Source organism: Mustela lutreola, chromosome 12, assembly GCF_030435805.1.
Source record: "Mustela lutreola isolate mMusLut2 chromosome 12, mMusLut2.pri, whole genome shotgun sequence".
In the NCBI taxonomy this organism is placed as follows: Eukaryota; Metazoa; Chordata; class Mammalia; order Carnivora; family Mustelidae; genus Mustela; species Mustela lutreola.
Window position 1 is genome coordinate 2,710,966 of NC_081301.1, and position 121,896 is coordinate 2,832,861.

Consider the following 121,896-nt stretch of genomic DNA (forward strand, 5'->3'; position numbering starts at 1 on the left):
CCACAGGCGCCCGAGCGGCCAAGCCCAAGGCCAGCCAGCAAGGGCACCAACCACCCTGGCCCTAGCATGGCAGCAGTTCAAAGCCCTGCGGGGTTTTCAATCAGCTCCCACGCGGAGCACAGCCATGATGTACAAAGTGGGCCTGGGCCAAGGCTGGGCCAAGGCTGGGCCATGGCTGGGCCACGGCTGGGCCACGGGCACCTCCACTCAGCTAACGAGCACAGAGCATCGGTGGCACCCGCTCGTCACGTGTTTGGTTCGGAGGGAATCGCCCCCGCACAAGCCCCACCAGTGCCCGCAGCAACCAGTAGTCTTGGCATCTCCTTCCCACGGTGGCCGGACACAACCTGGCCATCCGCCCTGGAGGGGAGGGAGACCTGGCAGTCACTGCCGACCCTCCCCGTCCCCGGCCAGGCGGCCTCAGGGTCTAAAGCCAGGGAGGGCAGGAGCGCTGGGCTGGAGGGAGCCCCCAGCCCCATGGAGGAGGGCAGCAGGGAAGGGCCGTCCTCACTGGAGCCTCCCGCTCCAGGACACCCAGATCAGCAGCCCATCCTCTGGCCCCGGTCGCCGCAGCCCGCAAGGATGCCCTTACCCTCCAGGCACCTCGGAGGTCACCTCTGACGCAGCCCACCCCCAGCCCACCTAGCGTCGGGCCCCGAGCCCACCCTCTGCAAACAGCCAGCACCAACTGGCAGCACCTCTCTGAGCCTCCGTCTTCTCGTCTGTAAAATGGGCACTTGTGCCACAAGGTCCTGGTGTGCTTTCCGTGAGGGGAGAGGGGTCACGCGGTAGGTCCGGAGCCCGGCTCTGGCTATGCCCCACGACCAGAAGCCGTGACCGTTAGAGTCCTCCCTGGGGCCGGGCGCCCCACGGCCCCAGCCAGAGCTGCCCACGCTCTCTTCCTGAGGCTGAACCGCACTCCCTCGCCTCACACAAAACCTCCCGAACGCCTCCTTCCTTCGCCAAGCCGGCTGCACTCCTCCAGAGCCTTCTAGGCCCACCGAAAGCAGGCTTCCTCCAGCCGCTGCGGGTCCCCAGGGACCCTGTCCTTGCCCCGTCCGCTCACGCGGCTGCCAGCACCCGAGGCCCTGCAGAGCCACGGCACTCGGCCACATGTTTGCCCACGTGGTCAGGCTGGTTTGTGGTGGAAAGGACGTGGGGCCAGAGCCCAGGGAGGGACCGACACCTCCTGGGAGCCGGACGACTTGGCTGGGCAGCCGTGAGAGCCCGCGAAGGCCCAGGAGAGGGAGCTGGCTACATGGAGGGCCACGGCGTGGGCGCCAGAGCCCCGGGCCCCCAGGCAGCCGGGCGCTCCGAGGATCTCTGCCCTGCTTGGAGACCAGCTGGGCCAGCTCTAGTCTTGCCACGCCGTCAGCCACACGGGCTCCGAGGAGAGTTGGCGGGGACTGCTCAAGCTGCGGCGTGTAAAGAAGACAAAAGAAAGTGGAGAGTCAGCGTTTGCCCGGCGTGCTTTCGCCCCTGGGGAGCATTTTGGGGCCGGAACGACCGTCACAATGTGCTCCTGGGCCACGAGATGACGCCACGGGGGAGGGCGCCGGGCTTGGGCTCCAGCTCCCCTGCAATGCCCGTTCCAGCTGCTGAAGGCCTGGCAACTGCATGGGCACAGCTGCGGGAAGTCGTGGGGCCCGTGGCACGCACGGTGGCAGGCCACCACCACGGCAGATGGCCTGAACCCCGGCACCCATCAGAGACTGAGTCCAAACCAGAGCTGCCCAGGTCCGGCCTCCACACCGGCCGTTGAGGACAAACAAGTCCAGGAGCTGTGCCGGGAGCACCTGGGGACAGAGTTCGCGTGGCTCGCGTGCAGGGACGCTTGGAGTCCTTTGTTGTCATCGTGGCGATGGCACGGTCATGGGCCTTTGTTTTGTCTGTTTCAGTGTCTGCGCAGTAAAGGAAGACCCCAAATGGCTCTCTCGACCTGGTCTCGTCCGGGAGCCGAGGGACTCCTGCCCTCACGTTCTGGGCCCTCCCCGGAGTCTCCCGTCACCAAAACACCAGCTCCGATCTTTCTTACGAATTCAACAAGTCCACGGGGAACCTAGTCATGAACAAGGCAGAGAAACCCGCTGCTTTAATGGGATGTCCGTTCTAGGGAGAGAGTTGGACAACTCATAAGTAAATAGGGAATGTAGTTTCCGCTGAGCAGCCCGGATATCACGGAGCAAACGACGAGGGTCAAGGAGGGGAGGTGCAGAGAGGGAGGCGGGCAGCCCCCAAGGGTAGGACCCTTGCCCTGACAGCTCATGAAGTGAGGGAGTGAGCCATAAGAACAACTGAGGAGGCACTGCCGGCAGGGAAACAGCAGGTGCAAAGGCCCTGGGGTGCGAATGAACCAGTGGGCACAGAGAGGACAGTGTGTCCAGGAGAGTCACAGAGGGGCCGGATGGAGAATGGTGGCACCCTCTAAGGGAGAGGCAGACACCGGGAAGATCAGGTCGCCGGTTTAGACATGCGAGGGGCATAGAGGGGACCAAACCCAGGACAAGGACAGGAGGACGCAGAGCAGGGCGCAAGGGCTCCCTGCAGGGAGAATGCCTGGGGGCGCTCCTGAGGGGCAGGTCCGTCTCCGTGGTTGTGAGGAGGAACTTGGAGTGAGAGCGGCTGAGGGATGCGCGGGGCCGTGCGGCCAGCTGGTGGGAGGCGGTCGGGAGTGAGCCCGCGTGGGAGTCCACGGCCAGGCCCCAAGGGCTTCGAGGCTGGGCTGGCCCCACTCCAGAGACCGGGTGCGGATGCCTACCCCCACCCCAGTCCCCTCCAGGCCGGAGCCAGAGGAAGCTGGTTTCAGGGACACGGAGCTGCAGGCTTCCTCTGCTGATGCCCCCGGGCTCTCCCGCGTGCTCAGGGCGCAGCCCGGGCCTCCTCACAGCTCCGGAGGATGCGCTCTGGCCTTGCCCCTGTAAAGCCCCTCCAGGCGGCCCTCCCCTGTCACTGGGGTCCATTCACCTCCGCCCCCTTGACCTTGAGTCCTTGGAGGCCCCAGCCCTGTGGCCAGCTTGGCTGAAAGGGGACGCTGAGTCATGGCCACAGAACTACACGACGTGATGGCTGGGAGGGGCTGCGGCGATCGGTGAGCCGACCACGCGCCTTCCTCCTTTCCCCGCCTTGCCTCTCTGCCGCAGTCGTCCGGCTTTCCCTTGAATGCTCCCTACGACGAGGGGCTCAGCCCCATCAGGACAGCCGTGTCCCTGCTCAGTGTCAGTTCCAGGCTAGAGCCGGGGGCTGGCCTGTCACGGCCGTGAGTGTTGGTGCACACCCCACAGCTGGGGGCTTGCGTCTCCGAGGCCCGGACACCGTGCGCCTGCCCTTCACCGGCAGGACCGCACCTGCACCGACCAAGCCCCCAGACAGAGGGGCCGCGGCAAGCACCTGCTCACCGGGCCCCGGCATCACCCAGCGGAAATAAGGCCTCTGTCACCTGAGAAGGACTCGCACAGGAGTTCCCAGATCTTTCTCGGACCCCCCCCTTCGTACCCATGATCCAGGAGAAAACCGCGTCCTCTCCGTAAGCACGCCCTCTCCGCCGAGGCGCTATAAATACGGAGAGATGACATCGCTGGCCCCGCGGGCCTGTGAGTGATGTCATCGTGGGGGTTGCCTAGCAACGCCGACAACGTTTGGGAGGCTCTAATTCTCGAGTAGGGTGAAGTCCCGTTCCGCAGCTCCGTTCATCAGCTTCCTGGCAACTCCGCCAAGATGATCTCATTTTATTCATGATTATTTTATGTGAAATGCACTTTTAGCTCTAAGAGAACACAAAGATTTAATTCAAAACCCGCTATTGCTTTATGTTTCCAGGGTGCCGTTAACACGGCCTCCGTGCGGATAACCATGGTAACACGCGGGTAATTAGTCTACACCGCGCGGGGCGTTAGCGCGGAGCCGGGCCAGCTCCCCCATCCGCGCAGACTGCCGCGCGTTATTACTGGAGTAATTACCTGCAGTAACACACAAATTGAACTAAATGGTCAATTGAAGTAAAGTGAATGGCTTTTTATTCTAGTCCCTAAATAATGTGTCTGCTTGGCTGAGCCGTTTGAGGTAAATAAAAGTCTCCGACGGGCCTCGCCCCGCCCCGGGTGTGGGGGGAAGCCGCCCGGACAGGTGCGGGGCACCCGGCAGGCTCCCCGCCACCCCTGCACCGCCCCCCGTGCCTCACGGACCAAACCTTGGCCCGTCCAGGATGAGAGACCTTACGTAAGGCACCGCGGACGACGACGCCGCCGGCTGCCACACTCACTCCTCCCTCCGCCCGGGAAGAGGGCACAGAACTTTCCAGAGAGAGGATGGGGTGAAAAGGCAACAGGCCTTCCTCCCAGGGATGTTGTTCTCGCCCCTCTGGTAGGTGGGGCTTCCTGTGGCAGGATGCGAGGGGGAGGGGGGTCAAAGGTCACCTCTGCCTTATTAACACAGCGTTTCTCGAATTCCATGAACTTAGAAGATCTTCAAACAGGAAGTGGCTCGGGGCTCCTCCAGGATTCGGAGCGGAGCTGCCGGGCCTTCCCGGAGAGCGGGAGGGAGGCAGAGGTGAAGGGGCCGCTGGACGGGGCCGGCAGCCCTGGTCCCGCATCCTGGGGTCCTTCCCCCGGTGGCAGAGGTACACCCACGAGGGCGAGGGGGCCTGGACTTTGGGCGGGAAACACCCGGTCCTCCGTGTTCCTTCGTGGGACGGATGCAGCGTGGCTTCTCCACAGGCCTGGCCCCAGGGGCTGGCCCTCAGCACAACGGCCACCGCCCCACGGGCCACCCACCCAGGCCAGACGCGGAGCCGTGAGGGCACCCGGTGCCACGAAGGCCAAGGACAGGGGAGGGGGCACCAGGGGCTCCCCAGAAGGAGTGAGGTCGACGGGTCGGCTGCCAGGGGGAGGCGGGGAGGAGGGAGGTCCAGCCCGGGAGTGCGGGCAAGGCTGCAAGTCAGAGAAACTGAAAGAAGGCGTCGGACCTCAGCACCGCCTAGACGTGCCCCGGACACACACACCGAGGGAGAGGGAGACGCAGACGGAAGAAAATCATGACTTAAAACCCACAGCCGTGGGCGTCCCGGTGGCTCAGTGGGTTAAAGCCTCTGCCTTCAGCTCGGGTCATGGTCCCAGGGTCCTGGGATCGAGCCCCGCATCAGGCTCTCTGCTCCGCAGGGAGCCTGCTTCCTCCTCTCTCTCTCTGCCTCTCTGTCTACTTGTGATCTCTGTCAAACAAATAAATAAATAAAGTCTTTAAAAAAAAAAAAAAAAAGAATACCTACTTTAAAAAAAACAACCCACAGCCGTATCTGCACTCCAGTGTGGTGGGGCAGACTCCTGGCAGGGAAAGCTGCTGTTTTTCAGAAAACGCTCTGAAAGACTTTGGTTTTCGAGATAAAGACACGTCATCTGCTCTGGGTTGGAGAGGCCCAGACAGGCACGGGCAGGAGCTTGCGCTCCCGATCAAAGGGGGACGCCCAACCACAACAGCTCGTGGGTCCGGGTCTCTCCTATCCCACTGCGGGGGCCGAGTGAGCATCGCTAAGGCGGCCCCAAGCTCGCAGTAGGGGCTGCAGACACAGTAACATCTCCAGAGGGGAGGAGCAGAGGCAGGGGGTGGTGGGCAGCGTGGCCTGCGGAGCCCAGGGGGCGGTGCGTGGGTTCTCGGCACCCCTGCAGACAAGGGGGACCTAAGCCAAGGTGGGACCAGGACACAGGCCTGTGGGAGGACGCAAGAAAGAGCAGGGCAGCCCCCACACCGAGGTTGAATGCAGACCATCGCTCACAGACACGGAGGCAAAAATACAAAGCAAACGGCCAGCGAATGGAATCCAGTCATAAAAAGGACAGTGCGTGAGGAAGGTATTGCTCGCGTCACAAGTGCGGAGTGGGGGATCGCCAGGAAACTGACGGATGCGATTCACCGCGCCGACACGCCACAAGGAGAATCAGACAGCGTCTCACTGCGGGCAGCGAAGACACTTGCGGGAAGTCAGCATCCATGTGCGACTAAAAGCAAATGGCACTTACAGACCAGGAACAAAGGGGAAATTTCTTAAGCCATTTAAGGGTATCTGCCAAAGTCAGCCTACTTAGTGGCGAAATAGTAAAAGCTTTCCTTCCAAACTTAGACGCAAGAATTTCTCCCCTCACCCTTTCTGTTCGACATTCCAATAGCCGCCCTCACCCGTGCAATAAGACAAGAAAAATAAACCAAAGGTGGAAAGACTGGAAAAGGGGAATAGAAAATTCATTTTTCATAAGTATGGGATGGCGGACACAGAGGATCCAAAATGACCCCCAGGTCAGTAACTAGGGCCACTAAGAGTTTAGCAAGGTTGCTGGATGTAAAATCAACACATAAAATCAGATTCATGTCTATGCGGTGGGAGTAAACAGATAGAAAGTGAGAATTTTTTTTTTTAAGATTTTATTTATTTATTTGACAGATGGCAATCACAAGTAGGCAGAGAGACAGGCAGAGAGAGGAGGAAGCAGGCTCCCCGCCGAGCAGAGAGCCCGATGCGGAGCTCGATCCCTGGATACTGGGATCATGACCTGAGCAGAAGGCAGAGGCTTAACTCACTGAGCCACCCAGGCACCCGAAAGTGAGAATTTTTAAATGATACCTCCTGACACAACATCCAATGAGATCAGGTACCTGGAACTACATCTAGTTCTATGCACAAGACCTCTAGAGAAAAAACAATGTAATTTTATTAATAGACATTTATGAGGACCTAAATAAACAGGGGGCATAGATCATGTTTATGGTGCAGGAAACTCAACATTCTGAAGATGTTAATTCTCCCAAATGGATTATTTTCAGATCGCGTTCATTGAAGTATAATGATCTATAGTAAAATTTTTTCTATTCTTAGTGGACAGTTCTCTAAATCTTCACAACCTCGAATAGTTGTGTAACTGTCACCAGAACCCACATAGAGAACACGACCCTCGCCTCCCTAACTCCACGCTGGTGACTAGCAACCTCTGATCTACTCTTTGTCCCTACAGTTCTGCCTTTTTGAGAATATAATTTAAATGAACTCGTACAGTGTGCAACATTGGAGGCTGACTCCTTTCACTTAGCATAACTCATTTGAAATTCATCCTTGTTCTCGCTTGTATCCGTAGCTCATTCATTCTTATTGCCGGAAAGTATTTCATTAGATGGACGTACCACCATTTGAAAAATATATGAATTGCTTCCAGCTTGGAACAATTATAAACTGAGCTGCTATAAACATTCATTCACACACAGATTTTTATGTGATTTTCTTGGGTAAATATGCAGGAGTGCAACCAACTGGGACATGCCGTGAGCATGCGTTTAACTTTGTAAGAAGCCGCCGGGCTGTCAGCGGAGTGGCTGGGCCACACTGTGTTCCTGGCAGTGAGGTATGAGAGTTCCGGGGGCTCCATAACCTCACTCGCCATTGTCAGTTTTTAAAAGCCGTGAGTACGGGTTAGAGCGGTGCATCATTCTGCAACGATGTAATGACTAATTATTCTGAGCATCTTTTTATGTGCTTACTTGGCCATCATATATTTTCTTTTGATGATGTGTCTTGTAATGCGTTTGTCGGGTTTTGGTATCAGAATAATGCGGACCTCATAAAAAGAGTTAATTCTTCCCTCTTCTTCCATTTCCTGGAAGAGTTTGGGCATGACTGGTATTCTTTCTTTTAAATATATTTTTTTTAATTTGAGGGCAAGGGGGAGCATGAGTAGGGAGAGGGGAAGAGGGATAAGCAGACGCCCCGACTCAGCGGGGAGCCCTACTCTGAGAGCAGGACCTGAGCCAAAGTCAGATGCTTAACCAACTGAGCCACCCAGGTGCCTGGTATTATTTCTTTCTTAAGTGTTTGGTAGAATTTTCCAAACACTACCAGTTGAGATGAGTTGAGAATACTCACCTAAGTCTGAATTTTTTGTTTCTGGAGGGTTTTTAACAACAAACTCCAACATATGGGAGTGTGATATGTATGGGACTGTCATCTTTTTTTTTCTTCTTGAGTGAACTTTGGTAGCTTACATCCTTAAAGGAATTTGTCTATTACCTCTAAACTGAAGACTTTGTGGACACAAAACTGTAATAACATTTATTAACATTTTAATATCTACACAATCTGTAGTGATGTCTCCTTTTTGTCCTGATATCAGTGATCTGTGTCTTCTGTCTTGGTCTCCTCATCAGTCGGACTGGAGATTTGTCAATTATATATGGTCTTTCCACAGAGGCAACTCTGACCTTGTCACTTGTATTTTCCCGTAACCTTTTTCTTTCCTGTCTCGTTGATGTCTGCTCATTACTCTTTCCTTCCTTCTGTTTGCTTTGAATTTAATTTGCTTCCTTTTCTAGTTCCTTGAGGTGGAGCTTAGATCATTGATTTCCTTTAGCTTTTCTTTTTTTTCTTTTCTTGACTGTAGTTGATGCACCATGTGATGTTAGTTGTCGGTGTACAACTTAGTAACTGGACAAGTCTATACATTGTACTAACTTCACTGCAAATGTAGTAACTGTCCATCTGTCCCATTACATCACTGTTAGAGTATCATTGACTGTACTCCTCATGCTCTGATGCTTAGTCCTATGACTTACTCATTCCATAACCAGAAGCCTGTCTCTCCTTCTCCCTCCCCCCATTTTGCCCATTCCCCCACCCCCTTTCCCCTTTGGCAATCATCAGTTCATTCTTCATATTTATACATCTGCTTCTGATTTTTGTTCGTTCTTTTTTAGATTTCATTTATGATTGGAATCATACGGTATTTGTCTTTCTCAGTCTGACTTATTTCACTTAATGTTATATTTTCCAAATCCAACCATGTGGTCGCAAACGGCGGGATCTCATTTATCCTTGTTTATGGCTGAGTAATATTTCATAGTATACCTACACCACCTCTTCTGGATCCATTCGTCTATAAATGGACACTCAGTTCCTTCCACGTCTTGGCTGTTGTAAATAATGCTGCAATAAACACAGGGGTGCAGATATCTTTTCAAGTTAGTGTTTTCCCTGGATATATACCCAATAGTGGAATTACTGGATCATAGGGTAGTTCTGTTTTTAAATTTTTGAGGAACCCCCATACTGTCTTCCCCAGTGGCTATACCAGTTTGCATTCCCACCAACAGTGCATGAGCATTCTTTTTTCTCCACATCCTTGCCAACACTTGTTATTTCTTGTGCTTTTTATTTTAATCATTCTGACAAGTGTGGGGTGGTATCTTGTTGTGGATTTGATTTGCATTTCCCTGATGATCAGTGATGTTGGGCAATCTTTTTTGGAAAAATGTCTGTCCAGGTCCTCTGCCCATTTTTTGATCAAATTATTCGGATTCTTTTTGGTGTTGTGGTTTTCTTTTCAGTGTATTTAATTATAAACTTACCTTTATGAACTTCCTATATATAAATTTTCCACAAATAAATTTATGCTATGATTTTCCCTTAAATGTTGCTTTAGCCGCACCACACAAAGTTGATAGGCTGTTTTAATTTTCAGTCAGTTTGAGATATTTTGTCATTTGCCATGCTCTACCCTCTCCCCTACACTTGCCACACAGCCCTGGGCAGCTGCAGCAGTCAGGGTTTGGGGACAGCTGGCACAGGGGAGCTCCAGTGGGGACTCCAGGGCTCCGCATCTGGTGTCCTGGCAAAGACGACTTTCGGCCCCAGGCCAATCCCAAAGGAGCTGTTCAAGGGAGAGAAGGAGTCGGGGCCCACCGTCCATCCCGGGTGTCCCAGCATCAGGGCCTCAGCCTTCCTGACGCTCTGGCAGTCGTGACCCCCCAAGGACCACTTATCCCATGATCCAACCCCATGAACCAGTCTAAGTACACGTGACAACAGCCATCAAGAAGGCCTCACTGGGCGCCAGGGGGACCATAGGCCAGCGCTGCCTTGGGGACCCCCAAGTCTGCAACATTCCCTTCAAGTGGAGAATATTATGGCTCCTTTCCCATGTTCCCATGGTCACTGAGCCCATGGGGTCCTGTGTCAGAGCAGAAGCTGCAGGGCAGGGGACTCAGGGAGGCTCCCAGATTGCTCCGGGAGCATTGTCACAGGAAGGAGTGCAGCAGGGAGCCAGGACCTCTATCGCCCTGCCCCGGGCCCCTATTTCTTTCCTTCCAGTCTGGAAGCCAGGTGTTTCTGCACCACGGACATGGATGTCTAGGAGGAGGAATGCCCAGTCCTGGGCTGGGAGCTTCTCCCAACAGCTGGCGGGGACACCCACCCCAGGGGGGGGCCAGCTCTTCCCAGGCCAGGCACAGGGGTGTTCCCCATGTTCCTTGGGGTCCTTGCCAGGCCAATCACACTACACTCGCCCCAGGCCCTCCTGTCTGTCCCCGTAGGAGGAGAACAAGCAAGACATGGATATGGGGACCACTCAGGACCTACTGCATCAAGCTCAGGGGGGCCCAGGGCCAGCTCATGGGGCCCACGGGCAGGCATGGGGCTCGGCTCTTCCTTCTCCACAACCAGTGAAGGAAGAGTGTCCTTTCCCACTGGCTCCCGGTGCCCCGCCCTGGCGTCCAGGCAGGGGAAGAGGCAGCCGGGGCCTCTGCAATTGTCCCCACAGCAGCCCTCTCGAGCAGCCTGCCCCGCACACGCCAGCCCCACCTTCTTGCTGCATCTAGAACAGGCCTCATACTCTCCCTTGTCTCCTCCGAGATGCAGAAATTGCCGGTGGCGTCCGTGTTCCCGTGTTCTTATACCAAATTAGCCACACTTAACTCAAGTGCCTGCCTCCACCCACCGCCCGCCCGCCGGCCCAGGCGCCCGAGCCCACAGCGGGCCTGACTCACTCGCGGATGCCACTCGAGGTTCCCAGGCAGGGAGCCGGCAGCTGTCTCCAACCTCATGACGACCAGGCTGTGACAATGGGACGCCAGGTCCAGCTCGGGAGCACTGCTGTGTGACTCGGGGCAGTATGTCTCCCCCCGGGGCCTCCCTAACACAGGGGCTGGGGCTAAGCCAGGGGCCTCTGCTCCCACGGACTCACCTGCCCAGAGGAGACGGAGCGCAGGCGAGATCCGGCAGCCAGAGCCGCACAGCCCGTCCCGCACGGAGGCTGTGCCCACCCTGCGTGCCGCTCCTCTGTACAGAGGGGCTGCCCCCTCCCAGAGGACCCCTGAAGGCACTGAGCGGAGTGGCAGCGGCTTTCTGGTCGGGGCCAAGACACCGAGGCGTGGAACTTGAAGAAAATGGGTCTGGAGGCTTTTGGGTAACACCCGCTGGCGTTCCCCCACCGCGCCACGCCTGGGCTTTGTGACCCCGAGCAAGCCTCCTCCCTTCTCTGGGACCCAGTGTCCCCGCGCACAAGATGGGGACGCGCATCCCCGCACCAGGGGGCGCGGCATCTAAAGGGCGTGGCGCGCGGCCTGGCCCCCGGCGCAGGCTTTGGGCGTCTGCAGGAAGGCCGAGCGGAAGCAGGGACTTGTGTGTGTGCAGGCTGACAGCGTCGGGGCTGGTGGCCTCCGTCCTCGGGGTGCTCCTCGCGGACCCCGAGACAGCGCGTGGTTGTGCAGAGAGCACCGGCCTGAGAGTCCAGAGACCTGAGTCTGCGCCCGGCTTGCGTCCCCGCCTCCGCCTCTCGGCCTCCCCTGAGCCCGCTCGCTCACCCACGGACCCCAGAGAGTAACTCGGGGTGAGGACGCTGGGAGGGTAAGAGCCAAGCCCCCAGCCAAGGAGGCCGGGGCGGGCGCCGCCTCCTCCCCTCCGCACAGCAGCCGCGATTCCCACAGACTCTTCTAACGCCCGTGATTTGTCACATTTAAAAAACTATACACGGAAGGTACGTAAAATCTCGGGGCCCGTGCACTTGTGACGTATGTGCTTGACTGTTTATAAGTTAACCTTAATTCTTTTTAAAAATTGTTCTGCTTTGTTTTTTTATTTAAGATTTTCTTTATTTATCTGACAGAGAGAGACACAGTGAGAGGGAACACAAGCAGGGGGAGTGGGAGAGGGAGAAGCAGGCCTCCCCCGAGCAGAGAGCCCGATGCGGGACTCGATCCCAGGACCCTGAGATCATGACTGAACTGAAGGCAGACGCTTAACAACTGAGCTACCCAGGCATCCCCCCAAAATAGTTTTTTAATAAAAACACGAATCCAGCTCATCAGACACAAAGCCAGGCTTGGAGAGAGTCAGGGACTGGGGTGCTGGGGCCATGCCAGGGCTGCCCAGGGAGGAGGCTCCAGGCCTCCAGGAGGGAGGAAGGCCCAGTGACGCCCACAGGTGAGCAGGGCGGAAGGGAGGCCGGCGGAGTTTGGACGGGAGAGGCCGGCCCGCGGGGACCACGCCGTGGCACTGGGAGCTTGGCTGCCCTCTCTGCGGCCTCCTACGGCCAGAACGTGTCTTTGCGCATCAAGGGATAGTCCCGGGCAGCCCGCAGGTCCCAGAGCCCTCGGCCCCCCGACTCCAGGAAGCCCCCTCAGGGCGCGGCTGCCAAGAGCACGGCACATGCACCGGGGTCCTGGGGCCTCACCTAGACCCTCAAGAACAAACTGGCCTTGGGCTGTAACGGAAAACAGGGCGGCGGAAGATCCCGAGGCCCTCGGGAAAGGGTAGCGGAGGGCTCGGTTATTCCCAGTCCCCGGCCCTTCCCTTCAGTCAGAAGCACTGCATCAGGAGCTACGGTGGGGGCACTGGCCTTGCTGGCCTGCCTGCCTGGGAAGGTTCTGGGGCGGTGCCTCCGCCAGAAATGAGGGAAATTCTCCAAGGGACAGAAGAGGCGCCGGCCTCCTTGACTTGGTACCCCCCAGCCCAGCCTTCTGCATCCTTGACCCTCCCCCGGCTCAGGGCCCAGCAGCCTCAGGCACCCACTCGCCTCGGCCTTCAGCCCCCTGCCCACAGCCGGCCGGCTGCTCCAGCGCCTGCCTCTCCCCTGAGCGCTTCCGTGCCTGCTGCCCCCCACCCCAGGTGACGTCCACTCAGCCTTCAGGAGCTCCCTGTCGAGGGTCCCATCGGGGCATCCCAGTGCCCACAGTTGATAAGCACATGGGGAACGTTTGCCAAAATAACGGGCAGCGGGGTCCTAAGGGGACAGCAGACATCGGCTCGTGAAGGAAGGAGTAGCCTTGGCCGAGGTCCAGAGGTGAAGCAGAGCTGGGTGTCACCCTTCATGGTCTGAGGGCACTGGGGAGCCATGGAGGGCTTGCGGCAGGGGAGGGCCAGGTCAGAGCCAATGGTCCGGGTAGCTGCTGCTCCCCCAAACCCACCCCCCCATCCCCCCATCCAGCACGCCAGTGCAGAGGGCAGGCCGGAACTCCAGGCTTTGCTTTGGGGGGCTGGGGGCGGGGGGCTCCGATGTTTCCACAGTCGGGGTCTAGTTGCACGGACAGGCAGCCTCAGGGCCGGCCACGGTCCCCACGCCCTCCCACTTCAAGGACGAAGCAGGAGCAGGCCGCACTCACAGCCCCATGCTTTCCCGGGGCCCGGCCACATGGCAAAGGCCACCGACGTGAGCCTGTGCAGGGGTGACGGTCCTGCCCACACTGAGCCACCGCCGTTGGATGCCGACAGGGGAGGCGACCGCACCGTGATGGCCACCGGCAGCCACCACAAGCCCAGCAACCAGCCGCTGCCCCTGCTCCCAGCCCCTGAGATGCCCCGGAGCCCCTGCAGGTGGGGAGTGCGGCAGAGGTGACGGAGCTGGGACAGTGGCACTGAGCGCGCGGCTCTCTCCTCACACCAGCCTCCTCCCTCCCTCCGCAGCAGCACCCGGGCCCCTCACCCATACGAGGAGGACCCCCTAGCTCCCAGGACTAAGCAGGGCGCCGCACTCGGAAGACCAAGGCCAATGCCACGCGGGCCCGGAGCCGCCATCTAGCTCGGCCTCCTTGCCACGCCGGCCACCGAGCACCTGCGTCGTGGCCAGCCCCGACCGAGATCGCACGCGTACGAAGCACACTCCTGATCGCAAAGACGAGCCCGAAAACAAAGAAACAAAAAAAAAACGGAAAACCTCACAAATCCTTGTTTTCTCACTGCGCGTTGAGGTGATCTTGTGGGGAGTGCGTTTGGTCACCTAAAATACATTCTTGAGACTAATCTCCCTGGTTTCTTCTTTTTTGGATGCGGCTGCTAGAAAACGGTCGTGTTTCCGGTCCTCTCACATGGGGTCGCCTGGCGCCTCCCGCAGTCACCTCGGGGAGCTGAGTGCGTTGACGCGGGACAGAGGGCCCGGGATGGGGAGGGGGCGACCAGTGCATGGGGACCAGCCGGGGAGGCCGCCAGACGCAGGGTCAGGGTGGTGGATCCCGCCGAAGGGTGCGGCCGGGGGCAGCAGCTACCAGGGCTCGGCTTCCCCACTCCGGGCTCTGGCCCTCCTGGCCTCCCTTTGCAGGGGCTGGAAGCACAGAGGGGCCGGCCACCCAGCGGGCTGCTGCTCCAAGCCCCACAGTGGCCGCCCTCCCCGCCCGCCAACTGCCAGAGAGAAAAAGAACCAATTAGCGCCTCCCTCCCCCAGCCCTGACCCCACCACCTCCCTGCATCCCTGGTTTTCTCCTCTCCCGGACCTCCCCTGCGCCCGCCGCCGCCCCCCCCCCCCCCCCCCCCGTCCCGCCGCCCCGGCCGCCCGCTCCCTCCAGCGCCAGCCGAGCGGGAAACAGCCACAAATCTTCGGCGTTACCCTCCTTTATTTACACCGGGCGCACGGTAGCAATTCAGTCTGAAAAAGTGCCGTGTTTTCGGAGGCGTGCAGCCCGCGAAATTGATGTTTGTGTTAATCAATCTTGTAGGAGCCTGCGGGGCCCAGAGAGGAACCACACGAGAGATTTCTTCTATTGATGAATCGGATCCCGCGCGGGGAGGAGGGGGAGGGGTCGCATGCTCCGAGCAACTGCGGGTCCTGCCCCCCGCCCTGCACCGCCCCGCGTCTGGGGGCCGTAACTTCGCCCTCACTCGGTGTCCGGCCCCTGCTGGGGCACCAGCTCCAGGGTCGGCTCTGCCTGACCCTCCTGTCTGGGAACACCCCTGCTCTCGCCACCCGCCTGGGTGACCCCTCGGCCCACAAAAGTGCCAGGCCCTCCATCCAGACAGGAGCCCGTGCGGCCCCCCGGCCCCCCGGTGGGGAGTCTGGGCGCTGGCACCGACGCACAGGACCCAATCCGTGCTCCCTGAGGCGGGCCAGCGGCCAGCCCAGAGGCACGCCTCCTTGTTTCAAGAGTCCGAGGCCCAGGCTCTGAAGCCACCTTCGGGAGCGTCGGCTGACCCGTCCCCGGGCCTGGGAGGGCCAGGAAGTGGCGGGTAGGCAGTGTGGGGAAAGAGTGCGACCCTCTACCTTCCCGTGAGGCTTGTAGGGCTGACCCAGACTGACCCTGCCCGGTGGTTCTCACCAGCGGGGTGGGACCCACAGACCCATTCTGCAGACACGGACTCAGAGGCTCCAGCTGGAGAAAGACGGGGCCAGGGCTCTGCTCCGAGGCACCTGGTCCCCAGGAGTCCTGCGACCCGGGGCCCGGACGACAGCCTCACCCCCCAGGTCGGTGGTGGGGACGAGTGAGCAGGCCCACTCCAGAGCCACCATGGAGGCTGCCCGTCTGACACTCCCTTACACGTCTGAGCGCAGGGACACCAACCAGGAGGCCCGTCAAGAGAGCCAGTCCGTCCCCTCCTCTCGAGGCCCATTGCTTCACGGGTGTCACCAGCACCCACGGGGTCACGAGATAACACAGATGCAACCCTCTGTCGTGACTGAGCCCCTGCTGTGGGCCACGCTCGCCATCCGGTTCGGTCCTTGCAAGCATGAGCCTTTGCTGGAAGACCCTCCCCCGCCCTGCAGTGGCGAGACCCGAAGCCGTGAGACGGACGACGCCCGGGCGGCCCGTGGAGGTCCCTGCCTTCCCCGCAGCTGGGTGATGGTGGGGCAAGCCCAGGCAGGAGCTGGAGAAGGGCCCAGGCCCACAGAGGCCTCCCAGGGACCTGGCCTCAGCTTCCCCATCTGCAAATGGGTCTGAAGCAAGCCATCAGCCGTGGCCCCCGAGGGCGTCGTGCTGGGAAGCCTGTGGGCCCAGCAGGCCTCGTCCGGAGCAAACGTGATCTCTGACTAACAGGATGGAAGGCCCCGGAAACAGCCCAAGGACCCCATCGTCGCTGGCCTCAGGGGGCGGCCCAGTGTGGGGTAGGGGAGCATTGGCCTGGACACCCTGAGAGCCGGTCTCCCTCGGACCGCCCGGCGCCTTCATGTTTGCCGTGTTCCGTCCAGAGGGCCACCCCGCCGTGACACGGGGCAGCCGAGAGCTCGGGGCGGCTCCCCCACCCCCGCCACACTGTTCTTGGATTTGTAAGGACAGCTCAGGCTTTCTGGTTTTTGTTTTTTGTTTTTTTTTTAACTGCTAATTGGGTGAGTCTTGCCCCATTTCCTGCACACACTCGCACACACACACTCACAGACCTTTGATTTCCCAACAAACAAACAAAGCGTTGTCTCTGTTACTATGCAGAGTGTCCTCTTCGGTTGACAAGAGCCAAAAGAGATGACCCCAAGCCGTCCACCACGAAACGCATTTCCAGGAAGAGGTCAATGGCCCCAGCGCCTGAACCCCCCCCCCCACCAGAGAAAGTCCCCGGGAGGCCGGGTTGGCCCCCAGAGCTGCCCTCCAGCCCACAGAGGGCTGCCCTCCCCACCACCGCGGGCTCGCCCTAAAACCAGCCCCGCACGCCGAGACCGCCGTGACCAAGGAGAGCCAGCAGACTGAAGAGAAAAAAACTTAACGCCCCGCAAGGAAAACAAACCACAGACAAAGCGAAAGGACAAAGGACACATTTGCGAAAATATGTACAACATACACGGCTGGGAAAGGGGTCCCGTTCCTCAGACAGACGGGTTCCTTTCAAAATGCTTAATGTCACAAAATTCAAAAGTTACAAGAACGCAGACGTCTTTGCCCATACCAGACTGGCAGTGTTTTGTTTCGTTTTGCTAACACCTAAAATTAATAAGACAGAGGGAAAAGGCACGTGGGGACCCCCGACCCCCACCTACTGTCCTGGAAGGAAAAAGGGCAGTTTCCGCCCATGTGGGGACACGCGGCGTCCCCCGCCACCTGCCACTGTCCGGCTTTCTCCATCGGAGACGCGGATGTCGGCGTTCGCTACGGTAAAGGTTGTCAAGCGGTTTGCGGTGGGGGGGTGGGTAGGTAAATTGCCAAACTTTTACACAACATGACGCCTCCTGGACATTTAAAGTCATGGGGCCCGGGCACCTGGGAGTCTCCGTCAATAAGCATCTGCCTTGGGCCCGGGTCCTGATCATGGGGTCCTGAGATCAAGTCCTGCTTTGGGCTCCCTGCTCAGCGGGGAGCCTGCTTCTCCCCCTGCTTGTGCTCCCTCTCTGACAGATAAATAAATGGGATATTTAAAAAAATTAAAAATTAAAAAATGAATCCCCATGGTAGAAGGACCTCACGGGAAAAGGTAAGAGAGAGGCAGCAACCACGTTCTGTGATGCTTATGTGCACCTGCACCTGCACACACGCCCATGTCCACACTGCGCCCCGTTCACCCACCGTAGGCATGCACACACACACGCAGTCGCACACACCGTGCACACACACACTCGCACGCACACACACACTCGCACACACTGTGCACGCACACATGCACTCGCACCCACTTGTGCACACACACGTGTGCACACACCGCACACCCGCCACCACACATGCATGCACACATACTCCTGTGCACACATGAACACACCCACACGTAGGCAAGCACACACTCACCCGCCTGACTTTCTCCTGACCACGAGGTACTAGAACTTGGCGCCTTTCCGATGTGTCCATAAGGCAGCTGCGCCGCTCCCTCTGGGGCCTCTTACCTATTGGGGGGGCGGTGACACCTGACCCACCTGACCCACCTGCCCTGGGATCGCGGAGGGTCCCACTGGAGCATCCCCGATCAGGGTGAGCCAAGGACAAGAAGCCTCACAAGAGACGGAAGACGAGAGGCCGTGTGAGGCCGGAGCCGACCAGAGGGGCGACCCCAGCCCAGGAGCCCCGGGGCCACCAGGCTGGGAGAGGCGGGAAGGAGCCTCCACCAGCACCCCCAGTGGAAACATGGCCCTATGACGCCTGCGCTTGGGACCCATGGCCTCCAGAACGGGGAAGGAATACATTTCTGTTTTCAGCCTGTGGTCCTTTGTGACAGCAGCCACAGGAACCCCGTCCGGAGACCAAACAGGGTTCAGCCACGTGGGAGGGACGCCGGAGTCCCAGCCCCACAGAGCCCCGCGCCACCCCAGACCCAGAGCTCCAGAAGAGCAGATGCTCGCGGCGTGACCCGGGACCCGCGTCGCCAGCCGCACGTCTCTGGCACAGTCCTTGTCCCTAGTGCGGGCAGCAGGCCGGGAGATGCCGCGTGCAGCCCGCAAGGAGCCGGGGACGCGATCGGGGACGCGATCGGGCCCGGGCTCAGCGGGACGGGAAAGGGCAGCGGCTACTGGGCCACAGGCCACACGCAGGGGAAGGGGTCAGGAGCAGGACGCTTGGGGAGCCGAGAATGGGAAAGGCCAGGCCCACAGCAACCAGGCCTCCTCCAGGGCCCACCGCTCCGTCCTGCCCCCTGTGGGACCTTCCCCGTCGGGCCTGCCTCTGGGGCTGTGTTCTCCATGTCCACAGAAAGTCCAGATTGGGGCCCAGGCACATGACCCAAAAGACAGTCCCCATCCCAGTCCACTGTGAGCCCGTCCTGTGCCTGCTGTCTCGCTCACAAAGGCGAGCAGACCCCAGCTCTGCGGCTCCAGGGAGGCCCGAGCAGGCACGCTGATGCCCCTTTGGCAGAAGGCCCCCCCCAAAAGGGCACCCAGGCCAGGTGCCTCCCGGTCATCCCCAGGGCTCCCTTGGAGCCTGACACTGTGCTGGTCCACGCCTGGGCCAGAGGCAGCCAGGCTGCATATCCAGACCTCCCCAAATCGCTTCTCGCCTCCTCCACACCGCACTACCTGCGTCTGGGGGCTGATACGGTCAGCGGGAGCGGGCTCTGCAGGCCACCTCCCCGAGGAGAAGCACGCACAGAGCCCACTCCGGACCCCGCTGTGCAGCACCCAGGGGCCCTGGACAAGATGGACGGGCAGGGCAGGGGCTGCCAGACGCCTGGAGAAGCATCGGGCAGCGAGCCAGCCAGCCCCGCATCCCACCAGGGCAACCATGATGACTCACTGGGATGCCCCCTCCACGCTGCCCGCCTTGTGGCATCTGACCCTGTCATCTGTCCCCCATCTCTGCTCACCTGCACAGCCTCCCCGAGCCCCAGCAGCCTCCTGGCCTCTGGGCCTTCCTGCTTCTCTCCATCTTCCAGTCTAGGGGGCCAGTCCTGCTTTTCCCCACCCCAGGGCCTTTACACAGGCTGGGTCTTCTTCCCAGAGCCCGTCCTGCTTTCCCTGGATAAACTCAGCCTGTCCTCTCTGGCCCCCTCCTAGACAAGTTCCCTCGGCCCCTGGAACTCAAAATGCAAGTCAGGATTTTGTCCGCTGCTGGCTTTCCTCCAAGAGGGTAGGCCATGCGTCTTTAGAGGACGGTTTTCTCGCCCCGGCAGGTGCAGGTCAAGACACACAGCAGGTCTTCAGCAAGCACAGGTTCCCCAGAGGAAGCGCGTCAGCCACTAGCGTTCGGCAAGACTTGCCCTGTGCCCCCGCAGCCCCGCAGGTCTCGCTTCTCCTCTCCTTTCACAGTTGAGGAGACGGTGCGAGAGAAGGGGCTCGCCCCAGGACCCTGAGGCTCATTCACAGGGGGCCATTTCGGACCGCCCGGCCACAGAAGCTCCCAGCAGCCTGCATACCATCGGGCCTGCCCCTACCCTGCCCTGCCCCCGGGGACGGGCCGTACCCCAGCTTGGAACGCACTCTGTGAGCAGTGGGGAGCAGACTTCTTCCACACAGGACTTCTCAGAGCCTTCACTGCTCTGCACCCCGGCCCTCTGGGAAAATGAGCAGAATCTCGCAAACGTGTTTGGCCACGGCTGGCGCTGTAGGGGCAGGGGCTGTGGCTTCTGTGGAAATCTCAGTCCTTAAGGGCCGAGGGAGGGGGAAGCCTGGGCTCTGCCGTTACCAGAGCTGCCTTCAAATCCCTCTCTGTTCCCTTCTAGCTGGGGGTCCTCTCGGAACCTCAGCTTTCTCCTCTGTCACATGCAGAGCGGAGAACCCAGGTCGCACGCCAGAAGGACTCTTGTAAGCCCCTGGGTCCCACAGAGCCCCAGGGAGGGGTGGGGTGGAAGCAGCTTTGACAGGCGGGGCTGGGGAGAGCCGGTCGCCTGGGCCTCCCCCCTCCTCCGGGGTCAGCCCCACGGCGTCCGGCGCATCTTCCCCAGTAAACCCTTTCCACTGCATGTTGAAGGATGAGTTTTGCCGCCGCGTGTGAGGGATTTGTTACCGCTTCGTCACGAGTCCCCCAGCATCCCTGCCAAGCTGGGCCCACCGGGACCAAGAACTAGGAGGGGCTGCGCTATCTGTCTCCTCGTCCTGGAACCCCAAGCACCGAGGCCCCAGGGGGCACCCACAGGTGTAGAGAAGACTGGACCTCCCCGTCTCTCCAGCCACAGGCAGGACTGTCCGGGGGGGGGGGGGGCCGCACACAGAGCCGGACAGCGGGCCGACCCCCAGCCGGCTCCTGGAGGGCCATGACCTGGGTCTCAGGCCTGCAGGGTCATAGGCCCGGGGCTCCCCCTTCCCGGGCCGGCCCTCTCGGAAGGCCGAAGGGGGCCGGTGCTGGGATATTTATATTCCAGAGGAAGGGCAGCCCCCGCACTTGGTCCACGCAGAGCTTCCGGGCCAGGGGGCCATGGGGCCAGGGCAGGACCAGAGCGCTCTGGAGGCCTCCCAGTCACGCAAGGAAGGCCTCCGGCCAGACGCCAACCCTGGGAACACTCCGTCCCCTCCTTCCTCCCCACGTCCGGGGGTCAGCGGTCACATTATTAATAGCAGCCCCTAAGGAGAGGCCTCAGCCCTGGACGGTCATCTCTCCCAGCAAGCACGGCCAAGTGGCCTGGCGGCATCCCTGGGAGGCAGTCAGGAAGCCCCTGGGAATGACGGCCGGGGGGGGGGCAGGGAGGGGGCTGGAGGGGCATCACCACCCCGCTTGGGTCCTTCATGGACGAGCCGACAGAGAAAAGTGGCTTTGAAAGTCACACGTTCTCTCTGCCGTCAACGGCAAGACACAGCATCGGCCCAAGACGGCTCTGGGTGGCAGAGAGAAAGCGCACTGGCCTTGAACGTGGACTGAGCTGCCCGTGCGCCCCTCCCCGGGATGACAGGGAACCCATCTGCACCACAAGGAGTAGCCAGTTTTAAGGGCATCGGGGCCCATTAACACCCAGGGAAAAATCTGGAAAATCTGGGACGCCCCCCCCCACCTTGCATCCAAGCCTCCTGACAGGCGGCCGGCCTGGCACGCCGCCCACCGCCGCAGCTCAAAGGCTCGCAACTCTGCCACGTTCAGGAAATAGGAAACTGATAAAATCATTCTCGTCTGCAGAAATGCAAGAACCTCTGCCCCCCGCGTGGCTGTGTGAGACCGGGGCTGCCGTGCGCGGCGCGGTCTGAAGCGCGTGTGCGAGCGCCGGCATCCCCGCACGGACAGGCAGCACGGGCTGCGGAAGGACTGGGGCCCCCGAGTGCCCCGTGCCGCGCCGCTCAGGCACCTTCCCGCAACCCCACAAACCCACCAGCCCGTGGCACCTGCCAGCATCTCCCCCTGCTTCTTGGGGCTCAGGAGCCTGGACTGCAGACCCCACCGCCTGCCCCTCTGGGGTCCCGCCTTCAGACATCCTGCGAACGCCCCGAGCCTCGGTTTCTCCATCTGGGAAATGGGACAGGAAGAGCCAGCACCCCCGAGCCTTCCCTGGACCAAGCCCCGAGCTCAGGTCCTGTTGGAAACTGAGGCACCTGAGGGCTAGGGGGCTTTCCCAGGGCCGCGGTGAGCCAGGGCGAGCTAAGGAAGCCGGCTGTGCTCCGGGGCAGAGGCTTAGGGAAGGTCGGTGGCCGGGCCCGTCCGCCCGCACCCGCCGCCTGGACGCTGAGCGGTGCGGGCCCGCCCCCTGGTGCACGCTCCTGGAACTGCCCAGCCAGGCGTCCCTGCCGCAGTCCGCAAAGCGCAGGGGGAGGGCAGGAACCCACAGCCCCAGGGACAGCCCACCTGCCACCCCTAGGCCAGCAGGACAGGAGCCAGAGGACAGGGGCATCCACAGGCCATGGCCTACCCGATTCCAAAGGCTCCTGGTCTGTTCGGTGGCCATCAGCGGTGGCCTTGAAACAGACCCTCTGGATCCCAGCGGTCAAGCCCAAAGGCTCACCATGGCCCCAGCTGGGCTCTGGGTCACCCAGGCCTTCCGCTCCAAAAGGCAATGAGTCCTCAGGGCCTGTCGCTCTTCCTGGGAATGTCACCGCTCGCCCCTCCCGGCGGAGAGCCTCCCAGGAACCTGGAGAGCCCTTTGGGGCCGGCTGGACAGTCGGCAGAGGAGGGGAGGGCACCAGGGGGCCAAGCTCCCCCAGCACCACCCCGTGCAGGTCCCAGGGGCTGCCAGCAAGATGCGTGTCCCAGCACGAGTCCCCGAGTCATGCTGCAGCCCTAGTCCCACCACCAAACCCCAGATCCTGCGGGACTGTGCCGGGCGGTCAGCGTTCCCACTCTGCTCCCATCTCTGGCCCTGCCCGTGCTCGGGGACCAGGAGCTCTGAGCCGGGAGAGCCGGCAGACCTGGGCCGTCACACGGCTGGGTTTCTGGGGGAGGGAAAAGTCCACATGGGAGACCCCAGCGGCCGCAGACTTGCTACCTGAGTCCAGGATTCTCCAGATCCCACCGAGAGACTTGGTTGAGCTCAGGAAAGTGCAAGGTCTCCGAGGCCACTGGGCCTGGACATGAGTCTCGGAGGCCGAACAGGTTTTCTGATCTGAATAACGGGGAGCACGGTCTGATGCTTGCTGAGCGAGCGGTCCCGGACAGGACCGGACCGGACCGTCCCCAGCTAGGTCTGCAGAGCCCAGCTCTCAGAGTGCCGGCAAACCCGGTCTTTGCCGCCAGGGTAAGCCCCAGCCGGTCGGGACCGTTCCTCCGTCCGTCCGTCCGTCCGTGCAGGTGGCCTTGTTCCTCCCCCGGCTGTTTCCCCCTTCCCGGCATTCTCTTGTCTCTTGCACAGACGCCCACCTCCCGCCCATCAGCCAAGACGCTGCTCCCAGCCTCATTCTATTACCACGAGCTCCAACAGCGGGAAGCGGGCAGCAGGGGAGGGCAGGCGGTGTCACACAATTCTGTTTCACGCGGGATTTCCCAGACAAGCTGCTTCTCCACGGGACAGCTAGTGGTCTCCTGGAGCGCCCTGTAGGAAGCGCCTCTGGACAAATGACTGAAGTCCCTTCCCCGTTGCCAGGGTTGCAGGACCGAGCAAACAGAGCTTCTTCAGGAGCCTCTGCTGAGTTTAAATTTCAGAAGCCCGATGGATAGCTTTTAGCATAAGTATATCCCACAAAATATTTGGGGCATACCTACACAGAAGCATCGCTGTTTGATAACATCCGGTGTTTTTACCCAGCAACTTCACAGGACACTCAGAGAAGGGTCTACACAGGCCTGGGGCTTTACCAGGGCCAGAGGGGAACCCACATCCCACCCACTTGCACCATCTGGGTGTCTGGGGCTGGGTCCTCACCCCAAACACGAGCGGCCACCCGCTGGGAGCCCTCGGGCAAGTGCCTCATTTCACCATGAGCAAGATGGGCAGGTCAGCAAGAATTCACCTTCTCTTACTTCCGGATTTCAGGTGGGGCCTTTAGGGATGGCCCCTGGGGAGCGTCCAGTGGGTTCAGTCCCTGGTGAACTCAGGGGGAGTCCACAGCAAACTGCCCCCACCCCCCCTTGGGTGACTCTGCTACCCAGCCAGCCTCCCTCCAGGACACCAGGCAGGTGACCCTCCCTCGGGCCCAGAGCAACCCGCCGGCCCAGTGCGTCGCTCTGTGGAGCAGAGCTGAGGACAGGCCAGGACCGGGGCTGAAGGCAGGGTTCTCGCAGCAGTGACCCCTAGGCCGACCACGCCTTTATTCCGCACACACTACGGGATGCCCTTCGGTTCAACAGCAAAGGAGGCACTCTTTGGCCTCGAGTCCTGGACACCCCTGCAGCAGGCACCCCGAGAAGCAGCCCCGGTAAAGGCCGCCAACAAACCCGGGTCCTGGGACGGAGCTGCTGTCCCCTGGGACTTTCCCGCCTGGTCCTCCCAACCCCGTGAAGACCGGATTCCACAAACCTTCCCACACTTGTCACTCTTGCTGAGTCCCCTGGAGGATGTGGTTCCTCCCGCCCTCCACCCGGAGCAGACCGGCTGCTCGTCTGGGGAAGCAGATGTGTCTGATGAATGCAGATTCCTGGGCCTGCCCAGTCCTTTGATTCAGACCAGGGAGGTAGTCCCAGGAACCTGCATTTTTACCCCAGGTGGTTCGGATTCACACTAAAGCGTGTGAGGCCCCACCTGGGGGTGAGGAGCCCAGTAGCCCTTGGCTCTAAGCCTACGTGGACCAGGAGCTTGTAAACCCGAGGGAAGGAGGCCCCACGGGGCCTGGCGATGGGCAGGAGACAGGAGTGGGACCCAGCTGCCTTGGGGGGAGGCTCCTGTGTGTCCAGAGCTGAGCGGCTGGTGGGGCGGAGGCCGAGAGCTGGGTCCGGAAGCAACTGTGTGGCCGAGCGACGGACACAGGCAGACGGGCCGGACACAGCCGTCCTCTCGCTCACACTCAGGGTGACCGGCCCAAACCAACCAGAGCCTTTGGCCTCCATATCTTCAGCTACGAAACAGGGTGCGGATGGCCTCCTGCGCTCGGGAGTCAGGGAGCCGGAGGGTCCTTCTCATGCCAGGTCACACAGCTCACCCAGGCACCCTGAGGAGGTGCCTCTCTGCTGAGGGTCCTGGTCACCGAGCTCCTCTGCCCGCACCTGCTCTGCTGCCAAAGTGCAGGGTCCTTCCAGCCACCCTCCAGGGTCTGCGTCTGTAACAAGGGGCTCGCCCCAACTCATCAGCCCGCAGGTGCAGGGACGCTGGCCTCTGGCCCGCAGGGTGGGCCCCACCCCACCCCACGCACCCCACCTCCGCACCCCACCCCCGCACCTCTCCCGCGGACTGCCCCCCACTCCGCAGCTATGGGCCAGGGCTCCAGACCGAGAGCCTCGGGGAAACGAAGAACTGCCTGAACCAGCAATGTTTCGCTTTTTCTAACGATTAGACCTTTTCTGAGCTTCCCGGTGCAGCCGGAGGGGTGCGGGGGTGTCCAGAGCAGCACAGAGACGTGCCACCCCGGCCCGCCCACAGCCCCCGAGCCAGCGCCTGCCTGGGGGCGCCCGCGCCGGAGACACACCCACGTGCACAGACGCAGGCCTGTGGGCGCACCGGGGCACCTGCGTGCGGAGTGAGCGCGCACACCTGCACACGGGAGCACGCGCGTTCACACTCGCTCACCGCGCACGCGTGCACCCACACGTGCACACGGAATGCACACGTGCTCACACCCGCTGCACACGTGCTCACACTCGCTCACCGCGCACGCGTGCACCCACACGTGCACACGGAATGCACACGTGCTCACACCTGCTGCACACGTGCTCACACTCGCTCACCGCGCACGCGTGCACCCACACGTGCACACGCAATGCACACGTGCTCACACCCGCCGCACACGTGCTCACAGTCGCTGCCCACACGTGCACCCCCACATTTGCACCCACACGTGCGCACGCGGGTTCACTGACCGCACACGTGCGCACGCGCCCCGCACGCGTACGCGCCCGAGCCGCGGGGCAGGGGCCTGGGGACAGGGAGGCCGGGAGCACCGGGGCTTGAATCTTCAAGCCCCGAGGAAAGGGCGGGTCGGAGACTAGGAGGCCCGCGGGGCGCAGAGCGCCCGCTCCGAGGCTCGAACCCGCGGCCCCCGGACGGTACACGCGGCCACGGAGCACGCGTTAAGCTGCGCAAAGAGGGCTCCGAGCATGCGCAGGCCGCTCGCCCGCTCCCTCCCGCCGCTGCCCCCGCCTCCAGAACCCACAGTTCCAAGCGCTGGCCTGCGTCCGGAAGTCCGTGGAGCTGGTCTCCGTTCCGCGTCCTCTGATTCGCTCTAAACCACAGCCATTTCCGCAGGAAGTTCCGCGCCTCCGCCCGACCGTCTGCGAGGCGTGTCGCTGCCGGAAGCGCGCGCGAGTCCTGTTTTGTTTCCGGGGGAATCTCGTTTCCTGGAGGACGCTGGGGACGTCCGCGTGTTCCTCCCAGCCTCTGATTGGCTAGTTTTATGAATACATTAGGGCCGGGAATGGCGAGTTTTTCCACGCGCGGTCACAACCGCGGGGATGGGGGCGATCGTGTGCGAACCGTGGCGCCTCCGCGCCGCGGGCCGGTGTCCGGAGGGGTGCCTCCTGCCGGCAGGCCCAGCCCCGCGGCCACCGCAGTCGCCGCAAGCGAAAGGCGGCGCGGGTCCGGCAGTATAAAAGGCGCGCGCGCCGCGGCGGGCAGTGTGTTGTATGAAAGGAGAGAAGGTTAGCACTCCCCTTGACAAGGATGGAAGGGGCCCTCGGGCCTGACAACACGCATACGGTTAAGGCATTGCCACCTACTTCGTGGCATCTAACCAACGTTTTTGGGGCGGGGCCGGCAGGAGATGGGGGGGGGGGAGGTCCAGCCGCGGGGGAGGGGTTCAGCCCGCGGGGCCCGCCGGCGGGGGGCCGGGTCCGCCGCGACCCCTGCTCGCCCCGCGCTTCCCCCGTGGCCCCACCCCGAGGCCCTGCTGGGAGCACGAGGGGGTCCCCGACCCGGCGCCCCGCAGCCGCCGCGCAGGGAGCCCGGTCAGCCGAGCACCGGCGGCCGCTGTCCCGGGGCAGGAGCTACGACCTTCGCGGTGCGTCTGGGGGTCGGCGGGGCGCGGGTGCTCCCGGGGCGCACGCAGCCCCCGGCCCCGGCTGCCCGCTCTGCCCCGCCTGCGCCCCGGCAGGGTCCGGCGGCCGCGCCTGCCCTCCCCCTGCGGGCCCTGCCCGGGCCCGGGGCGCACAGCCGCCGCCCGCTCGGAGCAGGACCGCGGGCCGCAGGGACCCCCGGGGCAGCCGCACGGGGCCGTGTCCCCGCCGGCCCTCCCAGTGCGGGGTCCCGGACCCGCCGACCCGCGGCCCCCAGTTCCCGCCGACGGGGACCCGGGGCCGCCCCGGTCCGCAGCCCCGACCCGGGAGCCGCGGGACACGGGGCTTCCGGCCGCGCCGCGGGAGGGAACCGGCCCGGCCCGCGGGTTCCGGAGCTCGGCCGAGGCCCCTGTGGACCCCCGCGCGGAGCCCGGGCGGCCGCGCGTGCCCGGGGTCGCGGGGGCACGTGCACGCGTCCGCGGACACGGAGCTGCCGGGAGGAGCGCGGCGTCGGGGCGTCCGGTGCCGACCGAAGGACGGAGGCGTGCCGGGGGCCTCCAGCGAGGCAGGACACGGGACCCGCCGTGGAGCCGGACCGGTGCGGACTGGCTGAGCGGAGCCCGCGGGCGCCCCAGAGCCGCTCGACCTCGGGGCTGGGAGTCGCGTTGACCTCGGCTGTCCGGGGCGCCTGCGCGGGTCGCTGGTCGGCCTCGCGCGAGCCACGATCGCGGGGTGCGGACTGCGCGCCCCCGCGGGCCCTGCGCCCAGTGGGCGCCTGCGTGCGAGTCTCCCCTCTGCCCGCGTCCACGCTCGCTCTCTTCGGAGTGACCGGCAGAGACAGCAGGACTGCGCGCGAGCTTCCAACGGTGCCCACTGGGGTTCCTCCTCGGGGTGACCACACGGAAGACCGTCCCCCAACGCCGGCCGTCGCGGACCGGGGCTCTGCGCTCCTCCCTGTGTGTGACCCGGTCAACAATGAGCACAAGCAGTGACTTTCTCAGCAAGAAACCCCAGCTTTCCCAGGCGGTGACCTGCCCTCCCCCGACCTCGGAAACAGCCGCACATTCAACATTCGGGAAGGGGAGAAAGTCTTACTGGACAAAAGTACAAGACAGGAAAATTTTTATTTTTAAAAGAGAGAATGTATTTGTACACAAATCTACAACAGAGAATTCAAACGTAGAAAAAATAAACTATATCCAACGGCACAGCGCTCGCGTCCACACGCTCTGCTCCTAGGGCTGGGCCTAACCCCTTCAGGCTTCCTACAAAACACATGGCAAAGCAGCCCCCAGGCCCCCGCGCTGACCGTCTGTCACTGCACGCAGCAGCCCACCTGCGGGAGAGGCCGGGGAAACAAGGAAGCGGGGCTGGGTCCCCCACGCCTTCTACTGGAATGCTCGGCCTCCCTGGGGCAGCAGCTCCTGGAGCGGGTCCCGAAGCCCGCCGAGGACAGCCCCAGGACGCAGGGCTCAGGAAAGGCAGGGCGGGCGCAGCTCCATCTGCAGACCCCACACTGCCAGGGCCCGAGCCTCAGCCACCAAGTGCTGGCAGAAGAGGGGGGCTGGGCCACAGACTGGGCCCAAGGCCTGGCGATCCCAGCACGGTCACCAGCAGCCACACCACCGCAGATTCCCACAACACATGCCCGACCAGGCAGCACCCAACTGCCGGCCCCAAGGCCCCTAGCAAGCCTGCAGGTCCCCAGATGGGCACTGGGCCCGAACCGGGGCCTTCCGCAGCCCACACTGGGCCGCAGCAGCGCTGGGCAGGACACGGCCGGGTGGCTAGCTCCTCTCCAGCTGCATGTCCCCAGGGTGTCCCCAGACCCGATGCACGATTGACCTACAGGGAGAGCCGAGTCCTTCCCGCAGGCATCCTCAACTTCCTGCCACCTCGGAGACTTTTTCAAAACGGTCCAAGGGCACCGGGGCTTGGCGGGAGAAGGCCGGCACGGCGGCGCCAACACGCCCCGTTGTTACCAAGGCTGCCAGCCGGGGGACGCGGGAGCTACGAGCGCGACGCCAGGCTGTCGGCACAGGGACCACGAACTCCCACACACAAAGGGTTTTTACACGGAAATAACCTTACAGTGTTCTGCGTTTTCCAGAAAGACCGAAACACACTGGGCACGACTACAGCAGGAACCAGTGACCGCGGACCGCGTCATGGGGCGTCTATGAACAGACAAGGGGGCCGGCCGCGGGGCTCACAGCGCTTGCACTGGGGGGTTAGATACCGAAGAAGGTACAGAACGTTTACTGGAAAAAAACACAACTCATGATAAAGTGAACTTCACTCTCTGTAATAAAAAATTAAAAATTCTTGTTGACTCTTGTTTGAACACAATACGGACTAGAAACTTCCCCCGACAGTGAGAGCGGGATCGGCAGGAAATGCCACCAGCAACTTCGAGAACCTTCTGGTGGGAGACCCCCCCGCACCCCCCTCCCCGCCACACCGTCCTCAGAGGCGGCCGAATCTGGGCCCCTCCCGACCCCCAGGCCCAGACGCAGGGGCGCCCTTCCAGACACGGCGCCGGGCCACCGGCCACCGTCCTGACCGCCCGCAGCGCCGACAGCGCCCGGCGTCTAGCAGTCGCTCTTCCACAGCTTGATGGTCTTGTCGTTCTCCAGGGCCGCCGAGGCGATGATGTTCTCCGTCGGATGGCACGCCGTCGAGATCACCACGTCTGCAACCGAGACCGCAGCCACGTCGGCACCTGCTGCAGACCTGCTCTGCCGCCCCAGGGTCGCGCTCCCACCGCCCCCAGGGCCCCCGCCATGACCGCCCACACTCGGGGCCAGCACCGTGTGCCCACACCAGGGAGCAGGAGCACAGCGGCGGCCGCGGTGCTGGGAAGGTGGCAGGTGCACGACGCGGCAGCCTCCGCGAGCACGGGGGGCAGCAGGAGCACCAGCAGGGCCTGCTTCGGGAGCCCGGCCCAGCACCCAGCGTAGCGGGCCCCAGTGGTTAAGAGAGCAGCACGGGTCTCGAAGTGTAGACAACCTGCCGCGCTCACGGGGACCAGAGCCCATGCTCCCGCCACACCCCCCCGCTGCTGGGCCCAGGCACACTCCCCAGGGCAGGCTCTGCCTCCACCAGGAAGCCCCCACCTCCCGAGCAGCTACGAAGTGGTGGGGGGCTGGCAGCAACCGAGGCCGGGGCTGCTTCCACGGAGCTATTTACGTGAGCAGATTACTCCACGTGGCGTCTGACCTGTAGGTCGAGGCTGTGTCCCCAGGGGGTGGAGGTGGCTGTAAGGGAGGGAGCAGCGCACTCAAAGGACCCGACGATCGGCCTCCCCAAGAGTAGGCAGGGTAGGGGCAGCCTCCAGGGGACAGAGGTGCCAACACAGGCGGCCCTTAGTGCAGAAGCACAGGCCCCCAGAGAAGTGGGTCAGAACCCTGAGAACAACAGAGCCTCTAGCCCACGGTGGATGTCCTCGGACCCACGCCGGTCTCGACGCGGGACACACACGGACCACGTCCGCACACGGAGCCTACATGGACTTTGAGGCCAGGGAGATGGCCATGAAGAGACGTTAAAGCCGGACCTGGCCCTGGCCAGACAGGAGCTCGGACAAAGCCACCTGCCAGCCGCTCCGGAACAAGGAGCATCCCCTGGGCCACAAGGAGGCCGAGGAAGACGAGAAGCAGACGGCATGACCACGCACCCTGGCTGTGTAGACGTGGGTGTGCGGCCGGCCCAGGGCCCCACGCTCACCTGTGTGGCCCTGTAATTTCTGTACGATCTCCTTGGTCTGCAGGTTCCAGATGTACACCAGGTTGTCCTCAGAACCAGACACGATCCACTGCGAACAGGAAGACGGACGAGGAAGGCTCGGTCAGAGCAGGCTCGTGAGCAGGAGGCCCTCTCCCCGCACGTCCACACCCACCCACACCCGCCCTGACGCTCCCCCTCCCCGCACTGCCGCGAGGCCGCGCTCAGCCATCAGAGCCCGCTGGGACCGAAATCGTTTCCTCGAATCGCCACTCTCTCAAGGTCACGTCCAGTTCTGCCGAACGCCACCACCCACTCAAGTCACGTCCCAGCTGGGCGAGCACGTGAATAGGGCCCCGGGCTGGGCAGCAGAGCCTCGCGGAGACAACGCTGCGCCCTCGGCCGCTGCCAGGGAGAAGACGAGCAGCCCGGGGACGGGCACCCTGCTGTGGGCACAGAGGAACGGCCCAGACACACAAGCCAACCTGTGATGGGGTCACCGCTCAGAAGGGACAGCTGGAGGGCGAGGAGCTCCTTAGCCCGCAGAAGACCTACCTTCCCTCCAGTGACTGAGAAATTGGCAAAAATGCAGTATTTCTCGTTCTTGTGGCCAGTGTACGTCTTCAGGCACTGCAAAGGCAGGGGCGGTCATGTCCACGGGGTCCCCGTTTCCCTGCACCGTGGACGATTCTGGGCGTCTGGAGGGCAGGCATTTCACAGCCGACTAACCTTGGCCCTGAGAGCACCCCACACACCCTCAGCGCCTCACCACGGGGCGGAAGCTTTCCCCGGCGGCCTAGCGAGCTGCAGACTCCCCATTCTGACAGACACGCCCCACGCCGACCCAACGGGGGCAGCTCTGGGAGCCCCTCTTGCTTCGGACCCCGGCTCGGCCCTGCCCCAGCACTCACCTTCCCTTTGCTGTAGTCCCAGAGCTTCAGCGTGCTGGAAGGCAGAGAGGGGGTGAGTCACCTGCATCCCGAGAGTCCCCGCCCCCACTGTGCGCCCACCCCCGCCCCCGCGTGCACACGTGTGGAGCAAAGCCAAGGGCCGAGCCCCACCCCTGGCACGCGCGGGGGCCCCTCAGCGGGCACGTCCTCTGATGCGTCCGAGCACAGTGTGCGAACCCCACACGGCTCTGCTGCTACGAAGAGGCTGCTGGGCGCTCCGGGAATCAGCCGGTGGCTCGCTCCCGCCACGAGAGCGAGAGGGGAGCTTCCAGAAACGTCCAGACCAGATCTCACGGCCACAAACCAGCCCCTCTCCCTGGGCGGGAATTCGCTCTTCCTGAGGCCGCCGACAAGCGCCAGCCGCGGGGCCCTCTGGCACGCTTCGGGGCCAGGTGCGGGTCCCCAGAGACCCCCGAAGTGCACACGGGGCAGCCAAAGCCTGAAGGCCTGCCCAGAGGGGGCAAAACCAGCACCAGAGTTTGCTGGGGTGAAACCCAGCGGCTCACAGGCAGAGCTGGAGCTGCTCCGAGGCCGCCCCTGCCCCCACTCCTGCAGACGGGGGGCCGGCAGGAGGAGCTGCCCTGGCCACACGGTGGCCACCAAGAAACCTGGACCCCAAATCCTTCCTCCGCCTGGAGACCGGGCCCCCAGCAGGGTGCCTGCATCCCGGAAGCCTACACCCACCGGAAGCGCGGCCAACACACGCACAGGACTTAAACCGCTCAGTTTACCAGTGTTGACCCTGGTAGGAGTGACGTCCCCCCCACCCCATGGGCGGCGGTGGCACTTACTTGTCCAAGGTCGCGGCCAGGATGTACTTGCCGTTGGGAGAGAACTTCACAAAGGACACAGGCGGGTTGTCGTCATCTGCGTGGGAAGCACAGAGCCGGGCTGATGGGAGGAGCGCCGGGCCTGCGCGCAGGGGAGGGGCGGAGAGAACAGCCTCCCACCACCACACGGGGCCATCCGAGTGCGGACGCTGCCACCGGTGCCCACACCGCCACCTAGAACGGGTCCCCAAGGAGCCCAGCACACCTCCCTTCGCCCGTCCCTGGCACGGCCGGTTCTCCTCGATGTTTCTTGGGTCCCTGACGGGGGCCCGACCACCCCCTCTGCCACGAGGGCTTAGGAACAAAGGGCCTGTGGCCAGTCAAACTCGGGGTGCCTGGCCTTCCGCCAACATGGGGTCAGTTTCCCCATGTGAAACGGTCTGCAAACGCCCCACCGGACTGAGAAAGTATCACCACTGAGGAAAAAAGGACTCGGGTGAAGCAGCTCAGATGTTCTCTGCTGCCTAATTAAAAAGCAAAAGGTCTGCGAAGTCCGTCTAGAAACAACCCTGCTGGCACGACACTGCACCCTGGCTTCTACACCCAGGTCTGAAAGCTCACCCCGGGCAGCCCAGGAATTCGCTAACAGCCACCGCCAGGGGCTGCCCAGGGCGAGGCCAGCATGTGCAGTCGCGTGACAGCCCTGTGACCCTCACATCGGGAGGAGCGCGTTTCCCCCCAGGTGAGAAGGACAGAACCAGGGCCGTGCACCCTGGTGCCGCAGCAGGGGCGCGGCAGCCGCGTTACCACCTCGAGGGACCTGGCCACCGCACGCCGGGGGCCGCTGCTCCCTCTGACACGTCCCAGACACTGCAAAGGCACATGAGAAGGCGTGAGGCCAGAGGGCCCTCCTCGGGGCACAGAGGCCACACCAGGAAGGCAGGCCCCCAACTCCGATAGGGGAGGTAGTGCTGGTGTTTCCAACCCAAGCTCCAGGACCAAAGTGTCGCAGGGTCCGCGAAGTTCTAACCCCCTAGACCTGACTTTACGAACAGGCTGGAACACGGCTTCGCACTGCCTCCCTCCCGGGGACGCTGCGGGGGTCGAGGCCTGGTGCGGTACCTGCCGGCTGCCAGCCTGGAGTGAGCTAACGAGCCCCTCCAGGCCTCCGCTTCCTGCCCGGCTGCGAGGTGGGAGGCCGCGAGATGCGTGTTAACATCCACGGCGCTGGACACAGCAAGCAGCGGGCAGCTCCCGCGGGGGCTGGGGGGGCCTCTGGGGACAGAGGCCACGGACTCGGCATATGTCACTTCACCAGAAGTGTGGACTCATGAAGCAAAAACCGCACAAAGGCCACCACTGGGCTGACAGCACCCCTCCCCGACTCCTCATGTCGGAGCCCCAACACCAGCAGCTCAGCTCCTTATGGACAAAGGCCTCGCAAGGGGCAGACCCCGTTAAAATGCGGCTGCTACAGAGACCCTGCTCCAGTGTGAGCAGCGTCCGTACGAGAGAGTAAAACTGGACGCCGGGGGTTGCACGCACACGAGACGACCACGGGAAGGCACGGCGGGGAAGTCGAGCAGAGGCCGCGGGAGAAACCAGGCCTGCCCACGCCTGGGTCTCAGAAGCCAGCGTCCAGGACGCAGGGATAAATCCTAGGTAAGTCGCCCAAGCTAGGGTGCTTTGCTGTGGCGGCCCCAGGTGGCCCCAGCCAATGTATAAAGCCACATGTGTCCCCGAGGCCCAAGGGAAGGCTGCGGAGCCTCAGAGGCGCCACCTCCTGGACAGGGCGTAGCCCCCCCGCCCCCCGCCCCGGCCCGGCCCACCCAGAGCTCTACCAGATACCCTGTTTCACACCTGACCTGAAACTGCGGGACCCTCCAGGCGGATTCTCAAAACCCAGGGCTGCCTCCCCATCGCTTTCAGGGGTTCGGGGCCCTCCACAGGCTCAGCACCCACCCTCTGGCCACACAAACACCTGCCTTTCCATGACCGACCCCCGTCCGTCTGCAGAGACCCCAGTGTCCGTGACACACCAGCAGACGGGGTTCACTTCAGGGCTGGGGCTTCGTCACGTGTGCTCAAGGAGTGATGCAAGCAGCGCCCCCACCAAGGGTCCGCCAAGTGCAGGCAGAGGGTCTGAGGGGCTCATGGGGCTGAGGACATGGCCGGGCAGTCCCGAGTAAAGGCTGACCGCAGACAGCACGTCTGCATCTGTGCACGTCTGCCCAGAAACCCCACGTGACGGAGGAGGGGACAGCGACCGCCGCTGGGAGGGACACCCCACCAGAGAGCCCATGCCGGGGGGACTCACCGATCAGAGTCTTCAAGCACTGGCCCGAGGCGGTGTCCCAGATCCGACTGCAACCCAAAAACAGCAGCAAGTTCTTACAAAGCAAGACAGGAGCCACTCGAGGCACGTGGGCTCCCAGCGAACATGGACGTGGAGACGAAAGCCCGGTGAGGCGTGTCTCGGCTCCCGGCTGCTCCTTCAGCAGCAGCCCTCACGCCCCCCACAGGGGCCTGGCCACCGTGATGGGAACGGAGAGCAGGGAGGAAGCGCTGGGAGCCTCGCCTGCTTTCTGGCACAAACACTCCAGCTTGTTGCCACAGAACCACAGTACCATATGGATTTTCTGGACGTCCCTCTAGTTCAGGAGCAAGAGAATGTATTCAAGGAGCTGCTGCCCAAGACAGACGTGCCGGTTCCGGCGTGTCGGTGACCTCCGTCCACACGGACATGGCTTCAGCAGCAGATGCGCATTAGTGCCTGGCCGTCTGCGCCACAGGCCCAGCAGCGGGGACACCAGCTCACAGGGTGACCCTGCACCTGCGTACCCTGGCCAGGGGACATCCTGGCCTGGAATCCCGCATCGCTGGCCACGGGGGACGCTTCTGCGCTGCTGACTCCCTGACCGCGGGGGGCCTGGGGGTGGGCGCAGGGTTGGCCCTGGCTGCGCTCTGCCTGCCCCACCACGCCCCTCTTCTGGGAGGGACCCCGGCACAGGGCACTGTGTCGTGTCCTGCAGCAGCACACGTCAGGGCTGGGTGGAGGGCCCAAGCCTCGGATTTGCTGCCCAGGCCACAGCAACCCCCCCGGCCTCCAGTCCTCCTCACCCTCCCGGCACCAGCTCCACGGCGTGCCCTCCAGGCCCGCAGTCCGCACCCTCTCACTGCAGAAAGGCTGTGGGGGGCCCCCTCTGTGGAACTGCCCCGTCTGCCAGGCAGGGGCGGGTCCCCCCAGGGACGTGTCCACAAGCCCCAGCTCACTGCTTCCTGTCCTCCAGTCACACTTGCTCCACGTCCGTGTCCCCTCCCCCGCTAGGCGCATCCTGAGTTCCCGCACCTCCCTGCCGCTGCCCTGCTCCCCTGCGAACCACTCATGCCCGGGACCAAGGAAGGCCGTCCGCCTCAGTCTCACTTTGTAACCAGCAGGGCCCAGCGGTTCGGAGCTGGGGCACAGAGCCCGCGTGCGGCACAGATCCTGGCTGCCACCCACCCACCCACGCTGGGAGGACCACCAGCGAGCTCAGCTGCCTCGGCTCCCCTCCTGCCGAGTGGGGACGGTGCGGCCGGGAGGCTAAAGTCCGTGCTGGTCAACCGTCATGTCCACGGCTCCTAACTCGAAACACAGACCCTCTGGAAGAGAGAAAGCTCTATCCCGTTAACCAGGAGCTCCCAACACCATGAAATGAGGGGCAGAGGGGCCTGGTGTGCTCCCGATTTAACTGGACACGGGTTCAATGCGTGACGGCGAGGTGACCAGTCTGCCCCACCAGCGTCCTCCACTCGAATCTCCATCAGGGTGGCTGCCAGGTCCTCGCAAGCACCTGTCTGGACTCTGCCGGTGACACATCACAGACACCATTCACCAGATTACAGACTTCCGGATGTCAATCACACCATGACAACCCTGTCAGTGTTTGAGAAACCCCGGGGTCGCTGCTGGGCCCAGCCTGCGGACGACTCCTCTGGAATTCCAACACCCATATTCCCCAGCGAAGCGTGGGTCTCTTTCCAGACTCGCTGCAGGGCTTGGGGCGGAGGGTCACACCAGCCCCACCGGGTGCGTCGGTCAGGGCCCCTCCTTGTTCTGTGGTCACCGGAACAGCTTCCCTGCATCAGGTGTGCGGGATCCGGCCCAGCTCCAGTGGGAGTTCACAGGCCGCGCGCAGACCTTCCGCAGCGACCGGGAGCTCGCCAGACGTGCCCTGCTGCCCGCTTCCTCCCCGCCGCCGCCCTGCTCATCCTCCCCGCTTCCTTACCAGAGCTCCTAAGCCTTAAAGACCAGGCCGGCCTCAGTAAGGACACAGCCTTCTCACGGGTCTCTCTCTCCCTCCTCTCTAGAAGGTCTGCAGAGCCCGTCCAGACAACCCCCAGATCACTCAGGCTCGCGGGACACAGCACAGGCTGCCAACGCAGCCAACACACAGCCATGGGGTCGCTCGGGTCCGCCGGGCCCCGGACACGCTCTAGCCGACGTCTAGGAGCGACACCTGCTGCCTCGTGGCCCTCATGGCCCCAGGCCCCGTGTGCTGGCGGGAGCGCACAGGCCCCTCCCGCCAGCTGTGCGCGGCTCACTCTGCGTCTCTCCCCTCGGGGGACGCTCCGTCCGGAAGCCCCAGTGACTCGCACCCAACTGCCCTCTGCCCACCGACGCCGCTCGCCCCGTCGGCTTCAACCCCTCGCCATCCCTCTGCTCTGCTTCTGGAGAACAAGAGGCAGGAGGTTTCTCAGGCAAGGTGACAGCCTGCGGCGAGGGCGTCCAGCTGCCACCGTGACGCCCGGCGCAGCCGCCCCCTCTGTGGCGTTTTCACCGGATGATTTCCGTTCCCCGTTTCCTCTTTCTCGTTTTCCGGTTTGCTAAACACGGACGAATTCTAGCCGCGCTTTCGCTCTCCCTTGTCATCGGAAGCTCTTCTCGGGGCATCCTGCAGCCGCTGGCCACTGCCCACCGGCCTCCTCCCGGGGAGCGCGCAGGATGGGCAGGAGGCGGCCCCCCGCAGGCCCAGCCTCCTCGCGTGGCCCCGGCCCAGTGTCTGCCGACGTCGGCGGACGCGGACTTCGACACTTTCTCTCGTGCCTCTGACAGAGCCCTCAGCACTCAGCTGACGAGCCCCGAGCCGCACCAGCGGTATTCACTCAGGCCACACTGGACGTTCCATGGGGAACCGTGTCCCCCTGTGGTGGCATTTCCACGCCACATCCCCCGCGGGACGCAAGGCCGCTCCGGAGCCCGCACACCCCCGCGCCCACAAGGAGCGGACTCTGGAGCCGGAGCGCCCCCGGCCTCCCTGCGCCAGCGGCCCCCTCCGGCCCCACGTCCGTCCGCCTGCCGCAGCGCACGACAGCAGACCCCTGCCCCGTGTTCGTGGCTGTCCCCAGAGGCCAGAAGACCACCCTTCAACAAACGCACACTGAGAAGGGACGAGAACGTCCTCACTTACCAGAGCCCGTCGTAGCTACTAGACACTATCAAGGATCCGTCCCGATTAAAATGAACCTAGGAACAGAGCGGGGAGAAGACACTTACTGCCAAGTGGGCAAGGCAGACTGCGTCCCGAGTGCCGTCCCGCGCACGGGCGCCCCCGACAGACACGCCCCGCGCGCCAGCACTGGACGCGACGGGGCCTGCGGCTTCCTGCCGATGCTGACGGACCCTCGAGCGACACCGTCGGAGTGACTTTTACTGGGTGTCTCAAGCAACAGGCCCTTTGTTTCACGACAGAGGACTGAATTTAGGAGGAAAACTGAGTCCAAACACATCTTGAGAAGCAGAATCATGTACTACAGAACGTGCTCTCGAAACGGAACAAACGCGCCCAAGGGACCAGGCCGCGGGGAGAAGAGGCCGGGCCTGGAGAGCCCGTGCGGGCGGGCATGCGCTGACTGGCGGCGCGGAGGTGTCTGACCGGGGCGACCTGGCCGAAACCATCTCGTCTGACCTCACGTTAAATAAAGAAAAACCAGGAGAGAACAAGTCACTTGCTGGGTAACCACCGGAAGAAGGCCCCCGGCGCGACCGGCCCCCGCAGACCGCACCTTCCGTCACCTCAATGCCCAGCCCCCGCGGCCCCATCGCCACACACACCTCCGCGGCCGACGAGCCCCGGTCTCACAGCTAAACCGTCTTTGTGCGTCTTCCCTGCTTTCCCGGGACCCAGCGGGAGCGAAGGAGCCGCGATGCCAGGCGAGTCCTCCGCCCACTTCCACCACTTCTACTCGGAGACCCAGATGACGGGCCCACGTCATCCAGGGCGAGCCTCTCCGTGACCACCAGCACCTCGCAGACACCGCCTTGCTCCCTGCCACCCGCGGCTCATTTCCCACGTGAGACCGAGGGGCACGGGGTGGGGGTGGGGCCGTGGCCGCCTGCTGGTCCGCCCCAGCGCCACTGCCCAGATGGCCCTGTCTCTCCTCGGGGCTCGGGGCTCTTGGCCTCAGGGCTGCCCGTGTGGCCAAAGCGCACCTAACTCACGAGATGCCAGCTGCCCGTGGCTGTGATGGCCACGCTATTTCCAGACTCTGCTGGACGTCCCCAGGGGCCAAGCCACATGCCCAGGAGCACCTGAGATCTGGCTGCACTGAGCGCGGGGCCCTGAGTCGCACCGCGGCCGCACTCTTGGCGGATGCAGGCGACATGGGCCAGGAGACACAGAGAAGCCAGGCTCTAGACTCCCGGGGCGCCATCCGCCACAAGGACGATTCTCTAGCAGCTACGGCACCACGCTAACAAGTGGAATGAACTTGGCTTTATTTAACCCAAAGTCTCTCCAGTACCACCCACCATGTGGCCGGTGTTGAAGTCACCCACGAGCCACTCCTGACTCCCTTCCATCTCACGGACCCGTCGAAGGCGCTGAGTGCCCAGAGCACCTCACACCCCCAGCACGTCTCCATCCGGGCTCCTGGCACTTCACAGGCTGTGCCACCGGCCGTCCGGCTGGCGGCCTCCGGCCGGACTGCTGGGCCCCACGTGCAATCCAGGACATACTCGAGAGGCTCTTTCGTGTCCGTCCCTCCCTACTGGTGGTCTTGGCAGGACGGGCTCGCAGGCCCGCTACCTACCCACGACCACCCGCGCCAGCCCCTCGAGGCGACCGTCGAACTCGCCGCCATCTCTCCGACCACGCTCGTCCCCTTCTCCAGATTTGCAAAACCCTCTATCACGGCCCACTGCACCAGACACTGACAAGTGGACACGGGTCCCCAGAAGCTACCATGGCAACCTTGTGCTCTGCCTTGTTCCCAAACGCAACGGGACCTCGCGGCTTGGCTTCTCCCTGCCAGCGACACTCAGGTGCAAACAGCAACGGGGCCTCCCGGCCCACCCCCACACCCGGAACGGAAGCACTACGAAGCCTCGACAAAGGCAAGAAGTCGGACCCTAACGGGGCCGCCGAGTCCGTACTCGGATGACAGACACTCGGAGCTCCGTGGGGACAAACAGCGGGCAGAAGGGAGCTCCCGCGGAAGCAGCGAAGCAGGAAGCGGGGTGACGACAAGGAAAAGCCACAAGCCATGCGGCTGCGGCGAGTGCCACAGGATGAGGCAAGTGGACAGGAATCCGGACAAGAGCGGACGGGGCCAGACCCGGGCAGGAGGAGGGGCGGGGATGGGGCCGCCAGCAGAGTCCGAGCCGTGAGCCTTCCTGCTGGAAAGCCAGGTGTGCCTCAGGAGCCCGGGGACAGACACCACGGGTGCCCGAGAAACCGTCCCACGGGGACGCACAGCAGCTGTGGAGCGCCCCGCCACTCAGAGGACAGACAGCGGAGGACACATAAAACCAGGGCTCCTTGGAGGGGAGACCGGCTACTAGCAGTGCGCTGAGCGGCGCGGGTGCGGGAGTCACTCTCTCCTCGCTTCACCTGTTTGCCTTTCTTAAAAGGACATTTCACTTCCGTAGGAGACAAACACTGGACAAACCCTGCCACTGCTCAGGCTAAGAGTCCGACCCGCAACGCACCCCCTACCCCCCAACTTGCAGGCCAGCGCCTCCCGGCCTTCCTCCGGCTCACTTCCCGGAGCCAGCCCACGCCGCTGCCATGCTCTCCTTGGACTGGGAGTCCCCCGCGGAGGGCAGAGCACCAGGCGGACCAGGCCCGTCCCCACAGCGCACGGCCTTCCTCGGAGCCCTAAGTGCGGGCGGGGATTCTGGGCGGCGAGGGCCCCTCGAGGCCGCGGCAACCAGCGTGCGATAGGTGTCCTCGACACATCCGGCTCTGCAAATGGTCTCGGCTGGGCCAAAAAGCCCTTCCAAGGCTGAAAATGCTTAAAATCACGCACCTACACGATTTCGGAAAGTGAAAAGGACCATCTGCTCAGTAAAAATAAGCTGTTTACAGGATTCCTTCCCCTTTCCAAAAAAAGGCAAACTTGGCTAAGAAACGAGTCTAGGCTCTCTGCTGACAGAGAGGAGTCTCCTGGCCACTTAAGCGGTGAGGTTTGCGATCCAACGGGTCCTCTAACCCCGCACGCTCGTGGCACACACGGCGGGCGTGTGCCCCAGGCAAGCCGCAGAGTGCACACAGCGCACGCGTGGAGTCACCCTCCCTGGGCTCTCCGCCTCAGCTAGGTCATCCCGACCCCCTCCGCCGCCACCCCAGGACCAAAGCCCGCTCCACTCCAGACTCCCGTCTCTGGGGCCGCACTGCCCGATGCCTGGCCCTCTTCCAAGCCTGGCCGTCCTACCCGGGCCATAGGACTCAGCTCGGGGACACCACAACGGGCCCCTCGCCCACCTGTGCTTTCAGGGGTCCAGGACCGGGAGGCCTCTCTCAGGGTCCCCTGTGCCCCCTCCCCGGCCATCACCCGGTCCTGCGCGCGGAACGCAGGGCCCGTTGGGACTTACCGCTGACACCGGGTCCGAGTGCGCAGGCAAAGTCTTGAGGCACTTCCCTGTTTTCACGTCCCATATCCTCACACTCTCATCAAACTGAAGACAAAGGAAAAGGTGGGGGGGGTGCGGGGGGATGCCTGGTCCTCTGGAACCCAAGACCTGCCACCACTGCCCCCTTCGCTCCCCAGCACAGCAGAGAAGACTCAAGGCTCAACTCCCAGGCCCCCGGCCCCCCACACCCCGAGGCACCGCACTTACGGAGCCCGAGACAATGAGGTTGGACTGGGGGTTGAAGTTACAGCAAAAGACGTAGTTACTGTGGCCCTTCAGGGTTTTCAGACACTTGCCCTAAAACCAAGTATTGTCAGACTAAGTTACTCCCCAGTGGTTATTTCAACACCGAGCCCACAGGGGCCCGAAGGCACATCTCCCCCCAAGCGGGGCCGCCCGTGACCAGCTGGTCCCCAGACTGCCCTCCGACTCCCACGACGTGCCCCTCGTCCAAGCACGGGCTCGGCCAGGAGCGGCACCCGGAGAGGCTTACCGAGCTCACGTCCCAGATCTTTAGGGTTTTATCGTCTGAGGCAGAAACAAGGAGGTTGGAATCTGACGACCAGGCCACATCCGATATGCCCTGGGGAGCGAAAACACAGAGCTACGACCTCGACGGGACAGATACGGCAAACCAGCGAAGGGCAGATCGTCCGTCCAATGACACGGAAGCGTATCGCTCCACCATCCAGACCCTCAAGCTACCCAGACCACACAGACGGACACTACACGGTCCCCCAAGGAGAAGTGTGCTCTCTGCAGTCTGGCAGAAACTTGTCTGGGAAGGTCAAAAACATTTGCTTAAAAAACAAGAAGCAAACAAATAACTGGGGGCTGGGGGCGGGGATGGGGAGGTTAGAGCCCCACCAGAAGAGCCCAGGGATGGGCCCTGCCCTCCCACACCGGGAGGCCTACAGCGGCCCGTGGCCAGCCTCAGCGTGCAGGGCTCATACCTACCAGCTTGTGACCAGATATGGTTTTCTCAAATTTTCCATCATACGCTCCCCAAATTTTAATGAGTTTATCAGCAGCTGAAAGAAAGGAAGACAGAAGAACTGGGTGCTTCAGTCATCCTGAGTACAACATCGGGGATTCCCTTGAGAGCCCTGGGAACAGTGTGAATCCCTCAGGAACCCCTGTGAGCAGGCTCCACGCACAGGGGACCACCAGCGCTTCAGGCACAGGCCGTCCACCCCTTCCCCTCGCCCCCAGGCCCGTCAGTTCAGAGTGGCAAAGGTCCCCAGTTAGGGCGAGGGGCACACAGCTGGCTGCAGTGCCCCCGCGGCAGTGTTAGGAAGCGAGTCCTCCCTCTGTCCCCGGCTTCCAGGGGCAGTTCAGGCGGCCTCTGACAGGAGCTCACACCCTGGTGATACATACACGAACTTGCCAGCCACTCCCCGTTCGGGCTGAATTTCACGGAAGACACGGCTTTCGTGTGGCCAGCCAGGGTGAACTTGAGAGCATAGTTGGGTTTCACGGGGGTCGGCTGTCGAAGAGACAGTGGCAGTCATGGAGCAGTAACCACGGTGCTGGCTTCCGGCTCAGACCCACCTCCTGAGCCCCAAATGCACACTCCAAGCGCCAGCTATGCTCTCTGAAGTTGCCGTCCAAGCTGGACGGGTTTACATCGGGGCTATCCCCCCTCCACAGCCCTGCTCCTCCTGCAGCCCCTCCTCAGGGCCCCTGCTCCAACAGGGGCTCAGCACGGAGGCCCCTCAAGGCCTCACCACCCCCAACACGACCGGAAGCCCCGTCTACGGCACCACGTGCAGCAAGCACAGCCTGAAGGTCACAGCCTCCTTCAGAGTCCTGTGTGTGCGGCCTGGTGTCCACCAAGGGGGTTGGCAAACCTGCCTGGGCACCAGACCTGTGGGACCAGGGAGGGGGCTTCACGGGAGGCTCTCTGGGTCCCACAGAGGATCTCACAATCAGGACCAGGGACCTTTGTTGGAGATAAAGCCCCTCCACAGGGGACAGGCCTGGGCCTCGGCACGTGAACAGGCACTGGTTAGGCGTGCGGTCGATGACTGAAAACGCAGAGTCTGAGAAGCAGCCTCTCCGGGGAGTGTGCAGCCTGGGCACCCCCCGCGGTTCTCCCACAGCCCTCAGGGACGTGCCTTGCTCTGCGTGGCCGAGGAGGAAGGGGTGGGCTGTGCTCTGGCGGCCTCCGTCTCTGGCTTCTTCTCCTCCGTTGCCATGGCTCTAAAGCCCACCGGGCAGGGGGACGGGCGGGGAGGCGAGGGAAGCGGAGTTCACAGCTCCACCGAAGGTTCCCGAGTGCAAAGAACTGTCTGCTAACGAAACCTACAGCGGGGGGCTGAGGCCAATAAACAAACCAAATTTTACAAGTTACTTCCCAGAAAAAAGGATGAAAAACCCCTGCCCACCTTGCTGGGCCCTGCAGCAGACACGCCGCTGCAAACGAGGAGCCTCTCCCTCCGTGGGCCCAACTCGCCCTCACCCTCCGCACAGCTGAGACAGCAGGCCCGGGCCCCTCTTGTTCACAGAATCCCTGGCCCCACCTTCAACGTGCTCCCTACTGTTATCCTCGGCTGGAGAATGTAGCACCGTCGAGGCAAACAAAACGCAATTTCCTTCAAAGGGCCCTTGAAATGTCGAAAAAAAAAAGAAAAAAGAAAAAAAAAGCCAAACCAACCCAAACTGCAGGAGACTGAGCTCCAGGGTGTAGAAATTTGGGAACTCGTCCAACGCTCACAAGTGATGCCACGGTGCTTAGCCGCCATGTTTGAAAACAGACACCCCAGTGGTCTGGGCCCCCCGGGGGGCCTTCCCTGCCGCCAGGCACAGACACAAGGCTGCCTCCAGAACCCCCGCAGCTCAAAAGGCGCCCTGTCCCCAGCGAGCCGATGGCAAGACACAGCCGGGAAGTGAGAACCGGGGCCAGCGTGCCTGCTTCGGAGCCCCGAAGCCCAGCTCGCGCCGCAGGAGGGGAGACCGCGGCTAAATTAGGTTTAGGCGTGACAAGGGGAGCTGCCGGCGGTGCGGGAGCCCAGGGTTCCAGAACCTGGCTGCGCCTCCTAGAAGCACACCTGGGGACTCCGAAACGGGGGAGCCGCAGGGCGTGTTCACAGACGTCGCTGGCCATCCAGCTCCCATCCGATTCCCGGCAGCGCAGCGCCGTTCAGTGGATGAGTTTGCGGTGTAAATGCTAGCGTGGTGCCCCACACGGAAAGCTCGTGCGCGACTCCCTGTCGCACCGAGGCAAAATGGAAGCCGTCGAAAAAGAACATGTCCCGAAATCTTTATCCAACGGGAGGGGAGAGAAAGGACAACACGACCCAGCCGTGCAGAGCACAACAGATGTGGCCCCGGCTGGCCACCCGCAGCAAGGGCTCCCACCCCAGGGTGGACGGTGCTGCACCCAGAGCCCCCAGTACTGGAGCGGTGGAGGGGCAGGTCGCATCATTGCACCCAGGGTTGGACCTGCCGGCATGAAGCTGGTGCCCAGTAAGTGCTAGCTGCTTGGTGATTCAATCTCGTGCAACCTGGCCGTGCAGCTAACCCGAGCTGCCTTCCCCATGGTGGGGTGGACAAGCAGGGAGCAAAGAGGTCAGCCCGGAAAGACTTCACCAAACCCAGCATCTGAAGAAGGTACCAGAGGAGCCGAGGGAGGGGTGGGGGAGAAGGGCCCTGGGAACAGAAGAGGCTTCCCTGGGTCCACGGGGCAGACCTGCTCCTTTTAACACAAAAACTGAGACCCACCGGGAGGTGAGCTGTGACTCCCTGCCCTCAGGTGAGGACCTGGGAACACAACAATCTCCCAGAGAAGGGGTCAAACCCCTCCCTCCCAGCTCAAACCCAATCTGCGGTCCCTTGGGCTATCAAAACACGAACATGTGAAAAATCAGGGGGATTGCAAAGAAGACAATTTCTTGACTCAACGCACCCCGCCCCCCGCCCCGTTTCCACTTAAGAGGGGAAAAAGCCTTGCATCTTCCATCAACACTCTGGGGAGGCGTCGGGGTAGCAGGTCACCGGCTCCGCGGGGAGTCCACGACCGGGAAGGCAGCTGTGCTGCGGGAACACGTGTGTGTGGCCTCCAGACCACATGCCACCTCCCCCGTCTGCAGTCACGGGTCTCTCACCCAGGTGAGTCTGACCACCCACCCCCCAGCCTCCCAAACCTGACTGCTCCCGGGCACTGCTTCTCAGATGCAGACTCCTGGCCCACCGCCAGACACTGGGCCCCAGGTGAGGTCACCTGACGCGCAGGTGGCCAGACCAAGAGAGGGGGCAATGCCGCCGCCCCACCTGTTCTGCCTCCAGCTTCTACCCGACCTTACCTACCTGCCTTCTGGGGGGCGGGCCAACCTCAGAGGCAGCGTCCGGCGCAGCACCTGCCAGGGTGTCTGAAGGGCCTGGTGAACGGACCTGGGAGGGAAGCCGGGATGAAAAGGCTGCAGGGAGCGACTCTGCCATCCCCCAAAATGGCTCTGGCACACCAGACTGGAGGTGGAGCGGGCGCGAGGGCAGGAGCCGGGGCTCTCGCTGCGTGAGGGCGCCTCGCACCTGGGGAGCCCGCTTCTCGGGGAGACACGGGGCCTGGCGGGCTGGGCGGAGGGCGGGCAGCAGGTCGGGGTAGGGGCGTTTCTGCAGGAGAGGAGAGCGGACGGGTCGCGCGCCAGGCCAGCGCCAGCCGGGGTCTGGGGTCGGTCTTCGGAGCAGCAGCGGAGAGCAAGGGGGAGATGCGCGCGGGCTGCGGAGGGAAGTCACAGCCCCCGGGCTGAGGGCTTGTCAGCTGGCCGCTGGGGGAGGGGCGGCGGGGGAGCGGCCGCACGGGTGGGCGCTGGGGGGTCCCCGGGACCCGCAGGGCGGTCGTGGGGGGATGTTCGGGGAGGGGGCCCGGGACCCGAGTACGGGGACGGGGCCGCGGCCGGGCGCGGACGAGGGGCGCAGAGGGGGCACCCGGAAGGCAGGCGGTGGGGGCGCGGGGCGCCTGCACCGGGAGGGCCCTGGCGGCGCTGGGCCGGGACCTGGGCCTGGCCCGCCGGAACACGTGCGGCGACGGGGCGGCCCGGGGGCGGCAGCCAGCGTCGGCCCCCGCCCGCACCCCGGGTGCAGTCCCCAGGCTGGCGGCCCCGCTTACCTGCCGGCCGCGGCGGCGGGGCGGGCGCTCGGGGCGTCGCGTCGCCGCCGCCTGGGCGGGAGCCGGGCCGAGCTGGACGAGGCGGCGCGGGGGGGCGCCGGCAGTGCGCGTGCGCGAGAGGCGGGGCGGCGGCAGGGCGGGGCGAGCGCACAAAGCCAGCCTCTCGGAGGGGCACTACGGGGAGCGGCGAGGGGCAGAAAGCCTCGGGCGGGCCCAACGCCTTAAAGGGACGGCTTGCGGAGCGCGCTTTCCCCTGCGGAGCGGTAACCTCTGCGTCGGCGGGCGTCGGTCCGTCTCGCGCACTTTCTAAAAACGGAAGTATTGACACCTCGGGGAAGGGCCGGGCGCCCCTCGAAAGCTCCCCGCCCAGCTCGGCCGGCAGCGGCGCTCCAGGAAGCAGCCGGGCTCGCCCCTGGGAGTCGACGGGCGGCAGGTCCCTGGCGCTCCTGTGGGACCCTCGCTCCGGGGCCGCCGCTCCCCTTCCCCGGGCGCACGCAGCTGCCGGCGGCGGTCCGCGCGGGCTCGACCCCCACGCAGGCCTGGCACCTCGGCCGGCAGGGACCCGGGGCGCTCCTCTCCCGGAAGGGGGGACCCTGAGCCGCAGGCTTGTGCGGCCCCCGCAGGGCCGACTCCCCCCCCGCAGGGCCGACTCCCCCCCCCGCAGGGCCGACTCCCCCCCCGCAGGGCCGACTCCCCCCCCCCGCAGGGCCGACTCTCCCGCCCTGACTCTCCCCCCCGCAGGGCCGACTCCCCCCCCCCCCCCGCAGGGCCGACTCTCCCGCCCTGACTCTCCCCCCCGCAGGGCCGACTCCCCCCCCCCGCAGGGCCGACTCTCCCGCCCTGACTCTCCCCCCCGCAGGGCCGACTCCCCCCCCCGCTCCGCAGAGAGCCTGGTCTGGGACCCGCCGCTCTGTGGTCACCCAGTGCGGCGCTCTGCGGTCGGCCAGGCAGGTCGCTGACGTGTGTCCCCGCCAGTCCAGATGAGGAAGGGGCGGCCCAGAGGGGAGGGCTCGGCCGAACGGGGATCTGGGGTCCCGCGCGTTCTCGGCCGCCACGCACACCCGGTCCGGCTGTGGTCCCGGTCCGCCCACTCCGCGGCTGCGACCCGACCTGCGGAACCATCTCCAGGGCAAGACGGGACCCCGAAGGCGCCCCAGGAGCCCCGCGCACGGAAGGACGCCCTCGACGGGCAATGCTCGGGTAGCAGGGCGCGCGGTTGTCCCGGACTCGGACACGGGAGCTGAGGGGAGCCCGAGGAGGACGCCGGGCCCGCTCTCTGGCCCTGGCCCTGGCCCAGCTCCGCGTGGATCTCCGTGCCTCGGAGCCTCGCCACCCCGGGCCGCCTTTGTTACGGCGGTTAACGGAACCAGCGCGGGATGAAGGACACTGCCCTCCTCCTGGCCACCTGGGCCAGCGTCGGAGCCCATCGTGTCTCCCCTCCATCAACGCCTGGGGGGCTCAGCCATCCATTTCTCTCCATCCTGGCCCCAGGTTTTGTCTCCCAAGGGGTCTTTTCCGAACCTTCCGGAAGCTCAGTCAGAATAAAACCCCCAGTGCTGGATCTGTCACCTCCCCCGCCCCGATAGCACTCAGAGCCAGCTCCCCATTGCTCTCAAGTCCAAATCCAGCGTGTGCTGGCGGAGTTTACCAGACTCCCCCTTCTAGCCTAGCAACACCCCTGATCTGTGCGCCCCAGGTCCCGGCCCCAAATCAAAAATACCTCCAACCCTCCCGGCAGAGCTGGGTAAGGTTTGGTACCCAGAACTCAGAACTCAGACCCGGTTCCCCTCCTCTCTCCCCAGGAGACCGATCCTTCCTGTGAAAATGAGGAAGCCCCGTTAAGTGCTGTTGCAACCCATCCTGGCGGCCATCCCTGAAACAGCACAACCCGAGAACACAGCAGATAAAGCAATTTAGCAAAAGCAGGTGATTGGCTTTATTGGCGAAGTCTTAAATCCATTTATATCCCTTCCGAGTTGTGGTCGGCTCGGCTCAGAAAAATCGCAGTTAGAAATGGAAGAGAGGGTGAAAACTGCGGAGAGGGGAGAACGTTCTGGAGATCGTTTTTTCCAGAACATTAACTGTGCTTTGGCCAACGGGAGCTAGTTGGTAAATGAACCTGTTTCCATGAGCAGTTTTTATAAAGACAGTGTTTCTCAAGGCTGTCTCATCAAGCAGAGCTCAGACCTGTCTGGGCACCTTCCGCACGCGCCGCCCGGGGCCCTCCACCAGGCACGGCAGGGCGCTCACGGCAGGTGGCACTGAGAGGCGGAGGGGGGCGCACCGGGGGTCTCGTTCTCTGCTCGGCGTGTTGCGTGTGTTCACGTGTTCTCTGTCGCACCGTCACAACGAGGCTATGAAGGGGGGGCCTTTACTCCTTTTCCCAGCAAGGGAGCGGAGTCTGCCAAACCCAGGAGGGCTCCACGGGGAGGCAGCAGGAACGCTGTGTGCTCCCGGGTATGGGGGGCAGGAAAGCACTAGTCCTCTGATGCCAAGCCCAGAGCTTTGGATTCTGATGGCAATTGATGAGGGAGGGTTCTGGAAGTTGAGGGACAAGGGGATGCCCAGGACCCAGGGCTTCCAGGAACCCTTCACCAGCTTCCACACTAGACGGCCCACCTCTGCTGCTGGGTCACCATTCCAGCTGCTGACGCTACCCAGAGACCCCAAGGCTCCCACCAGCCCAGGTCAGTGGGGGCCACGTTCATTCCTCTTCCCCGATAACGACCCCGGGGGCAGCCGGTTTGGGAGACTTGGGTGCCCATTTCCCCTCCTTGGGCTCTCTCCCTGCCCCTGCCCCCGGTCCATCCGCACACATGTTCTGCCCAGCATCCCCGGGGGCCCAGTGGGTCTTCAGCTACCGTGAGTCAGAATGGCCACTCCCAACCCCAGTATTCAGGAAACCGTTTCTCGTCCTGGCTGTGCTATCATCCTTCCCCTCCGCAGTCTCTTTCCCAGGTCCAGAGCGAGCAGGTCGGACCGGTCCTAATGGCAAATTCCCTCCCTCAGCCTTTGCCCCGGGTGCGCCTCCCCCTGTCCCATCCCTTCACTCACTCCCCACCCCTCCCACCGGCGACAGAGCACCCCAGCCTCGTCTCCCCTCCTCAGCTCCCTTCCTGGTGTCTCTCCCAAGGGGGACAGAGAGCCCGGTTGGCCTGGTCCTCCCATTTTAGAAATGAAAGCCCCCCCGTCCCGGGGGACAGTCGCTGGCACCGTCCCCAGTCACTGGCTGAGCCCCTGGCTCAGCCCAGGGCTGCCCCTGTGGTCTGCCCCTTTCTGTCCCTACTGGCACCGCGGCCCTAGGCCCCTCGTCAGCGTCTCCCACCCTCTGGGCTCGGGGGAGCGGGGACAACCCTCGAGGGCGGCAGAGCCTGCTGGGAGGGGCCCACAGCAGGGACGCAGGAAACACCGTCCCAAGGAACGAATCCTGGCGTGTTCGCTTTCCCTTCCTGTTGGATTTCAGTCTAATCGACCGTTGCTTCCAAGTCCCCACAGCCCCATCCGTCTGCCCTCCGCTTCCACGCCGCTCCGGCCGGGAGGGCTCCCGGGAGCCCCCTCCAGGTGGTGGTGGGTGTGGAGGACTGGTCTGGCCCCCGGGCCAGGCTGGGCGGGTCGCCGAGCCGGAATCCCTGGAATGCGGCTCCGACTTCCAGGGCCGGGCCCCACCTGTTCCGGTCTGCAGATTCCCTCCCCACCGCGGCCGGGGCTAAGCCCCCCGTTTGGAGAGGGGTCCCGACCCGCAGCAGAGCGGGGAGGAGTCAGCTCCGGCGACATCTCGTGCCCCGCAGAAATCAGGGGTCTGAAAGGAGAGCTGTTTTCAGAGCTGTGCGTGGGGTGGGGGGCGGGTATTAGGCACCAGTGGTTTACTGGGTCCTTCTCCGGAACGTCGGTGCGGCTGCCAGCGTTCCACCTGTGTGGCCCTGTCACGTCCAGCTGTCTCCGTTTGTCCAAGTTACTCAGCCGCTCCCCACCCCCCTCCCTGCAGCTGTTCTCCTGAGCGCCTACTGTGTGCCCTCGCCATTGTCTCCACGGAGGACTTCCAGTCTGGTCTTGCGCCTTCCCAGGCGGGCTCAAAAGCTATTCTGATGTTTAGGGAGGAGGAAAATGAGGGTTCCACGAGCCTCCTGCCTTGCCCCAGGCCACCCTGCAAGGAAATGATGGAGCTGGGGCTGGACCCTGCTCTTCTGGCCTCAGTCCATCCCTGCACACCCTGCACCAGACCCCCAGACCGACCCACAGAGCCCTTTCCCTGGGCGACTTCTGCCTCCACAGAGTGCCTGTAATCCGGCAGCTTTCCCGCTGGGGCTCCGTCTCTGCTGACAGCTACTGGCTACTGCTTGTCGCCCCAACGAGCACTTTCCAGCCCGTTCCGGCAGAGAGCCCTGGCGGCATGTTTGGACTGTCTCCGGGGCTTCAGGACTGTGAATGTGGGATGAGATCCAGGGGCCCCAACTGGGTCACGAGGCGGGAGCATTGGAGTAAGGCCTTCACCTGGGCCTGGAAGCCCACAGGGTGGCCCCAGGGCCCCAGCGCCCGTCTTTCTGGGTTCCCAGTCTGGCTGTGAATCCCCGAATGGAGAAGCCAGCGGCCTGAAATAGAAAAGCTGACACCGGGAAACACCGAGGGCCAAAGTCCGAGGGCTGTGCCCAGCTGCTCTCCCTGCCAGCTGCCGCGGGCTCAGGCCCTCCCTGGCTCCCCCAAGCCCCGGTGGTGGCCCTTCTTTCTGCTCTCCCCTTCTCTCCAGGGTCTTTAAATAGACAAACCCCCCCACCTCCCACAAGCTAAGGGCTAAGCGTTTGCAGGGAATGAGCAGACCGGGCTTCTGCCAGGCTGGCTTCCCCCCCACCCCCCCTCCACCCCCTGAGACCTGGGCTAACGCAGCTGTCTTCCTGTGGCCCGGCCTTGGGGGCCGGAATTGGAGGCCTGGCCCCATTGTCAGCCCAGACCTCTCAGGACCCAGGCGGCTGGGGTGGGCGCTGCTCTTTGAGCTTCTGCTTGGGGAGGTAGGGCAGGCTTGACATAGGGGCTGTTTGGTTGTCTGGGCCAGAGGAGGCCGGGTATGGATGGTTCTGGATAGTTCCGGGCCCAGACTTAGAACCCCTATCCTTCGCGGGGTCTCCTGTTAAAGCTGGCGGGGACCCACGAGGGAGGGACTACGAGGGTGGAGGAAGGCATTTAAAGAAAAGAAACAGTGGTCCCTGAAACGGAAATGAGAGAGCGACCTCAGGGCCCGCGTCCAACACAGCCCCTGCGGCCACTCGCCCAGGGGTCTTTCCCTCCCAGAGGGCCACGGGCGGCGGCTCAAGGCTGGGGAGGGTGTTCAGGCATTATTTCCTACGGATGAAGTCAGTGGAGATACCGTGAAGGTCTGTCCCCCAGGCAAGAGGCCAGTGGGCCCTGCTCCCTCTAATGCTGGAACATTCTGCAGCCATCAAACAGACGGGGTGGCTGGGAGGTCGTGCCCCAGAGGGGTGACGTGGCATTTTGAGAGCAAAGGAGCAAGTGGTGGAAGCTTCTTGAAGCCAGTCTGCGGAGAGAGAAAGAATCTGCAGGGCCAGATTCTTTCTGGTCGCGTCAACCGTCCCAGGAAGCCCAGGGGAAGGGACTTCGGGAGGGGACTTCGGGGAGCCTCTTTCAGCTTTGCTTGTGTGTCTCCGACTTCCATCCAACCCATGTCCCACTTTTGTGACCAGAGAAAAGAAGTCTGGGTCTCAGTGGGGGAAGGACGCTGGGAGAAGCTCAGCGAAGCCATGGCAAGCTCACCGCCTGGCCTCCTCTCCTGTCGAGCCCCGGCCCCGGCCCTCACTCCCCCACCAGCACCTCTGGCCGGGACCTCCGTGCCCGGGACTCCGGGGAGCTGTGGCTCTGAAGCTGGCCCCACGTGGCCCGGCCCTCGGGGAACTCTGTGCCTGGGGGAGTCACTCCTAAGCGCCGCTGAGGGTCACGGAGCGTGGTGCAGGGTTCTAGAATCAGCTCCCAGCGCGGGCGGGTGGGTTGATGGAAAGTCAAGGAGGCTTCCCAGACGGTGTTGGACCAGGGGCACCTGAAATGCCAGGGCTGCGCCCCCAAAGCAGGATGTGTGCATCTTGGGGGCCAACAGGCCACATAAACAAAAGCCAGTGAATGGTGTGGGGCAGCTAGGGGAGGAGGCGGGAGGAGCCGGAGGCTGGGCCTGGACTGGAGACCGGAGTGGAGCCCAACCAGCGATTCCATCCATAGGAGAATGCGACCTTCAGAGGGAGACCAGGGAGCTGGGCAGTACTCAGAGCTGCCTGCACCCTGAGGCCTGGAGACGACGCAGCAGCAGGAATCCTGGATGTGCAGAGGACGGCCTCGGAAAAGAAGCCCCTGGAAGCCCTTGGCCGCTAAGCTCCTCACTGGGTAAAAGACATCTTGGACATCAGGGCACAGCAGAATCCCATGGGCCTCGGGCTGCAATTCTAACTGGCCCCCTATAGGGTTCTGCATCCATTCCGACGTGACTCGGACACTTGGGTAGTCCGTCCTGCTGTCCGCCCATTGGCAGAGAACTCAGCCAGGCCCGGGGTCTCCCCTGCACCCCTAGCTTCTGCTCCTTCCAATACTGGCCGGCCCGGCTCTCCCATGCCAACCCCCTTCAGCCTCGTCTCTCCAGAGCTCCCAGATGCCCTGCCCAGTGGCAAGCCTGCAGGAGGTCCCCTTTGGTCAGCCCTCCCCACCTCTACGCCCTGGGTGGGGAGGGCCTGCAGGAGCCCAGCGGGGCTGGGGAGCGGCTGTGCCGGGCCAGCGTCCACGGGGCTCCCGCGGTCCTGGATGCACATCCTTCCTTCCTCCTGCACTTCTGGTTCGGCCCCCGGATGGTCTGTCGGGTGTCAGAGTCCACATCGGTCCCTGAGGAGGCCACAGACATCTTCTCAGTGAGTCCTGCTGCCACATCCAGCCCCGAGCCCGAGGAGCCGCGGCGTGTGCATGGTGGTTGATCCTCACGAGGCTCTGAGCAGCGCAGTGGCTAAAAGCCTGCGTTCTGGAGTCAGACACACTCAGACGCCTCCCTATGTCTCAGTTTTCTCATCTGTAAAGTGGGAATGGTCAGACCGACTTGTCCGGCGTTTTAAGGATGCTTATACCAATACCGTGGGACCCTCAGTGCACGGCTTAGAACCCAGTAAGCATGCAGAAGGTACAGTTGTTCACAAATCCTCCTTTTCTCTTGTTCCTTTTGAAGTAGGTCATAAAATTGAAAGGGGGATGTCTTGGGGTGCCTGGGTGGCTCAGTGTGTTAAAGTCTCTGCCTTCTGCTCAGAAGGGTCCTGGGATCGATCCCGCATCGGGCCCTCTGCTCAGCAGGGAGCCTGCTTCCCTCTCTCTGCCTGTCTCTCTGCCTGTTTGTGATCTCTGTCAAATAAATAAATAAAATCCTTAAAAACAAAAGAAAGAAAGAAAGAAGTAGGGTGGGGTCTACACAGTTGTGAGAGTCGTGCACATGCGTAGACCGGAGTCACCAGCACCAGCTTTGGGACTGTCGACTTCCCAACCCCCTTCCGTCCCACCGCCCCTTGGCAGGCAGATCCTCCCCCTCCACCAACGGGGTCCAGGTCCCTAAGATTCACCTTTCCCAGAATGGCCTAGAAGTGGAATTACACAGTGGGTGGCCTTTGAGACTGGCCTTTGGGCAGCATCGCGCACGCGTCTGAGGGTCCCCCAGGTGGTTCTGCATCAAGTCTGTCCTGTTTCATTGCTGGGGGGTGACCCCTTGCACACACAGACAACCTTTAACCCTTTCCTTGCTCAAGAACACGTGGATCCCTTCCGTTAAGGTGATGGCAGACAGAACGGCTATCTGTATTTGTGCGGACGCTTTCGTGTGACCAGAAACTCACTCCTCTCGAGGCCATACCGAGGACAGGGGCTGCTGGATCTTTTGGCAAAACCGGTTTTAGGCTCAGGCGGATTTTCTTGAGCCCTCCACACCCCCCCCCCCCATCCCTCCTAGCAGATCTGTGCTTTCTCACGGTGGGTTTGCTGCCAACACTTTTGTATTGTGGGAAAAATACATATCACATAAAAATTGACCATTGTGGCCATTTTTTAAGCATATAATTTAGCACAGCAGCAAACACAGCGCATCGCACAGCCACGAGTAGCCCTTCTCCCCGACTTTTGCAACATCTTGGACTTCACCAGCGAAACAGAAACCTCCTATCCCCGCCTCCCCGGTGCCCCAGCCCTGGTGACCTTGCTCCTGCTTTCCCTCTCTACAGATTTGCTCATTCTAGGTGCTTCACAGAGATGGAATCTGTCCTTTACTGTTGGCTTGGTGCCGTGACATCTTCAAGGTCCATCCCTGTGGAAGCAGGTGTCAGGACGTCATACGCGTTACGGCTGAGTGACATTCCGTGGTGTGTATAGGCCACATTTTCGAATCTGTCTGCTGACCCCACCATTGAGTCACCCCCGTCTCTGGGCTGTTGTGAAAAGCCCCGACGCGCACTTGGGTACGCATATGTCTGTGTGAGTCCCCGCTGCCTCTTCTCCTCTCTCTGTGGTTTTTCTCTGCAGCTCCCTGTGGCTGACGATGTGCTTGTCTGCGATCCCTGTATCTCCTTTGGCGAAGTGTCTGTTGAAATATTTTGTTTGTTTTTTTTATATGGGTTATTTGTTTTCTTACGGTTGACTAGTGAGCGTTATTTCTGGAGGACGGACACCACCCTTTGTAGGACGAGCACGTTACAAACGTTTCCTCTGAGTGTGTATTTTGCCTTTATTTGCTTAGCTGAGTCTTTCTTTAAAAAGAAAAGATTTTATTTATTTGACAGCGAGAAAGAGAGCGATCACAAGTAGGCAAGTGCAGGGGGAGCAGGCTCCCCGCTGAGCAGGGAACCTGATGCGGGGCTCGATCCCAGGACCCTGAGACCATGACCTGAGCCGAAGGCAGAGGCTCAACCCACTGAGCCACCCAGGAGCCCCAAAGGTTTTTTGAATTCGATGAAGTCCCCTCTATGATTTTTTTTTCTTTTATTAATCGTGTGTTGGACATCACAGCTAACATTCTGCCTAATCTGTGGCCACAAAAGAGTCACGGTTTTCCATCATGTTCCGATCTATGATCCGGACTGAGTTAGCATTTCTATACGGGTGAAGCATGGGTTAAGGCCCAGCAATTTCCGCATTGTGTATTTTAACAGTATGTCATCAGGTGCACAGACATCTAGAATCATGACGTCTCGTGGTGACTGGACACTTGGATCCTTATGTCACGTCCTTCTTTCTCCTTCATAGTTTCCCTTGCTCTGGACTCTACTATGACACTAATCCAACCCCCCGGATTCCTTGACTCGTGTCTGTCTGTCCGTTTCTACCTTTGATTCGTAACCCTCCTCTGTCATATCTGAAGCTCGTCGGAGACAGCCTGTTACCGGGTCATGGCTTTTCGTCCATTTTGACAATTTATGTTTTTTCTGTGGTGTGTTCAGGCCATTTATGTTTTACTTTGTTGTGTAATGAACACTTCACATGGTATCTGCCCTCTTAAGCTTGTAAGTGTGAAGTCCGCTATGACTGACTATAGGGAAGCCGTTTACACTTGGTTTTTTTTTGATAGATGTTACAGCATTTTGATTTATCTTTTCAAAATTTTTAATTTAAATTCTACTCCGTTAACATATAGTGTAATATTGACTGCAGGAATAGAATTCATTGATTCATCACATCCCTACAACACCCAGTGGTCATCGCGCGGGCACCCTTAGTCCCCACCGCCCGTCCAGCCCCCGCCTCACCCACCGCCCTCCATCACCCTCAGCTTCTTTTCTGTAGTGAATAGTCTCTGATTGTTAGTTTCTCTCTCTTTCCCCCCTTTCCATATATTCATCCGTTTTGTTTCCTAAATTCTCTACGCGAGTGAAACAATAGGGTACCGGTCCTCCCCTGACTGACTTATTTCACTTGGCATAAAACACGCTAGCTCCATCCAGGTCATTGCAAATGACAAGATTTCACTACTTTTGATGGCCGAGTAGTATTCCTATGTGTATTCCCCACACCTTCTTTATCCATTTATCGGTCCATGGAGACTTGGGCTCTCTCCATAGTTTGCCTCTTGTTGATAATGTTGCTATGAACATTGGGGTGCGTGCATGGACTCCTCTGAATCTGTAATTTTTGTATCCTTTGCTTAAATATTTAGCAGTGTAGTTGCTGGATCATAGGGTAGTACTACTTCTAACTTTGTGAGGAGCCACCATCCTGTTTTCCAGAGTGGCTGTGCCAGCTCACATTCCCGCCAACAGTAAGAGGGCTCCCCTTTCTCTGCATCCTCACCGACACCTGTTGTTTCTCGTGTGTTGGCCATTTGGACAGGTGTGAGGTGGTATCGCATCATGGATTGCTTTCGTAGTTCCCCGACGATGAGTGAGGTTGAACATCTTTTTGTAAGCCTGTCATCCGTATGTCTTCTCTGGAAAAATGCCTGTTCGTGTCTCCTGCCCATTTCTTGACTGGATTGTCTTTTGGGTGTTGAGTAAAACTATGGAACATTTCATGAGTTTGCATGCCCTCCTGAGCAGGGGCCATGCTAATCTCCATTCTCCATCTCATCCCCATTTTAGTACACGTGCTGCTGAAACGAGCACTGCACTTAATGTAATTATTAGCACGTCTGGATCCTGGTCTACCATTGCATTATTATTTTTCTATTTGCTTTTTTTGACCTACATGTGTCTTTTCCTGCCCTTAAGAAATTATCTGAAAATTTCTCAGTGTTCTGCTGTAACTTATCAATTGGGTTTTTTGACTATGTGTTTTGTGTGTGCACTTTTTTAGTGGATATTGTAGGGGCTAACAAGTATATCTCTACGTTTACTTCACAGTCTACATCATGTCAATATTTTACCACTTCGAGTAGATCGTAGATCCTCACCAGCACGTCCCTCCCTTGCCTCATTGCCTTTATGTTATGGTTGTCACATGTATCAGACCCAAATGCACTGAAAATCTCACTAGACAATGAAATGTTTTTTTTCCTTTCAACTATAATGCATATTAAATTAAATTAAATATTAAATTAAAAGGAAAATAATGGTCTGTTTGCCTAGATATTTACAATTTGTGTTGCTCTTCCATCATTCCCAACATTTCCAAACTCCCCCCTTGCTTCGTGTCCCTCTTGCCGAAGAACTTCTCTTAAGCAGTTCTGCTCGTCACAAATTCTTTCTTTTTCTTCACCTGAGAAAAGTCTTTCTCCTTCTTGAAGGATATTTTTGCAGAATTGACAGCTTTTTCTCTCAATGCATTAAAAATGTTGTTCCACTCCCTTGCGGCCTCCATAGTTTCCAATGAGAAGTCTGCTATCATTCTTCTTTTCCCGTAGGTATTTTTTGATAAGGGATGTTTATTTCTCCCGGTTCTCAAGAATGCTCTCTTCATGTTTACTGGTTGGCACTTGCTGCATCTTGTGTGGGTTTCTTCAAGTTTAAGCTGTTTGAGGTTCACTCAGCTTCTGGAATCCATAGCCGGGTTTGTGTCTTTGCCAGATTTGGCAAAAGGCCATCAGGAGGCCAGTACACAGTCTAGGCAAGACACCACAACACCCGTGATGGCCGTAGTAAAAACAGCCATCACTGAGTTTTCCTATTTTGCCAAGTAAACGTTTCTGCCACATGATCTTATTCGATCCACAGACGAGATACGTCCCTTCGAGAGAGGAGGGACACATGGGCAGAGAGACATGGTACTAAGCTGAGATTCAGGCCCAGAGACTCCGGTTCATGGACCCAAGGTGCCCCCGTGGTTCTCTCCCACCCAGTTGTCCAGCTGGGAGAAGGAATCCCGATGACAAGGAGCTGACTAAGCCAGAGCATCCTGCTGATAATCAGAGGTTTTCCTGCTCCAGGGAATGTTGGCTGAGCGCATTTCAGAATCTTCTCCCTGAGACGGAAACCCAGGCTATGCTGTGTTCGTGTATTCAACGAATATCAATTGAGAGCTCGCTTTACGCTGAGCTCTGTGCCAGGGGCTGAGGGTATACTGTAAGCAACAGGACAAATGTGATCTTTATCCCAGGGATTTCAGAGGGTCTGAAATCACACTCCCCCACCCTAAGTCCCCCTGTTGTAAGCAGAAGGGGCAGAACCACTCTCTAGTGCCCTGCCCTACACTCAGCCTTTCAGTCCTGAAGATTCTATGAGTAGCAACAAATGCCAGTGGGGAGCATCTAGACCACGGGAGGGGGACCAAGCTGGAGGAAATGACCCCAGGGTTTGAGGGATGCTCGGCTCTGGCTGTAGCTTAGGGTCAGAAGAGGGAAGCCCACACCCCCAGCTCAGCACATCCAGTCTGTGCATTTGTGAGCTAGGCTCTTGGCATCTGCAGAAACTCAGCGGCCAACCAAGCCAGGCAGCTGTGTCTCCTGGGGGTCCTGAGGCCTGCCTGCAGCCCTCCTCTGACTCAGTTTCCCCAACCATTAATAAATAAGTGCATACGTTCCTCCTTTTTCTCTCTTTCCTCCATTCTCCTCAGTTCGGTGAAAATGGGAAGCATCCCTTCCTCTAATGGCAGAGGCTCTGGAATCTTCATTTCATCTCCAGGGAAGGAGCATCTTATCCTGTGCTAATCCTGGATTCACCATGTGTGTGGACATCTGGGTGCCAGGGCCAGCTTCCCGCAGCAACGTACATCACCAGGCTGCCATGTGTGTGGACATCTGGGCGCCAGGGCCAGCTTCCCACAGCAACGTACATCACCAGGCTGCCTTATATGTGGCACTGCTAGCCAGCCCTAGGTCCCCATTCTGGTACCGGAGACTGGAGTGGGTCCACCAAGTGCCGCCGGGATATGAGGCTGGTTTCTATGGTGATGCTGTTCCACCAGCACTGCCATCCCGCACGGGGTCCCTCGGACGGACCTGTATGCAAGTCCTCTCCGCTGTCCTAGAACCCCCCACCTTACCCCCTACAGCATGGGGAAGGGTTCTGGAAAGGATCTCTGCACACTGTCACATGCCATGTGGCCACCAAGAGGATTGTGATGGTGATTTGCTCCAAAAAGCCACTGTAGAGCCAGATCACTGTTTCCATCCACAGAGAGCAGCTCCAAACTTCCCCGACTTCCTTCTGCACAGACCCCATCAGCGTTCTAACTACATAGGTGCTGCTGTGATTATGGTTCTCGGTCTCTTTGCTCCTCCTGAAGGAATGTTCTGTAAGGGCAGGACCCTCCTCCCACCACGTTCTCCAGAATCCCCCCAGCTGGGTACAAGCCTGGAGACAGAGCAGTGGCTTGGCCAACCACTCTTTGCTGAACCGAAGGATGAACACATATTTTATGAACACTGACTTTATTCCTGGTGCCATGACACAGTGGGTATGCGGGAGGTGCTTAATAATGACTCACCAAGAGACCAAGTTATGAGCTGGAGAGTTGGGGTGACAGCTTTCGCGCATGCTGTTTTGCCAGAAAGTAAGGAAGTTGCTCGAAAAGCAAAAGGGTGGGTTGTGTCATGTGAGAATACATGGGAGGGGACAGAAAGCCGTTCCTCATGGGGGGCCTGCTCCCAGCGCAGCCACTGCCTCTGTGTCCCCAAGGTGGTGTGCGCTGTGACTGCCTGGGAGACACGTGGACACCTCGAGGACAACAGGGGCCCTGGGGAGGGGGTGGGGCGGGGTGAAAAGGGCTCTTCATCTCTGGAGCCTTCTTTCCAAAAGCCATAACCCCAGACTCACCACGAGAAAACACTGGGCAATGCCAGACTGCAGAAGGTTCTGGAAGCTACCTCGCCAGTGCTTCTCCAGCTGTCCTGGCTCCCGAGGAACAGGAACAGGTGGACACACTGTCACAGATGAGAGGAGACAACCACAGAACACACATGGCCTCCGGGTCCGATCCTCAGAGAAACCCACATACAGCCTGTGCCAAGGGCAACTTCTAGTTGTCCACGCACCTTGGCGTTATGAGGTCTTGGGAGAAGCATCTATGGGGCAACTCCTTGTTATCTGCAGCTTTTCTGTGAATCTAAAACCAACGCAAAATAGAGTCTATTTAGAAAAAAATGGGACATGACCCTCATGGCACCCAGAGAGAGCGTGGGGGGCCGGGGCTCGGGCTCCCCAGGTGAAGCAGCACTCCACATCAGAGGCAGGTCTCCCTCCTTCTTTGAGTCCAATCTTCGAATCTTTGTTTGCTGCAGGTGGCACTGTGCCCCTGGATGGCCCTGAGCAGGGCCCAAAGAAGCCGGGCCTCTGGGTGACTGGCGGAGCTACAGCTCCCTCTGCAGTGTTGTCCCAGCCCTGCAAACTCTGGGCGGGGGGTGGGAGGGTGGAGGGGTGGGGGGGGGGGCGCGGAAACCCACTCCCTGCTGCACTTACTGACCCGTATCTTGACCAGGGTCCCCGCACCCCCCGCTTCTGTGGACCCCCAGCTGTTGTGTGCAGAACTTTGGGAGCATGGAGATGAGTCAGGGGAGCCTCGTGGTTCAGCCCATGGGTGTTGGCTGATCCTGGCTCCGACACTCCTGACATACACTTCCCACTGGCCTGCGTTTTCTCGTCTGTGTGTGAGGTGGGTCAGTAACACGCTCCGGGTGGGGGTGGGCGGTGGGGGGGTCGGATGCGGCCGGGAGGGTCCGGGCCAGCGCAGGGCTGTGGAAAGCCATCTGGGTGGGATGCTGTGCTCCTGCATGTAAGGGGATTCAGAGAGGGCAGCCAGGTGACAACAGGGACAGAGGGCCTGGAGGGAGAGGCAGGTGTGCTGGCGCGCAGGCCTCCCCACACCCCCTCCCACACCACCTTCGCCAAACCCCCAAACTGACTTTCTGCTTCATCCTACGGCTTCTCCAGAGCATGTCACACCGTCTTCTCCTCCGTATTTTCAAGAAGGTTCGGCTTCGCGTCACAGCCCCCTCCTGGAGAACACAGAGGCACAGCGGGCAGGTGGAGATGGACTTCTTTTCCTACGTAAGGAAAGGGATGAACTATTGTTGATTCAAAGAGCTCCACAAATCTTTCTAAAACAAGCAACTGTATGGGCTCCTGCTGACTCAGTCAGTGGGGTTATGAGTTCGAGCCCCACCCTGGGGGTAGAGATGACTTAAAAAAAAAAAATCTAAAAAAAAAAAAAAAAATATATATATATATATATATATATATATATATATATATATATAAAATAAAACGAGCAGCTCTCATGACGAAAGCAGCCACACATCGAGGGCCACCACAGTGACTTCCTCCGCTCCTGGTGTCTCCTCTTCACCCCTTGACAAGGGCCCTGCGCAGAGCCCCACCTGGCATCACAGCCCATGGTCCGGAGCCGTACCCGACAGATCAGTCCAAACGTTGTTATGGAGCTCATTTTTTTTTTAAAGATTTTATTTATTCATTTGACAGAGATCACAAGTAGGCAGAGTGGCAGGCAGAGAGAGGGGGAAGCAGGCTCCCCGCTGAGCAGAGAGCCTGATGCGGGGCTCGATCCCAGGACCCTGAGATCATGACCTGAGCCGAAAGCAGAGGCTTAACCCACTGAGTCACCCAGGTGCCCCATGTTATGGAGCTCATTAAGCACCGGGTGTGGACAGGAAGACTAATACGGCCACAGAACCACAGCCCTTGAGAGGGACACAGAGCCAAAGAGCTGTGCACCACAGAGGCTGTGATGCGTGTGAGGGATAAAAAGAGGGGGTATGGTCAGGCAGGCTCCCCGAGGAGGAGACCCCTGAGAGCCTGAGGGGACACAGGAAAGGTAAGCAGCAGGAGCCAGGGAAAACCAGGCAGAAGAGAGGAGTGTTCCAAGCAGGAAGAGCCAACAGCTCGTGCAAAGGTCCTGAAGCAGGAAGGAGTTTGGTGAACCTGAGGGCCGGCATGTGATCGGCTGGAGCGTGTGGGAGGTGCGGGCCAGCCTGGAGCCCGCACAGCCTCCCCGGGCGTGTTCCCTCCCTCTGCTCTGCCGAAGCCGGAGGTCGTTGTCTTACAGGGAAAGGGAGGGAGTGGTCATACTGGAGTGATACTTAGGAAGCAGAACCCAAAGGAGGTGGCAGCCAACTGGATGTGGGGAGTGAGGTGGTGGGAGCCGAGGGTATGACACCAGTTCCTAATCGGGGCACTGGGGAGATGGGGGGGGTGCCTGTGCCCAGAGTGGGGAGCCCCATGGGTCTGCCCTTCATCTGCCGCTTCTCAGGACTCCCTCCCTCCCTGTCAGGCCCAGGTCATCATCTCACGCCCCCGGGCTGTGGCCCGAGCCCTTCTGCTTCATCTGGCTGTGCAAGCACCATCTCGATCGTCCCCCAGAACCCTGACAGGTAAGTTCCCTGTCATTTCACCTTTACAGTAGCAGAAACCAAAGCTCAGAGGGGTTTAGCAATGAGCTGGAGGCCACACAATAAGGGGAACAGTTGGGTGCGACACAGAAATGCAAACCCTCTCTGATCATTGGTGCTGCCTCTCAACGGCCCATGTCCTCGGGTCACTGTCCCGAACCCTCCCTGACCTCATCCCCAAGCAGCGTGGCGTGTGCACGTGCATGTGACAAAGAATAACTCACTTTTTTGGTGTCCTGTTAATGGCTTGTAAGTTAGCTAAGCTGCTGTTCTCTCTGTGGGTGCCTTTCCAGTTCTCCATCCCGCTGAGTGCAGGGAGGCCTCAGTCTCCCCTCCCCTCTCTCCTGTTAGGTCAGTCTGGGTTAATACCAGCTTTGAGAGGCAGAAGCCCAACGTCACACACCGTGAACAGTCTGAGGGAGGGGCCGGGGCTGGGTGCGTGGGGGCCCCTTCTCTCCTGCAGACACAGAGCAAAGGTCACCCAGGTCCAACGTGACGCATCAGCCCCCAAAGAAACCCCGCACCTATGAAGCAGTCACTCCCGCGCTCCCTTCTCCCCCCAGCCCCGGCAACCACTCATCTCTGTGGACTCGCCACCTGTGGGCATTTCTTATCGACGGAACCGTACAACATCGGATCTTGTCTGGTCTCTTGGACTCACACAGCATCATCTAAATCTCCTCCTGTTGTAACAGGTGTCGGTCCTTCCTTTTCGTGGCCAAATCATATCCCACATGTGGACACACCACCTTTTACGGATCATGAATCACTTGATGGACACTGGGGTTGGGGCCACGTTTTGGCTGATCTCTAAGCATTTGTGTACAATTCTTTGAACATCTGTTTTCCGTTCTCTTGGGTGCATAACAGAGCAGAACTACTGGGTCATGGGGTAATGCTATGTTTTTTGGGAACCACCAAACTGTTTTCCAAAGGGGCTGCTCTATTTCACATCCTCGCTAGCAATGTACAAGGGGCTCCAATTTCTCCACATCCTTTCCAACAATGCTAGCTTCCCCCTCTCTTTTTTCTAAACCCCCCTGGGTATGAAGTGACACTCTCACTGCAGCTTTGACCTTTATACTCTTGATGGCTAGTGGTGTTCAAGCCTCTTTTTGTGTGCTTCTTGGCCATCTCTAGACAGTGTTTGGAGATACAAACCTTATCAAGGTCTCAAGCATGAAGGTCTCTTCAGGCCTTTCTCCTGTTTTTAATTTGGGTTGCTCTGGTCTTTGGGCTGCTAACTTATAAGAGTTCTTTGTACATTTTGGATACAGGACTCTTACCAAATAGATAATTTGCAAATGTTTTCTCCCATTCTTTTGGGTTGTCTTGTCACTTTCTTGATGGTGTCCTTTGAGGCACCAAAGTTTTAAATTTTGATGAAGTCCAATTGACCTATTTTTTTCTTTTGTTGCTTGTGCTTTGCCTTAATATCTAAGAATTCATGGCCAAATCCAAGGTCGTGCAGATTTATCCCCATGTTTTCTTCTAAGAGTTTTATAGTTTCACTGTTTACTTTTAGGTCTTTGATCAGCTTGGAGTTCATGTTTGTGTATGGTGTGAGGAAGGGATCCCATTGCATTCTTTTGTTCATGACTGTCCTGTTATCCCAGCACCATTGCTGAAAAGACTGTCCTTTCTGTCTACGTCGGTGTCCACGTTTTTTCTTCTTACAAGGGCATCTGTCGCCTTTGATTAGGGCCCACCCCGAAGACCTCATTTCAACTTAATCACCTCTTTAAAGACCCAATCTTCAAATACAGTCACATTCTGAGGTTAAGGAGGGTTACAACTTATGACCGTATGAGTTGGGAGGGGGACAGGATTCATACCATAACACGATCTCCCTTTTTTCCCCTAGTCCTTTTACTATGGTGGTATTACATTCACGGATCTTCCTATGTTGAACTCATCTTTCATTCCTGGAATAAATCCTGTTCCTTGTGTAATCCTTTACATCTGCTGTTTGCTGGTCTCTGGGGGAGGATCTGTGCCTGCATCCACAAGGGGTGTTGGTCTGGCTGAGGGTCATGACGGTCTCATATGTGCCAGGAAGTGTTCCCCCTTCTCTATGTTTGGAAGGGGCGGAGAAGCTTTGGTGTCCCATCTTCCTTAAAACATTTGATAGAACCCGCCAATGAGGCCATTTGGTCCTGGGTTTCCTCTGTTGGAAGTTGAACACTTGTTCCGTCTGTTTACCTATTTTAGGTTTATTCAGGTTTTGTGTTTCTTCTCTGTTTTGGCAGCATGTGAATTCCTAAGGGTCCATCCGCTTCTTCTCCATTGTTGAGTTGTTGGCCTGCCATTGCTCCAAGGGCTCTCCTAGGGCCCCGTTTACTTCTGTAAAGGAAGCAAGAACCTGGTAGTCTGAGCGCCTCTCTTGTTTTCTGGGCCAATTTACCTAAACGCTGGTCGGTTTTGTGGACTTTTTTTTTTTTTTTAAAGATTTTATTTATTTATTTGACACAGACACACAGAGAGAGACAGAGAGACGGGGAGAGAAGGAGCATGGCAGGGAGAGGGAGAGGGAGAGGCAGAAGCAGATTCCCCACCAAGCAGGGAGCCTAACAGATGCGGGACTCGATCCCAGGACCCTGAGATCACGATCTGAGCTGAAGGCAGACACTCAACTGACTGAGCCACCCAGGCGTCCCTGGAGTTGTTGTTGTTGTTTTTAAACATCTTTCAGCTTAACTGGTCCTCTCTGTTGCTTTTCTGTTCTTTATTTCATTCATCTCCCCTCTGGTCTATATCGTTTCCTTCCTTCTGCTTGCTTTGAATTTGGTTTATTCCTTTTCTAGTTCTTTTAAGTGGGAGTTCAGGTGATTGACCTGAGATGGTTCCTCTTTTATTATTTTTTTTAAGACTTTATTTATTGATTTGCAAGAGAAAGTGAGAGGGAGAACATGAGATGGGGGGTTGGCGGTGAGAAGCAGATCCCTTGACAAGCAGGGAGCCCGATGCCGGGCTTCATCCCGGGACCCCGGGATCATGACCTGAGCTGAAGGCAGATGCTTCACCGACTGAGCTACCCGGGTGCCCCATCTTTTACTGTTTTAAAAAACGGGGGCACCTGGGTGGCTCAGTGGGTTAAGCCGCTGCCTTCGGCTCAGGTCATGATCTCAGAGTCCTGGGATCGAGTCCCGCATCGGGCTCTCTGCTCAGCAGGGAGCCTGAGTCCTCCTCTCTCTCTCTGCCTGCCTCTCTGACTACTTGTAATCTCTCTCTGTCAAATAAATAAATAAAATCTTTAAAAAAAAAAAAAAAGGATTTTATTTATTTATTTATTTATTTATTTATGGGCAGGGGAAGGTCAGAGGTAGGGAAAATCCTAAGCAGATTCTGTGCTGAGCTGGACGCATTGCTCCATCTCAGGACCCTGAGATCACGACCTGAGCCGAAACCAAGAATTGGATGCTCAACCCATTGTGCTACCCGGGCACCCCGTTTGAGTTAATATAATTACCTATACAGAAGCATTTCTGCTGTTTTGCCGTGGGTTTTCTATATGTCTTATGCCTTTCCCGTGCCGGTTCTGCCACCACTGTCTTCTTTCGTGTTAGGTGTTTGCTACCGTACCATTTTCCTCTCTAAATTAAATGTTTTTTAGTTATTTTCTTATTGGTTGCCGTGGAGATTACAATCCACATTAACTGGTAATAAAGGTACTTTGGATTGCTTTCAATAGCATACAAAAAGGTGGTTTCTATAGACCTCCCTCATGTTGTTACTGTTACAAATCGCACCTTTATACACTGTTTGGCCAGGGACGTAATTACAATTTTATGCAGGTGTCTTTTAAGTCACGTAGGTGGAAGGGCACCTGGGGCTCAGTGGGTTAAGCCTCTGCCTTTGGCTCAGGTCATGATCTCAGGGTCCTGGGATTGAGTCCTGCATGGGGCTCTCTGCTCCACGGAGAGTCTTCTTCTCCCTCTCCTCACTCATGAGTGTTCTATCTCTCTCTCTCTCTCAGATAAATAAATAAAATCTTTAAAAATAAATAAGTAAATCACATAGGAGGAGAAAGAGGTGTTAGTAGCCAAACTATATTACTGCTGACTTTTCTTTCTCCTGAAGCCGCTCCCTTTCCTGTCCTGCCCTGTCTTTGTGTGGATTCAGGTTACTCTCTGATGTCCACTCACTCCTCAAAGGACAGATTTGCTAGCCCCAAACCCTTTCAGTTTTTGTTTATCTCAGAATATCTTGATTTCTCAGGGTTTTTTTTGTTTTTGTTTTTTGCAAGGCAGTTTTGCTGGATACGGAATTCCCGGTTGACAGGATTTTTGGCTTTCTCTCAGTACTTGGCATATGTCATCGTGCTGCTTCCTGGCCAGTGTGGTTTCCGACGGCAGGTAAGCTCTTGATCTTACTGGGGACCCCCAGACACGAGGACTCCCTTCTCTGTTGCTGCTTCCAAGATTCTCTCTCTGTCTTTGCCTTTCAACATTTTGGTTACAGCATTCAGATTTCTTTGAGTTTACCCCACCTTGGATACACTTCTCGTGCTTCTTGGCTATGCAAACTGTTATGGTTGATCACATCTGGGAAGTTTTTGGCTAGTATTTCTTACTTTTTTTTTAAGATTTTATTTATTTATGTATTTATTTATTTAATTTTTTTAAAAAAGTTTATTTGAAAGATATAGAAAGCACACAAGCAGGAGGAGTGGCAGAGAGAGAGAGAGAAGGAGAAGCATACTTCCCAGTGAGTAGGGAGTCTGATGTGGGGCTCGATCCCAGGACCCTGGGATTGTGACCTGAGCTGAGGGCGACACTCAACGACTGAGCCACCCAGGCGCCCCAAGATTTTATTTATTTATTTATTTGACAGAGACCACAAGTAGGCAGAGAAGCAGGCAGAGAGAGAGGAGGAAGCAGGCTCCCCGCTGAGCAGAGAGCCTGATGTGGGGCTCGATCCCAGGACCCTGAGATCATGACCTAAGCTGAAGGCAGAGGCTTTAACCCACTGAGCCAGCCAGGTGCCCCTTGGCTAGTATTTCTTACAAAAGCCATTCTTCCCCATGCTCTGGAAGTCCCACGGTGCATATATCAACACGCTGACCAGTATTCTGCAGCCTCTTAGGTTCTCTTCATTTTTCTTTCTTCTCCTCGGTTTGGATCACCTCAACAGGCTTATCTCAAGCTCTTGGATCGCTCCTTCTCCTTCTTGAGTTTGCAGCAGGGCACCCAGTCTTGACTGTGTTTTTTTCAGCTACTGGTCTTTTCGACTCTAGAATTTCTGTTTGGTTCCTTTCAATAATTTCTATCTGTTTGTGTTGTCTATTTGGTGAAATGTCGTGCTTGTGGTTCCCTTGTCCTTTGGGCTTGGTTTCCCATAGCGGTCGATCATATTAACAGGGCTGATTTAAGGTCTCCATCCAACAAGTCCAACATTTGGCTTGCTTCCTGCGAACCGTTTCTTTTCATCCCTCCCCCCCATACACACACCGTGTGCAGGCCATACTTTCTAGTTTCTTTGCCTCATGACTTTTTGTTGTTGTTGTTGAAAACTGGACATTTTGAATATTATAATGTGGTGGCTCCGGAGAGCAGATTCTACCCCCCTCCCCGAGGTTTGCTGATGCTGGTGCTGCTGTCGCTCCATGTTCCTGAGCTTATTTTGTAAATCCAGTGTTCTGTGCTGTGTGTGGCCGGTAAAGTATCGTTTGATTGGCTCAATGGTCCGCTAGTTATTCAACAGGAATTTCCTTAAATGCTCAGATCAAGCTGCCTTCTTCTTGATTGTTTTCCCAGTTAATATAAACCTTCAGCTCGTTTCCAGAGCTCAGATAAAGTTTATTCTGACATCTTTTGCCAGTCGTGTTTGATGTTTCTGTGGAGTTACGGGCTGTTCCGTGCTCTGCCATCTTGCGGACTTCATCTCGGCCCCTTGCTGGTCAGATGTCTTTGTCTTTGATGTGTTTTGTTCCTCTTTGATACGTTTAGGGGTGCATGCACTCTTGTTTATTCTACTTGTGCCTTGTGTTTGAATCCAAGGATTCATTTCTCCCATCTATTTTGTTGAAGTTTCATCTTTTATCTGTACAAAGATTTCTTCTCTCCCTTAATTCCTAATTTGGTCTATCTGGAGTTCCTATTAGAAAGATGACAGAATGGGGCACCTGGGTGACTCAGTCGTTAAGCGTCTGCCTCCGGCTCGGGTCGTGATCCCGGGGTCCTGGGATGGAGCCCCGCATCGGGCTCCCTGTTCAGCGGGAAGCCTGCTTCTCCCTCTCCCACTCCCCCTGCTTGTGTTCCCTCTCGCTGTGTGTCTCTCTGTCAAATAAATAAATAAATCTTGAAAGAGAGAAAGAAAGATGACATAACACTATTTTCCTGTTTCTTCACCGAAATTTCCAGTTTTTAAGTTTTCCATATCTTTGCTCCTCTGAACTCCATTCTGGTTGATTTTCTCAGATGTATCTTTTAGGAACTAATTTTCTCTTGGACATTGTCTAAGTCATCAAGTATCCCTTCCTCTGAGTTTCAAATTCCCCTGTAGTCTCTATTTCTGATTTCTAGAACTGCTACAGTTTTTCCTCAAAATTTCAAATTTTTATGCCTTTTTTTTTCAAGATTTTATATATTCATTTGAGAGAGGGAGAGAGCACAAGGGGGTGGCCAGAGGGAGAAGCAGACGGGTTGAGCTGGAAGCCCCATGTGGGACTCCATCCCGGGACTCTGGGATCACAACCTGAGCCAAAGGCAGATCACCCAGACGCCCACTGTTAATCTTTAAAAAAAAATTACTTATTGTAGATCTTCAATCATTCTGAACACACCTGTCGTGTAATCTTGGGATTCCTTCCCAGAGACCGGGCATATGAGGAGGGAATACGAAGAGGCCATGATGTCCCGGGATATCAGTGCAGAGAACCTTCCCATGTGTCACGAGACCAAGAGGTTGGCACATCACTTTCTGACACCAGGAGCACCTCAACTTTGAGCAAGGATTCCAGGGGCTCAGAGACTGGAGCACGTCCCAGGCCCGTCCCCCTCTCCCATTACATCACAACGATTGTTTCTTCAAACAAAACTCAAGCTTTGGTACGTAGTAAACCTGTTTGCCGTGGAAGAAAGAAATGGTCATTGAGAAAAATAAAGTGAAATCATTCACGGTCCTCGTGCCCATAGGTAGCTGCCACGACTGTACTAGTTGGCTCCCAGCTCCTTTCCCGGCTTGAATTTTCTGCCCAGCTCTGAGCACTGGGAGGCACACGGCATCTTGTGCTTATTTATGCCTTTCTGTGCGTCCCAGGACTGTGTCAACGCCACTGGCTGTCTTCTTCCGTGTTGGATCTGCCCTACCTGGAAGTGGGACACAGGGCGCTATGCCCTCCCCCAGTTCCAATGCAGTGGATGAATGAACGGATGGGGACACTGTCTCATGAGTGTGTCCTTCTACCACAGGTGTCCTCACAGCAAGCCTATATGGCAGGCATATACTATGCCCATTTTACAGAAGAGCAGACTGAGGCTCTGGGGGCCTCCCCGTCTCCCTGTGCTGCCTTCTGCTGGCTGCGCATCTGTGACGGCACTTCTTCTTTTTTTTTTTTTTTAAGATTTTATTTATTTATTTGACAGAGAGAAATCACAAGTAGTCGGAGAGGCAGGCAGAGAGAGAGAGAGAGGGAAGCAGGCTCCCTGCCAAGCAGAGATCCCGATGCGGGGACTCAATGCCAGGACCCTGAGATCATGACCTGAGCCGAAGGCAGTGGCCCAACCCACTGAGCCACCCAGGCGCCCTGTGACGGCCACAGAAGTGGCCGCAGCCCACTCCCTCTGTTCCCCTAAGCTCCCAGATCACACCTAAGACCTCTGCCCTGGGTGCTTTTAAGGACATTACTATTGCTTTTATGCAAATGATCTTCCACTTGGGGCCAGGGAAAACGGGGAAGTGAGAAAGCTCACCTCCAAGCTCCATCCCCCGACCGGGGCTCCCCACACTTCTGTAAGAGAACCCTCAGTTAGTGACCATGGGCATCCGTGTCCTCAAACACACACCTCATTTCTCCTACGAAAACACAGGCTCCCGGAAGACACCTTGCGGGTGAAGTGCAAATCCTCACCTGGGTTCAGACTAGGCTCAGGCTAGGAATGCGGCCTCACTCCGCCACCATTTCCATCTGTAACATGGGGTGTTTGGAGTGTTTGGGGATTCAGTGGAACTGTGCATGTAAGGTCACGACGCCGTGTCTGGCACACAGTAAGCGGTCACGAAAAGACCGTGTCATTAGAAACCTCTGCTTCTCACCACCCGAGCTCTCTGCAACCCACCTTTGTTCGCAGGGACAGAAACTCCTTTTTTTTTTTTTTTTAAACATTTTATTTATTTATTTGACAGAGAGAAATCACAAGTAGATGGAGAGGCGGGCAGAGAGAGAGAGAGGGAAGCAGGCTCCCTGCTGAGCAGAGAGCCTGATGTGGGGCTCGATCCCAGGACCCCGAGATCATGACCCGAGCCGAAGGCAGCGGCTTAACCCACTGAGCCACCCAGGCGCCCCGAAACTCCTCTTTTTTAAAAAAAATTTTTTTTAAGTTATTCTGAGGGCTGATCAGTCTCCTGGGAAGGACTCACAATAACAGAACCTCCAAGAGACTTGTGTACGAACTGTGAATGCAGTAATACAGATGGCTCGGTGGCTCCAGGGCCATGCTGGGTAAAGACTGTGTGCCAGGGCTGGAGGCCTGTGAGCCCCCGGCCCTGTTCTGGTCCAAACACGGGTTTAAGGCCAAGGGCAAGCTTTAAGGCCTCCTGCTGGGCATCTGCCTTAGCCACAGGAGGTAGGGGTGCACTGAAATTTGCAGATGGAGGCTGGAGGACAGGACAGGGGTGCAGAAGAGGAAATTCATCCACTCACGCTAGAGCCCACGTAGGCCCTGAGCATGGAGACCTGCCCTCACGGGGCTGCCACCGTGGAGTAGGGTCAGCCAATCAACAGACCCTGTAAGGAAGAGATGGAGGTGCAGAGGGGAACCCTGATCGAGGAAGGGGCCATAGGCCAGGCCTCTGACATGCACCTTTTTGCCTCCCACAGAGGGAGACTTAGGTCCTATTTTTGTACTCCTCTGACGGATGAGGAAACCAGCCTTGCAGAGATTAAGGGACTCTATTCTGGGCCCTCAGCAGTCCCCAAGGCCCAACCTCGGTGGTGATGAAACTCCAGGAGCCTGGGCTGGTGGGGGGATGGGCATCGGGGTCACCCCGAGTTTCTTCCCGAGGCAGCCCTGCCTCTCAGGAGGCCCCAGGGAGGAGCCCCTGCACTAGGCTGACAGGTGGTTAGCCAGGGCCTGCGATGCCCAAAGACAGTCTGTCCCATTCCTTTTGCAGGGTCTGCTTCCTAGAGACTTCCGGCCTCACAGAAGGCCACCCCACCGGGTCACCTGGACAATGCAAGCAGCAAGCACGACCAGTGGGCACGAGGAAGGGAAAGGTGGGGGCCTAGGTCCTTCCATCCAAGCCAAGGTCCCCAGGAGGGGCCCGGGTTCCTCTGTATTCCTCATGGGGACACTCCTGGGCCCGCAGAAGGCCCACGAAAGTTCATCAGGGCCCCGGGCATTCCATCAGCGGTCTTGACAGCAAGGCTGGTCAGGGGCACCCTCTGTGGACCCCAGCCAGACCCTGGAAGGCCAGGACCAGATGGAAAGGCTCTTTGCTTTGGCCTGAGGAGTGAAGTGGGGTCACCCTGATGGCGAGTGCCTAGGATGTCCTACAGGATGAGACCCAGATGGCAGGAAAGGAACATAGCCTTGGGGGTGACTAGCACAGCAGTCTGTAAACCTGGGGTACTAAATCAGGGCACCCGGAGCAGTGAGGCCAGAACCCCGGATCTGACGCCCTGGGCTGTCACAGCTGGATCAGAGGTGTTGGCCTGCAGATTTTCACCATCCACTCGTCCACCTTCTCCCATTTGGTAAACTAGAAAGGGAGGGTCCTGCCCTCGCCAGCACCTTGCTCCGGAATATCTCCTGGGGTGTGTAAGGGTCCCGGGCTCCCAGCAAAGGGGCAGCCTGGAGGGCCAGGGAACATTTCAGCCTCTCCTGCAAATTGTTTCCCAGGCCTGGGGGCTGTGGCGTCTCAGCTCTCTCCTACTCACTGACTCTGTGACCCTGGGCAGGTCGCTGCTCCTCCTCCCAGAGGCTCAGTTCCCTCCCCTGTGAGCCTGGGACCACAGAGTGGCTCAGTGGGCCCCATGGAGTCCACACTCACTGCAGAATTATTAAGATGTGTGCATTTCCGGCGGCAGAACTCCTGCTCACCCTGAGAGTAAACCCAGTGACCCGAGCGGCTTGGGATGGGTCCAGACCACATAAGGAAACTCGACCTTCCAGTTGGCAGGTTCAGCCAGCACAGGGCAAGACTTCTTTTGTTTTAGACGTTTTTATAGGGGTCTAACCTACACAACAGGCTTCCACCTTACATTACCCAAAACAAGATCCGAAACGTGCCCGCGAGCTGAGCCTTTCAAAATACAGAAGGGCCAAGGCGCCTCGTTTTTACCTTTGTGGCTCACTCCTGCAATGTCAGGATGGGGGACCTTCATCTCATTCCAGCCTCTCACTGGGCGGACGGGGAAACTGAGGCTGGCGGGCGCGGTCTTCGGGCAGGGCTGGGCCCACCCCCTGCTCCTCGCCAGCTCCCGCGGCTGGGCGCCCTTCGCGCCACCTCGGAACTGGGCGCCCTCCCCGCGCGCAGGGGGGACGCGAGCCGGGCGGCGGGCGCGGGCGGGGGCGGGTAGACCAGGGGGGCGCGGCCGAGCGCGGCTCCTCCCCGGGCGGGGCCGCCCCTGCGCGCGCGCCGACGCCCCGCCCCCGCCCTCCGCGCGCGCCCCCGCGGGGCTAATTAGGCGCGCGGTTTGTTTACAAACACGGGGCTCCGCAGGTGCGCGCCGCCCCAACGGTGCGCGGCCGGGACTCGAGGGCGCCCCCGACCCCAGCCGCGGGCTCCGGGGTCCGCGGGCCGGAGTGGCGGCGGGCGGGCCGGCGCGGGCCGCGCTCCTGCCTTTTCCACGCCCCCGCGGGCCCAGGAAATTCGCCCGTAGGCGCCAACCCCTCGCGCGGGAGGGCGGGCGGCGGGGACGCGGGCGGGCCGCGCGGGCCCGGGCTGGGGGCGGCCGCCGGGGGTCCCCGCCCCGCCCCGCCCCGCGCGCCCCCCGGGCCGGGCCCGCTCGCGGCCGGGTCGGCGGGGCGGGCAGCGGGCGGGGGCGCGCGGGGCGGGGCGCGGCGCCGGCGGGGCCGGGACATGTAGTCCGCGCGCCGCGGCCTCCCCTGGGCGGCCCCGGCGCGGGCCCGGCCGCGGACTACGACTCCCGCCAGGCGCCGCGGCGCAGCGCATGAGCCCTGCTCGGCTCCGGCGCGTCTATTATGCTGCCGGGGCCGGCGAGCCGGAGAGCAGCCGGCCGCGCGGGCCGGGAGGGACGGCCGCCGGAGCCGCGGAGGCCAAGTACGCGTTTCTCTTGCTTCCTTGCGCGCGCGGGGCGGCGGGCGGCGCGGGCGGCGAAGGGCCGGGCGGGCCGGGGAGCGCGGCCCCGTGCGCCCCGCGCGGGCCGCCGGCGCGTCCCGGGAGCCGGGCGCCCGGGCCGCCGCCGCCTTTGTGCGCGGCCACGATGCAACAAAGCGCGGCGGCCGCCCGGGGTCGCGGCGGCGGCGGCGGCGGCGGCGGCGGCGCGGGCTCCCTCCCCTTCGCCCTCGCCCGCGCCCTCCCGGCCTCCCGCGCCCGGGGCTGGGGGCGTCGCCGCTGCTGGGGCGCACAGCCCGGAGTTGGCACGGCCCGCGCGCCCCGCGCCAACCCGGCCTCCCGCGCCCTCCCTCGCGCTCCCTCGCGGAAGGGATTTTTCTCCCCCTTTCCTCTGCCCGCCATCTTTCGGAGGGGACGGGGGAGGACGCGGACGGGAAGGTGCGCGGCGGCGTCCCGGGCCCGCCGTGCGCCCCGGCGCCACTTTCCCGGAGCCCGCCCGCCCTGGCCGCCGGCCTCTCGGGGCTCGCGCTGGGGACCCGGCGCCGCCGCCGGGGCGGGGGGCGAGACCAGGCCTGGGCCCAACTCGGAGTGGCGCGGGGGCGGCCTCCTTCCAGAGTGAGGGCCCCGGCGCTGACTTGGAGCCCCTTCGAGTTGCTGGGTCGTTGCAGCCGGGCCAGGAGGAGACCCAGTTCCCGTTTTCAAGTCAGCCCGAAAAGCGCTTAATCCAGGCGAGGGCGACTTGGAGCGGGAGGAGCGGGGTGCTTCCTCTCCTTTCCCCTCGGGTGGGCATCGGGGGGACCATGGCCCAGGCCCGTCGGGGAGGAATGCCCGCCAGGCAAACCTCCAACGTCTCCACGGCCCTGCTGGGTTCCCGGGTGAATAAACCTGGGGGCCTTGGCAGGGGGCAGTTACCTCTCCACCGGCTGCTCCTTTGAGGGCAGGGCTGGCGTGGAGGCCTTGGGCGGCCTCCTTTCTCTCGGGGCCCAGGGACAGTTTTGGAAAGATGGAAGCTGGGACACACAATGGGGTTGGGACAGGTTCCTCCTGGGAGTTCCCTCTGTTGGGCCCATTCCCTGAGTGTCCCTACACCCTTCATTTTGGCTGAAAGCTTTCCGCCCAGAGGTGGGGAACTGGTGCCCCTCCCTTGTTGGTAAACTTGGTTATGGGCCGCAAACTTAGGACGGTGGGTATTGTGTGTCTGTCTGTAGGCGGACTAACGGGCTGGAGGAGCAGAAGGAATCGCCCTGGCTGGTCTTCATGCTCCCCAACCCCGCAGAGGACGCGGAAGCGAGTTTGGTCGGTTGTCTCCCGTACTCCTTCTTTTAAGTTAGGGGTTCTTTTCCTGGGGCCGTGGAGTGGCCCGGGGAGGTCCTCGAGGCTACAGAAAGCGGCCTGGCCTGGCCTGGCGTTTCTTGGGGGGAGTCGTTTCCTTTTAAAGTAGTCAAGAAAAAGTCTGAATCTGTGCAAAGGGGGGGGGGTCAGTCCTCGGGAGTTAGGGACCTCTTTCTCTGCTTTCAGGGGCCCTTCCCAGCAGTCCCGAGTGTGGCCTCTCATTTGCAAATAAAGCTCTGTGTTTGCCCTTTTCTGTCTTGAGGCCTTGATGTGTGCTGGTGGTTACAGATCAGGAAAGATAGGGCACAGGCGGGAGGGACAGGAGGTGACGCCTGGAGGCGAGGGGCCTGTCTCTGGCCTTTCTGGAGACCTGGTGGGAGGGGGCATGCCTCCGCCCCTGGGCATCTGGAAGCTGGCCTCCCAGCAGCTCCTCCGAGGCCTCCATCCAGCCCCAGCCCTGCCATGGGACGTCCGGGGAGGAGGGATTTATGATGCTTTCTCCGGGTGGACATTCGGCACCGTTTTGATTTTTTGTTTTGTTTTTAGGAAGTAGAGTAATTGATTTCCTTCAGCAGCAGCTCACTCGTGCTTTGGAAGTGAGCTCGGCATAAAGGATGGAATCGTAAATACTCTGCTCCCGCCTTTGACTCACGGGCAGTCCTGGGCAGAAAGTGAAAGTGGCGGGGAGGGGGGGCGTGCGCCGCCTAGCCCGGCGCACTGCTGCAGCCAGCGGCTCCTTCCTGTGCCCTCTTCCTGCAGGCTGGCGAGTTGCCAGGCGCTAGAGCCCTGTGCCCAGCAAGTGGTGAGGTGCACGGCCACTTCCTGGTTCTGGGTGGCGGGAGCTTTCTTTGGGGCACACGGGGCCCCGGAGTGGAGTGGTTGGCACAGGACTAACAGGACCCTGCCTCTGTGCTCGGCCACGGTGTCTCTTTGGCTTTCTGTCCACCCCTGGTGGCCCTCTTCTTGGGAGAGCCGTATTCCTTCTGTGGATCCATAGGAAGCTCGGAGTGGCGCAGGGGCAGCCTCTTTCCAGAGTGAGGGCCCCGGCGCTGACTTGGAGCCCCTTCGAGTTGCTGGGTCGTTGCAGCCGGGCCAGGAGGAGACAAGGGGTCAGGCCAGGGGTGGGGGCCCACCGGGCGACTGCTGCTGCTGGGAACATGCCGGAAGCCGCTCTGCAGCTCGTCGATTTGGGGGGTCGGTTCAGGCAGCCGGCTCAGCGGTGTGGCTGGGCAGGTAGCCCGGGCCTCCTTTTTCCCCTCCCCAGCTGACCTTTGAACTAGACCCAGTGGGACCCCAAAGGCCCCGTGTCCCTTGCATCAGCAGGCCGGAGCCAGTTGAAGTGTTCTTTGTTTCGCAAGGAGACGTGAGCGCATCGTGGCAGAAAGCGGCACCCTGCTCACTGCAGACGTGCGTTTGGGAACCTGCGGGGCGCTGGCCACTTGCATCTTCTTGGGGGCGCTTCTTCCTCCCAGCTGAGGCTTAGCCCTTTCATCTGGGCAGGAGAGACCGACAGGTGGGGCTGCCTGGTGTGTTCGGGTCAGGGGACACCGGTCATGGTCCAGGTGCCCAGGTGGTGGCTGGCATGGCCAGGAAGCACTGTGGCGCTTGCACTCCTGCCCAGGTGCCTGTGCTCCTGCCACCTGAGAAGCTTGGGGGCTCTTAAAGGCAGAGTGTCACGTTTCAGGATCATTCACTCGGTGGTGGTTTACATTAGAAGTCTGGCTCCTGGACGCGTGTACCCGGTGCAGGTAATGGGGACCTGCGGGTGGCCGGAGGCCTTTGGCTCTGCCGGCTCAGTGCTGTGGATGAGTGTATTTCTTTCGCCAGCTTTTAGCTATTCTAGAGTTAGAACTGACCTCCTTTTTGGGGCCTCCATGACCTCCAGTGACGGCCAGCTGAGACATGCCGTTTGGAGGAAGGCCCCTCCCTCCTTGCCACAGGCCCCAGGACTTACGGGGATCCTCATCACACACTAACGAGGTGTTTGGAAGTACCTTCCCGGCTCTTTGAAAAATGTCAGCTGGAGTGCAGTGACAGTTTGGGTGTCCCTCATCCATTTTCTCTGCGTGTGATTGAAGTCGGGCTTGGTGGCAGGCGTGGGGGTACCATGTCCAAGGAGCTGGGACTCTGGGGCCCTGATCGAGGGGAGCCCCAGGACTCGGAGGCGGGAGTACCCTCCCTGCTGGCCGTTGTCCTAGTGGCCGCTGCCCACAGGCAGGAGCCCGCTCGCAGTTCTGTGTGTCTGGACCCTTGTACAGGCTGCCTGGAGGAGGAGGACCTGTTTCAGGTCTGTGACTGAGAGCTGAGGGCATGCCTCCCCTGGCCAGGGCCTGTGACTGGCGGGTGTCACAGGGTGCAGTGTGGGCGTAAGGGGCAGAAAGAGTGGTCGGGGCCCCAGGAAGGGGCGCTCCCTCGGCTCTAGCCATCTGCTTGCCTTGCCGGCCCCCGTGTCGACTGGGCGCTCACGGCGCCAGCCCAGTGCCAGGGGCTGGGCGTTAAAGCCTGGGCTCCGAAGGCTGTGGGCTCACAGATAAGGCGGTGTGCACCCCTCTGTGTGGCCCTGTCTCAGCTGCCTCCAGGTGGCCCTGGCCCGGCCAGTAGTGGGGCTGGGGTTAGGGACACGGATGACCATGTGACTCTCCTCAGGGATGGGGTGACAGAGCCCCCGCTCCTGCAGGCCTGTCAGGAGGGGCTGAAGCAGCCAGGGGAGGAGGAGCTTGGGACACATGCTGCCCTGGGGCTGTGGGGACACCAGCACTGGGCGGTGACTTTGGGGGCTTCCAGGGCTGTGGCGACACCAGCCCTGGGCGGTGACATCCGGGGATCCCTGGGGCTTCAGGGACTTCGCCACCGTGTTGGCTGTGCTGTAGTAACACCTACTTTATGACGAGGGGAGGCGGACACTCAGGAGGTCTGTCCCATGCCCTCTGTTTTGATGGACATGTTTCGGGGCCAAGGTCTAGTTTGCTGGGGGCAAGCCGGGTTCAGTACCCGCCCGCTATGGCCGTCCACTCCCTGGCTCCCTCTGTCATCTGCAAAATGCTGCCCCGGGAGCCCAGGGCTGTGGTGGGTTGTCACATGACGGCCATCTGAGCCTGGCCTGGTCCCTGTCAGCCCACCGGGGAGGAAGGATGTTCCGGTCTCCCTGGGATCGATCCCACCAGAGCCCGAGGCCCACACCCCACACTAGCTAGACCCGCCCGAGTCTTGTTCGAAAACGTTGCGGGGTGGGCGGAGCCGCGGGGCACATCCACAGGTGTGCAGGATCCCCTGCCCTCTGGCGTCCTCAGGGGGACTCAGGGGACCCAGAGAGGATGGGCCTCCCATTCCCCGTCCAGGCCCAAGCGGGGATGCCAGTCCCTCTGGCCTTCTCATGTTGTCCCCTGGGGACCGTTTCCTTTGAGCTGTGGGCCACCATGCAAGGGTCATTCGGGGCAGCCATGGCCTGGCCCTGCGGGGCACCCTGCAGGGGTGCCGGTGGGTGTTGCTGGGACTCTCCCAAGGAATGCCGCAGGCAGCTGGCAGGCCAGAACGCAGGGTTTCCAGCGGTGTGTAGCTCCCCCGACCCCCAGGGCTTCGCACCCCTTCAGAGGCATCCCTGGTGCCCTGTTTGGGTTCTGTCCTGAGGTTGGAGGGGCACGGTCACCGTCAGGACACCTACGGGGACAGAGCCTTGCTGAGGTGAGGGGGCGCGACGGGCCTGGCTCCCCACGCGTGAGCCCTGCTTGGCAGGGCTGGAGGCGTCTTCTGCACTGGGGTCTCAGGTCTGAGTTGGGGTAGGTGTTTGGGCAAGCATGGAGCCTTCAGAGTTTGGCTTCCCCACAGAGGGCCGGCGGGTCGGAGAGGGCTATGACGTTAGCAAACACAGGCTCGAGGGCGCGTGAGGTGGGCTGGGGGCCCGGGCCCCGCAGGTGGTGTGTGTGCGGAGCCCAGAGGATGCGGGCGCAGGAGACCATCCGCAGGCTGGAGCTGGGGCCCTGTGACCTGGGGACCAGAGACCCGGTGGACGGCCCGCACGTTGGGTGAGACTGGGCCAGCAGGGGGGCAGGTCCCTGCTGGCTGGGCAGCTGGTGTGACCTAGACCTCTCAGGCTCAGGGCCCCGGCTGGGGCCGCACGGCTCTCTGCCTGGTCTGGGTGTGGCGGGCCAGATGAGCCAGGCGGGCGGTGGGTCCAGCCTGCCCGTCCGCTCCCCGGGGGTCCCCTTCCCTGGCCCCACAGGAGGATGCAATTGGCTCTGTCTGTCACAGAAGCCGACCCTGGCCTCACGGATCCTGTTTCCCGCAACCTGGACGGCCAGCCCCAGGGCGCCCGCTGGTCAGCATGAGCCCCGTGGAGGCTCACCCGGCTGCCTGGGGGCGGAGGTGCCCCCACTCTGGGGCAGTGCGCAGCCTGCAGTCCGCTGGGTGGGTCGGACGGTTCTGGGAGGCGGAGGCGGGGAGTCTGGTGTGGGGTGCCTTGTTCACAACCCACCCCTGCCTCTTTCTGGCTGGGCGAGGTTGTGCCCCGGAGCCTCTGAGCCTCTGTCCCCACCCGGAAGATGGAGCTTACGTGACCCCCACGGATGCCGTGCCAGGCATTGGGGGTGCTGCAAGGAGTCCGGGACTGGACTGTGGCAGTGGGGGAGCCCTGCCCAGGCACAGCCGCCCCAGGGGCACAGAGAGAGAGTGAGCTCACCCGCACCCATCTCAGGAGGCTGAGTTTTTGAGGAGTGCCGTCGGTGCTGGTGGGGGGCGGTGGATCTGAGCGGGACAAGGCGGGCCCTGCCCCAGGTCCCCCTCCCCAGCCCTGACTGGGGACCCCCTCCTACCTCCGATCAACGCTCTCTGTGGCAGTGTCGGCCAGGGGCCTCCTCTCCCCCAGGACGAGCCGTAGTCTCCTTCCAGATGCCCTGAAGGTGCCCCCCACCCTAGGAGCCTCCTGAGGACCTCCCCTGATGCCTGCCCTTCTGCAGTCCAGGTCCCCCCAGATTGTGCAGCCTTGCCCCGTCCTGTCGACGCTCCCTTTGAGAGCTGGCTCTCCCTGACCCAGGCCCAAATAAGGGCTCCTCGCTCTGGGCCAGGCCAACCTGGAAATGCCCCCCAACCATGTCAGCCCCCCTCCCCCGCGGGGGGCTGGAGGTGCCTCTGGCCTTGGTCTCAGCCGGCCCGGAGCATACAGCTCTGCCCGCCTTGGGTGCTGCCTGTGGGTGCCGCCTGTGGGCCGGGGGCAGGATGTCCTGTCCGTGCTGGGGAGGGCTGCTGCGTCTGCTGCCCCGTCACCAGGGTGTTTCCGCAGTGGCGACTGGGCAGAGGCCCCCAGTGCTCATTTGTCCAGGGACCCTGGATAAGGTCTTTCCTGAGTTCCCCGTGGGCGGAGCGGCCCTCCGGGTGGATGTTTGCATTTTCTCCAGGTTTCTAGTTCCCCATGGAGGAGGTAGTCCCAGAGGCTGAGTCCAGGCCCTTGGGATGGGGTGGGGAGGTGGCCCGCAGCCTTCAGGGCCAGGTGGGAGCCCAGCGTACGACACAGCCTCTCACTGTGGGGCGTGTGTGGCCCCGGTGGCTGACTTGGCCAGGCAGTGTCCCCTGCCCTCCTGCCAGCTGCCCACCTCAGAAACCCTCCTCCGGGTCTCGCCAGGACTCTGGATCTCCAGCTTTCACTTGTGTTTGAGGGTTTCTGTGGTTTGCCCGAGTTTCCGCTCTGGGCAGTTTCAGATCCTCTTGTGTCAAAGGCGGCTTGTCTGCACTTTGACCTGCACCCGGTTTGCACGTGTTGCCATCCTGGCTTGGCGGGTGTCCCCCCAGAAGTGGGGCAGGTTGTCTGAGCCTCAGTCTTCCCCACTGAGAAACTGGGCTCCATCTCTGCCCGGCGGTGCCTCGCCCAGAGCGGGCACTTGGCGAGGGCTTCCTGGCCGTCCCTGGAAGGAGTGCCGCTTCCCTGCCGGCTGTGGCCACGTTGGGAGTCCCGGCTCCGTGACCCTGACCGGGAGGGCTGCCTGCCCCAAGGGGGTGTTGTCTGCCATAAATAGCTTTCTGGAGTGAAGTGGCAGCCGGCGGGTGCGTGCCGGGCGCTGTGCTCTTGACAGTCCCGAGCTCACAGGCTGGAGGCTCCCTGGCCACCGGGAGGCCTCACGGTGAAATTCCCGGCTCCCGCCGTACGGGGCCTCCAGACCTGTAGGCCCATGTGCTAGAAGAACGGCTTCCAGCCAGCTGGCGTTAGGCAGGCCGGTGGGCTCTGACATCAGCGAACTGGAGCCGTACGTTTTTGCTCCAGTGTGTGGACCCCCGAAGATGTGACCCGCACCCGCTCCCCTGGGGGCAGCCGGGGGCGCAGGGCAGACCTTGCAGCTCCCAGGTTTTATCCGTGTCTGGTCTCCAGGTGCTGGGGTCTCTCTGGCCCCTGGTTGTGTTTCCCGGATCTCACCGCTGCTGTGACAGCATAGGGGATGTAGGGCCCTCGAACGGCCAAGGGAAAGCGGGGCTCACCCTCTTCCTTCTGCGGCCGTGGGAGCTTTTGGTGCAGACGCAAGCAGAGGGCCCGTGCGCCGCCTCCAGCGTGCTCGGTCTCCGCTCCGTCCTGTCCCCTCCAGACCCCGGCTCCTTTCCGGGCCCCACTCCCACTGTCGGGACTCGAGCTCTGGACGTGTCTTCTTCGGAAGACTTTGCGTCTGCGTCTCTAAAGCATGAGGGCTCTAGAACACAGGGAACCACAGCACCACTGTCGCCTGGGGCGTTAAGCTCGCTCCGACACAGTGGCCGCTGGTGTTCCTCCGTTTCCCTTCCCCGCGGGCGTCTCTGCGGACTGCCTGAGCCGCTGGGGTCGGGGCCTGCTGCTGCCCACTGGCCCTTGCCCACCCGTGGTTGCCGGACCCACTGGAGCAGCCCGGGCCTGTCGCCCTGTGAGGTGTGCTGGGGTCCCAGGCTGGGCCGGGGCCGGGCCGTCATCCTCTCACGGGGCCACCATCGGCCCCACTTCGGACGCTGGAGACTCCGGGGATGGTGCTTTCCCCCTAAATCTTCTGCTGCAGAGCCTGACCCTTGGCCGCAGAGAAAGGGCGTGATCTTTGTTTATCCTTAGGGTGAAAATTCCTGTTTCCTTGCGGAATAGGATGTTTGATTTGGGACGTTATTCCAGGCTCTGGGGGTGGGGTGTGTGTGAGAGAGACCCCCCCCCACCCCCAGAACGATGGGCTCCCTTGGTTCTGAAATCGGACACTCTCAATCCGGACACGCCTGGCTCCCCGGAGAGGAGAGGAGCAGGTCAGACGCCGGCCCATCCCGCCGGGGCTCGGCCACAGGCAGGCGTGGGGGTGGCGCGCGTTCCCGCTTATGTGCTGAGCCGGGCGGGTGCTGGAGCTGAGGCGAGGTCAGGTGTCCCTGGGGCTCTCAGGCTGTCTGCAGCGACAGGGCTGTCCCTGGGGGCCTTGGTTGCCCAAGAGGCCTTGCGTGGTGTGAAGCTCTGAGCTGGCCTTGCCCCCCGTTAGCTCGAGAGCCCTGGGCCTCGGTTTTCCCTTCTGTGACCAGCGCGCACTACGTGTGGCCGTAGGCTGATGGGGGAGCCCCAGAAAATGGGGTCCCGGCTGGGCTTTTTCTCTTCCTTCTGTGACCCCCGTCTTGGTGTCCCCCACCCAGCCACGACAGGGTTGGGCCACAAGAGGGGCCAGACCCTTTCGGGGCCCCAGAATGCTTTAATTTTCCTCACGATTTGGGGGGCCTGGGGTGTCCCACTAGGGGCTCCCTCAGAGAGTAGGTTCTGGACGTCCTTGCCAGTAGATGCAGGAGCAGGCCGCGCTGGCCCCTGTGGCAGCTTTCTGTCTGTCCTCATGCCTGTCCCCAGCCGGTGCAGCTGGCCCGTCAGTGGGGCCAGGCTTCTGCCCCGGTGTTTCTCCCCAGCCTGCCATGGCCAAGGGGCGGGGTAGGGGTCCCATGTTCCCGCACAGGACCCAAGCCTGGTGGGCTGAAGGGGGGCTAGTGCCCACCTGGAGACGTAGGCGAGCGCGGCGGGCGCGGCAGGAGCCTGTCTGCCTCTCGGGCGGGCCGCGGCTCCGCGTGGCCGGCCTTCACGTGCACTTGGGAGGACATTGAGGGGCAGATCCTGCTCCGCTGGGACACGGAGGCGAGGCGGAGGGCTGAGGTATCGGAGGTGAGCCTGCGTGAAGTACCTGTCCCATGTGTGACCCCCGGCGCCTGCATGTGGGCATAGAGAGACCCTCAGGCTCTGGTCCCAGACCCGTGTCTGTGCCGTGTCCCCTCCCTAGGTGACTTGGGAACTAGGACAGCTCCTTCCCTTACAGCCGGTGTCACCCGGCTCCCCGGCCTGTCCCTGCTTGGGGCTGCAGGGCCGCGGCCCCCGCATCTCTGTCCTTGGGGTTGGGCTGGGAGCACTCGGTGGGTGACAGCAGTGCCGGAGGTGAGCAGTGAGGGGAGCTGAGTTCAGAACCCTCCTGTGGCAGGCCCCGGGGTGCTCCCGGCGGCCCTCTGTACGGTGCTCCTTGCCGGGTGTCCTTGAGGTTGGTGTGGGGACGGCAGAACCGTCTCCCTTCGGCTCCCTGCCCTCCCTCCCCGGCACCGTGGCTTGTGTCCCCCAGCGCCTGTGTGGGCTCAGGAAGTACCCCAAGGCGGGAGGAGCCTTGGCGTTGTCATGTGAGTGGGCCCGGTCACTCTGACCTCAGGTCGCACGAGCGTCTCAGCACCAGCGCGGGTGACGGGCTCGTGGCCGTGACCGGCCACTCAACATGCTGCTTGTTTTTGCCTCTGTCTGCTCCCTCCGGCCTGACCTCCGGCCTGACCCCGCGGGCAGCAGAGAGGGCCGGGCCAAGGATGTCGGGGCGATCACATGGGTGCTGGCCACGCTGCAGGGAGAGGCTGTTCCTGAGGACACTAAAGGATCCTGGGCGCTCTGGGCATCTGGGGGGACGAGTGGACCCCTGAGACCGGTGTCGCATGATTCCACGCAGCTGTACCTCACACTGTTTTGAACCCCATGTCGCTTTGCACTCTGTCCCTGACTTTCAGTTCATAGCTGACCCTGTGGGAGGGCTGGCTAGTGGTCTCTTCAAGTTCTGATTTCTTTCTGGAGCTGCATTCGCTTCCCGGTCTCAGAGTGCAGCCCTGAGCCGACCTGGACAAGGGAGGCTGGGGGGCAGCCGCGGCCGGGAGCCGTGGCTGGCCTGCCTTGTTCCCGTCTTGTTTCTGTGCTTTGCGCTGACGGGTGGGCTCTGTCCAGGCCATCCGGCCTTGGCCAACTGGACCCCTGGGGCGGGCAGCGCTGCTGACTGTAACTCCCTGGTTCAGGCTCATGGTGGTCCTAGGATTTCCCCTTCAGGGAGCACACTGGGCCGCTCAGCCATCCCCAGACCCTCAGGCGGAGTCCCCAGACCCTGAAGGAAGAGAAGCAGAAGCCCTTGGGCAAGTGCACGGTCGGGCAGGTCTGATTCGTGCTTCAGCCGGTTTTCAAAGTAGGAGTAACTTTGCACTCTCTTCCTGTTGCGAAAGAAGCCTGTTCCGAACACGATGTGCGTCTTCAGAAATGCACTTGGAGGGGAGAGCCTCTGTCCTCGCGCGCCGGTGTGTGTGGCGGTGGGCTTGGTGCCTGCAGGAGAAGCGCCCAGGGGAAAAAGGGCAAAGCCAGGCTTACGCTGTTGCTCTGCTCACGGGGACCTGCCCTCCTGCTGTCCTTGGGGCAGAAGGGACTGACCCTCAGGCCTGGCCCCCCCTTGAAGGGTGATGGTGTGCGTGCTCCCGCCCGGACATGCCCACTCACTCACCCTGCCTGATGCCCTAGAGGGACAGGGTGACCTGTGCCATTTTCTGCCCCAGGGAGCCTCGCTGAGTCCTCCCTCGCCGGGGTCAGGCTCGGGGGGTATCTGGCCCCAGCTCTCTGACTGTCCCCTTGCTGGTCTCCTCCTGAGAGGTGGGTCCTGGCACCAGGGGTGGCCAGGGAGCCCCCAACCTCTTACACTCTGGCTGCCCTTCCTTCCCGCCGTGGAGCTGGTACCTGGGCTGCCGGGCGCTGTGAGAGGCAGAGGACTGGACACCGCCACCCCAAGGGACACCACGAGCTGTGCGGCCATCCTCAGGGGGTTGCAGGAGTCTGAGCATGGAGGGTGTCCTGCCCTGTGTCAGTGGAGAGTTTGCAGAGAGCGCGCGGGCTCCTCGCCGCGCACAGGCCCGCAGAGTGTGGGCACGCCGGTGCTGGAGGGTGCTTGGCCCGTTCTGCACATGTCCCCTCTGGGCCTCACGGACTCCGCTGGGGAGGGTGATGTCAGGCTGGAGCTAGACTTCCCTTCGGGCCACTGTGGAAGGACTCCTGTGCCTGTGCCTCCAGGGAGCACGTGCCAACGCCGGGCACTCTGCTTGGAGCTCCAGCAGTGGGGTCTGGGAGCCCCTGGACGTGCTGGGCAGTGTGGGGGGGAGGTGTGGGTAGGTCTGGTGTGCGGCAGAGTCCAGGAGGCCCCTCCAGGCGCCTGGCTCAGGGTCTGGCAGCTGCTGTGCTGCCCTGGGCACATACCTCACAGCGGGGTTGGTGGAGGTGCTCCCCTGTTTGTGGCCGGAGTTGGAGGAGGGAGGCCCTGAGGCAGCCTCAAGTCCTGGTGGCCACCTGAGCCTGTCCCTGCACTGAGCATGCCTGTCCGACCTCGTACTTGGAGGAGGCCGGCCCGTACCTTGGCCCGTGACCCCCCTCCAACACCGTGTTTGTTTAGGCCCTGGCTGCACTCTAAGTGTTCCTTGGCTTTCTGTGTTCCTGCTGGACATGTAGGGAGGGACGGCCCCAGGGGAGAGCCCCGCAGGTGGTGCTGGTGCTCAGGCCAGGTTTGCACTTGCTGACCTGCGGGGGCGGGGGCGGGCCAGCGGGCACGAGGGATGACCCAGGTTTGCTCCAGGCTCCCACACTTCCTGGTAGCGAAGACCCACCCTCGCTGTCCTTAGCACGGGGCAGAGCGCCACAGCTGGCGGGGGCCGCAGGCGCAGTGCTCCCTGGGGCCGGACAGAGGAGGAGGGGAGGGGCCGTGGCTTCCCCGGGATGAGGGGCGTGGCACCTCGCGGGGGCTCCAGGGTGTCCCTTGAATGCAGAGCAGGCCTCCTTGGTGGGCAAGATGCACCTGCTGTCCTGGTGAACCCTTTCACTCTGGCAGGAGTGCTTTGTAGCAGGTGCCGATCACCGGGTGTACACGCCCGCGTGGCAGGTGGCGAGCGACGGGCAGGGTGTTAACGGGCTCACGGGACGGAGCCGCTTCTGCGAGTCGTAGGAAGGGTGCTGCTCGCGCCCCCGGGCCCATCGGGCCCCTGGTGTGGTGGGGTGCCGCTCAGCCCCGGCCTGTCCGGATGTCATGACGCGGACACGGGGACCCAAAGTGTGGCAGGGCGCACCAGCGTGGCCTGGTGTTCCCCTTCCGCGTGTGACCCCCAGTCTGCTCTGGGCCCTGCAGCTAAGAGCGAGGCCAGCGGCTTCCATCCAGGAAACAGTGGGGCTTCTGGTGTTGGGACTGGCCTGTTGGTTCTGGGGCGCCGTCGGGTGTCTTCCTTCCCAGCCCGAACCCGGCCAGCATTCCTGAAAGCTGGTGGGGGCAGGGAGCAGCCCCCCCACTCGTGAGGTGCGCCTCCTCCCGCCCGCCCCTCTCCCTGGGGCTGGGCGTGTCACACTCTGCCTGCCGTCACAAACCAGCTCTGGTTCTCGTGGTGATGTCGGAACTCGCCCCGAAGGGTCCGGCTCCGCACGCTGCGCAGGGGTTCGCGAACGCTCTGCCTGGCTGGCTTAGCTCCGTGGGGTCGATGCCGGAGCGCTCTCTACGTGTGAATCATTCCCCCAAAATTGCCACGATCAAGAACAGTCCGAGTCGGCCCCCAGCCGGCAGGCCGTTGGTGGGCAGGGAGCCAGGAGAGGCCGCATCCCGGGCACCGCCTCCCACTGTGGGCTGTGTGCCCGGACCGCCGCCTTCCCGCCCTTGCGCTGTCCCCCCACTGCCCAGGCAGCCCGTGTCCGCATCACGTCCCTGCCCCGGCCTGAGAGCAGTGACTGAACTGTGGGTCTGTGACAGGTGAGGGGCGGGCTGAGCACCGCGAGTGGCACGAGTGATGGGAGCCGGCCTCACCGTGACCACTCGGGCGTGCTCGGGAGCCGGCGAGGCCGGGCGAGGCGGTGGGGCCTGGGTGACCGGCCTGTCTCTGCCAACCCCCTCCCCGTAGGTGCTGCCCGCTCGGGCCCAGAAATGGGATGTCAGGCCTCCAAAAGGAGCACAGTGGAAGCCAGGGCCTCCCCGAGCCGCTGCTGTGACGGCCAGTGAGCGCGCCGCGGAGGATGTCCACCACGACGACAGTTGCCCCCACGGGGATCTCGGCGGCCCCAGGCCCGGTCAACCCACCCCCGCCGGAGGTCTCCAACCCCGCCAAGCCCGGCCGCAAGACCAACCAGCTGCAATATATGCAGAATGTGGTGGTGAAGACGCTCTGGAAACACCAGTTCGCCTGGCCCTTCTACCAGCCCGTGGATGCAATCAAGCTGAACCTGCCCGTGAGTGCCCTCCCCTCCCCCACCCACCGGCACCCCTGCCCCTGTCGCCCCCCTCCCAGAAGTACTGCCTCTGGGGCCAGGCACAGTGCAGGGCCCGTGGTGACAGAGGAGCGAAGGGGCTGCTCAGGGAGTGGGGGAGCCCGTGCCTCCCTGCTGTTCCCGCGTACCCTCCTGTAGAACCCTGCCTCTGCTCCCCGCCCCTGCCGTCAGGTACTCAGTGCGGGTAGTGGCCCCCTTTCTGGGGGAGGCCAGGTCATCTGATGGGTTTCTTCTTTGGACCCAAATAGAGAAAACCCCGAGCATTGTTCAGGGAATCCCTGGGCTGCTCATTGGTGGCCTGGGTTCTGGGCCCAGCTTGGCACATCAGTCACCAGCAGGCCCTGGATTTGGAGTCTGGAGGGGTCTCGGCCCCTTCACAGTGCCGAGCTGCTCCTGCCCCGGCTGCCCGGTTCCAAACGTCTCTGAGAACCACCTGTCTGGGCGGAAGCTGTTGGGCGACAGGTGTGGCAGGGGGTGCACGTGGGTCGGGCACTTGCCCCAGAACCCACACCGGCCCTCAGCTGACCGGACCCTGGCGAACCCCGTGCCGCAGAGTCTGCTGACGTCCCTCTGAACATCTCTTTCCCAGGATTATCATAAAATCATAAAAAACCCGATGGACATGGGGACTATTAAGAAGAGACTAGAGAATAATTACTACTGGAGCGCCAGTGAGTGTATGCAGGACTTCAACACCATGTTTACAAATTGTTACATTTATAACAAGGTGAGAAGGCTCAGGCTCCCCACTGCTGGCTGGGGGGGGGGGGTGCGCGGGGTGGGGCCTGGCTCCGGAGCAGCTCTCAGACGGCGGAGGGGGCCATGCCACCCCCGGGCCACAGTCACCACTCGGGGGTCTCAAGTGCTGCCCATGCCCTCCTCCCCTCAAGGGACCGGCGTTTTTGCGGGGGAGCTTACAGACCAAACACTTAAACTGTTCATGCCCTCCGACCTCAAAACCCCAGCTGTCGGGACGCTCACGGCGCCGTGATATCCGTGTGCAGCTGCCCCACGTGGCCAGGCCACTGCACGACCAGGGAGCACATGGTCACGATGGCTTTCGGGGAGGAGAGTAGCTGAGGGAGACCCACACGGTCCTGACTTGGTGGGGCTTGCATTGTTCTCGATTGTGACGGACACAGCACGGATGGGTTGAGTTCAACTGAGCGGAAGCTTCTGTTTTCCGCGCGGGGTCGGCTGGAGGGTGGTTCTTGTTCTTCTTGGTTTTCTGGATTCTTTCAAGAGTCTCCACAGTGAAATCTGCTCCTTTCGCCTCCCCCACTGCCTGCCCTACCACCCCTCTGAAGGGATTTTTGAATAAATGTTTTCTTGAGCCACACCAGTGATGTCTTTACAAGCACGTGGCCCCTTGCCCAACAAGTGACCTTGGCTCTCCCTGTGTCTTCAGCCCACAGATGACATAGTGCTAATGGCCCAAGCCTTAGAGAAAATTTTTCTGCAGAAAGTGGCCCAGATGCCCCAGGAGGAAGTTGAATTATTACCCCCTGCTCCGAAGGGCAAAGGCCGGAAACCGGCTGCAGGAACCCAGAGTGCAGGTAATGGTGTGGGCGGTGCCATCCTTCTGTCCTGACCCCCCTCCCCGAGGTGTGACAACAGCATTTCTTGTGCAAGTCCCTCGGCCCCTCTGAGCTTCAGTGTCCCTGTCTGTGAAGTTGGGGCGATACGGCTGGCATCTGCCTTTGAGCCTGCTCTGCTGGGGACACTGGTCTTGCCCTGCCCCCATGCTGAGGCCACCTCTTCCAGAAGTCTGGACACGAGGTCCCATTGTTCCCCCAGGACGTTGCCTTTCTAGCAGGTGTTGTATGCTCTGGGACGGGAGAGGGGCTGTGTCACCTTTTGGGGAGGGCTGGGGGTGCGGGATGAGAATTAGCACTAGGAGCCCTGGGGGTCTTACCTGGTCCAGGAAAGGGGAACAGAGGCGTGCCCCGATGGAGAGACTGGCCAGGCACCCCAGCCCTTGGAGGCCAGGGTGGGTCCCCACCAGTGCCAGCCATCCCGCTTTGCAGATGGGACTGTGGGTGGTTAAGTAGGTCTGCCGGGACATCCAGCTGGTTACTGGTGGGGTCTGAGTCAAGCCCAGGTTTCTTGGGCCCAGGCCTGGCTCTTCTTCCCGGTGTGTACCTGCTGCAGGTGTCCTCATTCAGACTTTGGTCTGGGTGAGCATCTGTGGAGTTCTGTGGGGGCAGTCATGGTGCGGGGTCTCAGGAGGGGGGACTCCCTGGACTGGTGTGCTCTGGCTGGAGGGTCTGGTCCAAGAAGCTTTCGGACGCTAGCTAGTAGCTAGAGCTGAGCATGTTCAACGCCCTTTCCCTCTCTTCAAGGTACGCAGCAAGTGGCGGCCGCGTCCTCTGTCTCCCCAGCAACCCCCTTCCAGAGTGTCCCTCCCGCTGTCTCCCAGACACCTGTCATCGCTGCCACCCCAGTGCCAACCATCACTGCAAACATCACGTCGGTCCCCGTTCCCCCGGCCACTGCCCCGCCTCCTCCCTCGACGCCCATCATCCCCGTGGTCCCTCCCACACCACCTGTAGTCAAGGTGAGTGTCCCTGGGGACAGGTCAGCTGGCCGTCCGACGGCCAAGCCGGGGTTCCTGGATTCGGGCAGGTGTGGGGTGGTGGGGGAAGCCATCTGCCACCTGTCCCTGGGCACCCCCTCCTTAGTGGGTGTTTGGTACACGTGGCTCTGGAGTGGTTCTCTCTGTGCCCGAGGTCGGGCTGTCGCCCCTGCCGCGGATGGGGAGACGGAGGCTCAGGGAGCTGCAGGTCACACAGCTGGTGAGGGCGGGCTGTGCTGAACCCCCATTTCTCTGGCCCTGAAGCCCGGGCCTTTGCAGCGCATGGGTCACTGTGGGAAGGTGTGGGAGAGGAGGGTGGACGGGTCCCGGAGCCCCCGGCTCACACGTGGACTTAGGGCAGTGGCCCAGGTGCATGGTGAGGAGGCAGCAGCCGCACGGCCTGCCCCGTGCGTCCTGGTAGTATGAGCTCCCGCCCGTCTGCCTCCCCGGTCTGGCCGGCAGCTTTCATGGAGGGACTGTCCTGGCCGGGTCCGGGCTCGGAGCCCATGCTCCTTGTGAGATCCAGGGCAGGCCCCGGGCCGGGTGCTGACGTGTGTCTTCCGTTTGCCCCTCACAGCGGCCCTGTGGGGCAGACAGTAGTTCCCCCATCTTACAGATGAGGAAGCAGGCGCCCGGGGGGGTTAAGTGGCCCCCCCCAAGGTAACGCCCCGCCACTGCTTTCCCTCCCCCGCGGCCTGCACTGCCTGCACCTGCGGGCGGCGCCTGGCCAGGCCGCCTGACACCGTGCCCAGCTGTTTTTGGAGCATGTCCTGTTTGCCGTGGCCGGGTGAGCTCCCCCGGGCCTCTGTGGCGCACGCTTGGTGTCCTGTGGGTGCCCACACGTGTTTGTGGATAGCCAGCCCATGCCCCCGCCAGCCTGGGGGCGGCGGCGTTGCTGGGGCAGAGACCACGGTGGTGCCCCTGAGAGCAGGTCGCTGCTAGGCCGTCAGCCTGGGTGTTGTGGCTCTGAGGGGCCCCTCTGCCAGTCTGAGGGGCGGGAGCTGGCTGAGCTGGTCTCGGGGATGCCCTGGCTGTGGGGCACGCCATGACGCCCGCGGCCCCGGCTGCGGTGCCTGAAGGGACCCTCGTGCCCAGGGCACAGCCCGTGCTAGTGTCTGCCCTGCACCCACAGAAGGCCTGTGGACCTTTTAACATTCCCTCCTGTTACGGACAGCAGCTCTCTGTGGCTCCCGCTGCTTTTGGGGTTCAAGACCAGACCTGCCCAGTCAGCTCCCGGGAGTCCTTGGTCCCAAACCCACTGCTGCTGCCCAGCCCCAGCCCTGCCCCGCATGCTGGCCCCGCTCCCGGCCTCGGCCTGCGGCACGGCAGCTGCCCTTGGTGCTCCAGCTTGGAGGCCTCTGGACTTTCCCGCTGGCCTTTCTAAGCAGGGATTTCCGTCTGTCCCTGCCATCCCTTAGCCTGAGTCCCGCTCGGGGACGATCCCAGTGCCAGGTCCACCTCGGTCGTGTTGTCTCTGGAACCCCCGCACAGCCCGGGGTTCGGGCAGGTGACTTGCATGCCCCCCGTCACGCTGCTCAGGTGTGCTCTTGGAGCCCTGGGGGCGAGTGAAGGGGACCCTGGAGGGGCGGCTCTGGGGCGGGGGGGGGGGGTTCTGAGTCTAGCCTTCCCACCACCAGCTGTGTGACCTTGGGCCTGAGATGCGGCCCCTCTGAGCCTCGGCGTCCCACAGAGCGCGGGGTGCCGCCCGGGGCCGAGTGAGGCTTGGCCTGGCGCCCCGCGGCTGGGGCTCTGGGAGCTCTGTCTGCGAGCATCCGCGCTCCCGGGCCCCCTGCTCCGTCCCGGGCTCACCAGTCGTGTCGCCGTCGCAGAAAAAGGGCGTGAAGCGGAAAGCAGACACCACGACGCCCACGACGTCCGCCATCACCGCCAGCCGGAGCGAGTCGCCCCCGCCGCTGTCAGACCCCAAGCAGGCCAAGGTGGTGGCACGGCGGGAGAGTGGGGGCCGCCCCATCAAGCCGCCCAAGAAGGACCTGGAGGACGGCGAGGTGCCGCAGCACGCGGGCAAGAGGGGCAAGCTGTCGGAACACCTGCGGCACTGCGACAGCATCCTCAAGGAGATGCTGTCCAAGAAGCACGCGGCCTACGCCTGGCCCTTCTACAAGCCGGTGGATGCCGAGGCCCTGGAGCTGCACGACTACCACGACATCGTCAAGCACCCGATGGACCTCAGCACCGTCAAGGTACTGCACGGGGCCCACCGGGGCGCTCAGCAGGGCGGGCGCACGGGTCCAGACGGGGCTGGGACGAAGGTGCGTGCTCCCGCCCGCCCTCACAGAACCTGGGGCTTTGCCACCCTCTGCCCCACGGAAGCCCGTGTCCTGTCTCGGTGGGTGGATTCCATACTGTCCGCAAGGACGGCTTTCTGGTGACCCGCCCCCTCCGCTGCCCCAGCCAGAGAGGGGGCCCTGGAGCGGGGGAGGTAGCGGACTTGAGGCCCAGAGCCTGGCCTCCCATGCCCAGGGCTCCTCCCTGGGCTTTTTTTTTTTTTTTTTTTTGAGATTTTATTTATTTATTTGACAGAAAGAGAGAGATCACAAGTAGGCAGAGAGGTAGGCGGGGCGGGGGGGGAAGCAGGCTCCCTGCTGAGCAGAGAGCCCGATGCGGGGCTCGATCCTCGGATCCTGAGATGATGACCTTAGCCAAAGGCAGTGGCTCAACCCACTGAGCCACCCAGGTGCCCCTCTCCCTGGGCTATAATTTATAGTGGATTTTGTTCTGGGTCCGGCTGGTTGTGTAAGGCAGAGTGGGCTCATGCTGGGCCGTGAGGGCGGAGAGCCTGGGCGGCAGCAGACTGAAAGCTGGGCACACATAGGTGGGGCTCCTGACCCCCCGACCGGCGGGGTCCCAGTCCACCTGCCCTCCTTCGGGGGGCATTCCAAGCTGGCGTTGGTCTCTGGCCACTGGGGACAGTAGCCCGCCTCCTCTGGGAGCTGCCTGTGTGGCCCGGGAAGGTGCTCCCAGAAGGAGGCTGTTCCTCTTTCCATCAAGAGGGTCTGGCCCTTGAATGGCTGCTCTCTGGCCTTCTGCCTGGTTTCCCCGTGATGCCAGCCTGAGGCAGAGGCTCCTTCTGGGAGCCTTCCCCCGCGGCTCTTGGGGGTTTCGGGAGGGCAGACCTGGCTGTGTGGGGCACTGGTGCCTGGCGAACTGCGCCGGGGACCGAGACCTTCCGTCCTGCCCCGCCGGGAGCCTCGTAACGTCCTTTCCTTTGGACGGTGCCTTGTCCCCATGAGTTGGCGCCAGCTGAGAGCAGGTGCGAAGCCTCCAGAGAGGCGGAGGCCAGAGCAGGGCAGAGCACCGTGCCGCCCGCTCTCTGGGGGGACTCCTGGCCGTGGTCTGGATTTGCTCTCGGCCGAGGTGGCTCTCCTGGCTGGTCGTGACTCTGGGGCAGCAGGAATGGGGCTCCCAGGTGCGTGTCCGGGGCCGAGCTCTCCCTGCTCCGGGTCTGCGGGCTCCCGGCTCTGGGCTGGCAGCGAGTGCCTGGCCCCCTCGGCCCCAGATAGGGGCTCCCTACACGTGTCCTGGCCGGGACTTGGGGTGGGGGTTACCGGGGCGGGGCCTGTCGTCCGCACAGACCCCCGCTGTTTGGAGATAGGGAAGCTGAGGCCGGAGGGAGTGAGGGCCCGCAGGTGTGGCCAGAGGAGCCTGTGCCACGTCCCAGATCCTTCCTCGTTCACTCTCCGAGCCTCCAGCTGAGACGGCAGAGCTCCCGTCACCCAGACGAGGGCACTGTTAACAGTCCTGCCCCTGCTGCCCATCAGAGAGGCCAGTGACTTGTCCACGCCCCACAGCCAGGGAGTGGCAGACTGTAGGGGGGCGTGGGCGGCCCTGGTGTGCCGGTGTCCCCGTGGGCCGAGCCTGTGTCCTGCTGGGGGACCTGGCGGGGGTGCTGCTTGCACACAGGCAGTTTGCTCTGGTGCTCCTGTTCGGAAACACCCGTCATCTGGGAAGCAGTGAGGAAAGACACACAACTGCCCGCCTGTCCTTGGGCCCCTCAAGCGCCTCAGCCCGTGTGTTCCCAGCCCCTGGGCCCTTGCCCCCCCGCCCCGGGAGAGCAACCAGTGATCACGTTGGGACCAGAGCCTGAAACTCTGGCAGAGGTTGAGAGGGTCTCGTGTGCCTGTTTGTCTTCCTGAGCCGGGCCTCCCCAGGGTAGGGAGGCTGTGCTGAGGGCCGGAGCCATGCAGCCTGGGAGCTGTCCGACGCCCTGTGATCGGCAGGGGTGCGTTCCCAAGGCACAAGAGAGGCTGCAGGCCCTGGTGTCAGGCTGCACTCCACCCCCACATCCACGATAGTGTCCCTGAGGTGCAGGGGAGAGAAGTGGTCGGGCTCCCACCTATGCTGTCGGGCTCCCGTGGCGCACAGTCCCCAGGACAACAGGGGGCCCCTCGCCAGCAGGATGTCCCTGACGGACAGCTTCTGCTTGAACCCGTGCAGACACAGGGAGCTCACTGCCTCACCGAGCGGCTCCCCTCCACTTGCCCTGACTGACAGCTCATTGTAAGTGCTACCTCGCAGTGACCATCCGGGGTCGCGCTTCTGTCCTCCCCGGGAGCATGGCCATTCTCACCACCGCCAAGCCCACCTCATCCTGCGGGGCTGCGAGGGGCAGGCTGGCCAACAACGCCTGAGCTCTCACAGAGATGAAGTCAGTGTCTCGACCTGTGAACTGGGGAGACCAAACCCAGCCCCTGCCCCGGCGCTGGCAGCGGAAGCTCCTCGTCCCCCCGGAGCTCCTCCCGTCAGGGCCTTTGCCGTGTGGAAAGTTATCAGCACGCGCAGCAGGCAGGGCGAGGAGAGCCTACGTGGTGGCTGCATCAGCCAGGGTTCTGGGGGTCCCGGAGCGTCCCTTCCGACCCTCAAGTCCCGCTCCCACACTTGCCTCTGGGCTCCAGGGGACGTGGCGCGAGGCTGGCCGTGCAGTGGGTCTCCCTGCGGTGCCGGGCCGTGCCTCACCCCCGTCGTCTGTGTGTTACAGAAGAAGATGGACAGCCGCGAGTACCCCGATGCTCAGGGCTTCGCCGCCGACGTCCGGTTGATGTTCTCCAACTGTTACAAGTACAACCCCCCGGACCACGAGGTGGTGGCCATGGCCAGGAAGCTCCAGGTAACCGAGGTGCTGTCAGGTGGAGGGGCCTTCTGGGCCCAGCGCAGGGGTCAGGGGGGTGACCAGCATCCCGGGGCAGGTGCCCAGGAAAGACGCAGGCCTCCCGGAGAACACGGGGCCCGGAAGGCCGCGGGAGAGCCTGCCCCGCACAACAGCCTTTCTCCTGAGTAGTGCCCAGCGCTGGCCAGTCCCCAGGCCTGCTTCCCGGGCACACGGGCAGACAGGCCAGCCTCTGCCCTCTGGGAGCGGCAGGCCCACGTTCCCGCAGGGAGCACGGAGGCCAAGAAGGCGGGTGTCCCTCTTCCCGCGGCTTCGGCCTCTGTGTGAGGGGGTCTTTGTCACCCACCTCCCAGTGAGGCTGCCAGAGGCCGGGTCCCGTGACCTTCTGCCGAAGTCTGGGTGCTGCCCGCCTGTCCCTGTGCGGGTTGCTGTGCTCCCTTCGTGATGTGTGTTGTTGCCTTTATTAACAGCGGCATCGAAATAGTAAAGATACTTTTGTCAATCCTGGAGAGAGAGTGAGCACAAGTTGAGGAAGGGGAAGGGAGAGGGAGAGAACCCCAAGCAGCCTGGCGACTGAGCACGCGGTACGACAGGGGGCTCAATCCCCCCGGAGGTCATGACCTGGGCTGAAGCCAAGCGTGGGCCACTTCACCGACTGGACCACCCTGGTCCCCCAGCAGCACCAAAAGTTTAAATGTTACATAATTGGGGGATTTAATTTTGGAAGAAAGAGTAAAAATTGTGGATCTCTATACGCTTCCAGCAGTTTTTTTCCCCAGAATACAGGCTGTTTGTTGTGTGAGATGTCCTGGTCTTTTGCTGAGAACCCTTTTGAAGACCCCGTGAGGCAGCTCATGGTGTCCGCCCAGCGCCCGGAGGAGGGAGGAGGGAGAAGCGCTTTCATGCTGCTGGGTCCCCCCTGTGTCCTGTGGGCCTTTCCCAGGCTCTGCTGACGCGGGCTGCACCCTCTGCGGACCGGCTCCCCCTGCGGAGTCTGGCGCAACAGGCCCAGTGGTCCCAGTATGGCCGAAGCTGGCAGGAGTTGTGATTTTACGCTAGACCATGCCCCACCGTGTCGGTGAGCAAGAGGGCTTTGCCCAGTTGGGCTCCGCGTTGGCTCTGTGCCTCTCCCGAGCCTGCTGTAGCTCAAGGAGGAAGCGGGCGGCGCTGGTGCCGATCAGGGGTGCCGGCAGTGTGTGGCGGCCAGCGGCTCTGGCTCTGTTCCCGTGGGTTGGCTCTCAGCACTTTGGCCACAGAGGCTGTGAGTCACGATTCCCAGTGCACTGAGCAGTCATGGCTGTCCAGCTCTGGGGTTGGAGCCCTGCACGGGGTAGCCTCTGCTGTCAGTGCTTCTCCAGCCGTGGGCCAAGGGCAGACCGGACCGCCGTGCGTGTCTCTGCCTCTGGGGGTGTCTTCACCCCAGGAGGAGAGTCCGGGACCAGGGGCTGACGTCTCACAAGTGTGAACGGGAGCTCAGCGGGGAGGGAGCCCCCACGTGGCTGCGCACCCCCATCTGAAATGAACCTGGGCCTCCAGGAGAGGGGACCTTGGCTGGGAGGTGCCCCTGTGGGCCTGGGTCCTGCTCCATGTGAGCTGGGGCTTTCCGAAGCCAGCTTTGACGGGACAGGACTCTTGCCTCTGGAGCCAACTTCTGGGCCTAACTTGGAACAAGAGGTGATGCTGTGGTAAAGCCCTGGGCGAGGTGTGGGAGAGAGTGTCCACTGGCCTCCGTACCCGGCAGCCAGGGGCCCCATAAAGGTCACAGATGACACAGAGGCACTCTGGCTGCTTTGCAGTGGGCGGCAGCCCGTAGGGTCTCTGACCCCGAGGCCCAGAGGACACGCAGATCTCCCGCAGGAGGCTTGTGTCCTTAATAAAGAGGGCTCGCGGACCAGTTCCTAGAAGGCTGCGTCTGTGGCTGTTGGCCCCGTGGCCCCTGCCCCTGGACCGGCACTCGGCGCCTGGACAGGGACGAGGGAGCGAGAGCAGGAGAGCAAGGTGGGGCGGGGGCTGCTCCGAGAGCCGCTCACCGATGCTAAGGTCTGGGTCCCCCACCCCCGGGGCTGCCCCGTGGGTGTCCAGGACCTCAGGCGGCCCCTGCTCCCCCCCCAGGATGTGTTTGAGATGCGGTTTGCCAAGATGCCTGACGAGCCCGTGGAGGCGCCGGCGCTGCCCGCCCCCGCGGCCCCTGTGCTGAGCAAGGGCGCGGAGAGCAGCCGCAGCAGTGAGGAGAGCTCCTCGGACTCGGGCAGCTCCGACTCGGAGGAGGAGCGGGCCACGCGGCTGGCCGAGCTGCAGGAGCAGGTGAGCGCTGGGACCGGGCCGGGGGCCGGGGGCCGGGGGAGGGGTTCGCTCCGAGGGCCGAGCTGGCGCTGCAGGGCGGGGCGGGCCAGCATGGGGGGCTGACCTCAGCCGCCACGGTCGTGTCTAGTGGGCGCCGGCTCGGAGGCGGCCCCACGCTGGCCCCCACGCTGGCCTCCGACAGGGAAGAGAGAACAGGAGTGGTCGCGGTCACCAGCGGGGGGGCGCACAGGTGTTTGACCGGGGGCTGAGCCTCCTTAGAGGGGGCACCGCGGGGAGGGTGGTCCTGGGCATAGCCGCCCGGCAGCCCAGGGCCTGTGACGCCGTTTCCTGCCCTGGGAGATGATGCAGCTCTCGGGAGCCCCTCACGGCCCGCTCAGGGGTTGCAGAGATGGGAAGTGCGTGGCGCGCTTAGCACACGGCCAGGGAGGCACTGGCACGGGGTACACGTTAGCTGCCGGCCTGGGTTGTTTAACCTGGTGTGTCTGCCACGTGACGTGGCAGTGGCTTCTAAATGGAGCCGTCGAAAACCTTTGTGCAGACGCATAAACCTCCGTGTGGGGTTGTCTTTGTCAGAAGAATCCTAAGCGGGGAGAAAAAGCGACTGTGCCCCTGTGCTGGCCTGAGTGTGCCACCAGGCTCATGGGTCGGCCCCTCGGCCACCCACGCGCCACGTTTCCGGCGAGGATGGTGAGGCCCGGGAGCTCTCAGCTCTGGCTGGAGTAGTGAGGGCAGAGGGGGCCCCGATGCCCTCTGCTCCTGGCCCCGTCCGGCTTTCGGCAGCAGCGCGTGGCCCCGTGCTCCCGGCTCAGCCTCCCCACGTGTTTGAGGTGGCTTCAAGGGCACCCCAAAGCCCCCTTGGGCCAGCCCCCAGGGAGCCCTGCTCAGCCACGTGCTATTTTCCAGCTGAAGGCTGTGCACGAGCAGCTGGCCGCCCTGTCGCAGGCCCCCGTGAACAAGCCAAAGAGGAGGAAGGAGAAGAAGGAGAAGGAGAAGAAGAGGAAGGACAAGGAGAGGCACAAGGCCAAGTCCGAGGACGAGAAGAAGGCCAAGGCGGCCCCACCTGCCAAGCAGGCCCAGCCGAAGAAGGCGCCTGCCAAGAAGGCCAGCAGCACGGCCGCGGCCAGCAGGTGGGCTGAGGCGCCTTCAGGCCCCGGCAAGCCCAGTGTCACCTGTCCTCGGTGCTTGTGTGCTGGGAGGGTCCTGGGTTTGGGCCTCTCCGCCTTGGCTGCAAATCCTGGTGACACGGAGACTGGGCTGATAAAACGTGGAAAAATGGGCTGGGGGCTGGGTTGTCCTGGTCTCTCCCAGCTTCTGGGACAAAATGAGGCCTCTGGTGGCAAGACTGAGCTCTGGAGGTAGCCCACAGCTCTCCGTGGGGCTGGCCTCTCGGGCTGGGGCACTGCCGTGGTCGCACTCTCTGCCACAGACTTCGGCATCTCAAGCCCTTGGGGCCGTTTTCCTGCTTTGGGCCAAGGAGTTCTAGGGGCATCGCCTCGTAGCACGGGTTCTACTTCCTGGTCCACCCGCCTTTTGTCCTCCCTTCTCCTGCGTCAGGCCCTGCCGTGAGGACGGCCTGCCACGGACGGGACGGCAGGGAGATGAGCATGGGGGCGGGTGCTCAGGCCGGCGCGCCGCTCCTGCCTGGTCGAAGAAGGGCTTCCCAGAGCAGGGGGACGGCTGTGCTGGAGGGAGCCCAGCAGCAGTCGGGATCGGGTTCCAAGAGACAGGAACCGCGGGGGCAGAGCCATGGACGCCAGCAGTGTTGTGGGAATTAGTGGGAGCTGGGACGGAGTCGGTTCCACTGAGGAGCGGAGCCTGGTTTGGGAAAAGGGCTTGGGAGAGGCTGCTGAGGTTGGCCCGCTCTGTTGAGGCCTCTCGTTTTGCCCCCCGAGCAGGTGAAGGGAGGTCGTGAGGTGTTTGAGCTGGAAGCGGTCAGATCCTGGTCCGCGTGGGGAATGCAGTGGGATGCGGGAAAGGGAGGAGGCCCAGCCTTGGGAGGTGCTCTGGTTCTGCAGGCCAGAGAGGCCAGGGTGGCCGTGGAGGGAGAGGTGGGGAGGACAGTCCTCGGGGCCCGGAAGCAGGAGGGCAGGGCGTGGGGAACCGGGGGCTTGGGCCTTGGCTGCTGGGTGGTCAGCGGCATCAGCAAGGGGTGGGGGTGTTTTGTCCTCCCTTCTCTTTCCCAGCGGAGGCAGGAATCAGGTTTTCGTGTGACGTCTGCCTGGACTTGGGGTCCGGGTAACACTGGCCTTGAACATGAGTTGGGATGTGTTCTCCCCTATTTCCTGGGTCAGTTTATAGAGAGGGTATTAATTCTTGACTAGTAAGTAGCATTCCCCAGTGAAAGCTTCTGGGCCTAGAGTGTTCATTGTGAGAAGGTTTTTAATGATGAATTCAGTTATTTGGGTAGATACAGGACTAGTGAGGTTTTTCAGTTTCATCTCGAGTGAGTTTTGGGGATTTGTGCTTTTGAGACATTGCTCCATTTCCCCCGAACTATGGAATTTTGGGACATTGGTTTGCGTGCCGTGTACCCTTGCTGTCTAACATCGGTAGGGCCTCTAGTGATGTGTCCTTTTTGGGGAGTCTGTCTTTTTTCGGGGTGAATCTGGAGAGAATGGAGGAGTTTTATTGGTTGTTAAAACAACCAACATTTGATGACATTGGGTTTTATCTGCTTTCACTTCTTTTTGTTCATGGCCTTATTTTTATTACTTCCTGTTGCTTGTTTTGGACTTAATTTGTTTTTTTAACATAGAAACTTAGATTATTGACTTGAGACCTTCTTTTCTAACATAAGCGTTTAGTACTATTTATGTCTGTCTGCACAGTACTTTAGGTGTACTCCACAAATTTGATGTGTGTGATTTCATCTAGTTCAGAATATTTTCTAATTTCCCTTCAGCCTTCCTCTGGGACCACGGGTTGCTTAGAAGTGGCTGTTTAATTTCCAAGTATCTGGAGATTTTTTTTCTGGACATGGTTCCGTTATTGGTTCCTGGCTTAATTCTGGTAGGGTCAGAAAACATACCTTGTGTGATCACAGTACTTTTATTAAGATTTATTTTATGGCTGGGAACTGGGGAATGTTCCGTGTGGACTTGCACATGTGTTTTCGTGCTCTTGGGTTGAGAATGTTAACTGAAATGTCAGGGAAAAAACAAACCAGAAACGTGTCAGTTAGCTTAATTCGGAGGATGGCATGGCTGGGGCCTTCTCTCTTCTTGCTGACGGGCTTTACCAGTCACTGGGAGAGAGTCGCCGGGTCCTCAGCGGAAACTGTGAATGTTTCCACTGCCCTTCAGTTCTCAGTTTTGCTTCAGACACTCTAAAGCTTGGTTTTTAGGTTTATACAGGTTGAGGGCTCTCATGTCTTCTCATTCGATCCTTTTCTCATATGCCATGTCCCTCTGCTTCCTGACACTGTTCCTGTTTCCATAGTCTCCACTTTCTCAACACGGCCGCTGCAGCTTTCTTTCTGTTAGTGTTTGTGTGGTACAGTCCCCACACCCATTGCTTTTACTTGAATCTTCTGTCATTGTGTTTAACATAGGGTTGGTGGACCTCATGTGAGTCAGCTCTTACTTGTTATCCAATCCGACTATGTCTTGTTGGTGTGTTTAGGCCATTTATATTTAATGTAATGACTTATGGAAATTGCATTTCTGTCTGCCGTTCCGTTATGTGTCTTCCCTGTAGGCTTTATTCCTGTGCCCCCTTTGCTGCCTCCTTTTGGATTATTTGAGTATGGAGATCAGTTTTTGACCTGCTGTATCCGAGATGCCTGTGGAGTGCTGAGGGGAGCTGACCACTACAGTCTTTCCTGGCTGAGGCTTAGAGACCCCCAAGTGGGGAGCAGCTTCTGCTCTGACCTCTGAAACAGGGTCTTCTGTGTCCCTGCAGACACATATGCAGCCCTCAGACAGTCCAGTGGCTTCTCTGCGTGGGGCACTACTTAGGGCTTGCCTCTCGGTAAAAGAGCCTCGTTCTGGAGAGGTGAAAGGCCAGGCAGAACAGGAGCGAGGGGCAGGCTCCACAGGGGCTGGGGGGACATGGACTGGCAGCTCCACGGGGGCTGGGGGGGGCAGAGGTAGGGACTCTACAGGGGTTGGGGGGACAGGGTCAGGGGCTCTGTGTCATGGTGTTCTTTGCCTTGTGCCACAGGCAGCCGAAGAAGGGCGGCAAGCAGGCATCAGCCTCCTACGACTCGGAGGAGGAGGAAGAGGGCCTGCCCATGAGCTACGACGAGAAACGCCAGCTCAGCCTGGACATCAACCGGTTGCCCGGGGAGAAGCTGGGCCGGGTGGTGCACATCATCCAGTCCCGGGAGCCCTCGCTCAGGGACTCCAATCCCGACGAGATTGAGATTGACTTTGAGACTCTGAAACCCACCACTTTGCGGGAGCTAGAGAGATACGTCAAGTCTTGTTTACAGAAAAAGCAAAGGAAGCCATTCTGTAAGTCGTGGGGACAGAACACCGTGCTCGCTGGCCCTACCCTCTCCCCTGCTTCCCCTCCTCCCCTCTCCTGCAGGCCTGGGGGGAAAGCCAGGCCATGGGGCGGGTCCCTGCCCTTGCCCATTCATGTGCCCCAGAGACACCTGTCTGTGTTCAGCCAGGCCCTTCTTCCCTGCTCTTGGGCAGGCAGGCGGTGCTCACGTGCCTTGGCCAGCCTGAGGACAGGCAGGAGCCCTGGGTCAGCCCCCAGCCCAGCCTTCGCCATGAGCCTTCCTGAGGCTATGTTTGGGACCAGGGCTTGCAGGTGACCTCTTGATGAACCACTGCCAGGGCAGAACAGTTCCTCTTTGCCTGGAGTTGAGGGTCCATAGACCTCCCAGGACAGACATCGGCACTGGCCCAGGCTTGTCCTGGAAGTCAGTGACTTCACTGGGTGGGGACCAGGCGCTGCCTGGGGCAGTGGGTCCTGGGGATTGAGAAGGGCAGGCCCGAGGCAGCCCTCAGCTGCAGGAGAGCTGGACAGTGGCCCCAGGAAACAGCCAGGGTGCACCTAGGCCTGTGTGTGGCCCTCTCAGTGGGCTTCCTCGCCTCCTCGGAGGGGTCAATTGCTTCCTCCTGGATGTCCTGGGACCCCCGCAGTCAGCTGCGCTGACCCTTGGTAAGTTCCCCTGGGACTGAGAGGTGGTGGCCTCCCTGCTGAGGCTGAGGGAGAGCCGCATTCGTGCGGGAGGAGACACCTGCGAGTTTTGCACGTGCAAGCTCGGGCGGCAGCCCTGCGGGGGCCCAGTGAGCCCCCGGGAGGGCTGGTGGCCCCCGAGGCCGCCCTGCTGAGCTCCTGGGGTGGCCGCCGGCCGGCTCAGCTCTGTGCTCCTCTGCAGCCACGAGCGGGAAGAAGCAGGCAGCCAAGTCGAAGGAGGAGTTAGCTCAGGAAAAGAAGAAGGAGTTAGAGAAGCGGCTGCAGGACGTGAGCGGGCAGCTGAGCAACAACAAGAAGCCGGCCAAGAAAGGTACCTGTCTGCGGGCGGCGCTGCTGCCCCCGCTTCCCTGGGCTCCGAGGGGCGGGGCGGGGCGCGGAGGGCGGGGCGGTGGGTAGGGTTAGGGCGTGGCAGGGGCGGGGCTGGAAGTGGGCGGGGCATGGGCTGCAGACCCAGCCCTCAGTCTGGGCTTCAGCTGGGTGGCCGCATGCCCTTAGATGACGCTCTTGACACCCTGAAACCGCAGGTCCTTTGGGTCTCCCTCCTGCAAGGAGGTTAAGCCCATGGCGGCGTGTGGGAGAGCTCCCCCTGCCAGAACTGCCCAGCACCCCCGCAGAGGACTTTCTGGAAGGGCCTAGCTGTGGTCTTTGCGGGTGGACCCCGTGGCTTGAGAGGGACTGGGGTCCTGACCCCTGGCGTCAGGCTTTCTGGCTGTCCCCAGGCAGGAGAGACGTTCCAACTCCCTGCCCCCAGGCCCTGTGCTTTGTGGACGAGGGCTCTTACTCTAGGTGAGCAGGTGATTTCCCTGCTTCTCTCCTTCCTCTGGAGCCACGAGAAAGGGCAGATCCTGTTTTCCCAGCCCCAGGTAGTGAGCGTGAGAGTCCACGGCCACGGGGTGGCTGGATGCTGCGGCCCTGCCTGCTCCAAGCAGGGAGGGGCCCTCTGGTCTCCCCTGGGAAGGGCAGAGTAGGCGCCGTCTTCAAACTGCTGAGCTCCCCCCACGCCGCATCGGTTCCTCGTGGTGGACTGCTTTCGTGTTTTCTCGACTCTGGTGTATTCGATAGTTTGTGGGCCTCTGTGCCAGGCTGACCCGCGCTTCCGCACCAGCTGTGTGGGCTTTTGCTCGCGCCGGCTCTGCAGTCCCAATCCAGGTGGGGTCCAGTGACTCAGTTCCTTTCGGACACTGTTAGCTTAGGGTTAGCCCAGAGACCACAGGTGGGAGGCTCACCCGGACAAGACCACCTTTCTCCCAGACGCCAGCTGCAAGTCCAGGGCCTGCCTTACACTGACCAGCAGGCTGTGCACGGGGGCTCCCATGACCCTCTGCTCAGACCTGGCGGCCTGCTAGGAAGCCCTTGTACGTGCTGCATACGGCCTTGTCCACAGCAGCAAGTGGCAGAGGCACAGGGAGAGGCATGAGGGGGCGCACAGCTTCCCTCCCCTTTCTGGGCATGCCCCCTCCCCGCACGTCCGCGTGCCCCTGAGCCCAGAAGCTCAGCATCGAGAGTGTCCTGGTGCTCCTCTCCCGCAGCCTCTCTGCCCGCAGCTCCCAGCCCTGGTCCCGCGGCTTTCCTGGTGACCCGCCATCCCGAGTCTCTCCTGAGCCTAAACTCAGGTGTGAGCCACAGGAGCTCCTTGTAAATAAGCAGACATTCCGCTCACTCTGGGGATGCCAGGGGTTCTCGGGGCGCTGTGCCTGGAGCCCGGACAAAGGCTAGACGCATTTCTTTACCGTCCGGTACCCTCATGAATGCAGGCGTGCATCCCACCGAACCTCAGTTTAATGCTGGCGGAGCGACTGGGTGTGGAACTGGGGGGGCCGAGGCTCGTGACATGTCGGTGTGAAGCCGGGGTTGCTCCGGAAGAGCTTGGTGGGCGAGCGCAGGAGTGCGTGGGGGCGTGCCTCTCACCTGCCCCGTCTCCCCCAGAGAAAGCGGGCTCCGCGCCCTCGGGAGGGCCGTCCCGGCTCAGCAGCAGCAGCTCCTCCGGGTCCGGGAGCAGCAGTTCCAGCGGATCCAGCTCGGACAGCAGCGACTCGGAATGAGCTCTGCCCTCGGAGCAGAACAGAACCAGCGACGTCGCACACGCCGAAACTCTGCAGTGTTCCCTTCTCTGGTTAATATACTACTTTCGTTCCACGGTGTGCAGGTTTTCTTTTTAACTCAGTGTTATGGTATCTTCCAGTTTTTGCTTTAATAGGTCAAAGATCTTTCTCGTGTGTCCGTGAGGCTTTATGAGCAGGGGTGAGACCGCGTAAAGTCCTTTCTTCGTAACTGAGATCAGTTGCTTGGAGATGGCAACTTGCAACGCTGACCTGATGACCGTAGAAAACCATGTCGATGGGATCTGAAGTTTCTTGCAAAAACCCCTTTCTTAGGCCGACCTGGTCTGTAGCTCCAGAAAGAATTGTTGGAAAGGAAGTTTCTCTGAGATGGTACCATACTGAAGGCTGTCAGCTTTGCGAATGGGTGTTGTCTCTGCCCTTGGACTCCCCGCGCTCAGCCCTGCTGCCGGCCAGGCTTGCCTCTTGCTGCGGGGGGCCGGGGGGGGGGGGGGCCCGAAGGTGTGGGGGCGGGGTCCGTGGGCTCCAGTCCGGGCTTCTGCAGGGGAGGGTTGGGGAGAGGCAGGCGGGCGCAGAGGGAGGGGCGTCAGGAGCTCCCGGGAGGGAACACGGGGGCCGCCTGTGCCACGCGCAGCTTTCCATACACTGAAACTTTTACCTCAACTTAAAAAAAAAAGGAAAAAAAAGAAAAAAAAAAGAAAAGATTTAAAAAAAAAACAAAAACAAAAGGAGCCTTTTTGTAAGGTTCAATTTTCTACGAAAGTCCAGCCCCATGTGTGTCCCCAACCCGTGAGCTGCCGGTGCCGCACACTCTGGAGACCTTTCCCCGGTTTCGTGTATATAGGAACACTTTATTTATTAACATCATTGGTCATTTTTTTTAAAAAAAGAAAAACAAAACTGCAAAAGAAATGCATTAAAAAAAAAAAAAAAAAAAAAAAAAAAGCAGACACGCACACGCAGGCCTTTTATGTGGTTGGAAGGAGAGCCCAGACCCTGCCCGGATGGCGGACTGTGACCTCCAGGTGCTGGCGTCCTGCCACCTGCCGGTGCTCCGTCGCGCTTGTGCGCTCGCCCTCCCCGCCGGCCCCGCGGCCCGCCTCTGTCTGCGAGCGCGCGCGGGGTCGGGACGCACAGGCACAGACAACTTCCAGCCGCAGCACATGCTCAGTCTTCGTTCTGTGTGTCCGGTTCTTTTGTACTCACTTCTGGTCTCTCTAGGACTGTTTTAAAAGAAATCAATTTAGGGAACCCCAGTTATATAATATAAACTTTGTAATCTGAAAGAAAAAAATGTATAGTAAATCTAAGTCTTGATTTTTAACTTTCTATTGTAAAAAAATAATAATAATAATAATATACAGAGTTTAACAGAAGGTTATGTTTTGGTTTTGTTTTTTTCCAGAGGCTGCCCTGCGGCCTTTGGGTACAGGGACACCCCACATTGCCCGCCTGAACTCAGAGCATTGTGGCTCCGGCCACGAGTGCCGGACGCCCGCCGGCCAGTCCCCCCGGCCCATGGGGCGCCCCTCACCTCCCAGCCCCGAGGGTAGGAGCAGTGGCCTGGCCAGGCTCTCCCCAGGGGCAGGAGGAGCCTCTGGCCCTCCCTCAGCCACAGGAGGCTTTGCTCCCGGAAGACCACTCTAGGCTCCCTGCTCAAGCGTTTTCCATTAGCACAGAAATGACCGAGACAGGGCCTTCTCCCAGACCTTCCTGGGAGGACTTCCTGGAGTTGGGTGCTGGGGGCAGAGCTAGCCTTGGGTCTGGTGGTGAGTTTCCAGGTGGACGGGGGGAACTGGTCATTGGTAGCCCAGTAGGGGGCTCAGTCTTTACAAATTCTTAAAATGAAACCAGGTTCCCCCGGCCCTTAACGGTCACAGGCGCCCTTGCCGGTCATGGAACTGATGAGGCGGTCGGTGGGTGGCGGGTTACCATGTTTCTTATCTGCTGGTGATTCTGACGCTTGGTGAGTTTTGAGCCAGTTTGTTAAACTTTTCATTAAGTTTTGTTTATAATAAAAATATATGTGGATTTTTCAACTTGCCATTTTTTAGAGTTACCCTTGTGTTTCAAAGATGTTTTTCTAAGCAGATCTGTAACAATATTTAAACTAGGACTTTAATACATGACACGATGGACGGTCTCTAAGCAGGCTCTTGCTGGCCACAGGCAGCAAGCACGCCTCCCCAAGCAGGGGGTGCCGGGCCGTGCGTGGGGGGCTGCTGGGGAGCACCTGTCCGGCTGCGGGTGTCGTGGGGGCGGTCACCTGCGGGAGCCAGGCACAGTGGAAGCATTTCAGATCACTTCACTGTCCGCTGGCTCTGCGGGAGACCTGGGTTCCAGAACAACTCTGCCCCTCTCCCCTGCCCCTAGTGAGGCCGCCGGCCACCATGGCACAGAGGGCTGCCGGCTGTCGGAGCAGTGTAGTTCGATGGTGCTGGTTTCTTAGGGCTTTCTGTACACTTCAAAGCCAATGTCTCTTCCGAGTTCAGGTGAATGTCCTCAGTCCCCTCGAGGTCAGCCTGTGGGCGTTTGCCGTCTCCACGTCTCTGTGCTGGGGAGACCGCAGTTGGACAGGCCGGGCTCTTGAGGCACGGAGAACCCAAGGGCGGCTTTCACGGCCTCTTCCCGAGGGAGAAGGAACCGTGCGGTTAGCAGGCTGGTCTCATGGGAGCCCCGGAGGCCCAGGGGACAGAGACCCCTGCTTGCGATGGGCGGTGTCATCTTGCGTACAAACTGTAAGATATGTTATCTTTTCGTTTCTCTTTTTGTTCTTAAGCAACATCATGTCTGTGACAGCTCTCTGGGGAAAACATCCCCCGGAGAAAGGATGCGTTCCCCCCAAGTGTAGCCTGTCCCTCAATACTGACATCACGCTTCCAGAAATTTTTCTTTTTTATATTTAAAATGTTACTTTTCTGTATGATGTGCATGCAAGTTTACGGTAACTTTTCTTACTTTTTAGTGCCGTTTCTAGTATATTCCTGTAAATGTCAGTTACTGAAAATTGAGTCCAATGTAAGTAGTTTTAGCTCGTTTATTGCAATGCTGGCCTCAACACAACAGAATAAAAATGGTAGAAAGTACTCTTTGATGTTTCTGGTAATCATGGACCCTTCTCCTGGGGCATTTGTTTTGTTTTCATAATAAAACCAAAAAAAAAAAAGGTGCCTGTGTGTGCCTTTGCTTGTGCTTTCTGGTGGCTCCCAGCCTCGCGGATGCGTGTGTGGAGGTGCCGCGAAGTCTGCCCGCTGCCCTCGGGCTCCTCGCGGCTCGCACCCTGGAACGTCCAGCTGCCGAAGCAGCCCAGCTCCTCAGCCTGGGCAGGAGGGCACCAGGCTTTGGGGGACATCATCGTAGCCTTTCTCTTCCGCTGACTGTGGTCTCTAGAACAAGCAGCCGTCTTTGTAGAAGCACAGCCTCGGTTACATTGCGTCTCACTCGCTGTCCCTCCTCTCTGCGCAGATGCCTCCCCCGGCGCTCCGGCTGCGTGGGGGCTGGTTCCAGGGCGGGTTGCCGGCGGCAGGCAGCAGACGCTGTCCTGTGGGCACAGTCGCCTGTCTGCTGGGGTTTTCCAGCACTCCGTAGAGCCCGGCAGAGAGGCTTCTGCAAGGAATGGACGGCGGATGGGTGCCCTGATGCTGTTTTTTGAGCAGTCATGGCTGTTAGCGCCTGTCTCGACAGCACCCTCCCTCCCACCCCCCGGCTGCCAGCAGGCCCCTTCCAGCATCCTCTTAGCACGTGCCATCCTTGTCCGGACTCACCCCCCTTTCATCCAGGCTGACCTCCCCAAGGACGGGGACTGGACTGTGTCCACCTCCGTGGCCCCAGCCCCAGCCGGGGAAGCCAGCCGCCGGGGCTTCCCTCCACCAGATGGTGGCTTCCTATGCTCCAAGCAGCTTAGCGCCTGCTGTCCTATGGGCGGCCGCCGCATGTCGGTCCCCTGCACACCCTGATCTGTGCAGACACCGGCCGTGGCCAGTGCTGTCTTCCCAGGTGCTCTCCATGCCTGGGGTCGGAGTAACCAGCACCTGTGCTCAGGGTGATCCGAGGCGCGCACCAGCGGCAGGGGCACTCCCCATGAGTCTGCACTTTGTTTTCTTCCCAAGTAGAACTTGCTGAACTGCAAGGACGTCTCATGAATGGTCTCCTGGGTAATCCCAGTGTCGGGGCGGCCGGGCGCAGGCAGGTCTCACTCGGTGGAGATGGGGCAACACCAGGACACTCGGGAAACGTGACTTCAAACCTCCCGACCCACTCAGCAGGCAAGCCTAGGGACCATGGCTAAGACCAGGGCTCTGGCTGGACATTCGGGGAGCGAGCTCTGACCCAGCAGTTCTGCTTCCAGGAGGCTTGCTAAGGAACTTGCACACCCACAAAAAGAACCAGGTCCGACGAAGCTCGGGACACGCCGTGCGCAGGGTGGCCACAGGAGCGTCTTGTGGGCTCACGGGAGTGCTGCCAGTCAGACATTCAAAGCATGACGTAGATGTCCGTCTGGACAGCTGGGCAAGAAGAAACCCGCAGGACGAGACGCGCCGTGCCGGCCGTGCCTTCAGAACCCTGCAGGACGGCACGTGCAGAGCTGCTCACGGCTGCCTGCGAGGACGCTCGTGTTCTTCATGGATTTCTGTAACAATTTGTAGCAATCGTGAGATTCTCCTGTTGTTGCAAAAACCTAACCTAAAGCCGACTTAAGGTATTATGAACAAACAGATGAGAGTGAAGAAGGAAAGAATCCCCCAAAGCTTATTTATTTAGAAAAACCGGCTTTAACAAAAGACATCCCCACATTTGCAGAACCGCGCAGACGTCCCTTACGGCCGAAGGCATGTCCATTGCCAATGCCAAACGGTCCACGTGGGGCCGCCGCAGGGCTGACTGTCCGCCGCCTCTGTGCACGGGGCCGCGAGATCCCACTGGCCCTGCTGCCAGGCTGCTACTGGCCCCTTAACTCCCACCTGGCCCCACACGCCATGCTTGGCCATACCTGATGCTGGTTCTTTCATCTATTTTAGGTCTGTCCTGTTCTTTATCAGGCAGAATGCAATCCTGGAGACGACCTAGAAAATTCTGAAAAGGTCTGGAGCCAGGGTTGTCCCTCTTGCTTGGGCCTCTTGGAAACATAAGAGCCACATCTAGCTGTGTCCCCACCCAGGCCTTGTCCCCAGTGCTGGCAAGGCTGCCACCGAGCCCGGGAGCCAGGTCCGCCGCTCGCGTGGTATGTGGAGAGGCCTCAGGAGCCCCTGCGAGCATTCTTGGGTTCTGGAAGCACAGGTGGGTCTCCTTGTTCACTGTCCAGAATCTCCCAGTAAGGCCTGGGGACCATAAGGCCACTCGCTGAGTGCAGCATGGCCTGATCTCCGCCCAGCTCGGCGCCCAGGCCCAGGGTATCCCACAGTACTACATGATGGTACAGAACTTGGATCGGCCTGTGTCCCGAGAGACTCCGAGCTTGTGTCTGTCCCGCACCAGGATGGCCTCATTTCCGTACTGTGAGTACCACATGCTACGGCTCCTGCTCAGGTAGGTCCCGGGGGGCCCTGATTCCAGCTGCTGCTGCTGCTGCTGCCAGATAAGCAAGGACGTGTCCCGGTACCGCAGCCGGGCGTAGCTTTCGGACAGAGCTTTCTCTGCCAGCGGCACACGGCCGCTCATCACTGGTCGGCAGCTCCTCACTCCCAGGTGCCTGCACGCCAGGCCTCTCCGAGCCAGTCGCCGGCGTGGGCAGCCGCACACTGCTTTACACTGTGTACACTCATCAGCCACCTTGTGAGCTGCTGGGGCTGAGGACCCCTTATTTAACTCATTGGTGAAAACCACGGACTCAGGCCAGGTGTAGGCAACACCTTCAGGAGCGCAGCATTGCGAGGGAACTGGGGAGGGGCCTGGGGCGCCGTGGAGACACCCAAGGACCTGTGAGCAGTGCAGTGGCGCCCTGGCCCCTGCTTTATCAGACCTGCGTCTGCCAGGGGTGAGATTCCCACCTGGGGACCCCTGGCCGGGCGTGGACTGCGATTCCGAAACCACGGCCCGGCCCACTCAACTGGAACCAATGTATCTGGTGTCCTGCATGCGAGGACATCGCACAGCTGGACAGATGTTGACCTCTGTCTCCATAACTGCGCGCCCAGATCCAAGCCTCTGTCGGCTTCCGGCACCACGGGGCCACTCTGATGGAGCCGGCGTCCCTTCAGTCCTGCGTCCTCAGCTCTCGCCCGGCTGTTGCTACAAAGAAATGAACACGCTGTCAGGTGCGGGGAGACGGCCCAGCGGCGAGGGGAGGCTTTGCAGCGCCGGGTCTCAGCTCTTTGGGGATCACAGCCTCCAGCCAAGCTACTGGCACCTGGCACGACCTCACCTGCTGTCCCGCGACCCAGACTGTGAGCCTGCGTTTAAGAGGCAGACCTGTGACCCCTCCCAGTGCCTTTATGAACGAACGGGGGTCCTGGGAGAGCCGTCTGTGGGCGCGCCAGTGTCCAGAGAGGGGAAATGAAGTCCCAAGAACCTGAGCGGGCGCAGGTTTCGGGACCGACCCAGCAAGCCCCCGGCCCGAGAGGGGGTTTGCTCAGGCTGCTGAAGGGGGCTCGGGACTCACCCGGTCACCAGGGCCCTTTCTGCTTCAGGCAGCCGGAGGCCCCTGGGCGGACAGGGGGAATGGACAGGAAATGATGCGGAAACCAAGCACGAAGCATCCACTAACCGCCCGCCCCCCATGCTTTCCCAGGCTGCAGGATTTCTGCACGCCCCGTGCTCTGGTCACGCAGCCGCCGGTGGCTGCCACAGGTTCTCCCCAAGTCGCCGGGCCTGAGCCCAGGAGCCCGTCAGGGCACCTCTGGGTCCCCCACCTACGGCCGCCTCGCGCCCGCGCTCTCCCTGTCTCCCTGCCCACGTCTCCCATCGCCACCTGCGCCCATCGCCTCGCGCCCCAGTCCCCGCGACCCGGTCGCAGACCCACTCCCCCGCCGCCGCCTCCCGCGCTCCAGGGCCTCCCGCCCGCGCCCCTCACCGCCGCCGCCCCCCACCGCCCTCTCCTCCGTCACGCGCCCCCGCACTCCGTCGCCCCCATCGCCTCCGCCCCCGCCACCCGCCCCCAGCCGCAGGCCGGCGCCCAGTCACCCGCGCGGAGGGGCCTCGGGGGGCCTCGGGGATGCGCCGGCGGCCGGGCGGGGCGCGGGGCGGGGCGGGGCGGGGCGCGGGCCGCGTTTCCATGGCAGCGGCGCAGGCATGCGCAGCCGAGCGCCGAGCCGGGGCAGGCCCGCGACACGATCCCAGGGCGCCGGAGCGGCCGCGTCCCCGTCCCGGCCCCGACCGCGGTTTCGCCCTCCCGCGGGCGGCCTCGGCCGCGCTGCAGCTTCTGCTCCCCCTTCCGCGCTCCCAGGAACCCGCAGGCCTCGGAACGCGACGGTGGGGGAGGGGCCGACGGGCGGGGGCGTCGGGGGCGCGGGGGACGGGCACTGGCGTCGCGGGCCGCGATCAGTCACCGAGTCCGCCCGAGAGCTTCTGCCGAAAGTGCAGATGGACAGTCGCGTTCGTCCCTTCGGGCGCTCGGAATTCCGTCCTGGGCCCCCGCCCCCCGCTGCCCCCGAGGGCGCCGCGCGCTCCAGGCTCGCCAATAGCGCCCTCCCGGGGCCTCCGCGCAGCCCTCGCCGGCTGAGCCGCCGACGCGGAAGACGGTCGGGAAGCGGGTCTACGGGCGCTGCCCCTCGCGCTGCCCCTGCCCGCGCTGCCCCTGCCCGCCCCGCCCCTCGCGCCCGCGGGAGCCCCCCGCCCCCCGCCCCCGCCAGTCTGCGCCCGCCCCGCAAACACCCGAGCCGCGTCTGCGCGGGTGCGGGAGTCGGACCCCGGGAAGGCCGGCCCACGCGCGGCGGGGAAGAGTGGCCGCGGGAAAGAGGCCGTTGTCATCACGAAGAGACGTGTTTCTCGGTTCCTCATGGGCCGAGGAGGGACTCGGGACACGGATGGCGAGGGACGGGACGGACCGGGATGAAAACCCAGAGCGCGTGGGCTGCTGCGGCGGGAGCTCGGAACGCGGGCGAGGGCACCCGGCGGCGCGCACCGGGGCGCGGAAACTCCCCGCTGTTGGCAGCCGCTCGGTCACGCGCAAACTTTCCGGAATTAAACGTTTATTTTAAAAGTGGAAGAAACGTTAACGAACTGGAATTAAAAAATAAACAGGTGAAAAGGGCGGCCACAGAGATGAGAGGAGATTGGCAGTCTGTGTGTCGCTGATCAGGGACGTAGGCCCAGGTGGACGACAGACGTCCCCCCACTGAGCGGCCCGGAGAGGCCTTAACAGAAGGGGTCGTTGGGAGGCACAGAGTGGTCATCGAGGGAACGTCTGGAGGTCCCGTAAGTTCCAACTGCCGGAAGCAGCTAGAGCCTCAAAGCTCCAGGAGCCGAGGGGGGTCCTGTTCTGGGAAGAAGTAGGGAGACTCCAGGAGAGCTTGGGAGCTCCGAGCTGAAACGCAGACTTTTGGGGAGGGAGCACCAGCAGCTTGAGCTGGTGTCTGCGCTGACAGCCGGAGCAGCGGGGACACAGACCCAGCGAAGGGACGCCAGCCAGCTGCTGCCTCCGAGTGGAGGAAACATGGTAAAGTGGATTTTGTGCTTGTTGGGGAAATCCAAGACTGGATGCAGCAGCTGCTTCAGGAAAAACAAAACCCATGAAGAATCTTTGCTGGGGGCGTGCACGCTGGCAAGAAGCCCAGAGGAAGCAGAGAGGAAGGAGCACACTTGCCCCCCTCCTCCCGTTCCCAGTCTGTCTCCCAGAGCTTACCGGGAAGACGCTGGCAAAGGGGGAGATGAGGTTTGCAGAGTCCTGGTCGGAGCATCACAAAGCAGAGTGGAAAGGATGTTTGGATCATGTTTAACATAAAGGCTGCAGGGGCTGCAGGTGACAGCCAAAACTTCCAGACGGGTGTGGTCCCGCCCTTTGTTCCTTCGCGGCGGTACACACATTCTATGCATAGTGGAACTCCATACAACAGAAGCAGAACCCCAAAACCCAGCTCTACTAAGAGCCTGAGATGATGCCACTCTCTTTCATACTAGAGTGAGACAGTCTGGCCCGCTGCCCACGTGGAGGAGATGCAACATCCCAACAGGCCTTTCCGGTTAGGGTCTCCTTCCCTCTGAATATCCTCCCTGAAACACAGTTGCAAAGTTCACTTCCAACAATAGGTCCTGAAAATAATAAGGGGCATGAGCGGGTTAGCGGGAGGGGAGAGAAGCATGGGGAGCTGTCACGTGCTTGCTGCTGCACCGGCTTTGTCCAAGACCGCTCTGCCCTCAGCAGCATCTCAGCTAGGCGAGGTTTCTTTAACTACTGGGCGACTTATACCTTAATTCCCAGAGGGCATGAACCTTTGACGCTCTTACTTATTTATTTTGTGGTAGCTTTCTATTAACTTCTACTTCGGGCAGCAGAAATGCTAAACTGCTGGGGCGCCTGGGTGGCTCAGTGGGTTAAGCCTCTGCCTTCAGCTCACGTCATGGTCTCAGGGTCCTGGGATCGAGCCCTACATCGGGGCTCTCTGCTCAGCGGGGAGCCTGCTTCCCCCTCTCTCTCTGCCTGCCTCTCTGCCTACTTGCGATCTCTGTCAAATAAATAAAATCTTAAAAAAAAAAAAAAAAAAAAAAGCACTGTGAAGCCTTATTAGAGGTCAGAGGAGCTCTGCTGCCCTTTATGCCCTTTGGGTCCTGGAGACCAGCCGTGTGGCCGTGGGGAGACAGCACCTTGTGTCTGTCTCCGGTTCAAAGCACACACCTGAATCTGTGAACGAGGACCTCAAACTTCCATGGCGTTGCTCCCAAGTGGTGCTCTAACTGTGTCCTCGGTGGGCCACCCCGCTCAGTAGAAGGCGGGTACTTCTGGGGGATGGGGTGCAGCTACGACCAGTGAATTCCATGAGCACGAGCCCACTATCTGGCCTTCTTCTGTTCAGGAATGAGCTCAGGAGTGCTATTGTGTGGGAAACATGATGGCCTGCCCAGCTCCATGGATCTGGACAGTTGTGCTGGCAGCAGAATGAAGGGCAAGAAAAGCCAATCCACATCGAGAATCAGTATCTACTTCAACGAGACAGATGGAACACCTGTCCCCTCCACGGTAGACCGGTCCAGTGTGGGAAGCCTGTCACCGCTTGGCTGGCTGGCCCCTGTGTGACGGCATCATAAGGAGGGTCCAGCACTGAGCTTGGCTATCGGCGGATGAGCACCTCCCCACCCGCAGTGGCACAACACAGATCAGCGCTGGTGGTGGAGGTCGGTGGAGTGGGCTGAGCCGCACGTCCATCCCTCCCGCTGGGGCACGTCTCACGTCCGGGATATGGAACGAGCTCCTGCAATTTAAGAAGAGAAGGAGATGAGTCAGCAGTTTAAAAAAATGATAATCAGTGGGGCGCCTGGGTGGCTCAGTGGGTTAGGCTGCTGCGTTCGGCTCGGGTCATGGTTTCGGGGTCCTGGGATCGAGTCCCACGTCGGGCTCTCTGCTCAGTGGGGAGCCTACTTCCCTCTGTCTCTCTGCCTGCCTCTCTGTCTGCTTGTGATCTCCCTCTGTCAAATAAATAAATAAAATCTTTAAAAAATAATAATAATCAAGAAAATCCAAACTAAGGGGTGCCCGACTGGCTCAGTCAGTGGCGTGTGCGGATCCTGATCTCGGGGTTGTGAGTTCGAGCCCCACATTGGGTGGAGAGATGACTTAAAAATAAAATCTTAAAAAAAAAAAAAAGAAAAGAAAAAAAAAATCCAAATGAAGATCACAGTGTGAGACCACCATATCCACAGGAATGTCTAAGAGCAAATGAGATTGACCCATTCATGTGCCGGCGACGCCAGCGGCGTGGATGCTGCGAGTGGCCCGCCCTGCCTGTGCACACCGACACAATCTGGGGTCCAGGAACTGCCATCCAGCCGTTCCGCTCCCGGGGGCCCACCCAGGGAAGCCGCGGGCATCTGTGCCCACCGGGAAGTTTGCACACAGCAGCCCTGAGCCTTCAGAGCTTAAAACTAGAAGCGGACCGGCGTCCTGTTCTCAGACAGAGGGAAAGACTCCTTAGACTCTGAGGAGTCCCGTACCACGCAACCCTGACCATGAATGAGCCGTAGTCCATGTGGACCCACAAATGAGCGTAACCGCGGAGGGCAAAGAAGCCAGCCCACACCCTAAAATACTCTACTAAATGATTCCACTTATGCAACATTCAGAAAGAGGCACTAATTATAGCCTTTCGGGTTGCATATTTCGATGGTAAAAGTACAAAAAAAAAAAGTGAGTGAGCCTCGCAGATGCCAGCTTGTAGGGGGAGGGAGAGGAGAGCACGGGAAAAAGACTGAGGACCACGGGGTCGCCTCCAAGCGCTGTCTCGTGACTCGGGGCTGGTTACTTACGGTCTTCTACTATAACGCTGCCCTAAGCCGCACACTGGCTGTGGGCACAGCCCCGCGTGTCATATCTCAGAGAAGAAGGTTTTTCGAAGGAAGCTAATTATAGAGGGTGAGGAAGCAGACACCAGTTAAGGCCAGAAGTCACGTTCTCCCACCTACAAACACGCTGGTGCTTTCATCTGTCACCGCCGTGGCAGATCACATCTCCGGTGGCGGTCACTCATGGCTCCCGGACGTTTGCTCAATGGTCGTAGAGCTCCCAGGTGATCCGAGGATGCCATAACGTATTTAATCTGTTGGAAACAGGATCTGAACATTTGGCTGAATTAGTTTGGCTGCATGTCTCTCAACTTCTCTCCTCCGCCATAACGCCTTCGCTCCGGCGGTTGCCTCCTTGCCCTGTAACTGTGGAAGAAGCCGGGTCCCATGTTCTGTAGGCGAATCCGGGTTCTGGATTTGGCCGACCCCGAGAACAAGACCTGGGCTGAGATCAACAGTTGGATGCTTAATCAACGAGCCTCCCGGGTGCTCCTGTCTTTCAGGATTAAGATGGACCAGGGGCTTGGGGTCTCAGCAGCCTGGGCTGCCCCTCCCAGATTTCCCCATCCCTCACGCACAGGATCATGGTAACCTGCCACCACCGATCATTAAGGTTGGAAATCGTCGATTCTCTGAGTCTAACTTTACTTCTGGAATTCTTCCACAGGAACGAGCTTTCTTCCTCAACTGTTTGGCTGTCTTGAAATATGGTTCATGTGGGAAATGCCGAATAAATGCCTTCTTTTCTTCTTTCCCTTTACCTGGCAGTTTTCAGAAGAATGGGGGTGATGCGCTACCAGCCTCCACAGGGAATTTTTAAAAAGCAGGGTTTGGGTTTTTTTTAAATAGCAGTATGACTTCATGAATTTCTATTCAATATCTTTCAACCAGTCGCACTCATACTGGGTTTGAGGCTCAAGCTTTCCCACACGTGGGGCACCTGGCTCAGAGCTTAGGTGTCTGCCTTTGGCTCAAGTTATGATCCCAGGGTCCTGGGATCGAGCCCCGCATCAGGCTCCCTGCTGAGTGGCAAGCCTGCTTCTCCCTCTCCCACTCCCCCTGCTCGTGTTTTCTCTCTCACTGTCTCTCTCTCTGTCAAATAAGTAAATAAAATCTTTTTTTAAAAAAATGGGACACCTGGGCGGCTCCATGGGTTAAAGCCTCTGCCTTCGGCTCAGGTCGTGGTCTCAGGGTCCTGGGATCAAGCCCCACATCGGGCTCTCTGCTCAGTGAGGATCCTGCTTCCTCTCTCTCTCTGCCTGCCTCTCTGCCTACCTGTGATATCTGTCTGTCAAATAAATAAATAAAATCTTAAAAAAAAATAGATTTCCCCCACATGACCAGGAGGAAACCCAGCTGCTGGCAGGACCTCACTCTGCCTAGAAGCTCTGGGGGAAAGAGTCTGTTCCACACTTCCGTGGTCCCCAGTTTGCTCCACCTTCCATGGCCGTGGCCGTGGCCATATCACCCGGACGGCCACCTCAGCCTTCACATGGCCTCTCCCTCCTGTGTGTCTCTAGTAAGGACGCTTGCCACCAGATTTCGGTCCCAGTTAATCCAGGATGATCTCCTCTTGTCCAGAGTGTCAGTTAGTTACACCAAAGATCCCTCCCCCACCTTTTTGGAGAGAGAGAGCGAGCACCGCCAGTGAGGGCAGGGGAGGGGCAGAGGGAGAGAGAGAACCTCAAGCAGGCTCCACACCCAGTGCTGAGCCTGATGTGGGGCTCGATCTCATGACCCCGAGATCGTGACCTGAGCGAGAACCAAGAACCAGACACGTCACCGATGGAACCACTCAGCGCTCAAAGGCCCCCGTTCTGAAAAAGGTCAGGGGCCTCAGGGACTGGATGTGGACATATCTTTGGGGGTCCACCACGCAGCCCGCTCTAAACCCTAACCTGGAAATCGGTGCAGGAAAAATGGAGGCCATATGGGACGGGCTATTTGGTCAGGCTGTGGCTCAAGGCGACGCGGACACAGCTTGTCTCAGAGAACAGGACAGAAGAGCCCACAGCTGCGCACGCCGGCTCCTGTGGCCACCCGGGGTGCCGAGCTCTGGGAAAGGCTCGGGAGGACCAAGGGACCGTGCCCCAGAGCAGTGAATGGCCATGATGCGTGACACTTCCAAAGTGACTTTTTTTTTTTTTTTTAAAAAGATTTTATTTACTTATTTGACAGACAGAGATCACAAGTAGGCAGAGGCAGGCAGAGAGAGAGAGGAGGAAGCAGGCTCCGCGCTGAGCAGAGAGCCCGATGCGGGACTCGATCCCAGGACCCTGGGATCATGACCTGAGCCGAAGGCAGAGGCTTAACCCACTGAGCCACCCAGGCGCTCCCAAAGTGACTTTTGAAGGAAGAAAATAAAAAGCCAAGATTCCTCCATTTTCGTCCAAGACAGAGACCGCTAGCCCGAGGCTGCCAGATGCCTTCGGCCGGAAGCAGACGTGAGGTCTCTGCGGAGACAGGGGAGAGGCTGGCTGGCCTTCAGCACGGAGCGTGGCCCCTTATGCCAGCCCAGAGGTTCCAGAGGGAGCCCGGGGACCGGGGCCGAGTTTGCAGTGGGTCGCCCCAGCTGTCCCACCTCCAAGGTGCTTGGCCCCGGTCCTCCCAATCAGGCCCCACTCCTGACGGGGAGACCTGTGGGAACACTCAGCCTTCCCTGGAGGCCCTCCTCTCTCTGCCTTACAGCGACAGGGCCGCCGGCTTCCTAATCTGCTTTGAATCGCTGCTCCAGCCGTGGCCTTGAGTGGGCGGCTGACCCGCTGCACGGTCCGTCGACGTCCTCCAACTCCTTCCCAGCCACCTGCATCCGCTGCCGGGGTTCTGGTCATGGCTGTCACCCTGGCTTTGGAGCAGCTGAGTCCCTGCCCCCCAGGACATTTTCTTCCCATAGGTGTCTGTCCCACCCCGGTTTACCAGCAGAGAAAGTTCTGGAGCTCGCTCCCCCTGGGCCAGGAACTCTCAGGACAGCACTCGGTGCCAGCACAGGGGGGGCTCCGATGGCTGGGGCGATCTGGTCCGTGCCAGCACGCTAGAGTCCAGAGTCTGCTTCCTGGGACACCTCCCAGCCCCAAGGATGGGTGCAGGGGCGGGGAGCCGGACAGCCCCAGGTGTGGGGGGAGCACGGTGGAGAGCAGCGTCTGTTTTGCTTGAAATGAAAGGCAGGCGGGGGAGGCTAGGAAGTCGTCAGGCCACTCCCGGCCGCCGGCTCCAAGGTGCTATTGTGCCTCTCCGGCCATGGCGGAGGAGCCGGGCACAGCTGGGCCCGCCCGGGTGGCACCTGTGGGTGCAAGGACCCGTCCCGACGGCGACGACAAGGAAAATCAAGGGTCTGGGCCCCGGGAGCCGAGGTGAGCGCGGGTCATGATGCCCCAGGCTGCCCAGAGGGGGTGGACCGTGAAGCCTTTGACCTGTGTCTTGACTCTGGAGGGTGGGCAGGGAGGACGCACAGGCCAGGGCGGGAGGGAAGGTGAGTCGTTCTGAGAGCTCCCACCCCAGGGTGTTAATCCCCGGCCAGGTACCTCCTCCCGGGGACGCGCCACGTGCTGGGTGGGTGCTCAGGAACTGTTTGCTGGGTGGGTGGGGGATGGGGGTGGGGGATGGTGGGCGAATGCATGATGGCAGGGGGTGGCGGGGGGTGGCGGGGTGGCGGGGCGTGGCGGGGGGTGTGGCTGGGCGAAGGGATGAGTTCACGCCGGGCGCCGGCCCGGGTCCTGGTAGCAGCATGAAGGAGGGGAGCCCGCAAGCCAGACCCAGAGGAGCCCACAGTCCACCCACGCCCAGGGGGACATCTCCAGACGAAGCGGGACTGAGGCGGCAGGAGATGCCCCCAAGGGAGGGGCTGGTGGGGACGGGGTCATGAGCCGACCAGGCTCCCGGGGGCCACGGCTGGAGACGCTTGTGGTGGGCTGGGGCTGGCGCAGGTCAAAGTTACAACGCCTAAGTCTGTGGCTGGGGTTTGGGGCGGTGGTTAGGAGGGGGCACAGGTTAGACTGAGGGGCTCTAATGGGGGCAGGGGGCTTTGGAAATCGTGCCCGGGAGGCTGGTTGTGCGCAGAAGGCAGGGGGAGCCAAGGGGGTCTTTGTTTGTTTTTAGGAATAATAGCTTAATTGAGACATAATTCTGTGCAACACCCCCTCCCGTTTAAAGGGCACAGGGTCCTAGCTTTTAGCCCACTCGCGGAGTCGGACGACCACCGCCAGAGTCAATTTTAGAGCCTTCTCATCACCCCTCCAGGGACTCCTGTGGCCACAGGCGGTCACTCGGCATTTCCCATGGCCCCAGCCCCAGACCACCACTGACCAACACCCACTGTGTCTGGACTTGGCCGTGGTGGACATTTCCTGTACGTGGGGTCATGTAATGTGGCTTTTCGGGGCTGGCTTCTCCCACGGAGCGCGATGTGTCCTAGCTTCATCCTCGCTGGGGCACACGCGGGGACCTCTGTCCTCTGGCCGTGCGTGTGGTGCTGTATCTGTGCCGTGGTTTAAACCACTGGTGAGACACGTGAGTGCTCAGCGCAGCGGCACGGGGCACGTTCCTGCTGCTGTCTCCGGAACTTTCTCATCTTGCACACGGACCCCCGTCCCTCCCCCAGCCCCTGGCGCCCGCTGTGCTTCTTCCTGTTCACGGATTTACGGATTCAGGGCACCTCGTACGAATGGAGTCCTACAGCATGTAACCTTTGGTGTCTGGCTTTTTCCACACGGCATGAGGTTCTAGAAGTTGGTCCCTGCTGTAGCGTGTGTCAGAGTGGCGTCCCCTTGACGGCTGAGTAACGTCCCGTGGTATGGATGCACACACGTGGTAGCCACTCATCTGTCGGGGGACGTGCGGGCTGTGTCCACCCGCTGGGGACTGGGACGAGTGCTCTTGCACACGCGGGTGTGCAAGTTTTCGTGTGGGCACAGGGTGGGTTTTGAGCAGCGGGGAGCCTCGCGGGTTCGAAGGGTCCCTCCCGCTGGGGTCGGGTGGAAGAGAGAAGTCGGGTGCCAGGGTCAGGTGCCGAGGACAGACCAGGAAGATGTGGTCAAGCCTCGGGGTGGTGTGAGGCACAACCGCACTCAGCTCCTAGCACACGCACCGGGGCCTGGCTCTTGTGACAAGTCTCACAGGGACCCGCCAGTCTGCCTGGTTCCAAGATGACTGAGAGTCGCCATGCTAGCTGGTCCCTGCACACCCTGATGGGGGGGCCCGCCCTGCATCCCAGAGAGCCCCCCGGGGCATCTTGCGATGCCCACCTCACAGGGGAGGGAGCTGTAGCTTCCTGCCTCCTGCAGCGTCCCACGGCGCGGGGAGCGGGGCCGGGCCATGCGTGGCCTCTGTGACTTCACTGGGGCTCCCCGCACTGAGGGATGG

General features: G+C 60.9%; 3 protein-coding genes, 2 long non-coding RNA genes and 2 other non-coding genes across 26 annotated transcripts in view; 2 read left to right on the plus strand and 5 right to left on the minus strand.

The window, feature by feature from the left end:
* Positions 1-154, minus strand: part of LOC131812587 (uncharacterized) — a 4,832-nt gene extending 4,678 nt beyond the window's left edge. Inside the window, exon 1 of the long non-coding RNA XR_009346409.1 lies at positions 1-154. This exon is cut by the window's left edge and continues 508 nt beyond it. This is a non-coding gene — a long non-coding RNA (uncharacterized LOC131812587).
* Positions 155-26,471: 26,317 nt separating this feature from the next.
* On the plus strand, positions 26,472-26,597 carry LOC131813405 (U6atac minor spliceosomal RNA). Its single transcript, XR_009346805.1, has one exon. It is a non-coding gene; the product is annotated as a U6atac minor spliceosomal RNA (small nuclear RNA).
* Positions 26,598-27,952: 1,355 nt separating this feature from the next.
* Positions 27,953-49,281, minus strand: WDR5 (WD repeat domain 5). 18 transcript variants are annotated; one of them, XR_009346292.1, is made up of 16 exons: positions 46,291-46,827; positions 45,492-45,575; positions 43,301-43,500; positions 42,561-42,669; positions 42,141-42,214; positions 41,677-41,766; positions 41,391-41,480; positions 41,145-41,228; positions 37,741-37,796; positions 34,608-34,654; positions 32,312-32,387; positions 31,482-31,515; positions 31,126-31,200; positions 30,574-30,661; positions 28,939-29,539; positions 27,953-28,857 (listed from the first exon to the last, which is right to left on the minus strand). XR_009346292.1 is itself a non-coding variant. In XM_059141518.1 (16 exons), the coding sequence occupies exons 4-16, from the start codon at positions 43,379-43,381 to the stop codon at positions 29,439-29,441; spliced, it is 1,005 nt and encodes a 334-aa protein (XP_058997501.1). In that variant the 5' UTR covers positions 43,382-43,500; positions 45,492-45,575; positions 46,291-46,596; positions 47,401-48,153; the 3' UTR covers positions 27,953-29,438. The 18 variants fall into 18 exon arrangements, 16 of the variants coding, with proteins under 16 accessions (XP_058997501.1, XP_058997504.1, XP_058997502.1 ...); XR_009346291.1 differs by having other exon boundaries at positions 27,953-28,183; positions 28,693-29,539; XM_059141518.1 differs by adding an exon at positions 47,401-48,153 and having other exon boundaries at positions 27,953-29,539; positions 46,291-46,596.
* A 7,509-nt stretch (positions 49,282-56,790) lies between these two features.
* On the minus strand, positions 56,791-56,900 carry LOC131813379 (U6 spliceosomal RNA). Its single transcript, XR_009346784.1, has one exon. It is a non-coding gene; the product is annotated as a U6 spliceosomal RNA (small nuclear RNA).
* Positions 56,901-59,585: 2,685 nt separating this feature from the next.
* Positions 59,586-73,299, minus strand: LOC131812886 (uncharacterized). Of its 2 annotated transcripts, XR_009346533.1 has the most exons (5): positions 73,079-73,299; positions 61,073-61,213; positions 60,206-60,276; positions 59,988-60,094; positions 59,586-59,907 (listed from the first exon to the last, which is right to left on the minus strand). It is a non-coding gene; the product is annotated as an uncharacterized LOC131812886 (long non-coding RNA). The 2 variants fall into 2 exon arrangements; XR_009346532.1 differs by having other exon boundaries at positions 59,586-60,094.
* A 580-nt stretch (positions 73,300-73,879) lies between these two features.
* BRD3 (bromodomain containing 3) lies at positions 73,880-108,194 on the plus strand. Of its 2 annotated transcripts, none has more exons than XM_059141214.1 (12): positions 73,880-74,020; positions 87,530-87,854; positions 88,483-88,620; positions 89,302-89,449; positions 90,236-90,450; positions 92,298-92,669; positions 95,465-95,593; positions 97,706-97,897; positions 98,801-99,024; positions 102,059-102,351; positions 103,230-103,358; positions 104,975-108,194. In XM_059141214.1, exons 2-12 carry the CDS (start codon positions 87,642-87,644, stop codon positions 105,088-105,090), a joined length of 2,169 nt encoding a protein of 722 aa, XP_058997197.1. In that variant the 5' UTR covers positions 73,880-74,020; positions 87,530-87,641; the 3' UTR covers positions 105,091-108,194. The 2 variants fall into 2 exon arrangements, with proteins under 2 accessions (XP_058997197.1, XP_058997198.1); XM_059141215.1 differs by having other exon boundaries at positions 89,356-89,449.
* A 1,631-nt stretch (positions 108,195-109,825) lies between these two features.
* BRD3OS (BRD3 opposite strand) lies at positions 109,826-112,313 on the minus strand. The gene is made up of 2 exons (XM_059141216.1): positions 112,228-112,313; positions 109,826-111,336 (listed from the first exon to the last, which is right to left on the minus strand). The coding sequence occupies exon 2, from the start codon at positions 110,764-110,766 to the stop codon at positions 110,512-110,514; it is 255 nt and encodes an 84-aa protein (XP_058997199.1). The 5' UTR covers positions 110,767-111,336; positions 112,228-112,313; the 3' UTR covers positions 109,826-110,511.
* Positions 112,314-121,896: the final 9,583 nt, after the last annotated feature.

Bases quoted from the DNA above. Each gene is read 5' to 3' on its own strand.
- WDR5 (XM_059141515.1), bottom strand. From the start codon at position 47,733: ATGGAGGGGAGACACGATGGGCTCCGACGCTGGCCCAGGTGGCCAGGA. The intron at 46,597-47,210 runs GTGACCACAGAG...TTCCGTTTTTAG, and splicing joins ACCGCAGAGCGCCGCACTGG to AAAGTGCGCGAGACGGACCG. The intron at 45,901-46,290 runs GTAAGCGGGGCC...TTCCCTCCGCAG, and splicing joins CCCGCCGCCGCGGCCGGCAG to CCCGCGCGCATCTCCCCCTT.
- BRD3 (XM_059141214.1), top strand. From the start codon at position 87,642: ATGTCCACCACGACGACAGTTGCCCCCACGGGGATCTCGGCGGCCCCA. The intron at 88,621-89,301 runs GTGAGAAGGCTC...CTGTGTCTTCAG, and splicing joins ATTGTTACATTTATAACAAG to CCCACAGATGACATAGTGCT. The intron at 99,025-102,058 runs GTGGGCTGAGGC...CTTGTGCCACAG, and splicing joins AGCACGGCCGCGGCCAGCAG to GCAGCCGAAGAAGGGCGGCA.
- BRD3OS (XM_059141216.1), bottom strand. From the start codon at position 110,766: ATGAGCGGCCGTGTGCCGCTGGCAGAGAAAGCTCTGTCCGAAAGCTAC.